This window comes from Dreissena polymorpha, chromosome 8 (assembly GCF_020536995.1).
Source record: "Dreissena polymorpha isolate Duluth1 chromosome 8, UMN_Dpol_1.0, whole genome shotgun sequence".
Lineage (NCBI taxonomy): Eukaryota > Metazoa > Mollusca > Bivalvia > Myida > Dreissenidae > Dreissena > Dreissena polymorpha.
Genome location: NC_068362.1, coordinates 89,584,476 through 89,718,704, shown reverse-complemented (window position 1 = coordinate 89,718,704; position 134,229 = coordinate 89,584,476). Strand labels below are relative to the sequence as shown.

The window sequence follows — 134,229 nt, the reverse complement described above, 5'->3', positions numbered from 1 at the left end:
AAATATCTCACAATTCATAAATAATCTGCAATATTTGCTATCCGATTTAATTCACGTTAAGCATAGAGCTGTGTAAAGTATAAGATGGTAAAAATAGCACCACACTGGAATTCGGAACGTCCCATTTTGTACACGGGTATTATCTACTGATTTATCTGTTGTGTAATGGAATGTTTTCCATTCTTTGTGTATTTATATATTAAATTATTTTCTCGTACTCAATAAGGGCATTTATCATAGACAAATAACATTGTGAAAGTTAAACATAATTATGTCAGTTTGTATGCAGAAATCTGCAAATGCATCCGAGTTTACCAACGGCTATTATTTGATAAACTGCTCCGGTTCATTTTAACAGCAGTAACGTTCATAGAGTACATGACGTAGCGTGTGACGAATAAGAAAGTCGAACGAATTCATTTGAAAATAGTGATAGCATGGCATAAGAGTCTTTATTTAATTATGCTAAATTAATTATTAAAGACCCTAGATGCAAAATCGCCAATTTTTGAGTTGAATGGATTATTAGATGGATTTTAAAGGATAATTAAAGGTGAAATACTAGTTCGAACGTGTTTTGGTTTTTTGTTTGTATTTTTGTCGTTCCCTGTTATCGGTGAAATGATTTTAACATGGGGGCAATTGATGCATTGGATCACACACGGCATACCCATAACATTATATAAAAAAAACACGTTCTGCGCGTTCTTAAATTCGTCGTCCGAAGTCGGAAAACGTATTGCCCTCATATTAAATTAAATTAAGTGTCAGTCGCTGCAATTGTCTGTTTACAGGCCTCGACACTAACGGTGGTCCGGGGACCCGAGGCCCCCAGATTTCGGCGAGGACCACCAGTTCTTTCAAGATGGGTGGTCCTCCGGAAACCCTAAATTTATAGAACCACTTTGTCTCGATTGACCATTTGAATTTTTAAAAGTGCCTCCAATTTTTAAAGAGCGGCGTATAAAAAAAAATCGGTAAAATCTTATCCGAAAATGTACTGCGAATCGAAAGCACGCGACTGAGCATGAGCGGCCAGCGTCTGTCAGTTGTAAATATTGATTTTCGACGATGTAAGCGACCTACAGTGCAGAGAGTATATTGAAATCACTGAAGCGTGTAAGTGTTACAAACGGTGTTTTTACTGCTATTGTCAAGTTTTATGGGGGTTATTATCGGATTATTAATGGCTTTTTAAAGATATTGAGCCCCCAAAAAAGTAACACTGGGACAAACTGTCACGACGATCAGTAATTATAATAATTATTAGAGCCGCTATTTCTTTAATCAAAACCATAGGCGATCGGGCTGGCAAAAGCATTTAATTTCTCCACAAAAACACATGCCGGTATACACTTTTTTGTACAGGTAGTTGTGAGCATTTCTGTTTAATAGTTCCATTATTATAATGACCTTGGAAGGATATAATTTGATTAAGATACCAACAATTTCTGAAAATAAAAAGTATATCGTTCACTTGTTGTACTATATTTCGGATATGTTAAAATTCGGACATTTAAAGATAGTGACATGCATGTGTTTGTTTGTTGTTGATAGTTTGTAAAAAATAATATGCTTTATGTTATTTCAGGCAACTAGAATAGATGGTGGTAATTATCTGGGCCTTTCTGTCAGGAAATAGGCGTGAACAATTATAATTTAATTGATCCTGGAAATCATCCACCACTAACAGAAAACGTTCTAACAACAGAAGCTGATGTATGACATGTCCAAATGACCATATATAACTGTTTAACAAATTAAGTGAGATGATTTACTTTCTGATGTTTTCTTTTTCTTTTTCCCTTTCAAATGATGTAAATTGGTGTGATTCTATGTTTAAATAATTAATTTTGAAACATTTAGGCAGCATATTGTTTAATACATTGAAGTTAACATTGTTATATTATTTTGGTTATCTGTGTTGTTTATCAAGTTGAAAAAAAATGGTATTTATATACAAATAAAGCTTATTAAGACTTATGAAGGTATGACTAATGAAGGTACTTATTGTTTTTTTATGTAATAATATACTTTTTAAAGTGATAATATAGGCAATGACATTAATGTAGTAAGGTTTCTTTAAATGGTTGTTCTTATTAATAAGGTTGGAATAATCGACAGTTTTCACGGCGCGAAAAAGTTGCAACAAGTTTTGTTGAGCCAGTGAAACCCCTGAATGCGCGTAATTACCTTTTATTTCTTAAAAGTTTATAATAAGAACTTCCGAAACGCGAAGTTCTGGCGGCGAAGGGCAATGCTGAAGATGATAATGCTGAAGATGATTATGACAAGGATGACGATGCTGATGCTATTGATGAAATACATGATATCAAAAGTTAACAAGACAAGGTTATGAGCTTTTAATGGGTCTGCTTTAAATGGCAACAGAATTGAATATAGGAAATAAAAATGTGTACAAGTATGCTTCTTGTACTTATTTGCCCTTACGCCGAGAGTAGCTGTGTGTTGAAACAAGAGGACTCCCTAGTTTGGGTGAGGGCCACCAAAAGTTGAAAGTATGGTTCCCTCCGGGTACCCTGTCAAAAAAGTTAGTGTCAAGGCCTGGTTTACTCGTCGATAGTGTAGGCTACATGTAAATTCTATGTTGACATCGACATCATTTTGTCAGGAGCAATCGCCGCCATATTGGATTTTGATCATTTTCTTTCGAAAATAAAATGAATAATAGTAAAGTATAATCTTCTTTTCGCGGTCGTAATGTGTTACAATTCGCATGCTGCGTAAAATTGAATCGAGGCATATGGTGATATTTTTACTAGTTTTACAGTTTGTGTGTGAATTCTTTATGACTATTTTGCGTACCAGAACAAATACATTTATATCACTACGCATGGTTACATTCGTTAGATTTTAAGCGATTTTTAAGAATGAATTAAACTAATTGTTAGGCTAAGGTTAGTTAAATGTCACGTTGAAAAAAAATCAAATGGGATAAAAAGAATACTAGGATTAGCGTTGAATACAGAGAAATTTATGTTGCTCGGCTCGAACACCAAAAGCGCTCGCCAAGGCTCGCGCTCCCGGCGTTCTAAGCCCCGCAACATAAACTTCTCTGTATTCAACGCTAACCTAGTATTCTCTATGTCTTTTTTTGGTTTAATGCACATGCCGTGAACAATACTTTAATTCTAAAGTACGATCGCGTTGAATATGACTACGTTGCACGGTTCATAAGTATAGACACAGATATTCGCCTTAGCTGGATATTTGCGAAAGTTAAGAATAATAAGAAAGCAATCATTCCCTATGTGACCTTAAATTCAATCCAAATAATAATCATTACTGAAAAATGCAAATCTATTTAGTGTTTATAAAATCAATACTAATAATTATGATCCATGCACAAAACCCTAAGCATAATATATTTTATTGTGAATAATGCATTATTACATACTTAATAATGTTTGCAAACAATATTAATTGTATTCATAGTATTCTTATTGCCGTTTAAAAATTGTTTGTTACTAGTCTGTGTAGAAAACATTAAGTTATTTGGGTTAAATATCCCTATAACTAAGTTAACATAGTTATTTTTTATTCTCTTATAATTTCTTAAAAGTTGAGGAAATATAATTGATAAGAACACATTATATTTTGACACTTTCCATGTTTATGGTGACATAGACTATTACTTGAGATTTTTATAAGTTGAAATGTATCTTTCCTTTTTATAGCTGTTGTGCTGATTCACCTTTTAGTTCTTAATGATAATCGACGGGTTCAAATAACGTGTTTTGTTAACAAACCATTGCCGTGTAGATGTAAATAAAAACTGTGGCATTTTTAATAATCCGTATCTGTGATCTACAAAACTGCACAACAATATTGCATGTACGTGTTTCTAGTAACATCTAGAACATTGTCGCGTAATTTCAGAAAATATAAAAAAGCAATTTAAGATATGAAATCCGTCGTGTGTATTTCGAAGTTTTGTCCGGACCATCTATGCACCCGAAAGCAGCACATATCAAATAACGTTTGCCATGCGAATAACTAATTTTAACACACGCTTTAAATAAAACGAAACGAAAAACGAACAAAATAATACGATATTGAATGTCAACGTTGACGTTAAGCGCGAAGTGTGCAAGCTCCAATCCGCAATAAAAATGGACGAGTTTCCATGGCATGCGCAATGTGTCAAGTTCACGTCACAACCAAAATAGGTGGCTTAAATACCAGAGCGTGTTTTACGGAAAACGAAATCATCGTTTTTAAGTATCAAAATGTGTTGTGCCAATTTTTCTTGATGGTTTCAAGCGTTTTAGAATATAATTATTTATAAAATTGCATTTTTCGTGATATACACGGCATTTCTCCTTTAACTCAAGAACGAGTTAGTGATAATATTTATCATATTTTGCATCATATCGACGCTAAGTTTAATTCATATTGCATGATAACATTGAAATAACGTATGTTTGTCGTGTGTGTCTTCTGCCTTTTCAAGAAACATCATTATAAAGGATTAGTGAATGATAAATAAAAAATCTACAATCCACAAAGCGACACATACAACTTTTTCTTCTAAAGCATGAATGTAGTATTTTCTTACATAATGCAAAGGCACAACGGAAACAAATATATATTCAAACTGTATTAGAAATAGATCCATTGTGTCACCATCACGAGATCCATTATAATGTACATTGAAGAATTACCAAATAACTACACGTGAGGCAAATGTGCACACAAACAGCTCAACTACGTGAACCTAGTGTCTACACCTTAGAACGGCAATTGTAAGGCGCAAACATGCCATATCTGAAAGTGCACGCTACGACGGAGACATTCAGGTTCTTTGGTCACAGTATACAGTGGTTTTAACGGCAGAAATCGTGTGCACATGGCATCCGTTGCCCCATATCGGCATTGGTTTTCCTCACCAGCTAGTAGGAATGGAGTCGTCTAAATCTTGAAGTTCATATAATACATTAAAACCTGAAAAGTCTCTTTTATTTATATAATTGGTACACGAGAAGAAGCGTAGCTAAGCAGAAACCGTTACAAAGCGGATCAAGGATGACGCCTATAAATAGTCCGTACCATTTAAATAACGGCTATTAAAACAACTCACATCGCATCCTCAATTTCGTTAAACATACGTATTGTTATGTCACTATCAATACATGGCGTGGCTGACCTCAAACAATGTTTTAGTAAATGTATAGTTATAAATGGGAGATATACGCCATAATCTGCTCGCTTTGTAAAAGAAGAACATTTTGACATAAGTAAGACATAACTACCCCGAACTCTACGATTTCTTTTTTGTACAACCTAACGAATCACGTTCGCTTAATATGAACACATTAATATTGCATAACGCATATGGGCAATTTTAAAAAGTAACAAAAAACAGAAGCTTTTTGTCGCACGCAGAGATGTCGTTTCATGCTCGCACATACATTTTCTGCCATCACAAAAAATGCTTTGGCGAAAGAGTCTTATGAATAAATTAACATGACTAATTTCTTGACTTATCCATACATATCCATAACCATAGCGAAATAGAATTGTATAAACTTTTGAAGAACAGCCTTTTCTTCCGAAGTCATCTGGCGCTTTTAACATTATATAACAGTTTTTAGGGTATCTATTATCATGCATAGTTAGTAACTTACACCAATATTTTATAAAATTGACAAAGAAGGTAACACATAATGGGAGACGTCCGCATTCAACATGAACAAGACATGTGTAAATTGTTTTTTAACATGCACAATTCTTTTACAAAATTTGTTATGTACAACTTCAATTGAGTCAATATACATGTACTCGTACCCCCATATTTGTGATCCGTAACATAGAATTGGTTTTTATCATACTATCAAACAATATAAATAACTCTTCAGTAGGGAAATACTCAAAGGATTTTTTATAGTGGTAAATAGAAAAAACAAATGCTTTTTGTTCTTTTGTAGCGCTCCAAAATATTTTGGTGTAAACATGAATCCTATGTATTTATAAATAAAGGTAGTATGTATTCGCGTGCCACGGAAACTCCAATTTGTGAAATGTCTTAAGGGTCCACAGTTTCTTAATACAATAACAATTTCTATTGTTATGTCCTCCAGTCTATACTGGGGGACATATTGTTTTTGCCCTGTCTGTGTGGTGGTTGGTTTGTTTGTTTGTTTGTTTGCGTCAAACTTTAACACTGGCCATAACTTTTGCAATAATGAAGATAACAACTTGATATTTGGCATGCATGTGTATCTCATAGAGTTGCACATTTTGAGTGGTGGAAGGTCAAGGTCAAAGTCATCGTTCAAGGTCGAAGGTCAAATATATGGGGAGACATAGTGTTTCACAAACACATCTTCTTTGTTACTAGATTAATTTTCATTGCAATACTTACTCTTAGCATACTGTGTTTCCTTCAGTGTCCAAAACACATCACAGAACCATATTTTTATCAGAGAATGACCGGAACCGCATCCGAGATGGATACCGATATAGTGTTTCTTCCGAGAGTGGGACCGATATGGTTATACACCGTGATATATAAGTTGCATATGAATACGAATAAATAATACACAAAGCACACGGTGTTGCAATGTCTATGAAGGAGACTATTTGTTGTTCGTGTTTTTCTGGTTAAGCACATTAGTTACATTTTGGTTTAAATGAAATTTGCTTTTATTCAGAACAGAAGTAGACTAACATTCAGTCAATATTTTACAACTATCACAGAGACAAAAAACTTAAAAGCTAACATCACAATGCTTCCCTTACACAAGAATCACACACAAAGTGATTTGAGTTTTCCCATTAAACTTATTCGGACATATCCTGATTGTAATCGCACCATCTAGGATATTTTAATGAGATAATTACTTGTATATTTAAACACAATGTGTTACATAAAATGTATCAGCCTCGGCAGCTGTAATTATTAGATCGGTAGTCAAGTTATATTTTCAAATCGAGAATACAGTCCTGATATGGCATGTTTTCATACAAAATCGATTCAAGGTATGAACATTAATGTAAAAAAATGAAACCACATTAAGCGATATTTTGCATTACATTAAATTATGAGATCGATAGAACACGACTTTGACCGTTAAATTATAGCTAGAATACTAAGGTAAGTTTCGAATAATTTATGTTGAAGCGTTTGGCGTAAATCGTTTAGCGTGTTGCCATTGTGCCTAGTACGGGTTCAACGTTTAAAATAAAAATCAACGGTAAAATAATAATATTATAAGATAGAAGGATATATTATACAGGATATAGGATATAAGATACAAGTCATGGTACACAAGTAAAGAGGTAACATTCTTATCACATATTGAGGCACCAATGTTGAATTTAATAAGTCGTTCCGTGTTTATTTAGTAATTTGTTTTTCAAACAAAGCCTCATGTTTTGCGAAGCTTAGATTTTTGTTTGGTTTATATTTTACTTACATATTTTTGTCTGTAATACCATGGTGGAGGTAAATACAATTACATGTTTTGCTGTTATGAAGAAATAAGCTTGCCCCGGATGATATGCGTAAAAAGGATAGAATAATTTTAAATTCAAATGTGTATCATTTAGAAATAAAAACACTTCATTTTGCACAAGTTCTGCCCGATCTAATCACAAGGTAAAACCAACCCACAGCTTGATTGTAATTGTACAATGTGTCATTAAGTATCATTAATCAGATCAATATATCTGTGATTTTGTAGCAGACGGCATAGTAGGCCTATTTATTATTTTGCCTTGGACAATTCATTGACATCTCCATCAAATTTCAAAATACATTATTTTACAATAGTTTTCTGAAATAGATGCAAACTTTAAGGTGCAAACTTCAATCCACTCTATTAAATTAATATCCAGCAACATTAATTTTGGGAAAAATGCTCAGCATTTACTCGATTGCCTCCTGCCTGGATACATCTCTTTTTTTTACTTCATTAACTAGTCCAATGTCTAGTAGTGCAAGTGTTACGGTTATGTATACACAATAATTGCATTCTGAAAACGCATATGTCATCATGAAATTCATTAATTGGTAAGTTGATGAAAACAGTATTTAGTTAAATCATTAATTATAAACATGTATAAACATTGCATTTAAGTAGATATTTACTTGGAAAACTTGCTACCTTTTATTACAGAAGAATGTTATTTGAAGAAGTAATTTGAACATTAAATAAAGATCATTAAGGTTGAAACTAATAAAGAAGGATGTATGGTCTTTGCACTTAACACATGACTGCAAGGTTGTCTGTCGCTACATAAAGTTTCAACTCAATCTCTTTACTATAAATGGATAATATTGTTTTAACATTTTTTAAATGAAACAGAAACCCCACCATATTTACACTTGACAAGATTATGGTACTTGTTTATGGAAGTTATTGCGTTGTCCTCATTCAAACCATATTGATTGTCGGGGGATTATTTGTTTCAACAATTATGACATGATGGGTCATATTTATGCGTTTGATCCAAAGCAATGTGTAATACAAATGTGATTATCGAACACGCAAATAATATGAAAATAAGTAAATCGGTACAAAAGTGCATCTGCAATATAAATAAACCGTTTAATGATCAAAACAGTAATACGCAGACAAATCAATATATAGAGCGATATGACAATCACAATAAATGTAATGGTTTAACAAAATTAATTGGGAAATTGCAAATATTTTTTTTTGTTAGTTTATGTGCTTGTTCCATTTCAAACTGAGAATGATTGTTTTAAGATGCGTTTAATTTAAATTAGTATTAAAGTCAATTTGGGTAAAAATTGAAAAGTAATTATATTGTATAATAAATCTGGGTCATGCTGTTTGGTTATCTGTGATCTCTTAATTCTCAAAATCAAATGCAATACGCTAAACTAAATATTGCTTATAAAACAAACGTTAAAATAAATGCCCTGATTTAAACTACGTCAGTTATTAGAAGGTTTTACATATTGTAAAAATTATTTTGGGCATTTGTCGCCAAAAAAATGCGTAGTGATTGTATTAATATACTCCAAATTTGAGTTCGCGTGATTGTGATGGTTGGTGTTTGTATTACATCATGATTTGGAAAACACAAACATATGGTAATCGTAAGCCGTTCACCATTCAACGAAACAGTTCCAAAACAAACAAAATAGAACGGTCTTTCAGTATACATTTCGTGATAAAAACCTGACTTCTAAAAAACTCGTCGTCGATGACCTGAAGTTGGCTTTGGTTATAACATTATGTTCGGTCAGGGCAGCAGTGACAGATTTTCTAAATAGAACATGGAGTTCCTTCAACAAATATCACAAAGCGCTATAGTTTGGTCGAGATCTCGTTCTTTTTGTGGTTGTAAGGATCGTAGGCTCGATCCAGCGCTCAATTCTAATCTCGTTACACGTTCGTTGTTTGTAAATAAGACATGAAATTCAGGTGTTATGTACTAGTCGCTGCACACAGCACACTTAAATGAACCAATGTGTTGATGCGTTGTGTTTGACATGTGTCTTTCCATTCAGGCAATGAAATAAACATACAACTTAATTTCAGAAAATCGCCAGCATTTCTGTTTTGTTACAACGTGTTTACTTTCTATGCAATATGATGTACTTTAAAAACATTTGATTCAAATGAGAAATGTATTTCTTGTATTGACCTGCTGTTGATAGGTACTCAGAAAAACACATATAACAGAAGAATTAGCATATATCATTAAGTGTTAATAAAGCCATGTTAGTTAGGTGCAAAGAAGTGTGTCAGTGTTGAATAAAATATATGTTGTAAGAAAAAGTTATCATAACAAACAAAAAATATTTCCAGTTACAGTTAGAAATACCAGTATGTTGAATAAGCATGTATCATTCTGTATACGCATGTACTCGGAAAGGAGACGAGACATAAAAATAATAAACTTGTTTTATTGAATATTATACATCTAATGAAAAAATGATTAAATACACGTTTAATCGGTACCAAAAATGGTTGCTTTTGCGTAGGAAATGTTTCAATATTTACCTGAAAATCTATGTTGATGTAATTAGCATGTAAACTACATAAAAAACTCAAAGAGACTTAGGAATACAATGATATATTATTTTTTATTCAAGAAATAATATTTTTCTATCATGGTTTGTTGTCGAATAACCCACAGTAAGGAGTATAGATGCGTAGGAATTAAATCACGAGTGCGAAGCACTAGTGATTTGATAACACGCATCTATACAACTTTCTGTGGGTTATTCAACAACAAACCATCATATAAAAATAGTATTTCGATTCAAACACGATTCTGATTGATTTGGCCCAAGCTTTAGGACGTGAACTATATTTTTCAATACTCCGCCCATCTTAGTACAAAGTTCACTATTTAATGACGTCATTGAATTGTACAAACATATGACGTCGTTTTCATTCATAAATATTTTGCAAATGACGTCACTATCATTGAAAACAACAATCGTAGAAACTTAATGACGTCACTTTTATTGATGCTACTGAAAAGCTGACATGCTATAAATGTTTTCTGAATTACGTTTCCTAACAAATAACATTCTTTGTAGGCGTGGTTATGCCACTTATCACCAAATATACAATTTGTTGTTTCATTACATTTATATACATGCTACATTTATTGCATTTCTTTTAGAGCGGGTTTTAGCACGTGCATTTTACTGCATTATTTTCTTTATTTATTCGGAACTATTTTCGAAACATTAAGCTCCGCCCATAAGTTATTGCAGAATAACCCACACTTGATTTCCTTCTTTGTCTATAGAAAACAAGTCGCGTGCCGTGTTAGAACACATGTTATACCCTGTTTCCCATGTGATACAACCATTACATTTTTTTTTATTATATACCTGTTTAATGCTCTTAACAAAATACAGGTTGTATCAATCGTTGAAATAAAAAAATCCCGTATTACGCTACTCACTGTTTCCAATTCCGTATTACCATACTAGCCGGACTACTTCGACCCATTTAAGACGTCACATTACGCGCACCGAAAATAGAAATATTTTATATAACGAACTATAATACGTTATACATCGTGTGACGTCATTTCTGTGACGAAACACAATAGTTTTATCTAAACTCTATGGAATTTAAGGACCTGTCGGACGTGGTGTTTTTTAACAGTCAACTATTTGTTAAAAACATCGAACGAATTCAAAACGTATTTTTGAGTGTGTGTTTATCATGCATAAATGTATATTTCGATAGGAATACAATAAAATAGTGTGATTTAAACTAAGTTTCGATAAAAACATGGAAGATAGAAGTGGAAGTGCATATTGTTTCAACGTTTTTATTATAAACATCGGATTAAAGTTGTCAACTTAATTGTTATAAACATTGGATTAACGATGGCATTAAGGTAAGCGTGTCGGAAACCTGTGTTTTCCCGGTTCGAATGTTAACACGTTAATTTACATAAACTGTATTCATACGCGTCTTAAATAAACTATGGCGTACCGTTTTAGTCATTGTTTTGTCAGTTTTTTTTAAAGTAAAAAATACAACTGTTAACTGTTTTCGTTAGTTGTTGTATATAATTAAAGGAATATTACGCTAGTCAATTGTTCCAAGAGTTTGTTTCACTCTCGTGGCTTGTGCTATTTCGCATCACACTCGAGGTTCCGCCTCTCGTGTGATACGTCATCACACAAGCCACTCGAGTGATACAAACCCTTGGAACAATTGACTAGCGTAATATTCCCTATATATTACACATGTGTAATACAACATTTTTTAGCGTTTTCATTGGCTTAGTTTTCGTTTATTTTGCTGAAATGACATTGCAACGTCAAATGACGTCACGAAATGTAAACAACATTCGGGATTTATCATTATGTTTGCGTAAATATTTATTTAATTTGCTCATTTAAAAGCATGTGATAAAAAAGATCTGACACTCGTTGTCATATCATATCATATTTTATTAAGCTTGCTTACTAACAAAATTCCTGAACTCGTTCAATAAAATATGGTATGATATGACAACTCGTGCCAGATCCTATATATGTTAATATCACCATGATTATGATACACAAGAAAACAAAAGTGGATGGGGCAAATGTTAATCTGAAAAAAATAAACCTAATGTGCAGAATCATTTTTTAAAGATAATTGATCCTTTTTAAACTTGTTATGTTCACAGATATACGGCTTTGTTTTCGTACTGATTAGTAATTACTGCTTAATTGGATAAGCGCTAATGGCGTTGCCAATCAAAGGCACTACTACAGCGACCTCTTAGAACGGAAGAAAATCATTAACGTAAGTATGATTACGTTGAATACAATTTTTTAAATTGGACTAATTATAAGTTATAGTATTACTTGTATGGTGTGGAATAAACTCTGGCATATATTTTTCTTCAAAACCACGATGTGTTACTGAAAGACGTCGACTTCACTTCGTGTGTGTATATTTCTTCTTAATACTATGACCAAACGAAACACATATAATATATAAGAGATTCAAATCAACAACAATAATGTATAAGTACTATATATTTTATTTAATTATTAAATTGTATTGAAACCGAAGTTTATAATGTCAATTTTAGAAATTTCTTAGTGTTTAATATTCTTCATGGTAGATCTAAGTCTCATCTAGTTTGCTTTGTCAGAATGCGACTCACAGGCACGTGTACCATTTTAATGCAGTGTTGAACAATGCATTATTATTGAATAATGGACTAAATTCGATTAAACACCTCCGGCCGAGCTCTGTCGTGCTTTATCGTTTATTACATGTACATATCATTATTTTATGTTTATTAACTAGAATTGATTACAATAACATATTTCATTACTTTTATTTTCGTTTAATTGATTTTCTTTACATGTACAGCCTTAATTTTGCTCATGAAAGATGTTTTATAATACTGCTATAATTTGTCGGACACGCTGCACATTTAATTGATCGGTTTTAATTAATTTAACTTAAGTCAAAGCATGCTAATACCCAAACGGTTAAAACGTATTATCTTTGCTACCTCATGGAATGCCCTTGACAAGTTAATGCTAATATTTAAAAAACTATTGCTCAGTACTTTTTAGTTAACTAAACAAAAAACTTGCTGGATTGAAAAATCAATTTAAAAACAAATAGTAATTACCGAATTTCAAAACCGTTCTAAGCGTGAATCGAAAAATGTATACACCAATCTTAAAAACCTTATTTAACTCAAAACAATGGCTTAATAAACAACAAGGTATCAATTAGCTCTAGAACTAAACAATTCGAGTAAAACGTTTTTACTGAAGGATAAGTTGATTTTGTCCAAATTCCAGAAAACAAATCGTATAAATCTATTTAATTTCAGATCCATCAAGATATGCTGAAATTGACCATTGAAACCCCCGACCCAAAATTAATTGGCAAAGGTAAAGATCTTTTCAGACCCCTTTTATAAAAGGTCCGACACTTTGACAACAACATCGTCCTTTTCTCTGCCGTTGCCGGAAACCCATCGTCTCAACATAATTGGGACACAATCGACACCCAGGGATGGAAAAATGAACATCTAATAAACAATACGTACAAGTACTGTGTGCGGTATACATCCGGTAAGGTGCGGTCGGTTCCAGCGAACAGGATCATCTGGTCGAATGTTGTGTCAGAAACGACGGCCATGCAGTTGGTCTGCTCTAATATTACCTCCCGATCCGGAGAGCTAGCAGAAGTTGCAACCCTAGCGGACCGCAGGGAGGAGTGCCATAACTTATTCGCCTGGTACCTACCCTTGACATTCGCGCATGCGCATAAAACGAGATCGCCGTTTTTTCTAAGGTTAGATTGTTGGCATGTTCTTAACCATGGATTTACGCATTTTGAAATTGTTAAGGATTATGTGAATAATTGTGTATGATAAATTACCGAAAGCTTAATCACAAGATGGCTAAGCAACTTTTTATTGCTTAGGCTCTGTAGTAGGTTTGTTTATAACACCATGTCCTTTATGTCTGACTGACTCGGCTCACATCGCAGCTTGGTAAAGTACGACCCAATCTGTTATAAATCGCATTCTTGCATCAAAAGCTTAGTGCTTGAAAGCGCACTCTGTCGAGCTAGTTTGTTTTGAAAGATTTTAAAGAAACATGGCTTTGTGTCAATAAAATATTATCTGATAGAGGATCGAACCTGCCATCACCATGGCGTATGGCGCATGCAAAGCGGGCCAAACTATCCACTTTCTCGTAAAGACTTGTATTTTTCAGATCGCCTTCGGAAGCTTGGCAGCCGACGACCTGCTCAGCTGGTTTGAGATGCACCGCCGGCTGGGCGTCACCAAAGTGCTCGTGTTCACTCATGACATGAACCCGGAGGCGACTCGGGTACTGCAGTACTACCGTGCGCTCGGAATGGCTGATACAATTCCCTTCGCATACCCACCCGAGGGTAACGCATGTTCTTATTTATAAATATTGTTCGATTTAAACTTATTTATTGGTCAATAAACATGTATTCGATGCCTTAGAATTACCCACGATGGTATAAAACCAGGTTATATAGCGGTTTCAGACAGAGGTGTGTATTTAACGATACTTATTTATGGTAATTATGCTTAGATCTTTGGATCATCGGATGTGAATTTAAAGAGTTTAACGATTTTGATAAATGTTCATTTGCGAAGAAATAATAGCGTTGCCAATCATTCAGAGTTAAAAAAAGGCTAGCTAGGATCAATGTTCGTACATATATATTGGCTTACATCTATTTATTTAAAAACAAATCATAATTTTTTTAATCACTGCTTAAAATAGATTGTGTTACTTTTTGCATAAACGTGTCGAAAGAATTTGCTTTGGTAAAAATTACGTTTGGGTTAATGCCCGTCTTATCTTCATATACATTTTGTTCATAATTATTTAATGTCTTTACGCAGACCAAGCTCACCATGTGGTCGGTGCAAAAAATTGATTGCCTGGCGCGCCTGCGCGGATACCGTGACCTCGCTCTTGTGGACACGGATGAGTACCTAATATCCAACCGGGGACTGACTTGGATGTTGGTATGCAGTCTTCTTCTGGTTGTAGAAATATGTCCGCAAAAAAGTTTTCTTTGATGAGCATGCTAAGATAGTGTACACCAATAGTAATACAAATTAGTCCACCAGGGGACTGTCGCTGATGGCTGATTGAAAACGATCATAAACAGAAACGATAATACTATGTAGATATAATCAGATGTGATTGTTTTAATATTTTCGACGACACGGCTAATCGTTTACCTTTCTATCCTGTTTATTTGAAGGACGAATTGTTCGCTAAATATCCCACCGCCGCGGCCCACACGTTCCTCGTGAAAGTGCACGTTATCTCACCGAACTTAAAGAGCAATAGCTCGCAGTTCAAAGTAGGACAGTACTTAAACAGCAAGCGCCCTTGGGATGACAGGGTGAAGCACGTGACAATGCCTGATCGGCTGGCTCCTGGTGGAATATCCACACACACATTTGCTCCTAATGAAAAGGCCGGGTTCAAAAGGTAATATGATACGAAACAAAGAATTATGTAGTTAATACTTTAACACTGGCTGCTTAGCAATCTTAACTTTTAGCACAATCATTGCCATGTTATCTTATGCTAGTGTACACTGGCTTCCATGCAATCAGTTGTGTATTTTGTAATTGTTGCCATGCCATCTTTTACTGCATGACTTTTAATTGCACTATCTACTACGGCCCTTACAGAGATGCTTCCTCGGCCGTAATTAATGCCAGCATATGTATTATTTATTCTCCCGTGTACAATACAATCGGATTTATTGCCAACTCTGCTATTGAGAATACCAGCAACATGAAGTTTACGAAACACAGACGAACACGTAATGTCGTTTTAAAAAATGTTATACAGATCTACATTAAATGTGTTACAGGCTGGAGACGTATGTGGTCATATATGTGTATAATAGAAATAAAATCGTCTAAGGTTTATAAACATGTGCGGTCAACAATTTACCAGATACTTGTTTCATAATGATTTTATACATATTAGCCACGCTCTGTGAAAATGGGGTTTAATGCATGTACGTAAAGTGTCGTCCCTGCTGAGCCTGTGCAGTCCACACAGGCTAATTAGGGACGAAAATTTTCGCCTGAACTTGATTTTTGCTACGAAGAGACTGTCATGAAACGAAAAATATCATAAAAGCGGAAAATGTCGTCCATGATAAGCCGGTGCGGATCGCGCAGCCTCATCTGGGACGACACTTTACGCACATGCATTTGTTTATATTATCAGCTAATACTTTTATATACACAAGAATGCCACCAATATTTCTACGTTTTCTATGCTGATTTTGTATAAGAAGTTAAAAGACAAAACTCCCCTTTATTTATATCACTATTTGTCCAAGATTCATACACTGTTTAGTTATACGAATAATTTTCCTTAAGCTTACCTGGCTCATGATTAGATATTCTAAACAAATGATTAGGGCATATAGACATGAATTAATTAACTTCAATCAAAGCTAACAACAATAACTGAGACACCTAAAATATGCCTGCCTGGCCGTTTGTTAAATACATTCACCGTTTTTTTACTACGCCGGCTAGAATACCTATGCCCTAAAACAGTCCACCCATATACCATCCACACAGTGGAGAATACAAGTTTATCTGGGCGTTTCAAAACTGGAGTCACCTTGCACTCCAAACCTCGAGCATGGAACCTATTCTTGTAAAGCAACGCCACGCAGAGGCAGGGGAATTCTTATTGGGAATTCAGAGGTACTGTTATCTGTTATCTTTGTCTTCTCCACCAGTATAGGTGAACCGTCACGATTGCTCGTCACGTCAATCTTTTCCAACACCAAATGTTATTAAGCACCAGTTTACACATATATATTCTTAACACTTTTCTTCACACTCTTATTATGTTAGAGAGCGTCTTGGATGCAGTTTTATTAACATGGGAGTTTAGTTTTAGAGGTTTTATCAGACAACTTTAAATGTTTATACCGTTCATTATGTAAGGAGAATATGAGTCTTTTACATTGAAACTCAACACCTTCTAGCCTCTCTATCACAGTTGTAGAGTGAAGTATAATCGATGATTATGTTAACCTGTTCTTCTAAGGAGTGTTACCATCCTTAGACAGGGTTGCGCCCACGTACTTGAAGCTGTTCACTTCTTCTAGCTGCTCGCCGTTCATTGTGATGTCTGTACTGTTGTTGATCGTGCTGTTCACCATTATCTTCGACTTCTTCTTGCTGACCTCCATTGCGTATGCACTTGCTCTTTCATAAAGTTTGTTGGTGAGATCTTGAAGTTCACTGCTGGTGTCACCCATGAGGTTCATATCATCAGCGAATCTCAAGTTGGAGATGGGGTTCTACTGGTGGAAATAAAGGTGTGGTGGTCATGGACAGCCTCTTGCATTATCTTCTAAAGGAAAAGGTTGAACAGGACGGCATGAGCAGACATCCTTAACGGACACCCACTGATGTCCTGAAAAGGTCCACCCCACCCCCACCCCCCCCCCCCCGCTAGCCTTAAAGAAAAACTGCACTGGTAGAGATTTCGTAGAGCTCTTGAATGACTTGCACCAACCCTTTCTCAATGTAATCCCCTTCCATAACATACCATAATCTATGATGATACACGATGCTGAAAGCTTTCGTAAAATCAATGAAGTTGTGGAAGAGGTCACGTTGGTGTTTTTTAATGATGATTCTGTAGTTGAAGATCCGTTCCAATGTGCTCCGCCCAGCTCAGAATTAAGCCTGCTCCGTGGCCACCAGTTCCCCAGCCATTCTTTTAAATCGATTAAGGATGATGCGTAGCACGACTGCTGGGATGACTGACTAGACTGATGGTGCCGTAAATCTCGCACAACTTGGGGTTGCCCTTTTTGGTAGGGGTATGACCATTGACAGGGTCCACTCCTTGTGCCACTTCTTCTCCTCCACGATCTTTTGGTATAGTGCCGTAATGCTGCACTCATTGCCTCTCCTCCGTTCTTTATCAGCTCGGAAGGGACGTTATCCACTCTTGGAGATTGGAGTCTGGTTGGAACGGATAGTTGTAGAGATCTCTGCAGTATTCACCTCATCAGTTTAGGGCTGATATAACACTGGCCTGTGGCTGACTGGTCTCCATGAGGGTCTTTAGGGTGATGTGCGCCTTCTTACTGCTGCCTTTGGTTATTTCTGTGTCGATAATGACATTATTCCTCAATCCATTCCGTCTTGGCCTCTCTTCTTCTTCATAACCTCCTTGTTCGTTTTCTGGTAACTGTCCTAGAGCCCAGGCTGGTGTACTTCTCATGCCTCAGCTCTCTTCTTTTGTCACATAGGTCCATAATTTTCGTTGCCATTTATGGCTCGTTTTTGTTTCTCTCTCTCTCAAGCACTTCTTCAGAATGACAGAAGGACATCCTTGATGTAATTGCTAACGGTGTCGATGACATTGTCTAAGATGTTCAAGGCTGCAAACGTGCCACCTATCAGTGCTTAAAATACCTCTGCTGTCCCTGGATCTTTCAATGTATCCAAGACAAATCTAACGCGAGGGTTCTTTGTGATGCGTTTGCTCTTTAACTTCAGCTTGATGGTGGTGAGCGCTAAGTCATGGTCACTGCCGATGTCAGCTCCAGGAAACGTTCTTGCGGTCACCTTCGTTATGCTGGACTTTAACCGTTGCGGCGCAAGTATGAAATCAATCTGTTCAATGTCCTCGTAGTCAACTGTTGGTGCGTAGACCTGAATGATTGTGTTGAAGTGAAGTTTCGCTGATAAACGGATAAGTGATATATGTGAATAAATCATATAAATTACACGAAAACTATTGCTTTATGACGTACCTTTTGTAAAAGGTTTTATATAATAGTACTAGAACTAAATTTAATCGCAAACCGTACGGCATAATAACAGTGTGATGCCTTTTACTATCATAAGATGATGGCTATGTTTTTGTTTTCTCGTTTGTGATTGCAATATATTTAAAGATTGAATCAATGGTATCATCGGTAAGAGACACGACTTGACCCGAATGGTGTAAATATATCACACAAGAATATTGCCTTCAGATATGATTGAGGTCGCAATAGATCGTCAAACAAATTGACTTTTTTCTATATATCGACTGCGATCGACCCTTTGTACTCTTATAATCAGGTTCCCCGAATAAGTGTGACATTAAATGAATACGTGCCACTAAAATAATCCAGGACTGCGGTTTCGATGATTACCTGCTTCGATCGACCACTATTTGACCCGAATTACATATACATCCCTACTGACTAAAATGAGTTCATTTATAATTGAGATGACAACACATCATAGCAGAACTTACATCAATTTCGATGATCGCTAGGTTGAAGTACTATGATACAATTTTGAACGCTTCTAAATAATTGATTTTACGACATACAACAGATTGAAAGTGTAGATATGTGATTACCGTTCAAGTATTTTCAAATATTTTCCGGAGTTACAACGAATAAATCACAATTAAGATCACGGTTTCAATGTTGACATACAGTATGGTACCTATGAAGTACTGTTATGGAGAGTAACTTGGTTTCTTGGGGGCTGGTGCGGTGGTCGAGTGGTAACACTCTGGTCTACCATTCCAGAGGTCCCCGGTTAAAATCCCGGCCGGGGCACTGGAAATTTCAGAAATGCTTCAAGTGTTTCCCACCCAACTAGAGATGTACAGGTATGAAACCCAGGTAATTCTCGCGAGTATCGATGCTATACACTGAGAACGTAAAAGAACCAAGGTATCCATTCGCAAAGAGCTAGGGTATCGCACCCGGATTCCTTGTATCCCAATACTGTCTCTTCTGCTTGCTGTCTCTTCAGCAAAACCAAAGGACCCCATTGGAAATAAGTGCTTGCACTTTCATTGGTTATCCTTGACCGCAAGGACAAAATAAATACAATACATACTTCTTGTACATAGTTGTTTAGTCCGTATACAAATAAGCCATAAGAAACCGTCACGGGTTCGATCCCCACTGTGGGAGCGTTCTTTAGATTTTCCCCATAGACACCAAGTACATTCAATTTAGCATACCGCGAATATTATGTTAGGATTTACTTTCAACTATTGTTTTGCAGTCACTGGGTGAGCGCGGATGACGCCGTCATTCACCACTTCCGGGCCTGTCGCAAGGATTGGCGAACGGAGCCTTGCACGTGTTCTAGATGTGAACAAAGTGAAGACGACACTGTCGCAAACCTTTTTCAAGAAAATAGACCCAGACGTGTTAAAACGTCAAGCTAAACTATTTGATTCGTATTAAAAGTGTATGTTTGAATGTGTATTTTTGGAATTTTTTCAAGGTTTCTCTTCTGCGAAATTGAGTATGTGTGTGTTTAATTTTGCCATTTTGTTTGGAACTACTTTCTCTGTGATTTAGAGTAATACATAAACATATTTAAAAGTGCATGTTCCAACCACGTGTGGGCCATTCGTAAAGCGATTTATAAATGACTAAGCATGCGGTGGCACGAAAGGACGAAATGTATATAAACGTTCATGTCAGGTTGTTATTTCGTAACAAATCCATTACGCAACCATTAATGGTCATTTTGTAATCAACTGTCGGTTAAATAATTTTCACGAAAGTGTCAAGAAGTAATAAAATGTAGAAATGTGGCATGAGTGATTTAACAAATTGATATCCCTATAATTGTTAAATGTTATTTATACTATTATAATGTTGTTCTCTCTCAATACAAGTCGTATACTTTTAATTGAGATAATTAAAATAAAATTCAATTTAAAAAAGGCAACTCAATTGATATGGTTTATTGTTAACACTGAATTGTAGTTTATATCTTTATGTAGTATATCTGCTGTATAAAATAACGGCATGGATAGGGTTGCATGATCGTCATCTTACCAAGAGCAGACTTACTTTATGTCACTGGTGCACTGTGAAAGTGAAAAAGATATTTCCTCGATGAGATATGTTTACAAAAGAGGCTTGCTATCAGCGAAATTAACAAGTTTGTCGGGAGCTTTTATCACGTCAAATGGATCGATAAAAAATATTGTCCAAGATAATGGTACATGTTGTTACCGCATTGTTGTGTTGTACCCGTTGGCTTCTGGTATCTTTTCCTTTACCTCTCTCACACTGCAAATGCTTTAATGGCAAATGGATGAGTAGCGCGATTACAATGGACGTGCGAGCATTTTCTCTAAATGTAAGACTAATTATTCCGCCTGATCAGTTTATGGTCTTTGTTTTGTGCTGCTTTGAGGGTTTACTTTTATGCTCTATGTTTTACTCATTTTGTAGCTTCTCTGCTGAACCCAAGAATTTGTTTTTATTCAAGGTTTGAAAACGGGATATAACTATTGATGGTGTGTAACCAGAAAAGGCGTTATCATTTGTAAGGCAACCATTGTTCCTATGATACCGTGCATACACTGCTACCAAGCATTTGTCTTCAAAGTGTCGCACCGATATTCTCTTGGTTATATCTGATATATATATATATATATGTATATACATAAAAATATGTATGTATGTATGTATGTATGTATGAATGCTCAATATTTCAAAGTTGTAAATATATTGGCGCTGAGTATTTTCATTTGCTTTTTCATTACCGAAGGGATATCGTGCGGTAAACTGAACTCAACAACAATATAAAAGAACAATGTGAAATAAATGTAACCGTCCCAAAGGTACTCAATAGACTGTCATGAACAGTTTTATTTCTCTCATTTGCGTCTACCCACGATGAACGAAAGATGAAAGAAAGATTTCGTCACAAATGTACGCATGCCTGACAACTAATTGAAATAATAACTTGACTGACTTTAACCGTAACTTTGTTTGAATATATTATAGTCGCATTAAAGACAAAGCCAATCATTATATTAAGTACAATGCCGTTATGTATGGAAGTCCATTTCATATTTATGACTTGACTTTTAGAAATCTCTTACATGAACGGATACTGATCTTCTAGAATTATAATAGTTTTTGAACCGGTGAGATAAACGTATTATTCTCTCTTATTCGACCCGAATGAACTCGATGAAAATGGTATTGAACTGGAAAACTTCCTTGTCATCGTTTAGTTTGTAAACACATGAACAAAATAAGCGAACAAAATCCAATCATCCTTTGAGCGCGTAATTCATTCCTACAAGAATAAGGAAATAATAATCAGTGGATACCTGTCTATAAAAAATATGGTTGCATAATCCAATAGAAGAACTGTAAACGATTGGAGGAAACAATAAAGGCGTATGGGTCGATTGGTGCCTGCTAGTTTTTAGAAACGTCAATGATTTGTGTTACATGTGACTCGGTTTTATCGTTGTTTGGAAACATTGGTGTGAGACTCGGACACTGCATCGCCATACAACGGTACGTTTGTTTTTTATTTCGATGATATACAGCTTTATAAACAAGTTTGAAATGTAGTCAATAAAATATGTTGCTAAACTATGGTAAATTTCGGTTGTATTGTACATAAATAGTTCCAGTATATATGCATTTTAATGAATATAATTACACTGTTAATTTATTTGGAAATTATGATTGGCGTAGCATATCAAATTTTCGTTATCACTTGTGGTTTATGGTTATTTTTAATCTTCATATCTTTCTTAAAGTTACTATACGTGTGACATATTTCTTACTAAATAATATACAGCTGGTAATTCGAAACAAATAAGAACATGAACACATCAAATGTGTTTGGAACCGTTAAACATCAAAATAGGGTTTCCTTTATATGTATTGTGATAACACTTTCAAATAAAACTATTTTATTTCTATTGCTTTTTATAAAAAAAAAAAACGATGAATACTCTGCCGTTGTTCCCGCTATTTGCAAATATAATTAACTATCTTTGAACTTTTTGATTACAGAGAAAAAAATGAGTATCACACGATCAAACAAATCCACGTTTGACTTTAAAGCCGGTATCCTTTACTTATTGTTTGCGTTCTTATGCAAGCATTTTTGTGCCAATGAAATATAAGCTACCTTTCGCACTAACCATGTGCAAGTGTCTGCCGCGTGTCTCATCAAATGCGGGAAAATGCATATGGATTTTCCGACAAGCGTTGTTAATGTGAACGATAACCCTTGCTCCTGCCAAGTTTTCGCATTTGGGCCTGAGGTTGACAATGGATTTGATACCATGAGGAAAATTGCTAATACTGAATTTCACTTTTTGCCGGTATGTATGATGCCAGCTTGTTCTTGATAACAGATAACATTTTTAAATGTACACTCTCATAATACACATGTTCATTCATGTATCGTTTTGCTAATAATCCATAATTAAATGAGAATGCAAAGTTTAACGTTACAATCCTATATCATATGACACGTCGTAATGCATTTTGATTTTTGTATTTTGTTTCTACTACACATTCCATTAGGCTTTTGATTCGCTACACTAATGGTAGTCTCCCTATTGTTTAAACACTATCCGGTCGTCACTTTGAATGCATAAGGCTTAAAAATAAAATTAAGTAAAATAAGTGTAATGAACTACACAAGGTCTTGAAAGCAAATTGGTCGTCCGCATCCACTTAAAATCTGAATAAACGATTAAATGCTATTCCGGTTACCTTATTGATTATTATTCTTTATTTTTATTCCGTTTACTTAATTACATTTCAGATACTAGTGCAGCAACAAGGCTTCGTTTACACATGGAATAACTCAATACCCTTCAACATGGCAAATTCAACATCCGAGATCATCTTTACACCGGTTGGTCAAATACAAACGTAAGTTAAGCCATATACTAGTATATGCTTTCCAAGTACGTGTTGTTGTTTTTTCAAATTATTAAATAGTTTATGTTATTGTTGATAACATAACATGTGTTAATGCCTAAAACGACATGTACGCCTAATATCAGAATAGCATAACCATGTGCATCACACATGCATCTATTTATTGAATGTATGGAAGAATAGCTTATGATAAATCTACGTTTGTGTAGCGATAGCGGCTGTGAAATCGGCAGTTTTAGGCAAGGAGACATAGTGTTTCGGTGTTTCATTCGGAAGACATTTTGTACGTTAACTTGCGTTTATTACAGGATCGTTCTTTGGTTGGGGCGTTATGGGACAAACACACCTTTTCAAATGAACTGCCAGCCGACGCAGTGTTCTATGTTCAACAAAATTAAGGGAATTTTTAACAATTCCATTTCCATTAATCGCACCTTTGCTCCTGATACTGAACATAACCTGACCGTTGCTGACGATGACGCCAGAGAGCTTCACGTAAGACTTGAGACGCGTTCTGAGAAAACTGGGCATAATGCATGTGCGTAAAGTGTCGTCCCAGATAAGCCTGTGCAGTCCGCACAGGCTAATCAGGGACGAATCTTTCCGCCAAAATTGGATTTGTGCTAAGAAGAGACTTTATGTTAACGAAAAATCTCATAAAAGCGGAAAGTGTCGTCCCTGATTAGCCTATGCGGACTGCACAGGCTATTCTGAGACGACACTTTACGCACATGCATTATGCCCAGTTTTTTCAGAAAGCGACTCACTTTATTAGTTTCCAAATTGTTTGTAATACGAAACACAATATGCATGCACCATAGCCCGAAGAAGAGTTGTTATTTCTATAGAAGAATATTTGAGTAAATAATTTTTCAATTTACCTTGCATTTGGAAAAGGCCAGGAATAAATACTTCTCCTAAAATACTGTGTTTCAATCTACAAAAGTAGCATAGTTCGGTGCGTTTAAGTTTTATAGTATAATTGAGTAGTTTTGATCGATTTCTTTTGAAACAGTGTTGCAAAATGTATTCGTATCTGCGATTCGACAAAATTTCTTATGTAAAGTGCCTTTGAACGTGCACTCTTGCATGAAACGGACGCTATATAAATCCGGTATAATAATAATAACCATCATCATAATTAAGTTTGTGTTTTGCCTTATAGCTTGCGGATGTCTTAATTGATGCACATTTGCACCTTTGTAGGTGTTTATGGACGGCGACCATGTGGGAACATATGCATACATAACGTTGACGCCCAGTGATGTCATAACTCTCGAGTTAAATTCCTTGTCTAAACCGTATCTACTTCAAAAAGTCTCGTTGAAAACGAAGGCGTAAATTTGACACGTTCGTTGCAATATAGTGATGAGATTTGTTTACAAACTGTTACCATCAATAGATTGTCAGATTAACAATAAGTCAGTGCGTAAACCAAGATCATTGTAACACAAATTAATTGATATAATTCACATTGTTGAAATTTCAATTAACATGTCTTTATTGATTTGTTTATTGTTTTCGTACTTATTTTTTCTATGTTTACATCTGTCAATTTATTATAAATAATATTCCGTAACTTAATGAGTGATGAATTAGGTGGTGTTGATGTTAGTGTTTCTTTTGTTCAACATACATGTTATGTCTGTATACACAATTGCATAGCTATATCTACAAACATTTCACAATGATGAAATAAGTTCATTTTTACTGCTGTATGTTATGAATGAGATTTTGTGATATGCTGGTAGTAAAAAGTATGGTGTAGTACGCAAACTGCACTGCAATGCAATTAACAAACAATTATTTAAATGAAGCTTTTCAGGAAAATACAAAAGTTTGTTTTTTAATTATTATGTAGGCTATAGGCTATATCATTCAAAACAAACCAGAAAAGTTAAATGAAAAATAATATGTACTAGTTTATTGTTTACTAATTCAAGGTTGCATAACTCAGTGATATTATTGATTACTACGAAATTCTTAGCAGTCCATTGATTTTGAAAAGTGTAATTTCATTATCAAAACCACCTGTGTCTATGTTTCGTATGAAACTTTCGGTATATTTTAGAGGGGAGTTCCCGACATGTTCTTATTTCATGAATGATTGTTCATGTGTTCGAACGAAAAATATTTTTTATTGTAAAAGAAAACTCTAATTTATTGGATGTCCAGTACATTTATTTTCTTAAGCGTTTATGCACTAATAAAATAATTCTTAAAACGTACATGTGCTGTCGTATAAATGGTCCATGGTAATTATAATGTGTTTTCTAAATCCCAAAACACCACAATTCAATCAGATTAGTAAATGACGATGCTACATATCGAAAAAGAAAAATAACAGTTCATAAACTCTGTAATGCTTATTCATTCAACCGTGTTTGGTCACGTGTACAGAAATTACAATGGTCGACGTAATGTGTCATTTCTTTAGAATCATTCAACTCCACGAAGCGCGTATAAAGCTGTTTTAATATGTGACGCATGACACATTTCACATATCCTTGCTGCAGTCAATCAGATAGATACACGTGTGTTTATATGTAAATCATGTAAAACACCCAGTGTCCAATTTGATGTTTGCTAAAATAGCTTTTATTGATATAGTCAGTCATCTCAATAACTAAATTCGATGATTAAAAATATTAAATTGAAAGGAATACATGTAATACGTACGAATCTGTATGTAATGATTGAGTATGCCAAAAAAATGTTAATTTCATGATGGAACATAAATTATTACATGCAAACTTAAATCATTGACATCAAGCATAATCACTAATAAGAAATCACATATATCTTCTATATTATTGGTTTATGGGTGGAAATAGTGTACATGACTTTAATAATCCGATGAGCAAAACAGATCATGACACGCTTGTGATATTATGTACGTATGCGTATCATCTTATGAATAAAATTTAGCATGTTGAAATTTTTTATATTTAGTGCGCAACTTCAAACAAGTTTTGTGTACAATACTGTGTATTTTGGGGCCGACGGCCTTTATTAACTGAATAAACTGAGCTAAGTTGAGTTGAAGCGGTAGCAGTAATACTCGTACAAAAGGCGCTTTTCATTAGACACTGAACTAATTTAACCGGCATGATCAATTATAATTACCAACAAATATGGACGACAGAATGTCATCGAAACTAAACCAATAATAAATATGTCTGTATGTTTTATCTTTTTACGGTAATTAACGTAACTGATATTGGTCTTCATAGTACATTGGAATACCCACAGAAATCATCACCATGTTATAATTTGCCTAACTGAACAATGTGCGGCATTACATCTCTAAAATTTGGGAGTTAATGATTTGGTCCTTTTCATGACTATTTCGGTCTGTAATACTATCTTGGGAATGATGTCTCCTGTTCAGGGATAGAGGTAGCACCGATATAATCATTTTCATATGATCATAATTATTTCCGATTCTTGTTTGCCTATACTTATTCAAGGTCACGTTCTCTGAAACTTCATGGCATTAGCCGATGTCATTATCACTCATATCATCCCTGCTACAGTAATAATGAACCAGGTCTTTGTCGTTGCCTTTAATAACAAAGTGTTCATAAAAACTTTGCTCTGGACATGCATTCGTTTTTATTCAATACTCTCAGATACCCTTTGATTTCTTCGATAGTTTCGCCGCCTTTGAAATCGTCGAAATCCCTGAAATGTTTTTGACGGAAGCCTAACATGCCATCGTTGTCAATGTCTCTTCATAACCCGCAGTACTTCGGCCGTATTTGCTTGTAGCTGGGGTTTAATTAAGTATCAAAATGTCTCGTGGATTGACAGGAACTATAAAGCATCAATTCAACGTTGTTACAAGACACGTCATACTTAGAAGTCATCTAGGCATGAGTAAAAGTAGGTCTCTTATTTAGGTCATGGTAAGTGATGTTCGTGAATTAAAAATACAATTGTTTAGTGTGGGTTGTAAGAAATCAGTTATTTTCAAAAGCTTCAAAATACTAAAAGTATAATTATATATCAGTATTTTTATGGTTGAACAATAGTGAACCTTACGTTATAAATGTTAAGAAAACGTACAATGAGGATGAATTTATACAGGATAAATGAAACTAATAGTCATCAGAAAATATTATATGTTGATGGTAGGTATATATACCTACGCAGACGTTATAACTGTTTTAATGTTCAGCAAATACTAAATGTGACTATGTGTTCAGATGTCAAAATGGGAACATATTTAACATTCTTACATTACAGTAGATTCGGTTTCATTATAAAACTTTTAGATATGGTTACATCGTTGACGCAGATAAGCAGTATATCGTAGTATGGTTTCAACATTTTGATGATAGAGGTGTACCCAACTGCCGACAAAATGACGTCTTACCATCATTTTCAATACAGACATTACTACAATAATGGTCTTCCAATATGTATCTTCGAACTCATAAAAGTAATATGACAATTTTCAATATCACAAAATATGATCGTAAAGCTTTTTGATTCGTGTTCAAAAACAAAAGAAAACATATAATAATACCATATGTAAAACGTAAATCGCAATACGAAATGGAAAACGCATATTGCAATACAGTAAAACGGATTAAGCAATACAAAAAAGTTTGCTGATCAATACTGCCGATGGTGAGACAACATGCATCCATTGAAGGCCAGTGTGGGTATTTTTTTTAATGTGCTGATCTAATATTTTAAGTATACGTATGACGTTAAATGTGGCATAGTATAAAATTCGCATTTGTTTTAAAGAAACGACTTATAATAATATGACAATGCCAGAGAGACGATCACATTGCAACTGATTTTATACGATATTAAGTTGTAAATCAAACACAGTGAAAATATGTGTTGATTACATGTATTTGTGTCTTCGCTCACTTTAGTTTATCATAGTCATCAATATTTCCCGCTGGCTGTTTATGGGCACACGAAGCGACGTTGTAATGGTCATCATTCTTTCCATGACCTATGTGACTATAGACGTTCAATGTGCCTAGACTCGGTGCTGCAAAGGAATGGACACCGTCATATTCATCACCCATCGCATCTGTGTTACAGTTATCGTGATCCTCAAATGTGTCGGTGCGGGTAACATAAACCCTTCTCACTTCATTATTGCTGGCAAGAGTTCGGTAAGGTTCCCTAAACTGCATATAATCCCTGGCTGTACTTCCTGCCTTTTTTGTCTTCCGACGTGTTTTGCTCTCAACATCTGAATCGAGTGGAAAAGATGCGGCACAATTCTCTTCGGGAGGTACGTCTTCATAATCGGCTGGATTTGATATGTTTTCTGGGATTGTCGAATATAACCCTATATTTGCTGTTTCATCAACACTCCATACAAATAATTCAACTCTGTTGTCGGACACGCCATATGTAGCATTGATCTCGGTATGAGCATTTGCTTTGCCGTTCTTAATTCCAGTTAACTGTGAATTTCTGAAAGATATTACTATTTAAGCAAATGTGTATTATGTATAATAAGTGTTCAAATGTGTTTATAGTGTTTTAGTTTCTTGTCCAGTATTTAAAATATATCTAACAAATACCTTAAAATACAGATTTCAAAAACAGAGAAACTGGTACTTAAACCATCAAGATTACCTTCGCATGTGAACAGCTAAGACAATTGTGACAACAAGTACACATATAAGTAGTGGAACACCAACTCCAAAACCTATAGCTAACTTTGAATCTGGAAAATGAAACATATCATATGACTTACATCATTGTATATTGTATTGTCTGAGTTACGTTCTGTAAAATGAACATTTTTAAACACAAGTGAAACAAACTACTGGTTGGTGTTAACCGTATGCATAAGCTTTTCACTCGTCAGAAACTATATGATATTTAAAAAAAAAAACGTGTTGGTTCATGTAGTAAATTATTGAATACATCGTTTTTAAGTTCTGATAGAAAGCAGTATTTAAAAAGAAATATACATTTATATTCGACCTGGAATATTTATTTATTTAAACAATCTTAAGTAATTGAAAAAAAAAGATTGCGTAAAGAAAAACTTTTTGCCGAATTTTTACCAAATACATTTGAAAAAGTACCGGTATGTGCAAAATAAAATATTTTGTGATATTTCTACCTCGTTCATCTGAGTTATTCGGGTCAATAGTTGCCTGTTTATCCGTTGTTGATAACATAAAGTCGGGATTAGGCGTGGTTTTCGTTTGTATGCAATCTAAAAAACGTTAAAGATGTTTGTTTTAATTGATCGCTTGTAGACTACGAAACGTTTAATGGATCAAATTCTTGCATACATTAATATAAAATATAACTTATGCTATCGATGACATTTCATAGAACTATCGATGAAGACGCCTAACCGAATATATTTTATATCAGTAATTTCCGTACATAACTTTACTTGAAGTTCGAACCATATTTTAAACAGTTTCAATGCATTTCGTATGTTACCTGCAAAACCGTTCTCAGAATAGTTATCTGAAAAAGTAAGTGTATATTGTGTGTCATTGAGTACTAAACAAGAGCATACAAAACGTAAAATGAGTATTCACATTTTTGCATTGAATAAATACACATAATACGTCTAGGGCTTTGCCAATTTTAAATTTTGAAACTGTGATAAATTGATTTCGCAATTTATAAATTGTTGGTCAAGGACTTTAAGTATGATTGAAAAAGTAAGCGGTAATGTTTGTATACACTGAACTACAAAGCAATAAACGCAATTTCTACATTTAACAAGCCGAAAACTTATTGAACTACATTTAACAACACGAAAACTTATTGAACTACATTTAACAACACGAAAACTTTTTGAACTACATTTAACAACACGAAAACTTATTGAACTACATATTACAGCACGAAAACTTATTGAACTACATTTAACAGCACGAAAACTAATTTTATTGTTAGACCGTTCAACAGAACTGCACGGTGATACGACGCGATCGATATCAATTCATTACAGCAATATAATTACGGCACTTTAAATGTGTACGATCTATAAGATGTGAATAAGGTGTATATATACAAAATGAAAGAAAACTTACCCATATGACATACAGAGTAATGCGCCCTGCTGCAGTCGTTTACAAACTGGAAAACACCATTGACGTCCAACATGCCGCATCTGTACATAGTCGGTAATGTCAATTCCACAGCCGTGTGATATTGTGCTTGACAAAACAAAGGGCGTTAATAATTTATGTGATCTTTTTAGGGGTTAAACTTTTCAGAATCTTTCTTAACAAAGAATATTTTGATTATTCTATAATCTTGTGTACGAGTTTAATGAATTTGTGTTCAAATGATGCTCGATTAATATTAGCATCACACAGCAATCAATAATATTACGTTAAAATATATGGCAAGGTTTAATTAACTGCATAACATGTATTTGAAATCTTGGTTATCGTTCCCATGCAAGAATATGTATCACAATGTACGTTAATACCTTGAAAAGTGAAATTCTCGAAGCTATAGGCAACAGTAAGCCAGGTATCACAATGTACGTTAATACCTTGAAAAGTGAAATTCTCGAAGCTATAGGCAACAGTAAGCCAGGTATCACAATGTACGTTAATACCTTGAAAAGTGAAATTCTCGAAGCTATAGGCAACAGTAAGCCAGGTATCACAATGTACGTTAATACCTTGAAAAGTGAAATTCTCGAAGCTATAGGCAACAGTAAGCCATGTATCACAATGTACGTTAATACCTTGAAAAGTGAAATTCTCGAAGCTATAGGCAACAGTAAGCCAGGTATCACAATGTACGTTAATACCTTGAAAAGTGAAATTCTCGAAGCTATAGGCAACCGTAAGCCATGTATCACAATGTACGTTAATACCTTGAAAAGTGAAATTCTCGAAGCTATAGGCAACAGTAAGCCAGGTATCACAATGTACGTTAATACCTTGAAAAGTGAAATTCTCGAAGCTATAGGCAACAGTAAGCCAGGTATCACAATGTACGTTAATACCTTGAAAAGTGAAATTCTCGAAGCTATAGGCAACAGTAAGCCAGGTATCACAATGTACGTTAATACCTTGAAAAGTGAAATTCTCGAAGCTATAGGCAACAGTAAGCCAGGTATCACAATGTACGTTAATACCTTGAAAAGTGAAATTCTCGAAGCTATAGGCAACAGTAAGCCATGTATCACAATGTACGTTAATACCTTGAAAAGTGAAATTCTCGAAGCTATAGGCAACAGTAAGCCAGTAGTCCCCTTGTGTTAAATTGTTCAAGTCACCATATGAATGTATCTCTTTGCAGACCTTTGATTGGTACCATGTCCCGATCTTTATACAACTGCTTCCTACATATTAAAACGAAACAAAGACTATTTGTAATAAAAAACCGTATCCCCATTTTTAACAAACAACTACAGTATGGCATACTTTTCGGATGTGTGTATTAACCAAATCATTAAAATATAACGGCGAGTTTAAGTGAATGTCTTCGTGCTCAGTTGCGAGAGAACACTATCAAAAAGACAGAACGAACTTCAATATTAAAACAAATACTTTACTGGAAATCGAACCTGGGTAGCAACGGTATTTGAGAGAACAGGGAAAGCGTAAATAACAATTTTGGAACGTCGCCTAAATGCATACCTATATTTCCAGGTTCACAGCACATGTAGTGTTTCTCTGTTGTACAGTTCCCGATCTGAACACCGCCACTCTGTCCATTTGCCGCAATTGTAATGAACTGACACCAATATGGTCTGATGTTTCCTGGAAAAAGTTTTAAAATGCCGATAATATTTTCATACTTTCAAGTTCTTGGCCTTTTAACCGTTTCTTAACAGCTTGACAACGCCATTAAATATCATCATTAAAAAAAACACTAAATACCGAGAGCTTTATATGCACTGTATCATTGATATTTTTTTTAATATCTTCTTTTAAAATACCGACAAGAAGCATCAGGTAAAGATTACCAATTGCAGGTTTTAACGCTGCATAGTCAGATGTCCACACTGCAGAGAAATTCAACTGGCTAATGATCCTCTTCGGAATATAATAGTGACTTAACGGAGAACCTCCTAATGATTGGCAGTGTTTCATAGCATCAATCCATTGTATAGGCGACAGTACGCACAGTTTAGTACCTACGAAATGCATATTAAAATGATCTGAGATCGATGTTGCGCGGGACTGAAGGCGGTGAATTTAAAAACGTATTGAACAAGAATTCGATTGGCACATAAAGAAATACTATACCATATTTTAGCCTTAAACAGTTCGAACAAATATTTACATAAACTGTGTTTTTGTAGTAGTTTTTTTAACACAAGTAATTTGTACTAAAATTTGCAATGTATTACCAATTTCTACAAAATTACAAAATGTAAAGCATTGTCTAACCAGCGTACCGTCAGCAAGCGTACATATCCATATAAAAATAACAAAAATAAGCGACATGTTGGTCACTTATATTCATACAATCATTGTTTCATAAAAATAGCTCTTTAAGCTACATCAACATTACTTGATATGCAAGGAAGTTTAAAATCACTACACCACAGCTTACGTATTGATCGCGTTATCGCAAAAATAAATAAAGGAGTTCATTTCCCTATTAGGTTATTTAAAGTAACATTACTATTCGAAATCAACGAAAATTTCGCACAATTGTTCGTAAAATAAACTTAACCAATTAAAAATCAGTGTTCCTTATGGCAATTGCCGAAATTTCAACGTCAGATGTGGTCTGGTAAAATAGATGTTTGTAGATACAAAATGCTCGTTTTTATTATTGTTTTGTTTATCTATTCATACGACACATGAACACTAAAATGGTGTTCTTGTGTCGTATGAATATATATATTCGCGGGAATAAGTTGTGGCCCTGAATAAATAAAAACGAGCGTTTTGTATCTACATAAATCTATGTAATCATACCACATCTAGCGTTGAAATTTTGGCTATTGCTATAAGGAACACTGATTGTTACAGTGTTAACTTTATTTGACGAAATACTTAACGAAATTTTCGTTGATTTTGAGCGTTATAGAGACTTTAAAAGGGACATACGCCCTGATATCGCTCTGTATAATCAAATGATTTTAGCTTGAGGTTCATCGTGCCTTAAAGCCGTTTAGAACCTCCAGATTTCCAAAGCGGTTGCAGTACGTTGTGCTAAATGCATTATTTCTATGTTTTATGTTATACAATACATGTTACTACATAGGAATTCCGTAAAAAAAAGTTCTATATTCAACCGATTTTAAATAAAAGTATTTAAAGTATGTTGCACTGTTAAGATCCGTAACGTTTAAGCTACACAGGGAAAGCCCATTTTTTTAAGACAGGCTGAAGACACTTCTTGATATGTGCATGTCGTACGAAGTATTCATGGGTGTTCATTGCATTATGTGGTCTCTTTTTCTTTGTGTAAATGTTCCGGTTTCAAAGAACATCGTGCTCCTTTTATCGTATGAATATATGTAATAAATAAACTATAATATGGCACATCTTCTCAGAAACAACTCGTACGATATAATGCGTCACAACACAACATGCATGTAATATTCACTATGTATTTGAAAGAGGCCGCTTGCCTCAAATGAAGGAAATTTAATGATCATCTCTTCCCATTAATTACAATAGAATATTTGCTTAGTTAAGGCATGTTCAAGTGGAATGTTATCAGATAAGTTTGAGAGTGCGTACAGGGGTATTCCCATAATCAACTTGTGACGGATAAGATAAACCAAAATGTACGATGTCAATATGCTTAAGTAAATGAAATAGCTGTTATGTTTAATGTCAATGCTCTATGTTTATAACAATACAAATTTAAATGTCAATGCTCTATGTTTATAACAATACGAATAAAGGGTCAAATATTAACGCGTAAAATAAATATAAAAGATGAGGAAGTTCTGTTAAACACAATATAAATGTATTCAATGATTTTTATAAGGCGTATAATAAAAGGTTGGTCGTTCTCACGGATGCGATGTTTTAGTGTCGAACCTAACCTTTTTGGGGTAATTTACAGGTTGAGTTTTGCATTTTTGCAAAATTATAGCATTTTCATCATATTTAATTATGTACTCACATGTAAAGAAATATATGTTTCATAAAAATGTGAAAGATTTCAGTCTGTTTAACTCCTTTTTTCATTTGAAATATTACTTGTGTATAGCAAAAGTAATGAAAGAGAAGGGAAGAAAATGTCCCCTTCTGTTTAGAGTTGTAAGTGAACTCAAACACTGTTTTACTTTGCGAAGAATGTTTTTTTTTACATATTTTACAGATATAACGATATATAATTATTAGTATTTAGTGGGGACGATACATTATTTTATATTACAGTATGAGCCCCACTGCACACAACACTAAACTCATTTTTGTGGATTTTTCCTATAATGTTTGTGTCTCATGTTCACAAATACATAAATACTTGTTCGTCTTATAGACGAAAAGTATTAAATAGAGTATATTCCAGTGAATTAAAATAGATATTCCAACAAAAACAACAGATTTTCGTTTTATCCCGTGCTTACAAATGATTATTTTTGGATTATTTTCCATTTCGGACAATATCATTCCCCGTTGGGCGCCCAGAAAAGTGATTACATCTATGTTCAAGCTTATCCGTATGTTGTCATAAAGAGTCAATGCAGAGTACTCGCCTTTAGTGACATTTGGGGGTCACAATAGATAAACCAAAGATATATCAAAATAGTTCCGGTCAAACAATGAAAATTGTTGATAATTTTCACTGTTATTTTTCACTTTCTAAAACAGTTAAATATCAGTTTTAATTCATTGATATTTCTCTATAAACCATCGGAAAGCATTTCTTAAGTATGCTTTACTGGCAATGTACATTAGGCGTCGGTAAAATGCGCTTGTCAAAGAGATGCAAACCACTCGAATGTACTTGCTTTTAATTGAGTTTATCATAGTCATTAGAAATATCCATCCGCGTATGTGGATTGATCGATGCCACATTGTAGCCATAATCGTTGGCATCAGTGCTTTGATAAACCCTATAGAGGGTCGTCACGTCGTAGTGCCTAGTACTTTCGCGTTCGATTCGTTCGTTGTTTATAATCATATCAAATCCAGTGATCATGCCATTGATTCGTGTGCCATCCCTATCATCATCTTTGGTAATGCCGTCTTTCCTCCGCCTTTTGTTTGGAATTGCGTACACGCAATCATCATCTGCGGCCGTCGGTAATGACCGAGAATTCCGTTCATCATTGTATGAGGCGGCTGCTCCACTTATGTCCAATGTGCTATCTAAAGTAGTGTCTTCATAACCAGATTGTGACTTTTTATCAGAGTCCTTGGGAGATGTCCTCATTCTAAATTAAAAGAAAATTGTCTCATTGTAATGTCCATAAGTTCTTTGAAAATAGCAAAATTGTTTGAATTGATGTAAAAAGTATTGCAAATACAGAGTCATAATAATTACCTTTTATAGCAAACGTAGACACCAACAATACCAATTATGACGAAAATACACAGTGCGCCCAATCCGATGCCGATCTGAGAGGCTTGAAATATATCAAAAATGTTTGTGTTGCGTAAGACATAATATGCAATCGAACAAACACTGTGAATCATCATGAAATAGCTCGTCAGAAATTACATACTCCGTACTTGAATCAATAAAAGTTTACAAACAGATACCATACGTCAATACGATTAAGGAATGATTGTTTTACCATACAACTCGTGAACTTTGTGTTTTCGAACGTAAACAAGAATGAATATAGGTCAGGCAGCAATTCCAGTATATGCAAAACTAGTATACACGTTTCTAGCAAATGAATATTGCCTATAATAGTCAATTTACCTGTAGATAGTTTATCGACATCTGATGGGACTAAAGTATTTCTGTCGAAAATACGTTCCGCCACAGGCTGCTCACCGATACTCAAGCTGACTTCGTTTACCTCGTTTGGTAAATATGTGATTGACGAAGAGATAGTCGATAAAAACGCCTTGGTCGTTTCGTTCGTCCCCGAAGATGCGCGCGAGGTGACTTCGATTAGGTTGCTTGTAGTCATAGTGATTGATGCAGACACAGTAGGTGGTACAATATTTGTCGTCCTGCTAGAAGTGCTTGAGATCGTATCCGAAGACGAATGCGCCAAAACCTCACTTGGTTTATCTAATTTGAATAAACAAGAGATGTGTTTGTCAGAAACACAATGCCCCCTATAGCGCCGCTTTGAAATAACATTTCAATATATCATTTGGCAGGTTAAGAAATTATTTCCCTTTTAAAGCTTATTACTTCCACTGGAATGTATTTTTTTACTTAAGACCTTATAGGATGACATAGACATTGACCTTTCACCACTAAAAATGTGCAGCTTCATGAGAGACACATGCATGCCAAATATCAAGTTGCTATCTTTAAAAAGCAAAAGTTATGGCAAATGTTAATGGTTTCGGACGGACGGACTGACTGACTGTTCAACTGCTATATGCCACCCTACAGGGGGCATAAAAATGTATCGTATAATCATTCAAGTTGATGTAATACAATTACATCTTTTGAGGTCATTTCACGATTGCGATTCCAACGAAAATGTTATTTAAATAGTTCTTACCAATCGCCACGTGTCCTTCTGGTAAACTTGCAGCTAAAAATACATTTGTTGAATAAAGTTTAACAAAAGGGGATAATGTTTGGCTGAACAATAAAATCAAAATAAGGATGTATAGAGGAGGAAAGAATGAGAAAGAGATTACTTGAGGGCGGCTTGAGGGTTCAAGTTAGTTTCTTTTTTTCTATTTGTTTGGAAAAATGGCTAAAAACCATACATTTGGAATAACTATTCTTACGATATTAACGTAAAATAAACACACATAAAAACAAAAATGAAATATAACAACACATGGCCTATAAACATGAATTAAGCTTTTGTGTTTGAACAATACAATTTTATTGATATATCACATTTTAAAAATAAAATGAAGATTTATGAAAGAAGTGTACAATGTGTTAGAAAGTGTTCTCAATATAAAATTCCCAGCTTAACCTTACCATCAACAATGTATGCTCCAATGCCTACAATAAAGCTCCATATATGTAATAAAAGCATTGCAAAATGCGCAAAATATTCGTTAGAAACAACATTAAGACTAATGGAATTCGTATAAGAATGCGGACGATTTGTACTCGCTTGACTTCCACTGATAAAGGTACGATTTATCATATCAGACTATCGACATCCTGGCAACCGTAGCATTTGACCGTTATTGTTTGTTACTGAAATGCTTCAGGCCAAGGGGAAGTTCTTTATTTAAAGTATTCGCATGAGATTTGTGTCCGCGAAAAAGTGTACCGGACAGCTGCATGAGCACTATGTTTTCAGATATAATCATATGGAGTATTTATCCACTTTATATCGGCACGAAAACATAAAACCCTACACAATTTTGCGAATGAAAATGCTTATGAACGGCATTTTGGTAACGTATGCCTGGACCTGACGAGCCCCAAATTGAGTCCCGAGATTACTCTGTATTAAACTAACTTAATCTAAAATGTCATCAATATTGGCTAAAGCAAACTTGAGTAATTGACCGGAGAGCAAATGCCAAATTTGGCCGAGATGAAGTGCCCATGAACAGTATCACCGATTGTTATTGAGCAGGCATTGTTCTCATTAACACCGACCAATCGCCCGCCACAGTGAACACCATGTCTTCAAAGGGGGCATTTAAAATTAAATGATTGTTGAATTTTGGTTTTAAATTAATTTGTTCAACCTCAACGAGGTCAACAAACTTAAATCATCAAAAACGATTGTGTTTCTGAGGTTTGATTGCCCGAATTTGTTATTACAGTAAAATCGGTATGATCTTAATTCATTTGTACAAAAAATTATTTATTTTGATCATGTAGAATTGTACAGTTAAAACTAAAGCTTTTTAATAATATGGCAAAATGTTTAACTACGTAACACGCCGTATACAAATAATTGAAGAAATTGTATAAAAGGAAAGCTGTGCATTTATTAGCACTATTAGAGCGCCAATTTTGTTGAGATTCAAGCTTTTTTTCCTTGGTTTTATATGCTAGTATTGTATTTATAAAAAATTTAAGTCGCATGATAAATCGCATACATGGTACGTGTAGCTGTTAAGAACGCGTATTCGGTAATTCTTAAGCTCGCCCTATTTTCTTTTTCTTAGCCTCACTGTATAAACCTTTGTCATCTCGGCAGCAACCATGTTTTCTCTATATAGCTGCAATTTGCAGCTTTTCCTTTTTTTGCTAAGAAAATCACGGAAGCGGGGAATAAAATCTGAAGAAACCCCCATCTGTGTGGTATGTTACACACAAAGAAAACTCACATGCGCCAAGATTATGTTTCACCTCCTGGACGCCAAGGTGAACTGCGCGTTTATCAACAACTGACCTAGACAGCCATAGGTTATAAGTAATTTGGCAAAGAGCCATAACACGCGATTTAAAATGTAGGCATGCAGACTATAAAAAGTATTGCATATTAACTAATTTTGAAGTTATGAACACCAAGACTGCTACCGAAATACTTTATTCTGCATTTCACAAAATACTGTTTCATTAAACAAAATTTTGAAGATAAAGCAATTATAAATACAACACATAACAATGGATCAGATCATAAACGATTTTTTTTTTCAAAACAAATAATAGCTGCATTCATTTGCCATAAACTTTGTTAATATCATATGTTTACTTTGTGAAAAAACTATGACAACATGAATTCATTGCCAGTTTCAAAAATTAGTTACAAATACGAGGCCAAATGATTAATGACATGCATTCCTCAGTTACCGGATTGCAATCTTCACCTGCCTTACGGTATGGTTTATTAGATTTTCACATGATGGATTAATATAAATTTCTTGAACAAATAACGCTTTCTGCCACATTCCATGACCTGTTCTCTATAAAAAATAGGGAAAAGAAGTGCGATTTATTCTGCAACAAAACCATGGGTAGAGCCTGTAAACCAAATATATTTTCTTAATATATTTGCTTAATATCTATCAAACTTTTGACATTATTTTTGCCTTGTTCGGAGTAACATTAATATTAATTTGTTAACAAGTAAGTTCACAAAAAAAGGTTTACTTTTTGTAAATTTAGCATTCATTATGTATTTGTTAGCGTATTATTTTCACTGTATTTTAGAATTACAATGGACAGGTCAGGATCAAAATATTTTTAAAAGTATACAGACTATTTGGATGAACATTTATGGAAAAATGAAACTAAATATTGGTTTTGCCGTAATAACCAACAGTTGGTTGTTCCACTTTTTTGTATCAAGTCACTCTGGCTCGTAAATTAATTCCTGATCATCAGAATAATTTGCGTTTGTCTACTAGGACATTTAAATGAGCATTTCAAAAACATGTCTTCCAACTAAGCTGAACCTCATTATCTTGAAATCTGAGTCAACATTCGTTTATTCCTGATTTATTTTCTAATTATGTGGTAGCCTTGCAGTTATTCTATTGAATTCATAACATAACATCTGCATACCTATAAGTATTGTATATATATATATATTCATTTTCAGCCATATTTCTAGTCTATTTATTGCCATAGCAACCAGAATTCTTGAAGTAGGAACAAAATGAAATGCCACGCATAATCTCCATATTGTCATCTGTCCATGTTGTAAGTTTCATGAAAAAATATGAAAAACTTTTTAAGTTATCGCAGGATCCAGAAAAGTGTGTCAGACTGACAGACTCACGCACACACAGTGTTTCACCGGTTGATGAAGTATAACTCAGTAAATGTTTACAATATTATAGCAATAATGTGATCAAGTGAACATTTAGTCCAAATACTTCTAAAAGGTATTTTTTTATGTCAAAGTTTTGAAATCGTTTTTGAGCTCTGGACTTCAATACAACAAAGTTCAGCCGTACATAACACTCCATTGGACGAAAATAATTGTAAAATGTGTGATACATAAAGTATGATGATAACCAAATAGAATACAAACGTATGAATGAAACACTGAACGAATGGGAAAAATACAGTTGATCCTGTGCACAAAAATGCTTCTATACAGACATTTTGTGCTGAAAGTTTAGCCACCTTAATAGGGAAAGAAGCGATATTCTTTAACTTTAGATATTTGACTATTACATATATGCATCCAACATAAACCATACACACGTCTAATTAGGAGTTAAAAACCTGTCTTATTTGAAGTGAATTAAATAATACCACTACATAACTAATATATTTAAAACTTAAATGAACTATGATTAAATTAAATGGCATGTAGGATACCTGGGCTCTTTTTGCACTCAAACTGCTTGTCTTTGGGTGGTTTTCAATAAACACTACTTGTCCTTTTGCATTCCTTTTAATCAACACAGTTTATACTATTGCATGATTTTTCAATCCACATCTTTGGAACTATTGCATGATTTTCCAATCAATAACTTTTGCACTATTGCATGATTTTTCAATTAACACCTTTTGTACAGTGGCAAACACGCCTCATAAAGTCATTTATTCTTAGAGCAATACATCGTATCCACATTCATGCTCTCAGGGCTTTCGAGTATGTCCCTCTTTACAGTAATCACCTTTATTTCACGAAATAAAATATGAACCATAAAATAATTCCCACAAACTCTCATCCCGCCTCGATCTCGCGGTACTTTTTCACACGTTTCCATTCGCCCGTTTGATAGTTCATCTGGAAGAAAGTGTCTACCAGCATGTATTTTTGGATCTGTTCACCAAGCGACACAAGTTCCTTTGCCTCGTTCAAGCGAATGCTAAGCACGTGACCTTGCTGAGGACAGGGATTCTCTGTGGGTGGAAGAAATATGGATTAGCTTAACCCTTTCCCACTTAGATACGTATTTTCAGGAATTTGTAACTCTTTTATAAAGTTATAAATAATTTAAGACCTTTCTTACTAGATTCAAGATTTCAAGGCTTCATCTCCAAACCTTAGATACTGATGTGCAGCAAACAGCATAAAACCTGAACAGTATGCGAGTAACTCGCAGGCTGGTCTGGTTTTATGCTGTTTGCACTTAGCCATTTTCACTTTGCTTATTCGTAGGAAAGCGTTCAACCAATTTATTTTAACTCCATAGTATCAAAGCCTCAGGTTTACTGAAATGCTCTTGCGTCTCATTCCTGAGTAAGATGATCATAAGAAACTCTCAGTGAATCAAACCCAGGTTGCTAGGCCGACCAAATGTGTATTGATCGACATTTGTATGAAATCACTGTAACTTTAAATTTGTTGCTGTAGTATATGTGTTTTGAAAAATGACAAGCGTTGTTAAGTTTGTTAAAACATATTTTTTCATCATGATAATAAAAATAATTTTATCATGATAATAAAAACATAAGTACATCATGATTATCATGATGAAAGTATGGTTTAAACAAAATCAAACAAGCTTTGTACATGTAGATATTAAAGATCTATGACATTATCAATTATATTAGTTGATTACATAAGATCACAAATATTGCTAATTCTTTTTTTTTTAGGATGAATGAATTTCCATACTTAAACAATGATAAACATTCCATTATCTTCTTATTAGTATTGCTCTGTTAAATGGCAAGAGAATGTTTATAAACATATTGCACTTCAAATTATTGATTAGATATACATAATATGGCAAAGACACAAATTCTTTGCTAAACTATTTGAAATGCCAAAAAAAGATACATTATAAGATGATATTTTACCTCTTGATCCAGCCATAAAACCCAATATAAGAGCCTTCTCTGGACGCGTGACCTTGTTGGAATTTTTAAACATTTCTTGGGCCTCCAACATTTGGTCTTTCTGTAATGTTAAACAAAAATCTTTATAAATACCTTTCTGTAAAAAAAAAATAATGTCAAAATTTATCTTCAAAATTGCTGTTAAAGCCATTATATACAATTCCATAAGGTTAATGCTGTTTGTTAGAGACTGACTCAGAGGTGACAAATATAGAAGTCAATACCAGTAGTTCATCTTCAGAATTCATTTTACTGGACATGTTCATTGATTTTCAAATTGTCATCAATTGAACAAAAATAGAAGAACAATGTACAACAAGCAAAGAAAATTTGTTGAATTGATATCCCCCGCCAATATGCTTCTGGACACAAAAGTGTTACATGTATATTTTATACTCAAAAAAGCATTTTTTCAAGATACAAAGGGCCATAACTCCGTTATTAACAGATGTTGTACAATGCCATTTGGCATGCATCATCCTCTTATTGATATACATACCCATACCAAGTTTCAATGAAATCCGCCAAAGATTTGGCTCCCGACACACAAAAAAAGCATTTTTTCAAGATACAAAGGGCAATAACTCCATTATTATCTGATGGTGTACACTGCCATTTGGCATGCATCATTCTCTTATCCATATATATACTCATACCAAGTTTCAATGAAATCCGCCAAAGCACTTCCAAGATATGGCTCCAGACGGACGGACAACGCCAAAACAATATCCCTCCGCCTATGGCGGAGAATAACAAAAGCAAAATGTGAAGCAAACTTATGATGTTAACTGAGTAATCATGATTAGAAATTATATTTAAAGAGTTAAAAACTCGAAATTGTTAATAAATTTGGGGTGCCTTTGTTGCTTTTCTTTATATTTTGTGACAATACATGATTGCTTATAGTAAAAAATAATTGTCAGAATGAATCAACTTGGATGGCCAAGTGGTTTTGGCCTTAGCATTTTTATCAAAGCGTATGTGGTTTGAACCCAGTATTTGAAAACTTTTTTCTTTCTTAAATCCTATTCTTTTATTTTACTGGAGTCTGGAGCTCTTTAATAACAAGAGTTCAGTATTTGGAGACATATGCCCCCCCCCAAACAAATTTCAATAGGGGTCATCTACTGTCCAGGGCCAATGCACATGGGAAGTATCAATCTGTCAATTCGTTGATGTGCTTTTGATCAGAAACAATTTTCACACTTATTGTGACAGTGACCGTGACCTATGACTGAGTGACCTCAATTTCAATAGGGGTCATCTTCTGTCTAAGGCAAATGCACATGGGATGCATAATTTGTTGACAAGATATCAATCAGAAACAACCTGGTCTACCAACAGACCCACATCCAGTAAAACAATATTTCCCCCGTTTCTTCAAAGGGGGGCATAATAATGTTTACATTAAACAATTTAATCCATTTCTATAGAAACTTCATAAAAACAAATTGTTTTAATAATTAACATTAGGTGCTAGTTAAAATCCATAGTGCTGTGAATTGTCAATCAAGCTGATTTGACTTGAAGTATGTTGTTTATTCATTAACATTTAAGTCACACTAATGCATGACACTATAAAAAGTTGACATATTGTATGAATAGGTTTCAGTAAAGTTTAAGATAAAATGTTGTCAAACTAACAGTAAGAGATAGAGCCTTTTTAGCCTGCTGAGGTTGCTGTGGTTGACCCATGACTGGTTGACTGTTGTTCTGTGTCTGCGGCTGTATTGGTTGCAGTGGCTGAGGAGTGGGCGGGGCCTGATTAACAGGTGCCTGCTGGAAGGTCTGGCCAATGGGAGGCAGCGTTTGAGTTCTGATCTGTGATTGGCCAAGCTGCTGTAGTTGTTGCTGTAAGGTGTCTCTGGCCTGCAGAGGGCCTGTGGAAGCATTACTGGATGTAACTGGAAAAAAATCAGTCTATTTAGAACTGTTACAACAACTGTCAGTTAATGTTTGTTGCAATCCCTGCATTTCCTGAGCTTATCAGCCTCGCTTTCGATTTTATTACATAGAATTTCTGACAGTTGGTAAATCAATCCATACAAGTCAATCAAAGATAATCTTTACACATAATGTTGTTATATTTATAGAAGGGATAATCACGTGATAGTCAAGATGGCAATGTCCATGTTGAGACAGGTGTTTTTCACTGTTTGATACCCTTTACTACTTTTGTTTACTTTGAAAATTACGCTCACTTTCCAGCCATTTCAGTTAAAAGGTGTAAAGCGTTCATTTCGTATTAAAATTCACTTTATATCTCAACTTTACTCCCCGTGAATTTTCTTAGTGGAGCTGTAGGTTATTGCGCTCAGAAATTTCACAGCGAGTTCAGTCAAGATATAGAGCTAACATTAATACAAAATATACTTTCTTGCTGATATGGCTGCAAAGTAGTCGGCTTAAAAAACAAGAGCTGTCAGAGGACAGTGCGCTCGACTATTCGAGTGCTTGACAGTATAATGTAAGTGGTAATTTATTAGATGTTTAAAACAAATTTGGGGGGGGGGGGGGGAGGTTGGGGGGGGTATGGGGTACGGTCGGTGAGAAAAGGGTATAATGTGGGGGGGGTAATTTATTAGATGTTTAAAAAAAAAAAATTGGGGGGGGGGGGAGTTTGGGGGGGAAGGGATTCTGGGTAGGGGCGTGGGGTATTGTTTGGGTGGAATCCATTGTGATATTCAGGTAAGTGTTGTTTTGTCAAAGTAATAATAAAATGTGATCATAAATAAAGAAGTTATGGCAATTTTAGCAAAATGTTCAATTATCTTAGTGTAAAAGGGGCCATAATTCTGTCAAAATGCTTGAAACAGTGGTCTGCTCTTGTTTATAGGTTGGCGTCATGTTCGTAAACAAGTATGCAAAATGTAAAAGCAATATGTCAAAGGATATAGGAAATATTTGGGGTAGTACGCAAACTATAACATAGATTTATCAATAATGTGCATATTCTAAGTATAAAAGGGGCAATAATTCTGTCAAAATGCTTGATACAGTTGTCTGCTCTTATTTATAGTTTGGGGTCATAATGGTAAACAAGTATGCAAAATATGAAAGCAATATGTCAAGGGACATTGAAAATATTCGGGGTAGTACGCAAACTTTAACATTTGCTGCATATTCTAAGTGGAAAAGGGGCCATTATTATGAAAAAATGCTTGATAGAGTTGTCTGCTCTTGTTTATAGGTTGGGGTCATGCTTGTAAACAAGTATGCAAAATATGTAAGCAATATGTCAAGGGACAATGAAAACTAGAGCTTTGTCACAAACGTGACGTATACCGTAATTACTCTATGTTTTCGGACACTCTTAAGTTTTCGGACACCCCTTTTTTTAGCAAAAATAATTATTTTTCGTGACTCTTAATTTTCGGACACATGAGTTTTCGACCATAATTAATGTCTCTGAAGTTTTCGGACAGTATATTTACCAGCGCTATTTTACCAAATGTCGGTCCTGTTTTCGATATCTAATGACACTTCGATCATGGGGTTTTACAACCAGATTAACATCATAAAACATGGCAGGTGCATGCCTGAGGGCAACAGACCATTACATTTGCGTTATTGTGTAAATTACCTTGTAAACCGGTATTAAACAATTGTTTCGCACGATAGCATAAGCGTTGTGACAATTACCAGGGGTAGTGCCAATTAACAGTTCAATTATCAACCGCAATGGTACTACACTTTCTCAGTAAAATGACTGTGACAAATACTAAATGCTTCAAAGTGTGATGGAAGGTGTTAGACAACAACTATCGGAAATGAACAAACAAAGAATTCATATATTGCTTTTTTATTGCGTTAATTACAGGTTCATACTAGCGATTATCGGTACATCACTTGCTCATCTTTGAACTCGTTGGTCAAAGTACAACCTTTCAGTAACTTTCTGTCAAATAAACTAAGCATTTAAAATTATTTAAAATGCATTGCAAACATATATAACTAATTCATAATATACGGCATGGTATTTTACAAGCGGATGCTATTACCGGTATTCGTTGATACAATTGATGCTATTTTTGGACACTTCAATTTTAGGACACGTGTATTTTGTGAATATTTTTTGTATCAAAGTTTTCGGACACAAAAAAAAATTATTATTTATTAGTGTCCGAAAACATAGAGTAATTACGGTACCCCCACATGCCGCATTGACACAGACTATTTTGCAATCTGTCTTCACAAAACAAGAGAATCTAAATAATGATTTTTAAGAATTATTATGCCATTATTATTTATGGCCATTTTGACCTTTGAACTCTTGAATTCTTTCGCATGTCCAATGACTGTGAACAAAATTAATGTACAGAGTCATTTTAAAATCTCACAATGAATGACATAGTTCATTTATGGCCATTTTTCACTTTTGAACTCACAGTGTGACCTTGACCTTGGAGATATTGACGTAATTCTTTCCCATGAGATACACCATCCAATAAAGGTAAACAAATGTGCCAAATGAATTTAAAATCTCACATTAAATGCCATAGTTATGGCCCAGACAAGCTCATTTATGGCCATTTTTGACCTTTGAACTCAAAATTTGACATTGACCATGGAGATATCAACGTTATTCTTTCGTGCGACACACCGGCCAATGATGCTGAACAAATGTGACAAATGATATTAAAATCTCACAATGAACAACATATTTATGGCCCGGACAAGCTCATTTATGGCCATTTATAACTTTTGAACTTAAAGTGTGACCTTGATCTTGGAGATATCAACGTTTTTCTTTCGCGCGACACACTGTCCAATGATGATTAGCAAATGTGCCGAATAATTTTAAAATCTCACAATGAATGACATAGTTATTGCCCGGACAAGCTCATTAATGGACATTTTTCACTTTTGAACTCAAAGTGTGACCATGACCTTGGAGATATTGACGTAATTCTTTCACGTGACATACCGTCTAATGATGGTGAACCAATATTTCAAATGATTATAAATATCACAATAAATGATAAATTTATAGCCCGGACATGCATTTGACCTTTGAACAAGTGTGACCTTGACCTTTGAGATGTTGACGTACTTTTTTCACACGACACACCGTCCCATGATGGTGAACAAATGTACCAAGTTATTTTACAATCTAACAATAAATGACATAGTTATGGTCCAGACAAACTTTCGGTTTAAAACACACTACATTGTAAGTGACCCTGTGACCTAGTTTTTGACACGGCATGACCCATATTTAAACTTATACATCATCTAGATACAACTTGTGACCAAGTTTGGTGAAGATTGGATGAAATTTTGGGACAGACCGACCAACAAAGTGACTCCTACATACATGTAGCCCCCATAACCAATGGCAAGGGGGGGTATAATAATTGGGGTAGAACGAAAACTTTTACATTTGCACGCTAACAGAACGGACGGAAATGCAGGGGTGAGTAGGATAGCTCCACTATATATATTTCATATATAATAGTTGAGCTAAAAATTAAAACAATAATTACAGTGTTTAAAACGGCAAAAAAAATACCTGACTCTGCATGGATGTTGCCATCTTGACTTTCATGTGATTACCACTTCTGGTTTCTATGGTTATTAATAACACAAGCTGCACAATCCCTCCAATTTACTTTTTTCTTATACTTTTTTAATCAGTGGATCAGCCAACTTAGTCACCCAGAAAGATGTGGTGTTCTAAGTATTTCAACTACTGACGAATAGATTACATACAGTTATGCTTAGACGTTTGAAGCAATTCAACTACTAACTAATTGGTTACATACTGTTCTGCAATACCTGGTAGTCAACCAGAAAGCTTTGGTGTTCTAATACAGTCTACTACTGACTAATTGGTTACTTACAGGTATACTGTACATGTTAGTCAACCAGAAAGCTGGAGCATCCTAACCAAGTCTACTACTAAATAATTGGTTTCATACAGATATATCTTCCTTGGTAGACAACCAGAAAGCAGGAGCCTTCTACACAAACTCTTCTACTGACTAATTGATTACATACAGGCTTCCATACCTGGTAGACAACCAGAGAGCTGCAGCATCAAAAGTAAGTCAACTACTGACTAATTAGTTGCATGCAGGTATACCGTACCTGGTACAGGAGTGGGTTGTGGAAGTCTTACAGTTGATGCTGGTACATAGGTCACTGTCTGTGACATGGATATAGTGGGGGCTGTGGATACTCCAATGAAAGACACAACCATCTGAAAATATGGAGGTATTTACATATCTCTTTGTGGGGACAGAAAGAAGTGATTGAAAACAGAAAAAGAAACTTTTAAATACAAGACTTTGATACTATTGTGCATGCAATACACATGTACAGGAGTCCCCGTTTAGTCATGTGAAAACCCCTACAAATAAAATATTCACATATTGTTAATATTTTCCTGTATCTGCTGTGTTGTACACTTGTAATGTCACAAAATGAAATCCAAAGGCACAGCAATATAAACATTTGTTTTTTTACATTCACCGGACAAATGACCTTGAACATTTTTGGATGTAACAGTTAAATTGCTATTCAGAAGTACCAAGTTAACCGGTCAACAAAGCCCAATACATACTGGTGTGGCAGGTGATATAAGACCGGCAGCATAGTCCGGGGTGTAAGGGGCGGGGCTGGGGGCTGCAGACTGGGCCAGGGCCTTGGCGGCCTCTCGATCCTTCTTCATCTGCTCCATAGCCTCTGCATCTGTAACAGGGGAGGTAATACATGTGTACTCAAGGGAGAGAAGTGTACCAAATGGGGGGTTACATCATCAGCGATGTTTTTTGCAAAATATTAGGAACAGTACTGGGACTGCAAATAATGGGAAATAAGCGCAAAAAAATTACAATTGAAGTCTTGAAATCTTAAGATTGGGATTTTGTGGTCTTTTTAATTGCCTGGTACTTCATTGCAAAAACGAATTTAAATATTCTCTTACATGCATTTTTGCTGCGATGTTCAGTTTCAGTGCCTATTTTATTTGTAGATAATCTTGATAAATTGATGCAATTCTGCTTCCTTTAGGACATTTTTTTGACGGCAATAAAGAATTTTGTAATTTTTATTTGATAAAGAGATTGCCTTTTACAGGTGCTTAATAAAGAAATGAAAAATCTCTCGAAGTGTATCACATGTGAGGATATACCATACACAAAACAGAGATGACTTTTACATCAGTGTTTAAAATATAATGATTGCCCAAAATGTTTACACGTATAATGATATAAGCCCAGGGCTAAAGATAACTTTTGGGGTATATTGGGTCTTTCACCCCCTGTTTTTGACAAAATACGGTTTTTGTAAATTCACTAGAGTTTTAGCAAAAATTTTGACACCCTACTTTTGAGTTTAATTGGGTTTTCAACCCCGTTTTTATTAACTCAATTGGGCAATTTAGGGAATGGCATATATGATTGATATAATAAAAATCTACAAAGGTTACTATATTATTTATACAAATGGAATTCAAAAAGGTTCCTGTACATAACAACAATTACTGAATATCTGATCAAAGTTCATTCCTTTTTGCGTTCAATGAGACCGAGTTCGTAAAATTCGCTGCACAATTGATGAAGCTATGGCTGTTCAAAGTGATGCACCGTGTTTTGGGGTCATTTTGAGTTGAATACCTTGAAAATAAAAGTAGAATTCGGACGGGTCTACAAATAATTACAATAATACCCCCAATGATTGATAACCGCCGGAAAGACAGCATTCTTTTAATCATAGGACGGCATATAAACTATCCGGTACATTTTTGAAAGGAATATAACCAGTCTAAAAATACGCCCAGTGTTGGTAAGAACTGCATTTTGTGACGCAAGGTTTTTTACGGGAATTACGTGATTAAATTTGTATTTGTGTTTTTGTATGCTTTATTTTATATTTAATTACGTTTTTGGTTATTTTAATTGCGTAATAACGCAAATACGCTTGTTATCTATAGCCCTGTATAAGCCACACATAAGTTAATAAATTTAACCAAAACAAAAACAAATTAATCAGAATTACTTTCTAGCTATTCAAATTGTTTTGTAAGATAAATGTGTTCGTGTTTTTTACTAGTCATTCCAAGAAATGATGTACTGACTAAACTGGCGTTTAAATAAACCAACAGTCACAAGGTTAGAGACAGTAACCAATCATAATCAAGTACCAGCAGCTTTCTTTCTCCGTTTTGCTTCTTTTGCTCCAAGAGGTACCTCATCCATTTCCAGTAACTGAAATGTATGGATAGACAATTGATAGTAATAGCCTTCTCATGCAAACAGAGAGCAATTTGCAGATATCATTCAAGTTTTGATATTATATATCTGAACACATAATGAATGATTCATGAAAAATTCATGAGTAAAGTCAGAAAATACCCAGCAATTTGAGACAAAGCCTGTCGTCTCTATTACATTTGTATATCTTTCAAGTTGATATACTCTTTTAAGCTTATACTTTTCTCCCGTTGTAAAGTGGTAAGAAATGATGAAGTCTTATGATAAGGTTTTATTTTTCTACTTCGTTAGAAAAAAATTGTAAATAACAAACAATATTATTCATATGTGATTTGTCAATGTAATATATTCACAACACACACTGGACAAATCACAGTCAAGAGTCAAAATATAACATAAATTATTATTACATACTGATTATAAATTCCTGAATTAATAATAATACATTTTTACTAGAGGCCTTTAATCAATTCATAACAAGAGCATTGCCCTCCTCACCTTAATGCCTCCCTCCTTTTTCAGTTGGTTCATCCTATTGGGTGTGCCCCCGATAGAGGTGCTTGTAGAGCCCAGCAGACTGGTGCGACGCCCCACAGGGTTCGGGCTCAGGAACCCACCAGAGCCACTGTTTTTTCCAGGCATGCCCGTTATTGGGCCTGCCAAGCACAATGTGTGAGATTGTGATTTCAACAACATGATTTAAAATCTAATAAATAAGGTGTAAACAAGAATGTCAAACCCTAGGTAGTTAACAAAAGACCCGAAGGAACTGCCCAACAAACATGCGCATATGGGCCCCATATTGGATGTATAAAGGCAGATTCGAGTGGTTGAGTGGATTTTCGAATGCCTGCTATATGAGCTAGCCAATAGTGAACCCTAATGGGAAATATAATGAAAAGCCTGTATTGCCATGACCAGATACTACCCATATGGAGCCAAAATTTGAAGCAAAATACTGTTTTAATTTTATTTCAACATTAATATACACTTTTAAGCAGTTTTATATCTATAAATATTTACACTTCAGCCATACAATATTTTACCAATATGGGACCCAAATGGTCTTATATTATCAAGGAACAGGTGCACAAAATAAACAAGAGCACCGCATAACGGTTGCCACGCTCGGCTACATGTGCAGTTTTGAACAAGAGCACCGCATAAAGGGTGCCACACTCGGCTGCGAAAGCTTGTCAGAATTAATTAATTTAATTTTTTAGAAGTCACAGTGACCTTGACCTTTGACTTAGTGACCCAAAATGTGTGTGGCGTGTAGAACTCATCAAGGTGCATCTACATATGAAGTTTCAAAGTTGTAGGTGGAAGCACTTTGATTTTGGAGGCAATGTAAAGGTTTTTGTTTAAGTTTTATATTAGAGGTCACAGTGACCTTGACCTTTGACATAGTGACCCCAAAATGGGTGTGGCGTGTAGAACTCATCAAGGAGCATCTACATATGAAGTTTCAAAGTTGTAGGTGGAAGCATTTTGATTTTAGAGCCAATGTTAAGGTTTTAGCACGATGCATACGGCGGACGACACAACAAGCTGGCTATGACAATACCTCAGGTTTTCTCTGAAAACGCAGAGCTAAAAATAAAAATAAAAGACTTCCAGCAGCTGCAATAATAAAGAACATAAACGGTGAGGTTTAACGCCGTTACACATATAAATATATTGATATATTGCTAACACAAGCTATACTTACTAGAGTCATCCTCCATTTTCTTGGCAAAACTCCTCACTTTGATAGGCAGACTCTCAGAGCCATTTCGTTTCTTGTTCAGGGCTGCCTCTGATGCTGGAATAGAAGGAAAGATTATTGGAATGTAAAAGTGCTTATGAATGCCATGAGCGCTGTTTACAATGTGCTGTGTCATACAAAAATGAGACTTTTGACTTTGTGGACAGAAGAGCTACAGACGAGACTGTTTAAAATCTACACCTTAGCAGGTACAAAATGCAATAAAAATGCATTATCAATTAATCATTTTTGTGTTTTTTTCATTGCATTTTATTATAAGTAAATTATAAGTGTAACAATGACATGTGACATTTTAACCATACCTAATATTGATATTTACTTGTGAACTTAAAGAGAATAGCCTGTACTTACAGAAAAATTGCAATTTAACATTGAAACTTAATTACATGTATTACAAAGACATATGCATGTTGGTAGTAAGAAGATAGCACAACTGCCAGGAATTTGTTATACAACAGGGCTTTTTTTCCTTCTTTAGCAAGGGCCTTACATAGGCCCTTCCCCCAAGAGAAAGGCCCCTTCTAAGTGAATTTCTTTAAAATGATGAAATTTTCCACAAAATTCAATCTTACTTTGGAAAATTTCTTCTACTTTTTCAGTTTTGTCTATTAATTTTTCCCCATAAAGAAGGCCAAGCCCTTTCCCCAAATTCAGAAAAAAAGCGCTATTCAAGGAAACCCTCCAAATGGCAGATGTTCTTGAACCAGATTAGAACATGCGCTGCAACACAGTACAAGACTCACATTTCTGTAACAGTTCCGCCCTAGCACATTATAAGACTCACATTTTTGTAACAATTCTGCCCTAGCACAGAACAAGACTCACATTTTTGTAACAGTTCTGCCCTAGCACAGTACAAGACTCACATTTTTGTAACAGTTCTGCCCTAGCACAGTACAAGACTCACATTTCTGTAACAGTTCCGCCCTAACACAGTACAAGACTCACATTTTTGTAACAGTTCTGCCCTAGCACAGTACAAGACTCACATTTTTGTAACAGTTCTGCCCTAGCACAGTACAAGCAGTCTTCGAAATTCGCACTAGTCCGACAGCAAAAAACTAGTATTTTTTCTTTCGGGCTTGAAGGAAATCCAATATTACAAGCCCGACGTGCTTGTACAATTCATTAAACAGAAAACGAGTTCCACTTTCATTTTCAATATTTGTAAACAAAGTTTTGAGCCCATTTAATCAACAGCCGCTTATGTTTTAACACACTGCGAACACATGCTGGGCAATCAGCCGATAATTGGATTACTGCGCATAAAGCTCATGGTTTTGTGATTCCCGGATTACTATTATGTAAAATTATGTTTTGCGTTGCGTTCGGGACACAGAGAGTAATGGCCGAACAGTTGTCATTCAAGTACGTCGTTGAGGAATGCAAATCTGAGGTAACTGTGATTGACGCATTTGTCAACTGGCTTTTTGTAGAATGACCTGGCACTTAATTGCTTATGTATTTTCTGGTGGTTCAGGTTTGCTCTCTCTTTCACATGGGTATATGGGATACATTTCTGCTAATTAGTTACATAAACTTTATGTATATATTTATAAGTGTGATTTGATTGAAATCCGTGTGTAAAATTAATTTCTTCTTGTTTCAGGAGCCGAAAGAGGCTGGCTCAGATGACGAGGAAGCTAACTTGGATGAGGATGAAATTAATAAGAGATTTGTATTGTATTCTTAAGATTGAATAAATGAATGCTTCTTTGGATGTTTTATGTTATGTTTATCTGCATTTTTAACAAAAATGTTTGGGCTAGTAAAATCTGACTTGGGCTTGTACAAATTCCCATAGTACTAGCCCGACTTGCTTGTAGATTTAAATCTGAATTTCAATGACTGGTACAAGACTCACATTTCTGTAACAGTTCCGCCCTAGCACAGTACAAGACTCACATTTCTGTAACAGTTCCGCCCTAGCACAGTACAAGACTCACATTTCTGTAACAGTTCCGCCCTAAGTGTGGCAGACTTGGGTTTGCGCTTCAATGCAAAGTGCTTGGTTGGAAGTGGTTGCTGTCCAGTGGTTGCCAGGAGAGCTGTCTTGTTCAGGAATTGACATTCCATTGGCAACATCTTCACGTCCATAGACTTGCGGACTGTAATGGTGTAATTCTAAGCATTTTGTGCTTGCTTTACTCAAGAGTTTTTACTGAAAAATTTGTTGTGTTTTTTGTTTTTTAATTAATGAAACAGTGTTAATTTGATATTTTCAGTGTAAGTTTGATATTTTCAATTGTTATGGTATAAAACTTAGAATCGTTTTCAGTAAAACTACTGATTTGAGCAATCTTTGCTGTAACAGCCTCCAAAACGGACCATGTATTGAGTCTGCAAATTTAATGTGCTTTAAAATTTATTGTGAACACTGTTTACAACCATATTCTTAATAAACAACATAATTAAACAGGACAGATGATTTTAAGAACTATAAAAATGTTCAAAGAACAAGCTTGGTCAAATGAAACCATTTTTAGACGGACAGAGGCACAGATGTACAAAATAGGACCCAAACATGGGTAAAGTGCACATTCTTTTAATTGTGGAGGCATAACAGAAATAGATTTATCAGAGGCAAATCTTACCAAACATCCAAAATGGTAGTTTCAATATGATGAACTCAGCATCATTATTATCATCACCTTCATCATCATCATCATCATCAACATCATCATCCCCATCTTATCAGCAACTGATGGCAGTTTCTGTCAAACATCAACCTTTATTATTTTTCTGAAGTTGTTGCTGCATAACCAGCTCTTACATTAAGAAACAAACACAATTTTCTAAATAATTTGCTACAATGTGTTTTTTTCAAAAGTGAATACCTCCCAAAATTTCAGTCCAAGTCAAGTAAACATCCGTTACCTAGTTTCTTAAGATCAGCTAGCACTTCAGCAAAGGTGCCATTGTTGTCTTCTAGTTCAAGATTTAGACCGCCCGTGGCAGGGTAGGTACGTAGGATCTCACCCACCATAGACACCCACTGGTCTGTGTCATGGATCGCCATCATCAGAATCTCCTCTAGGTAGCCCTTCCACTGAAATACAAAGATAAAAACAAAATTTGAATAATAAAGTCTTTAAGTAAGTCATTAAACCAGTGCCGTTTTTGCTCAAATTTAGGCCATCAAACGACCCCATTCTCAATGGAAACAAGGGCTGTTTGTAAAACATGCATGCCCCCATATGGGCTGTCAGTTGTAGTGGCAGCAATTGTGTGAATATGTTTTTTGTCACTGTGACCTTGACCTTTGACCTAGTGACCTAAAAATCAATAGGGGTCATCTGCCAGTCATGATCAATGTACCTATGAAGTTTCATGATCCTAGGCCTAATTATTCTTGAGTTATCATCAGGAAACCATTTTACTGTTTCGAGTCACTGTGACCTTGACCTTTGACCTAGTGACCTGAAAATTAATAGGGGTCACCTGCCAGTCATGATCAATGTACCTATGAAGTTTCATGATCCTTGGTGTAAGCATTCTTGAGTTATCATCTGGAAATCATTTTACTATTTTGAGTCACTGTGACCTTGACCTTTGACCTAGTGACCTGAAAATCATTAGGGGTCATTTGCCAGTCATTATCAATATTCCTATGAAGTTTCATCATTCTAGGCGTAAGCATTCTTGAGTTATCATCCAAAAACTATTTTACTGTTTCGAGTCACTGTGACCATGATCTTTGACCTAGTGCCCTGAAAATCAATAGGGGTCATCTGCCAGTCATGATCAATGTACCTATGAAGTTTCATGATCCTAGGCCTAAGCATTCTTGAATTATCAACCGGAAACCATTTTACTATTTGAGTCACTGTGACCTTGACCTTTGACCTTGTGACCTGAAAATCAATAGGGGTAATCTGCCAGTCATGATCAATGTACCTATGAAGTTTCATGATCCTAGGCCTTAGCATTCTTGAGTTATCATCCGGAAACCATTTTACGATTTGAGTCACTGTGACCTTGACCTTTCACCTAGTGACCTGAAAATCAATAGGGGTCATCTGACAGTCATGATCAATATTCCTATGAAGTTTCATCATCCTAGGCCTAAGCATTCTTGAGTTATCATCCGGAAACTATTTTACTGTTTCGAGTCACTGTGACCTAGACCTTTGACCTAGTGACCTGAAAATCAAAAAGGGTCATCTGCCAGTCATGAGCAATCTACCTATGAAGTTTCATGATCCTAGGCCAAGCATTCTTGAGTTATCATCCGGAAACCATTTTACTATTTCGAGTCACTGTGATCTTGACCTTTGACCTAGTGAACTGAAAATCAATAGGGGCCATCTGATCCTAAGCGTTCTTGAGTTATTATCCGGAAACCATCTGGTGAATGGACCGACAGACCGACGGACCGAAATGTGCAAAACAATATACCCCCTCTTCTTCGAAGGGGGGCATAAAAAGTAGTTATTTTTCTCAAATGGGACCTAACAGTTACCAATTGCAATTTTTTTAAGATCTCAACATTTAGTTCATTTCCCATCTTGCTCTATAAGTTGAACCTTAGTTAATATAATCTTGAAAATTCTGTTAGTCTAAATTTTGAACTTGAAGCATTTGTTAGCAATACAACAACACAAATGTCCTAACTTTCGTCAAAATGCCGTGATTTTTCCCAATCCAAAGGCACCCAGCCCCATTCAAAAATGGTGAAAAAAACACTGTTTACTCACTTCAAACCTCAGTCTGAAGATTGGATGAAAACTGCGACCTCTACTGTCTACACAAGGTTTTTCTATTATTTGACCTAGTGACCTAGTTTTTGACCCAAGATGGCCCAAATACAATCCCAACCCAGATTTCATCAAGATAAACATTCTGACCAAATTTTATAAAGATTGGATGAAAACTGCGACCTCTATTGTCTACACAAGGTTTTTCTAATATTTGACCTATTATGTGACCTAGTTTTTGACCCCAGAACTGTGACCTCTACTTTCTACACAAACAAATTGTTGACGGACAGACGCACGCACACACAATGGACACCGGACATCACACGGTCACATAAGCTCACCATGTCACTTCGTGACAGGTGAGCTAAAAAAAGCCCTGGTGATATTTGTTTTATTTAAAGTATTTAAATCCATATATTTAAATTATTATGACGAGTCATTGACGTTATTGATTGTAACGTTGAATGGTATGTCAAAACTTAGTTTATTCAGGTTTAATTTAATATTCAATGGTTCTGTTTAAGCTATTTACCGCGAATCTACTGGGCAAAAAAATAAACAACAAGGGCGGACAGTGGTGTTGTTTTTGTTTTTTACCGCTGTTAATATTGAAGGACATTCGTCATAAATGGCAATTATCCAATAAAGATACGTTGAATATGATTGTCCTTTAAATCATTTATCTGTTATATGAAGATTGTTTCTAGACACAAGTGAATATTTTTTAAGTACCCCCTGAAAAAAAAAATGCTTTTATAGAAAGATGTGTCTCATGATTATTATATCTCAATTTTATTTCAATTTAATATTGTCAAACATACTAAATTATGAAAAAAGAAATGAATATAGCAGACAATACCAAACTTCCAGATTGATGTCGGACATTCGGTCTGACGGATTGACAAATTCTGTCAGACCGGATGAGTGTTTGTCAGACCAAACAAAAAGAGAGAAAACACAAAATGAAATGACGGTTATACATAGTATTTATTTATATCATGATGACATATATCAAGTATGTATGCGAGAATCTTTTGCTGCATGGTCCCGCTCTCGCATTTTGCGGATTGACATGCACATATGAGCGTGGAACTAGTACTTTATAAATATCTGTTTGGAAATTTCCAGATGCTGTCACGGAATATACCGAGTTGCAACAGTTTGTATTTCAGATACATCGGAACACACTTGGCAAATTCTGTCTCTGCGTTCAGAACATTTTACGAATATAGTATCGCATGATCCGAGTTATTTTCGGAAAATAACTCGTATAACCGAACATGTGGGAGCTATTCTTTGGAGGACACAAAAAGATGGAAAACATAAAAACGACACTGGTATTAACGTATTTAGTTCTACATGTTTTGATGGCAAATATTGGATTCCCACGGAGCATCAGACGATGATTATTATAGATATTTATTATATTTTTTGGAGTCCGACATTTTGGTCCGACGCAATTGCAAAATCGATAGGACCTTATCATAATCTGTCAGATATGTCTGTCGGTCCGACGAAGTTTGGTATTGTCTGATATAGTGCAAACATGTACAAATGTAATAATGAGAGTAACTCAGTAAGTAAAAAAATCCCCCAAAAAGGGAAACGCCTCGAAAATTCCCACTCATGAGGGTAGCGATCCGCTTCCCCTAAAATGGGGTTGAGGGTCCTGCTATATAATGTAGTCTACAACTTATACAAGATAAATTACCGAGTCTACATTTCTTCTTGGAATATGAAGAAATGACATCATAAGTTTGACTTTCACGTGAGGTTGAAGCGTGTGAAAACATCCTCGGATACTTTGCAACTTGTCTTGTGACAGTTGAGCACATATCGTTTTACCAGACCACAGATCATCGGTAGAACCTAATTTGTTATGAAGCCACAGAGCTGTGTCACCGGCGGCCATATTAAAGAAGAGGCCTATGAAGTTCGCATTGACTAATTTGATTGGTTCGGCGAGCGCAAGTACGCTGGTTCCGATTGGACGACGTTTCATTCGTATTTTTTGTTACAAAACGGTCATAGATAAATTCGGTTTGAACTTGCTTAGTTTCGTTCAAGAAGAATTAGAAAATTAATGCGTTCTATATCTAGATATAAACAATACAATGGCATGCTGTTCTGTAGATACGCGCATAGTATCAGAGTCTTATACAAAATAAGTTCCAGTTAACTTATAAAATGATAATAATCATTGTTATAAAACAAACTATGAAACTTGTCAATATGTTTAATTACCATATAAATGATGTCAAATAAGCACGTCCCACATAATACTGGAGGATTTATCGATAACGCTATATCGAAAATTTACCATTATACCGCAGACAATGTCTCTGTGTATGTTTTCATGAGTTTTAATCATCATAAAGCGCTTAACATCATTAAGCCGACGCTTGGTGTGCATGTATAGACCTAAAAACGGGTTGCGCATTAGGCCTTTTGGGGGGAAAACTTATAACGTATACTACAAATATATAATACAACAAATATCACATGCATTTGAATGGTTTGTCAACTAATGCTTCCCAAAGAGATTAATTTGTAAAGATGCCGAAGGCTGAGGCGGTCATTACTTTTCGAGAAAGACGATACTTTCTATACCTCCAAAACTGCACGTGATATTTATTTTATTATACCAAACAAACATTCTGTGCATTTAATAACACAGGAGCGGCTCCAGGATTTCTGGTAAGTGGGGGCGGGATATTGAAAGATTTGCTGGGGATCAAGGGGGCCCTAGCGGCCCCCTGGCGGGTGCAGGGCAAAGCTCTGCTAGGGGGACCAGGGGGCGATGCCCACCGTAAGCTTCACGATTTTAGTGATTTCGAAGGCTTAGACAACCACTTCTCGAGCATGTCACGCCTTATACTTTCATCAAAGTACCTTCTTATAATGCCAAAAAAGTGCATAGTTTGTCTTTTATGGGGTCCATGGAGGCGAAGCCCCCCGGAAGCTTCACGATTTTAATGATTTTGAAGGCTTTGACAACCACTTCTCGAGCATGTCACGCCTTTTATACTTTCACCAAAGTACCTTCTTATAATGCCAAACAAGTGCTAGTTTGTCGTTACGGGGTCCAGGGGGCGAAGACCCCCGGAAGCATCACGATTTTAGTGCTTTTGAAGGCTTTGACAACCACTTCTCGAGCATGTCACGCCTTATAAACTTTCATCAAAGTACTTTCTTATTATGCCAAAAAAATTCATAGTTTATAGTTTTGGGGTCCAGGGGGGGCGAAGCTCCTGGGAAGCTCCACGATTTTAATGATTTTGAAGGCTTTGACAACCACTTTTCGAGCATGTCACGCCTTATATACTTTCATCAAAGTACCTTCGTATAATGCCAAAAAATGAATAGTTTATCGTTTAGGGGGTCTGGAGGGGCGAATCCCCCCCCCCCGGAATCTTCACGATTTTAGTGATTTTGAAGGCTTTGACATCCACTTCTCGAGCATGTCACGCCTTATATACTTTCATCAAAGTACCTTCTTATAATGCCAAAAAAGTGCATAGTTTATAGTTTTGTGGGTCCAGGGGGGCGAAGCCCCCCGGAAGCTCCACGATTTTAGTGATTTAGAAGGCTTTGACAGGTTTAAATAGGTGATTTAGATCTAGTTAAGTGTAAAACATCAAATGAATTTACTTTACATTGGAGATTTTAGGGTGGGGGGGGGCGTACGCCGCGTCCGCCCCCCCCCTGGAACCGCCTATGTAACGGACAGCTCAAACGTGCATTTTTAATTTGAAAAAAATATCGGAACAGCCGTTTTAATAATTGAAGGCGTATGCACGTGGTTTATTTAAGAAGTAATTGCCGACTTAGTGTTGGTAATTGCATAAGTAACAAACGGGCTGAAGTTCCGATGCCTAGAAGTTTAAACAAAAGTGGTTTAATAACTGGATCGGAAAGACAATCCGTTTGCTTTTACCTAATAACCAACACTTAGCCGGATAATTGATCGATTTTGCAAAGGATAAATAAAATTGATTTTTATAATATTAAAAATATTCAAATCTAATCCCCGCTCTCGTTACACCAAAATAACTTAAAATGACGTAATAAAAATCTAGTGAATGATTCAAGTGATGTCTTAGGTATTGTTAAACACAATGTAGTTACTATGGTACTTCATGCAAATAAATGTCATATTAACAAAACGTAATTTGTATTGAAGTACTACATATACAAATTGCAAAACAACTGCGGTTTTATTGCGCTGCATAATTCACAAATTACTTTTAATAAATGCAGAAACTACTAGTTGTAATGCTGCTTTATTTATGATTTTTATGTCTTGACCCTTATAGGGATTGTTTATTCACAGGACCCAATAGGGATGTTTTAATGTTAATTCACTGCCGCTATCAGAGAGCAATACAAACATACAATATACCGCCAGCTTCTATTCGCTGATTGGGGAAACAGCCGTGGCTTATCAGGCATCGCTGACCATTACACTAGAACTTGTCTGTCAAAAGGTCATTGATTGCGCGTTAAAGCACGTGCATTTAACTGAAAATTTCGAACTTTCCTGAATTGTTTTCAAAACATAAGGCTCCCCTCCATGATTTCTGCAGACTAACTACTGTTTTCAATCTTTGGGAAATACTCATGCATTTAATGCTGCCAATGTGGTGTTGAAGGCCCGTATAAATCTTTTTTTCACCCATCCAATGTGGGAATCAGATGCATATGTATTGTCACTCTGCTGCCGCTACTCTTATGTGCTGATAATCAATAACTGATTGAGCTCGAAATCGCATCATTTAATCAAAATTAGTCAAAACTTGTGTAAATCTAGTGTTGATAAGGTAGGATTGATGAGTGCACCACCTAAGGCTGTCCAGTTAGTGCAGACTTTGGTAAAACGAGCTTCTCATATGGGCGACCGGGCTCAATTCCTACTCCCAGCGCATCTGAGTTTGGTTGAAGGCCACCAGACCAAACCGATGCGATGTCCTCGAGGTAATACGGTCCACATCCTCATACTGCACAAGCCCCCCCCCCCCCCCATCAATTAACAAAATTAGTCACAACTAGCATCTGAAATTGCAGCTAAGATTTAAATTGACTCGATTTCTAAGTCTAGTAATGAAGTAGTGGAGGTATAAAATCCGGGCCTCTTGCGTGGGTGACCTTAGATTCGAATCAAGCACATACACATGCACGTGTACGAGTTAATACGGGTGTAAGACCTGTATCATATAAATCTGCCATATATACAGTAAACAGCGAAATTAACGAGTAAGTTATATAGCATAATGTATGGCCCGTTTGAAAATGGCATATATTAAAAAGACTATTGCCAAGCAATATATGTCCCCTACCGGCTCCAAAATTGTCAGAAAATCCACCATTGTCAGAATTTTTTTATTTGTTGCCATAGCATCCAGAATTGTTGATGTAGGAACAAAGTGAAATGACGTGCATAATGTCCATATTGCCATCCATCCATGTTTAAAGTTTCATGAAAAGGTATCAAGAACTTTTTAAGTTATCGCAGGATCCAGTAAACCACCATTTTCAGCAGTATTTCTAGTCTATTTGTTGCCATAGCAACCATAATTTTCGACTTAGGAACAAAATAAAATTACGTGCATAACCTCCATATTGCCATCTATCCACGTTTCAAGTTTCATGAAAAAATATGAAGAACTTTTAAAGTTTTCGCAGGATGCAGAAAAGTGTGACGGACAGACTGACTGACTGACACACAGAGCGCAAACCATAAGTTCCCTGCGGTGAAACCGGTTGGGGACCATTCTATACATAGATGGTTACGTCACTACGTTATTGTCAGTAAGACCGGTGTGACACAATGGTAGGGGTCAATAATCACCGTCTCCGATCCAACTCGACTTAAAATAATTGCAATTTTCCACGCACCTGTCAGTCAGCTAGAGTGATATCCCTTGTTTAAAATGGCTGAAATAAGTAGCGATCGACTGCGAAGAAAAATAAAAGGTATCTTTTATGATACTGGGTATCTTTTGATATAAGTTAATTTGTTCTGATAATAACATCATACAAATTTACCAATTACCGAGTATTTTCATGATAAAACTGCCTTTTTTTTTTCTTTTTTAACAGAAATTCTCAAGGATGCCGACTTATCCACATTGTCTGCGAAAAAAGTTCGACTCAAGCTGCAGGAGTGTTTCGACACGGACTTGGCAGATAGGTATAAATATGTGTTAAATATCCATAGTTTATATAAATGATTTAAGACTTATTTAAGTACCAATGCTGACATGTTTTGGGAGAAATGGGACAATTTTTGGTTTATAACCCAAAACACAAATTGTAGGCAATAAAAACTAGGATAACTCGCCCTTGCGTCAATTTTGCAGTGTAGTCTGGATCTAGATGGGTAAGTTGCAGGGCCTTTCAGCGTTGGGGCAATGGAAGAGAGGGTGGTTAGTCCCACTGTAGGACAGTTGACCTGAAACTGCCAATTATGTCTAGCGCACTACACTTTCTTCCAGAATGTTCCACTCTTTATTGTCTTAGGGAAAAATAGTTCTTATAAACTTATATACACTTGATTGGTATGAAACACTTAGAATTTTTTATTGAGAGTAATTGTCAACAATGTAATCTGCTTTGAAGTCTGAGAAACTCTTTGGGTAACTCTACATTTAGATTGCCAGACTGGGGTATTCAGGAAGTCTTGGCTAGGCAGGGCTGGTACCAGTCTAGTTGGACAATTTTGTCTTTGTAGGTTGTACAGATATGTGTTTTTTGAAATGATTTGAGACTTTGTAATAATCACTTTACCCTTTGTACTCAAAATGAATAAAATTTATCAATCAAATGTTATTAAATACACTACGCGACATGGGATTTTTGCCTCATTCGCGGAGTCATGGTGGACAGTTTGATTTTTTAGTGGAAAATCACCGATTTTCACGTGATTCATCACACCGCCGTCATGCGAGAGCAAGATAATCTTCACGGTGATTCCCCGTAATTTTGGGGTGATTCGCCGCGCTTCGCCATGATCCCAGAGGATATTGGTGACATCAGTGATTAGTCAATTTACGCATATAAACCGAATCGTATCGATAACTGTATACATACTGCTTTTCTAATATTCACAATTATCCAATAATCCAACATAAATACAATATCTCTTAAGAAGAAATAATCTAGTTTTTCACACCTTTATTGACATTACACAACAGATCAACGCCAATTAGCTGTTGAAGGTCATTTAACCTATAAGCGTTTTAAAACAATTCAACGGACAGATAAAGCAATGAAGCTGTGATCGTAGATTTCCAGTTTGCGAAGTAATTTTTGGCCAATTCCCAATGGGCTGAATATTTATTATTTCCGTTATTTACAATGTAATCTAGTTTGCGGAATGCATATCTCCTATTTCCATGTTGCCGACTTCTTTTCATCGCCAAAAAAGGTGAATCACAGGGGTTCCCGGTGATTTGCGCTGATTGCCTTACAGCAAGATACATAGGGCGACATTCACCGTGAAACCGCCGAGACAACACCCAAATTTTCTTGTCGCTCGGAATCACTGCGATTTGTCACGTTGCATCGATCATGGTGATGCGAGAATTGCGGAAAAAATCACCGGTCGCGTAGTGTATTTTATCATGTTGAAATTGGATATGTAACAGTATTAATGACTCCCAGTGACAGCCAATTCAGAATTTAAAATTATCTATTAGCTTATACCATCAGCATTCTGGCCTTAGGCATTTCATAGAAACCACCAATTACTTGATATAAAAAACATTACTACTTTCTTTAATAATGGAAGTCTATTATCAATGATTCATTTATTTGATAGATTTCACAGTAAAATATGTGATACAAATTAGCCCTTGAGGCAAACACAATTGGACCTTATAGCGAACATAATTTAACTTCTGACAGAGGCAAATGGATGGGAAAATCTATAAAAAATTCCTTAGTTCACAAACAACAAGAATCACATAATGATTTATCTTTGTATGTTCGAATTTTTGTGTGTGGCCCGACCCGCAGTGCTTTAAATCATCAGTGAAATGGGCCTGTTGTTATGTTAGAATAAACACCTGAACTAGAAGTTACCATGCCACTTGTCCTCTCTTAAAAATCTTATTTTTGTCAAAATGTTTACAAATTAATAAATTTATAAATTCAACACAGGGCTGTAAGTATGGATTTTTAGAAATTTATGCAGCACTAGCTGAGTCCTGGCTTTGACGGAAGAGCTTGTTATTATTGAATTGAACTACTAACCCTTAACAAAATGGGGACAAGCACCATATGACCTAATATATACTAGCATGTTTGGGTTAAAATACAAATGGAATATCTTTGAAAAAGGGGTTTAATGCATGAGCGTAAAGTGTCGCATTAGATTAGCCTGTGCAGTCCGCACAGGCTAATCAGGGATGACACTTTCCACCTTAACATGAACTTTGCTAAGGAGGGACTTTCTTAAAACGAACATTAGCATAAAAGCGGAAAGTGTTGTCTGCACAGGCTAATCTGGGACGTCACTTTACACACATGCATTAAACCCGGTTTTCACAGAGCACGGCTCATACGGATGTTAATCCTCAGATCCTGTTATAACTGGTTAATTCTATGCCAGGCTCAGTTTTGTATTCCCAATAATATCATTATTACTGATAATCCAATTCATGCCTCACAGAAAAAAAGAAATTGACAAAATCACAATGAAGCTGATTGTGGAGATGGAAGAACAAAACAAGGCCACGGAAGAAGCAAAAGAGGAAGAAGAGGAGGAGGAAGAAGAACAGAATGGTAATGGAAAAGGAGACACATCAGAATCCGAGCACGAGGTGAGTCAAATGTGAAAGTTATTTTTTGTTTTGACGCATCCTTGGTTGGAAAGTCCTTAAAGTATAATGTTTTTGACTCGAAATATTCAACTGTAGTCTGTCATGTAAGTTGAGATTTATGTAAAGTTTGTTTTTTTTAGCTCACCTGAGCACAACGTGCTCATGGTGAGCTATTGTGATCGCCTTTTGTCCGTTGTGCGTCGTCAACATTTACCTTGTTAACACTCTAGAGGCCACATTTATTGTCCAATCTTCATGAAACTTACTCAGAACATGTGTCCCAATAATATCTTGGACGAGTTCAAAAATGGTTCTGGTTGATTGAAAAACATGGCCGCCAGGGGGCGTGGCAGTTTGCTATAGTAAAACCTTGTTAACACTCTAGAAGTCACATTTATTGTCCGGTCTTCATGAAACTTTGTCAGAACAGGTGTCCCAATAATATCTTGGATGAGTTCGAAAATGGTTCCGGTTGGTTGAAAAACATGGCTGATAGGGGGCGTGGCAGTTTTCCTTATATGGCTATAGTAAAACCTTGTTAACACTCTAGAAGTCACATTTTAAGTCCAATCTTCATGAAACTTTGTCAGAACATGTGTGCCAATAATATCTTGGAAGAGTTCAAAAATGGTTCCGGTTGGTTGAAAAACATGGCCGCCAGGGGGCGTGGCAGTTTTCCTTATATGGCTATAGTAAAACCTTGTTAACACTCTAGTAGTCACATTTTTAGTCCAATCTTCATGATAATTGGTCAAAACATGTGTCCCAATAATATCTTGGACGAGTTCGAAAATGGTTCCAGTTGAATGAAAAACATGGCCGCCATGGGGCGGGGCAGTTTTCCTTATATGTTTTTACTGTATGGTAAAACCTTGTTAACTCTCTAGAAGTCACATTTGTGGTCCAATGCTCATGAAACTTGGTCATAATATTTGAACTAATAATATCTGGGCTAAGTTAAAAAATGGTTGAGATCAGTTAAAAAACATGGTTGCAAGGTGGCGTGGCATTTTTCCTTAAATGGCTATTTACTACAAAACCTTGTTAACACTCTAGAAGTCACATTTATTATCCAATCTTTATGAAACTTGATCTGAACATTTGTTCTAACAATAGCTTGAGTGAGTTTGAAAATGGTTATGGTTTGTTGAAAAACATGGCCGCCAGGGGGGGGGGGGGCAGTTGTCCTTATATGGCTTTAGTGAAAACTTGTTGACACTATATTAGCCATATTAATTGGCCAATCTTCATGAAACTTGGTCAGAACATTTGTCCCAATGAAATTTTGCCAGAGATTGAAGCTGGGTCATATGAGCTCAAAAACTAGGTCACAAGGTCAAATATAAAAAAACATGTTAAAAGTCACTTTTTTGTTCCAAAATAATCTTCATGAATCAGCTTGCATTTTTAACCAGGTTTTCCGAAGGAAAAAACTGGTTATTAGATTGGCGAATGCGGGCGGGCTGGCTGGCGGGCGGGCGGAACAAGCTTGTCCGGGCCATAACTATGTCGTTCGTTGTCAGATTTTAAAATCATTTGGCACATTTGTTCACCATCATTGGACGGTGTGTCGTGCGAAATAATTACGTCGATATCTGCAAGGTCAAGGTCACACTTTGAGTTCAAAGGTCAAAAATGGCCATAAATGAGCTTGTCCTGGCCATAACTATGTCATTCATTGTGAGATTTTAAAATCATTTGGCACATTTGTTCACCATCATGGGACGTTGTGTCGCACAAAAGAATCACGTCAATATCTCCAATGTCAAGGTCGCCACGACTAAAAATAGATTTTTTTTAAAAACAAACTTACAAAGGGGGTTAATTTTGTTTGTTCATTTCAAAAGTTCAGTTTGAGTTTTCTCCCTGGTTTTGTGACAATTTTGTCCCTTGTTTTCAGAATAGTCTAGTTCCTTTTGCTTTCAGGTGAGCGCCTTAGGGCCTGATGGCCCTCTTGTTTAATCTGGGGGTGAGGGGGTTGGGCTGTTTCCGTGGCATATCTGGTGGTCAGCTCCAAAATCCCATTTTTAAACCACTCTGAATATTACACTGGCAGTATTATCCTTAGACGGCATATGTTGTTTCCCAATCTTCTTATTGATATTAATCTTTGAAAGGGTCATTGTTATGTATTTGGTATTTGTTTGCAAATGGCTTCATTGACAACTGTGAACACTTTAAAGTCTATGTAAAGAAAGAACAACCCGAAATTTTGTGTTTTTAAAAGGATTAGTTATTAAAATATTTAAATGTAAAATAATTAAAATAAGCCGTGAATATGTACATGTGAATGAGAAAAAAATAGAATTTCTGTATTGTTAAGGTAATTATCCCTGCAAGCTTAAGTGGGAATTGACTTGTATCATTCATGTGAAAAGATTGTGTAACATGGGTCCAGTGGTAATTTGTCGTTAATTGAACACTGTAAAAGTGATTTCCATGTTGTGAAAGTAAATTGCTTGCCAGCATTGTTTACAGGGATTTAGGAACAACAGGATGGAAATAACTGAATTCACTCATGCATTCACTCTTCATTTTTTCCCTTATCCAGCCCCAAATTTTTCAAAATACAGTTACGTGAGTAGTAAAGGAAAATCCTTCGAAAAAGCTCTGTATAGTAAATGAAATGGTGTTTCAACAATTCTGGTTTTCACAATTTAAAAATAACATCCAGTTAAATCCTTTTAGAATGTAAATGAATTGTCGAAAACATAAAATAAAAACCTATTGGTACATTACTGATTTCCTTTATCCATTCGCATAATTTAATTTAAAAAAATCTTATATCACCTGTGAACTAACATTGATAACCTACCGCAACCAACAAATATCCACTATTGTGTAAGTTTAAAAATCACTTGTATTTCATGTTTTCTTTTTAGGTTTGATTAAAAACGAGATAATTACAAGACAGTGAACTAATATTAATAGATGTTACTGGTTTGTTTTTCTTTTCGTATGGAATGATAGTTTATTCTCAAACACATTCACATATTCTACATATTTTATGACTGCCATTCATTTTTCACAGCAAAGGGCATATTCTCAAGTCACTGGAATAAACAACAATACTATGTTGCATTTCAAAGCACTATCGCTTGTTAAATTAACAACAACTGTAATAAGATCACAATTATCTAAATTTCTTGTCTTAAGGTGAAAGGTGAACCACCAAAAAAGAAATCAAAAACAACAGAGAACTCTTCAAAGAAAAAATCAAAGAAGATCTCTGACAAAGAGTTAGTTCCCTTGGAAAATGATGATCTCAATGTGTATGATGAAGAACAAAAGGTAAGGAACGTTACAGTGCTGTTTACATGTACAAGAAATTTTCTTCTTAATGTTCAATTTTCATTTAAATTAAACTGTCCAATGAAATGTGGTAATGAGAATGCCCTATCGTCTTGTGACCACATAGTTATTGTTTGACTTTGACTGAAGCCTTGAAAATATGTTTGTGTAAAAAAACAATAGTAGATTGGTATTACTTCAGATAACTATTTTGTATGGAATGATGTTTATTCTTAACACTTAACACTACCGGTATCATTTTCTTGTACATGTTAACTAAGCACTGCATCTTATTTTTGTATCAAATACAATGGGGCACCACATGTAATTAAAATCATGTACTTCATAGAATTACATATTCAAGTTTTTATCTCTTAATATTTTATCACCACTGGCTGTGTAGCTTTAAACACCTGTTTCCCAATCTTGAAGTTTAAGGTCTGTCATAGAGGTCAAAACTTAAGGGCACACGTGGATTGTCCAGAATGTTATTTAGTTATTCATCATGTGATTCATCATGGTATTTTAATATCATAAATACATACCTGCTATCCCTAGCTATACCTTTTCAAGGTGGGTTAGCTACTCCAGAAATCTTCAAGTGCCGGAATTCGGCCACCTCTCCTACTGAAAACAGATCAGGTTAAACATAGTATAAAGTAACCTAACCGGAAATCAAGAACCGTAACTCATCTTCATTTTCTGGAGAATACCGAGACAGACCGCCATTTTTCTGCTCCTGTGGAATTCGGTGTTTTCTTTCATTTCTGCGTGGTGTTTTGGGTTTCCGATTTGATAAATTACATAATTTGTCATTTCTGCTATATTCAGAAATCTTTTTCTCTTTAAATTTCGTTGTAAATAGTGTTATTTTCAGATTTTGCCGGGTTTTTCTACGGGCTCGTGCACTTGTGCGCGAGCTTTTCGTTGGTTAGTCAAAAAGTATTGACTATATTTTGTACAGTTTATATACCGTATTTAACGGTTTTACTCATCATAATTGCCACTAAATATTGTTTGTTGCTCAAATTCTTTTCTTTTTTCTAATTAAGAAATTAGAATCAGTTTTCAACTACGTGGCGTTTGTGGTCATTTAAAAGTGTCGTGTGATAACCACAACACTTGTTTATCATGCACTTTGTGTACAGTTGACCAAAATGTTCTATTTGTAGTTCATGGGACGATGACATTTGGCAGAAAGCAATACGTCGCAGAACGTTTTTGAGCAGGAAACGACCAGATGTACCATCAACAGATGGTTTTTGCCCGGTAACTTTACAGATGTCAGATGATCAATTGCAGCATCAGTCACCGGGTTTCAGGCAAGATGGTGATCGTACTTTACCATTGGAAAGTCGATCAACATCAGACTTTATGGCAACAACCGTCAGCTGGTCTTTGCCTGATGGCATTGGTCAAGAACATCGACCAATGCCAGGCCAATACGGTCATTATCGGTATGTCACCAGGTGCAGGACGGGTCGCCAGGGACCAGCCCGGGCAACGACTGGTCATCGGGGACCGGTCCGGTCACTGGTCCAAGGCACTGGTCAACGGAGACTGGTCCGGTCACCGGTCTGACATACCGGTCAACGGAGACCGGTCCGGTCTCTGGACCAACCTACCGGTCATCTGTTACTGATGACCGGTCCGACCCACCGGTCACAGGTCATCTGTTACTGATGACCAGTCCGACCCACCGGTCATCTGTTACTGATGACCGGTCCGACCCACAGGTCATCTGTTACTGATGACCGGTCCGGTCACCGGACACCGGTCAACATGCACCGATCATTAAGCGGTCAACAATTGCCAGTCACCGGTCAACGATCAGAAACAGAGGTTCTTCTTCATTGAATTATTCCACTTCTTCGTCGTCGAATGAACATTCGTTGTCGACTAGTTCTGATTATAGAGGTAGACGTCGGACACGCTCTTATTTCTCTTATTCCTCATTCCAGTCATCGTTATGATCATTATCGATCATCACGGAAACGATACTCAAGGAGACGTTATTACCGTCGTAGCCTTTCCAGCTCTCGGCGTCGTAGTTGTTCTAGATCTCGGCATCACAGGAATAAAGGTTGTTGACAAGCTTCAAGGAAGCATTGTCGTTTCGACTTTTATGACTTGTCACATTACTATCCTATTTCTGATTGTAATGTCTCCATACCCTATGCACCAGTTTCCAGTGTGATCTCAACATATGTTTCAGTGACTGATCAGATTTCACAGCCCTTCAATTCTGGTGTTCATCTCACCACAATGGCTGTTTTGTCTGCAACGAGGGTATCTACTACTATTCCTAGTCGGAAACCCCCGGCTGCTACTCCGTCTATGCGTGACACATGGGTTCAAGATTCCTTTGGAAATTATGTACCTGTCACTTCTGATAATTCACCGTCTATTTCCGGTTTTAATTATCAGTGTGTTGACTTTGCGGATAGTCATTCTTCGTTACCGGTGAATCATCATTTGGTGCAGGATAAATCTCCTATCATTCCTACCACAGTTTCTATGGATTCTTTGCACAACTCAGGCGTTGTTAACAGTGAGCATGATTCGGATGCAGATAATGATACTGATCAGTATTTAGCACCCATTCATCAGATATACGATCTCATGTTCCGGACTCTTGGTGAAGAGTATTGTTCACAACCTGTGGAGGTGTCTGCTAATTTGACCATCTCGGTCACTGAGCAGTTGGTTCGTACATTTGATCCTAACAGTGTTACTAAGGCGAGTTCCTGCCTTTATACACGTCTTCCGATTGGTGCTTCAGTTTTATCTGTGTTTCAGTCATTGGAATCAATCAATACAACGATTCCTAAACGAGGAGAGATATGGAGAGTACCTAAAGATTTCTCCTAACCAAAAACTCGGGAACGTACTCGAAGCTATAAGCCTCCAGTACCTGATCTGAATTCTGGTTTAGATTTCTCTTAATTACCGATTCAGGATCCTGACATTAATAAACTGTCCTTACCATACCTAGTTCTTCAAAATCGGTTTCGGTTCCTTATTCCATCTTAGAACAATGGGAAGGAAGAGAGAGAAGAGCGTTAGGTCTATCAAACCAAATAGACTTAATGCTAGAAACTATCTTGCGCCTTGTTTGTGATTGGTCAGATTCGGTTCCGGATGAACTTCGAGACTTATTGATACATTTATCCCGAACGACATTGAACCTTTCACATAATGCTGCTTCTTCAATGTCGGAGATGTTAAGGATTCGTAGAGATCTTATCCTTTCCTCTTTACCTAAAGATTTTCTATTAAGAGCCAGGTATGAATTCGCTCAGGGCAGCACCTCTCTCATCAGGATTTCTTTTCAGTGGTAAGATACAAGAAGCACTCACAGCTTATACAGATGATCAACTTCATGCTTCTCTTGCAAGAAATAACTCTGGACAACCCCAATGGGCCTTTAAGAGACCAGCTTCTAGACCACCGGCAGGTCCATTAGTTAAGAAAGATAAGAGGACTTATCTTTTCTCTAAAAAACCTTCCTGGAATCCTCAGTCAGGGTCTAATAGATCTACCCCAAGTAACCGAACATCTTTTTTTCAGAGGTCTTCTGTTAGGAACCCTGCTAAAAAGAACAAACCTCAGCTAGATAAGAGGAATTCCAAGCCTCCTGTCGGCAGGGGTGGGCCTCCTTCTTATCAGCCCTAGGAAACAACCCTTTCTACCAACATCTCCGCCGATGCCAGAAATACCAGTAGGAGCCAGACTTCTGCATTTTTCAAATCGATGGCTTCAAATAACTTCGGACGCTTGGGTTCATTCTCTTGTTGCAAAAGGCCTGACTTTTCAATTCGAGAACAGACCTCCTCTTATACGCGTCCCCATAGAACTGGTATCACCGCATCCTCATATTCCAGAGTCCATTCGTGTTCTTCTGAAAAAACAGGCGGTAGAAAGGGTACAAGATCCATATTCTCCAGGATTTTACAGTCGTCTTTTTTCTTGTTCAAAGAAAAATGGTTCCTGAAGACCACTAATAGACTTAAAAGCTTTCAACATGTATCTACTCGAACCATCTTTCAAGATAGAGACTCCATCCTTCATACGGGACTCCATCAAACCTCTGCACTGGGGGATGTCCTTGGACTTGGAAGATGCATACTTCCATGTTCCTATACATCCCAACTACCGGAAGTACTTGCGATTCGCCTTTCAAGGCCAGGTCTACCAGTTCCGAGCGATGCCATTTGGGTTGGCAACGGCTCCTCTAGTCTTTACCAAGCTAATGGCTGCGGTCGGAGCACACCTCCATGTGCAGGGTATCCTTCTTCTCCAATATTTCGACGTCTGGCTGTTACACCAGCTCCATCGTCAATTGCTTCTGCATCACCTTGAACTCTCTTGGAAGGAACTCCTATCCTTAGGACTCCTTCTAAATGTGGACTATAGCTGTATCATTTGGTATAAAATATTAAAACAACTTCAAATGACCACCACTAATAGACAGCGTGTGGCCTGTTATGCCTGTAATTAAGCTCAAAAGTAAATGTCAAAATTAGAGGTCAAAGGTCTGGCCCAAACTTTAACTAACAGATAAATTGGCCAAAACAATTTGCTTGGCATCTATCTAGTGTATGCAATGTTGTAGACCCTGAAGTTGTCAGATGAAGAGCTTGCCAAACGCTTGCAGTCCTTCGAAGAGACGGGCAGGAGGACGAGAGGCAGGGTACGAGATTGGCACGCATATTTCATTTGTGCATGTATTTACAGTGACCCCGCCTTTATCCGGATCTCGATAGTCTGGAAATCTTACGATCCGACAAAAGTCAAGGGAAAGGGATTTATTATGCAGTATTTTGCCCTGTTAAGTCTGGAATATCGCGTTTCAGAAGATTCGGAAATCTGGAAATTTGCCAGAACGGACGTGTCCGGATAAACGCAGGGTCAATGTACATATGTAGTCTACTAGATTGTATCTCAAGTTCTAATCAGTGAAGCCTATATGTTAGGAGCAGCTATTTATGAAAGGAAGCCATGTGATTCAAGACGGTGATAGAAATAAGCAAAAGCCCATAAGCCCTGCACAGTTAACTATTTTTACCAGACTCGGCTCAGATTAATGAAAGGAGATCTTATAGGTGGGCCTGTCATAGTTTAATGCTTTCAGGAATAGTGTAAGACTTCTACATTTTCTTGGACAAACTGTAAAATCTCCGTGTCGGTAATATGATGGAAATTGTTTATTAATGTTTAATATTTCATATCAACAACGGAATGCTCACAGCTGTTTTGGTATCAATATTTTAGGCCACAAAAGCCCCCAGAGAGAAAAAGAAGAGAGAAGGTAATTTATTTCATTCATTTTGTCTTCAAGATTAAAAGCATTATTTCACTACTAGTTATCTGGAATATTTATATTTGTCACATACCATCAAATCAAATTTTGTGTCTGTTATCTTTAGCCCATTATTGTTATTATATAATATTTATAACAGAAGGAATGTTTCTTAGCCAACATTAACATTTTACAATTGAACAATTTGTACATAATAACTTACATAACATGTAGCAATGGATTATTATGACCTTTTCTCAGCATCATTATTGTAAATTATATGTGAACTAGAAGATAAACTGTATGTACACAAGTGTTATAAAAAAAATTATATAGGGTGCATTTATGCACGTGACTTTTTTTTAAAATAGTCTTAATGCAAACCACTACAGTGACTCAAAATCTTCTGTGTAAAGATGGTTGATAAGCCATTGGCTCTAAATGGACCAATAATTGGATAGAATAGCTTTCTGGGAAGAATGGGCTTAATGGATGTACATAAATTGTCATCCCAGATAAGCCTTTGCAGTCAGCGCAGGCTAATTAGGGATGACCCTTTCCGCCTTTAAGGAATTTTTTGTTAACGGGCAATCTTTGAAAAAAATCCAGTAATGGCGAAAAGTAGCGTCCCTGATTAGTCTGTGAGGGCTACACAGGGTTATCTAGGACAACGCTTGATGCACATACAAGTAAGCCCAGTCAGTTTTCTAGAACGAGACTAGAATAATGTGATGTGTTCTTCTGTAGGTGGAGGTGGTAACAGTGCCTACTCTCGACCCTGTCTCCTGTCAGCTGACCTGGCTGCTCTTATGGGAACAGATAAGGTACCATGCTTAATGCACCAGCTTATTATGGTTGAAACATGTATATTAGGGTTGATTGTGAAAAGTGTTGTATCTAATATGAATATATTGAGCACATATAACAGTTTTAAATTCTACCCTTAATTCATTACTGGTATGTAATTATATTATAATAAAATAAGGGTCCCAAAGAAATATAAGGCATTGTGTGAAATATAACAAATTTGTTATCTGCATAATAAACATTTATTTGCTTTGTTTTCGAGTTATATTGCATTGCTTTCTTTTGATAAGTTTAAACGATGAAGTTTTGAATATGTATTTGTTATGACTGTGTATTAATATAAATGTGTCAAAAATTAAATTATATTGATTAAATATGATTTTTATAATCAAAGATTTTGTAACAGGGATCATGAATGTATCACATCTATTTTTATTATGCTTGTAGTGAGCAAATGTTCATTTATAATTGCAGCTTGCAAGAAATGAAGTTGTGAAGAAAATGTGGGAAATTGTTAAGGAACGAAAGTTGCAGGTCAGTTAAATGTGGCATCAGCTAGAGCGTTTTTGGCAAAGGTGCCTGGGTTTGACTATGGACTGTAGCCAAATGGGGGGTTGCCTGGCCATTCACTATTATGCTGTTAGGTCCAAAGTGTGTCAGTCTGTTATATTGTACTGAAGATTTTCATATGTGTATCTGTAATAACAGATAATTCATAGTTAGTTTTAATAATCAAAAAGGCCCATATTTGCATGGCGCAGGTCACTTTATAATTTCTCTTTTTATCATGTTTAGGATCCAAAGGACAAGAGGTTCATGATCTGTGATGAACAACTTCAGAAAATATTTGGTAAGAATTTGTTTAATGACTGTTGGGTAAGCTTATTTGACAAGAAGCAAAACACAGTTGGCATACTTTACAATCAGCATACTTAAAATACTACACATAACCATGTGTCTGCTTAAAAATTATTTTTTTTGTGAGTGTCATGCCACAAGTGTCACTGACCAAAATAATGGTATGTTTAAGAGTGCCAGTTCTATTCAATGTTTGGAGACAAAACCAACAAGTGATGTAAACATTTGTTTGTTGAAACAATCCATATTAAAATGTTATTTTAACAATAAAATACGGTGTCAAATATTCATGTTTTCATCAATATTTCTCTTGTTTTTGTTGCAGGTCGGAAAAGGGTTCAAACATTTGGAATGATGAAGTATCTCTCGTCCCACATCATCAACGAGGGTTCATCGTCCATAGAGTCTGTCATCACCAACAGTGACATTTATGATGATGAGGCTGATGATGGTATAAGCTGCTTTCAACTAGCATGTTATATACCATACCACATCACACTAGTACAATGTGCCAAAGTTAATATTTCATACAACATCACACTAGTACAAGGTTCGGAAGTTAATATACCATACAGCATCACACTAGAACAATGTTCACATGTTAATATACGATACAGCATCACACAAATACAATGTTCTGTAGTTAATATACCATACAACATCATGCTAGTACAATGTTCCAAAGTTAATATACCATACAACATCACACTAGTACAATGTTCCAAAGATAATATACCACACAACATCACGCTATTACAATGTTTCAAAGTTAATATACCATACAACATCACACTGGTACAACGTTCCAAAGTCAATATACCATACAACATCACACTAGTACAATTTTCCAAAGTTAATATACCATACATCATCACACTAGTACAATGTTCCAAATTTAATATATCATACAACATCACACTAGTACAATTTTCTGAAGTTAATATACCATACAGCATCACACAAGTACAATGTTCTGTAGTTAATATACCATACAGCACCACACTAGTACAATGTTCTGTAGTTAATATACCATACAACATCACACTAGTACAATGTTCCAAAGTTAATATACCAAACAACATCACACTAGTACAATTTTCCTAAGTTAATATACCATACAGCATCACACTAGTACAATGTTCTGTAGTTAATATACCATACAGCACCACACTAGTACAATGTTCCAAATTCAATATACCATACAACATCGCACTAGTACATTTTTCCAAAGTTAATATACCATACAGCATCACACTAGTACAATGTTCTGTAGTTAATATACCATACAGCATCACACTAGTTCAATGTTCTGTAGTTAATATACCACACAACATCACACTAGTACAATGTTCTGTATTAATATATCATACAACATCACACTAGTACAATTTTCCGAAGTTAATATACCATACAACAACACACTAGTACAATGTTCTGAAGTTAATATTCGATACAACAACACACTAGTACAATGTTCGGAAGTTAATATACCATACAACATCACACTAGTACAATGTTCGGAAGTTAATATACCATACAACATCACACTAGTACAATGTTCTGAAGTTAATATTCGATACAACAACACACTAGTACAATGTTCGGAAGTTAATATACCATACAACATCACACTAGTACAATGTTCGTAAGTTAACATACCATCTAACATCACACTAGTACAATGTTCGTAAGTTAATATACCATCTAACATCACACTAGTACAATGTTCGGAAGTTAATATACCATACAACATCACACTAGTACAATGTTCTGAAGTTAATATTCGATACAACAACACACTAGTACAATGTTCGGAAGTTAATATACCATACAACATCACACTAGTACAATGTTCGGAAGTTAATATTCGATACAACAACACACTAGTACAATGTTCGGAAGTTAATATACCATACAACATCACACTAGTACAATGTTCGGAAGTTAATATACCATACAACATCACACTAGTACAATTTTCGGAAGTTAATATACCATACAGCTTTACCCTAGTACAATGTTCTGTAGTTTATATGGCATGCAACAATTTGATCCAACTAATATAATCAATTTTATGTTTAAACAAAATAGCTCAACAAAATAAAATGATTCCAGTGAGGTACTACTTAAGTTAAAACTGGTTTTGGCTAATTAAATACTGACCCATTCAGGTCTTGTGCAGCATGCAGCTTGCTTAGCTCCAGCCGAGCCTGCACATTGGCTCAGTAGTTGAAAGCTATGAAGTCTGCTAATTAGTGGTAAAACCTCACTTGATTTATTAACGGACGTCTTAGCTCTTGACCAGACTTGGCTTGAGCTATACTTGCTTTATATGGCATATTACCCAGTTTTGTATGATGCGGGTGATATACAATTTTACGTTCATGTTATTTTTTTGTGTGATATTCATACTTGTATGTCTTTTTCAGATGATTAGATGCAAGATTGAGAGGTTTCTTGTCGTCATGGGACTGTGTCCCCTTGCCTACTCAAGGGTGAAAGGACTTAAAAGACATTAATATGTGTATATAAGTTGTACACTGCACGAATCCTTTTAACCCTTTACCACTTAGATACTTATATTGACGCATTTGTAGTCCCTTATAAAGTTAAATTTAATTAAAGACATTTCTTACTAAATTTAAGTTTTAAATGCTTCATTTCCAACCCTTGATGCTATTGAGCAGCAAACAGCATAAAACCTGAACAGACTGCAAGTAACTTGCAGGCTTATCTGGTTTTATGCTGTTTACACTTTACCATTTTCACTGTGCTTCTGAATGGGAAGCTTCAGAAATCTTGATATTTTTCAATGTGGAGCAGATATTGTTGGTTAATCCTGACATGATCTTCTGGGATACACTTCAATTGGAAATCTCATAATATACAAAATGATTGGCTGGTATTTTTAAAGAAACTGAAAATACACAATAAGGAAATAGTAATATTTTGAAGTTGAAGATGACTATTTCTGAAAAAAATTTAGTTGTGTGTTACTTTGACATAAAAGCAGTTTTGCAAGTGTTTTATATACCAGCTAGTCATTCGCAGGGTCCAAAACATCATGTTTTGAACACAAATATTAAGTTTTATATTGGCATAATATTTGCATAAGTTAGGATTAGATAACGATTTTGTATCAACACAACCCATGCATATTTTGTTTCGTATTAATTTACATCTGAAAGTATGTTTCAGACTAGGATTATTTAAATAACTTTTTCAAGAGGAAGTCACTGCTGTACAAGTTGTTTTGTTTTTTTATTTGTTTGTATTCATGTCATTGTTCAAAGTTATTTAAACATTTGATAGCTGACATAAACATTGCATGAAATGTTGCTGGATTACAGCTGAATCATTTCTGTAACAAACCTAACAAATGCTTTGTAAATAATTATTCTTAATGCTTATGTTATTCAACAGTTTCCTGTTATCTTAATTTTTATATCCCCACAAACGAAGTTTAAGGGGGGTATATAGGAGTGAGCTTGTCTGTCTGTCGGTCCGTCCGTATTAAGTGTCCGCTCTCTATTTCAAGTTGTTTTCATACGATCTTCACCAAACTTGGTCAGATGTTTTATCTAGATGATGTCTAGGTCAAGTTCGAATATGGGTCATGCTGGGTCAAAAACTATGTCATGGGGTCACTTAGTGCGTTTTAAACATTGAGCATGGTGTCCGCTCTCAAATTCCAGAAGTTTTCATCAGAGCTTCACCAAACTTGGTCAGAAGTTGTATCTAGATGAAGTCTAGGTCAAGTTCGAACACGGGCCATGCTTGGTCAAAAACTAGGTAACGGGGTCACTTAGTGCGTTTTAAACATTGAGCTGTTTTTTTGTGAAGACAACATGCAAAATATTCTGTGTCAATGTGGCATGTGGGGGTATTCGTCATGTCTGACAAAGCTCTAGTTGTTTCTGAAATCCAGGAAAATATTCCTGTATTTAATTTTAGAAAGAACCTTTAAAAAGGTGAAACCCATTCCCTCATGTAAAATACTTATGGTCAGAGTTTGTGCTTATAAATTATCAGTATGCAAAATCATTCTAATTGTCAGGTGATGCAAGATATTATTTCATTTTTTCTGTTTTTAAAGTTGACTTCGCTGTTAGTGATATGAATATTTTCTACATTAACAATTAACTACAGAAGGTAGCTGTAAAGGCACACTGAAAATTTAACACAATGTGCGTATTGAAATGTGCATATAGTTGGCATTTACATTTGTTATTTTCAATATGATGTTAGAAATATCACTTTTACCATCACAGTTCTTTTTTTCCGAAATGATCTTTGCACACTTAACCCTTTACCACTTACGTATTTTCACGCATTTGTAGTCCCTTTAAAAGTTATATTTAATTAAAGACCTTTCTTACTAAATTCAAGTTTTTAAGGCTTCATTTTCAACATAAAAATACTGATGAGCAGCAAACAGCATAAATCTGAACAACCTTCAAGCTACTCGCAGGCTGTTCTGGTTTTATGCTGTTTGCACATAGCCATTTTCACTTTGCTTCTGGTAAGTGGGAAAGGGTTAAACATATTAATCCATAACATGCATTATTCAAGGAGCACTTAAGGAAGACATTATGATTAAAGTTGTGTTGGTGTTTTATTCAATTAGAGCTAGCCTTTTGTAATTTTCATGACTATCCACAGTGATTTTCCAATCTGCCTTTTCCTGGAATTCTTACGTGGACAGCTAGTTATCTCCTCATTGTAACGGTAGCTGCACTTTTTTTTAAATACAATCCAAATGCTGTGTTTTGAAAAGATATAATGAATTTACTGTTTGTTTTTATGTACCTTTACAAATAAAATTCCCCTTATGTCAAGCACGTGTTAATGTAAATAGCACAATAGTCCAGTATTTCATATGTTTCCTTTCAGTTTAATCATTTGATTTATGAGTTTACAATTGAACAAATACCATTTCACATTGGGATCAGGCAATTGTTGGTTGATATTGATGTTGTGGAAACATGTATTATTTTCTTGCCAGTTGAGGTTTATACTACTTTAATTAAAAGATTTATTGAGGTAAACATTAATATTTGCAGTAAACATCTTGATATATATTTAGTTAATAAAAGTTAACATTTTAAACTCGGTAAAAACTGCTTTGCATAAGGTAAAATGAAAATGACCTAAAGCCACAGCAATAATTCTTATTAAACAAAAGCAACCTCTAATCTTTTGTGAGTATGCAACAATTCAGGTGATACATGTGCATTAAGTTACAAATAACATCTATTATTGCACTATCAACTCTTGTATAAATATAATTTCAGTTGTTCACAATACCTGAACCGTACTCATTGTGGCCTGGCTATTGTAAATATACAGTATTGTTTATGTTAATTTTTTGTAAATAATGTGTAAATGATTTCCTTTATTCAATAGAAAAAGTCTTGCACTTCCAACTTCCTACTCACTATTGCATAAAACAACTGGCAAAAAGAACTTACATTTGATTAAAATTCACTTTTTTTTCTCAAAAACATTCAGTGTGAAAGTGTGACAATTATTGTAAGGTTGTTGAGGAAAAATTACAGATTTATAACCGGTTCAATTGTCATACATGCATATTATGCTGTTGTTGGTCTTTTTCTATGGTGCATCATATCGAGTGTTTTAAGCTGTCCATACATATATACATATGCATACTCTTTTTGTAATTTGTTTGTCAATTTAAACATGCATGTATAACTGTTTGCTTCACGTATGTAAGACTATATATTAGTTAAACATAGTCATTTCATTTTGAATGTTAATTTGATTTGCAAGTGTGTAGAAATCATCACTTTTCCTTCCTTTTTTAGCTCACCTGAGCGATAGCTCGAGGTGAGCTATTGATATCACTCAGCGTCCGGCGTCCGTCCGTCCGTCCGTCCGTCCGTCCGTAAACAATTTGTAAACATCTTCTTCTACTAAACCATTGAGCCAATTTCAACTAAATTTCATGTGGAGCATCCCTAGGTCATGGGACAAAAGAATTGTTAAAAAAAATTTGATCGCATAACCAAGATGGCCGCCATGACCATATATGGTAAAAACCTTAAAAAATCTTCTTGTCAGAAACCGCTCATCAGATTTTCAAAAAATTTCACAGGGATGACCTTTGAGGGCTCCCCTGAAAAAGTTGTTCAAAGAAATTTGATTCATCAAAAAACATGGCCGCAAGAGCTCGTTGAACTTTGCATGTTTATTCGTTTTTGCCTATTTTGTGAAAACTTTCAAAAATCTTCCACATTTTTTGTCCGATCCTTTCCAAAGTTGCACAGTGTCTTTATATCAATGAGGACACGAACCCTACAAAAAATGAGCATTATTGGTCCATGAAGTACAGAATTACCTCCCCTTGAATTGAGAAAATGGTGTTTATGCAATAAAGTCCAAATTTTTCATCCAATTCTTTCCAAACTTGTAAGGATTTAGCATGGTTCAAACAAGGGAAACAACTACGGTTTATGCATGTTCTTTTTATTACAGATTTGCCTCCCTTTAATTCATTCAAAATCTCATTTTACAGCAGAGATTCCAAATCTGACCTGTAAATGAGCCCCATATTTACTGCTGGTGCTATGTTACCTTTTCCCATTTGATCATTCTTAAGTATTGGTCTTGTAATGCTGCTACTGCTACTGCTACTGCTACTGCTACTACTACTACTACTACTACTGCTACTACTACTTCTACTACTACTACTACTACTACTACTACTTCTACTACTACTACCACTACTACTACTACTACTACTACTACTACTACTACTACTACTACTACTACTACTACTACTACTACTAGTACTACTACTACTAGTACTACTACCACCACCACCACCACCACCACCACGTCTACTATTACTACTTCTACTACTACTGCCACTACTACTACTACTTTTACCACTACTACTACTACTACTACTACTACTACTACCACTACTACTACTACTGCTACTACTACTACTACTTCTACTACTACTACTACTACTACTTCTACTACTACTACTACTACTACTACTACTACTACTACTACTACTACTACTACTACTACTACTACAACTACTATTACTACTACTACTACTACAACTACTACTACTACTACTACTACACCACCACCACCACCACCACCACCACCATTCACAGTGACAAAAAACGTATTCACACAATGGCTGCTACTACAACTTATAGCCCATATAGGGGGCATGCATGTTTTACAAACAGCCCTTGTTTCTATGGGATTTTAACCACAACTGTTCATGTTTATCTCCGACACATATTTTTAGGTCACCTGTCATGAAGTGACACGGTGAGCTTATGTGATTGTGTGATGTCCGGCGTCCGTTGTGCGTGCCTGCGTGTGTCTGTGCGTCCGTCCGTCAACAATTTGTTTGTGTAGACAGTAGAGGTCACAGTTTGCATCCAATCTTGATGAAATTTGGTCAAAATGTTTATCTTGATGAAATCCGGTTTGGGATTGTATTTGGGTCATCTGGGGTCAAAAACAAGGTCACTAGGTCAAATAATAGAACAACCTTCTGTAGACAGTAGAGGTCACAGTTTTCATCCAATCTTTATAAAATTTGGTCAGAATGTTTATCTTGATGAAATCTGGGTTGGGATTTTATTTGGGTCATCTGGGGTCAAAAACTAGGTCACTAGGTCAAATAATAGAAAAACCTTGTGTAGACATTAGAGATCACAGTTTTCATCCAACCTTTATGAAATTTGGTCAGAATTCTTGATGAAATCTGGGTGGGATTGTATTTGGGTCATCTGGGGTAAAAATCTAGTTCAAATAAATAGAAAAACCTTGTGTTGACAATAGAGGTCACAGTTTTCATCCAATATTTATGAACTGTGGTCAGAATGTTTATCTTGATGAAATCTGGATTGGGATTGTATTTGGGTCATCTAGAGTCAGGAACTAGGTCACTAGGTCAAATCATAGAAAAACATTGTGTAGACAATAGAGGTCATAGTTTTCATCTGATCTTAATGAGTCAGGTGAGCGATTCAGGGCCATCATGGCCCTCTTGTTTTAGTATTTTATGTATGTGTTGTTCATTTATATTGCAAATTTTATTGGGGCCATATTTCATAGTATGCTGTTGTAATTTATCATATAAATAATGTCTTTGTTTCCTGTTGGTTTATATATTTTCAGGGCTCTATAGAAGTAATGATAGGTGGCTATTCTTTAATCCCATGTAATGCGTAATGGATGTAAATTCAGTAATGAATTACAAAAGAACCAACTGTCAGGATTTTTGTTTTATTTCAGAACTAAACTGATTTACGTGCTGGTGACTTTTGTCTATGATACATGTTTTCAAAGCTCTTTGGAAACATTTTGTCCCAGTGATTGTCTACAGTTATTGAATATTTGTATTGTTACATTGATGTATATAAAGCATCTTTTTCATGTAAAACATAACTTGCTTTGTATGAACTTTTTATTTCATGTATTTGTGTTTAATATTAAACAAACAAAACTAACTTTAATTAAAATTACAATTCAATATTCATGGTACTAATCTTCAAGAACAATGGCAATAAACAACCATCCTTGATTGCTTTTAGTTAATCATCCCTTGAAATTATTATCATAAATATCATGCTTGATATAAGTTTCAATTTACATACCATGAAAACCGAATAGTTATATTCCTGTATATTCTGCTGTAATATGTATCATGACAGGGATTTCTGATGATATTTTTAGTTTTTTACAATTTTATTTCTTCCAAGTTTTGCATTATGCAAGTTTAGAATCATGTCATGCATTTTTCTACTTGACAGTCTTAATTTGGTGACTTGTCATTCATTAAACCATCACAATGCAGGTTGAACATTTTGATGATTTCTTCCTCTCAGAGAATTGTTTTATTTCTCAGTGTAGGAGTTTTTTTATTTCTCCGTGTATATGTTTATAAATTGAAAATCACGGTTTGTTTGCATGCAACTGCATAGTGCATATATTTAAATTCGTTGACTTTCATTTAAAATAAATTTCAGTTGTTGGTAGTGTTTATGTATCTCTTTATGTCAATAAATGGTGCAGAAAAAGAGATGTTTTATCTTAGAATTTACCTAAAATTCTATTACCAGTGTTCGCATATTATAAAGACTGCATTGAAAGATGCCTACTTTTATAACAGATTATGTTGCAGGTAATGATTTTTGACGAAGATAAAAATCGGGGTCATTTGATCGGGTATTGGTGGTTTGGCAAGGGCGTAAAACATTGTGTCCAGTCAATGACTATATTAATCAAGATACATTTAGGCAACCCTTGAAATCACTGGCAACCGTCATTTTGTTTATGATACCATCCCATATTCAAGACTGGTCATTCTATTACTATTGTGCATTAAAAATGGTACAACAAGGAATGGTACACACACGGGTATCAGAAGATGGATTTGAGAGGCCAGTTTACATTACTTTTATGCCACTGGATCGAATGATCTGGGGTATATTGTTTTTGGCCTGTCTGTCTGTCATTGTATGTGTGTGTGTGTGTCTGTCACTTAACTTTAAACTTGGTCATAACTTTTGCAATATTGAAGATAGCAACTTGATATTTGGCATACATGTGTATCTCATGGAGCTGCACGTTTTGAGTGGTGAAAGGTCAAGGTCAATGTCATCCTTCAATGTCAAAGGTAAAAAAAACAAATCCAAGGGAAGTAATAAGCTTTAAAGGCAGATAATTATCTGTACCTGCAAAATGATAAAAAATTTATAAAAAATCAAAGCGGCGCAGTAGGGGGCATTGTGTTTCTGACAAACACATCTCTTGTTTACTTTAAATTCATCTTTCACACTCAATGTTTATTAATTGAAGTTCACCAGACACCAGATTTTTGTGTTGGATGTTTGATTTATTTTAAAAGTAATATTGTGTTATTCAATAAATGGTATTCAGTATATGTTTAACACCAATGGCCAGGCAGATATAATTACCAAGTTATTTTGTAGGCTGAAAAAAGCCACTGAATTCTGTGTGGCATATACACTTCATATCAGTCAAGTCCCTTGTCCAACTCACAGTTAAGTCCAATGTCCAACTCCCAATTGAGTCCCATTTCCAACTCACAGTTAAGTCACATGACCAACTCACAGTTAAGCCCCATGTCCACCTCACAGTTAAGTCCAATGTCCAACTCACAGGTAAGTCCCATGTCCAACTCACAGTTAAGTCCCATGTCCAACTCACAGTTAAGTCCCATGTCTAACTCACAGTTATGTCCCTTGTCAAACATACAGTAATGTCCCTTGTCCAACTCACAGTTAAGTCCAATGTCCAACTCACAGTTAAGTCCCATGTCCAACTCACAGTTAAGTCCCTTGTCCAACTCACAGTTAAGTCACATGTACAACTCACAGTCAAGTCTCATGTCCAACTCATAGTTAAGTCTCATGTCCAACTCACAGTTGAAGTCCCTTGTCCAACTCACAGTTTAGTCCAATGTCCAACTCACAGTTAAGTCCCTTGACCAACTCACAGTAAAGTCCATTGTCCAATTCACAGTAAAGTCCCTTGTCCAACTCACAGTAAAGTCCCTTGTCCAACTCACAGTTAAGTCCCATGTCCAACTCACAGTCAAGTCTCATGTCCATCTCATAGTTAAGTCTCATGTCCAACTCACAGTTAAGTCCCTTGTCCAACTCACAGTTAAGTCCCTTGTCCAACTCACAGTTAAGTCTCATGTCCAACTCACACTTAAGTCCCTTGACAAACTCTCCGTAAAGTCCCTTGTCCAACTCGCAGTTAAGTCCCTTGTCTAACTCACAGTTAAGTCTCATGTCCAACTCACACTTAAGTCTCATGTCCAACTCTCAATTGAGTCCCAGGCCCAACTTAAAAAGTGGAGCTGTATGTCACTCACAGCTATTTAGTACATCACAATTTCTGCAAACTGCTTTCATTTTTTGCCTATTATTTTAAACCCATCAGTCTATGTGGTTGCAATAGAACATTGATAACCATGCAATATGTTCATTCATATATTTCATCTTGATGATTAATTATATAAATACAGCCAAATATTATACATAATTATAATGATATTAACAGACAGTGTTTAAAAACTACAAAGTCTAACAAATTACAACAATTTTATCACAAGGTTACTACACAACAGTTCATATATTTCTTTGACATTCTGAAAACTAAACATTTCACTGAAACATGTTGGATATTAAAGTGGATGTAAAATAAATCTATACGGAGATGAATTGTGTTGTTAAACTTGTCTGTTGGTTCAGTATATGAGTTCTTGTGAACATGGTGAGCATCAGAGTGTATTGCAAGGCCTTACCCAAAACTTAGCCTAATAGGGGACACGTGGTGAAACAAACACTAAAATACTTAAAACACAATGATTTAGTAATAATACAGAAACACCAAGACTATTGCCAAGCAATAAAAGTCCCCACCATTATCAGAAATTCCACCAGTCAGAATATTTTTTTTATCTGTTGCCATAGCAACCAGAATTTTTGATTTAGGAACAAAACGAAATGACGTGCATAATCTCCATATTGCCATCTATCCTAGTTTCAAGTTTCATAAAAAAATATTAAGAACTTTTAAAGTTATCGCAGGATCCAGAAAACCACCATTTTCAGCAGTTTTTCTAGTCTATTTGTTGCCATAGCAACCAGAATTTTTGATGCAGGAACAAAATGAAATGACGTGCATAATGTACATATTGCCATGTATCCATGTTTCAAGTTTCATGAAAAAATATTAAGAACTTTGAAAGTTATCGCAGGATCCAGAAAAGTGTGACAGACTTACAGACTGACTGACAGACAGACAGACAGAGCGCAAACCATAAGTCCCTCTCTGGTAAAACTGGTAGGGGACTTATTATGACACAAAAATGACAAAGTGTTCCATACTGAACTCTGAAAACGACAGTTTTGAAGTCAAGATTTGTCAAATATCTAGCAGGATAATAACATTGTTTTTGTCTTTCTCATCCTTTTAACTTATCAATAAATGAAATTTGGTTTAAATGTGTTTGCGGTAAATCAGCAAGGATTGTTCATAGTTCATAAACGAGCACTTTGATAGCAATAAATTACACACTATCATGTTATAACATGCTTTTATACATAATAATCCGGCACCTATGAATGTTCAGTAAATATTCCAAGAAATATAACATATTTATTACATGAAGCCTTGAAAACTTTAGTACAGTAAGAAAGGTCTTTAATTATATTTAACTTTCTAAGGGACTACAGATGCGAAAAAGTAAGTATCTAAGTATAAAAGGGTTAATCATTACATAGGCAAAAACAAAAACCCATTGCTTTTGTCATTGCAACATAGAAGATGTAAAACAGTCCCCAAGGTTTCACATGTAATAACATAGAGGCTATAAATACAGGAAACAGTGAAACCCCTCAGTGAATTAGACATAGAACAACAAAATTTGTCAACTGGGTAAATAAGTCATAACAATGAAATGTTTGATATAAAAAAAACACACCAACATGTGAATGTTTTCTTAAGAAAAACTTAGTTTTGATACAGCAAAAAAACACTTGCGGTAAGGTTTATAAATACTGACTAATAACAACATGATAAGTCAGACAAATTTAACTTACATAAAAAAGCCTCAGAGGTTTGCAAACTGTTGCACCAAATATCCCTGTCATGTGTGCATTTATTGATTTTGCATCAAACACAAAGTCAAATATGGAATGTTAAGGGAAAATGTTATTATTTTGGTAAATTTTACAACATCAATTTCATCAGACAATCACACTTAAATTTTAACCATAGGCAATTTTTCGCAGCAAACAATGAAACAATCTCCCATGCATTTTCTTTTATGTGAAGTAAAAATTTTTTTTCCTGTGTTATCCAAAGAAAACAAAAAAAGCATATGGATGGATGTCAATCTACAAGGTCTTCAGAAAATCAAATCTTGTAGGTGTATATCAACATTATAATATTATCTCTTCATATACATGTATGATAAAAATGGCCAATAATCATATGGATAGGAAAGCAATCTGCAAAACTGCAAAAACTAGTTGATGAAATGGGAACTCGTATAATGTGGTTCAATTATAAGCCAAAGCCAGCAATACAATCATGCCAACAGAACATAACAGTTATACATTATATAATCCTTAACAAAACAGATAAATCTATTGAACTACAATAAAGACAATACTACTTTAAACATCAACATGATATAAAATCTATAGAACAAGAGATGTGTTTGTCAGAAACACAATGCCCCCTACTGCGCCGCTTTGAAATAATTTTTCAATATATCATTTGACAGGTTTACAAATTATCTCCCCTTTAAAGCTTATTACTTCCCTTGGAATGTATTTTTTCACTTCTGACCTTGAAGGATGGCCTTGACCTTTCACCACTCAAAATGTGCAGCTTCATGAGATACACATGCATGCCAAATATCAAGTTGCTATCTTCAATTTTGCAAAAGTTATGGGCAACGTTAAAGTTTCCAGACGGACGGACAGTTCAACTGCTTTATGCCACCCTAACGGGCGCATCAAAAATTAAAAATACAATATGACAAATGCATTCGGCAATCGTCTAGAGTTTGCATATCTTGATGGTGGGAATTATAACTTGCAATCTACATGAAATAACACATTATACTATTCCCCACTTTGTAACAGCGATAGATTCTTGTTGCTGAACTGTTCTTGCTATAACAACCTATCTATGCTTAGAAACGGTTAACACGCATATCTGGATATTATTAGACCACACGACCCAAACATTGGGACAAGGTCACAATCCTTGTTTCTATAAACCATTTATCACTGACAGCTATATTCTCAAACAACATCTTCAGTTGCAATAGAACAATATCAAAGCAAAAGAAAATGTTCAGATTGTTAGTAACAGCATAAAATTATCTTAAACATAAATGCACATGAGGGTACTTTAATTATTTTAAGTGCAAAATTTGATTCTCAAGAAAAAAAACTATTTTATCAATAATTTAAAAGCGACCTGGAGGTCATGAGTTAAATCCCCACTGTGGGGGCGTTCTTTAGATCTAATCTTTAGACAACAAGTTCTGGTTCTTGTCCCTGGAAGCAGACTCGAGTCTTTCAAATAAGCCTGAGGCTCAGTTCTCTGTAAAAGCACTTCATGTTCTAAAATAATTGGCTCTACCTGATAAATTATTGCATTTACCAGACCGGCATTAAAGCAGATTAATGCTTTAAACAAGCATTTGATTACAGTAAACATTACAATTTTTACATGTTAATGGGACAATTCTGAGGAAACTGAAAAAATATATTAAGTGCAAAACGAGCACTGTTTATGTACTCAAAATATTGTCTCTCTACATTGAATCAAATCAAATTAAACTGGATTAAAGAAACAATTTCTTATCACTATCAACAATCGACATCATTTAACAAAATCACATATATATACACACATAGAGGATATTTGTTGGATTCGGTGGATTATGGATTTTAATTCACGAGTGATCATAGAAAATGTAAATTTTCTATGATCACGAGTGAATTAAACTCGATATTCCACCGAATCCAACACATTTTCTTTTTATTTTATGCTTTTTTTTCACAGTTTATATACATTGTTAAAGAGTTTAACTAAAGAATTTCGCTGGGATAATGACATCATTTCGTCAAAAATGACGTCATTTCACAGTAAACAGTTAAAATTATCGATAATTTTCACTGATAATTTTCACTGTTTGAAACAGTGAAATTATCAGTTTTAATTCACTGATATTTCTCTATAAACCACCGGAAAGCATAAAATAAAAAGATATATCGTATACAAAACTGTGGCATTTATACAATTTATATTCATTCATATAAAAGAAATGATCAGAGTGGGACATTCATTATACTTAAACAACAAGGCATCAACTTTGACATCATACAACACATGTAATTATTTATTGCAAATCGGGTGAAGTGATATATAAAGAGTAATTCGATGCAATTAGACATTAAAAGTATTTCTGACTACATTTTAGTATTTTATATTTATGTCTTTAGCAACATTAATGTATTTCTATTTAAATTGCTGTTGTTGTATTCATTATCCAGTTTGTTATTTTGGACTTCTCGTAAGCATGTCTATTTACAGAAGCATTTTAACACGAAAACTAGTTATATCCTCCATTTGAATAAAACAGATATGCAGTGCATGGCCAGTCTATTGCAGCTGCATTCTGGGTCTTTTGACCAACCTACGCAATCGTGCAGTCTGGCCGAGAACTAAGCTGTCAGATATAAAGTCACTTAAGGTTGCATGGTCTCGAAAGCAGACAAGACTTTGCAGTTGTGTATGCTGGTTTGGTGCTACACTAGCACAATATGGCATATGGCCCATGTTCGCATGACCCAGCTTATTTCATTGGTGTTCAGCATATATTCTCCTGGGGACTTGTATACATGTCATCATACAATGCACAAACTAAATATATGTACACAGGACGAAATTATGTTATCTGAAAGGAATGTTTAGTCTTGGCAAACAGTTTCTATTGCCCTTTCCGATCTCAATTATTTGTGACTCTATGAATACGATTGCTAGCAGCATTAAACTGTCTATTGCCACAAATGACATCTTTTATTCCACTAAAAGATTCTACCTCAGTTCTTTCACAAATCATTCAGGATATTTCACCAGTATCCAAGTAATTGTATCAGTGTCTGATACACTCTCACTGAAGTTTGTATTAAACATGTAGCTCCACAATAAAATGTTAATTCTTCAAGAATTATTCAGAACTCTATACAACTTCAAAGCAGTCCAAGAAGATACTCCTGGTCTTAAATAATGCTTCTATTCTTTTCACAACTGATTAAAATCCTTCTTTTCCAGATAGACCATTTACCATTTTTCAAGATTATAGGATCACAATTTTCAGGATTAACGCTGTGCTCCTAACCCCCTTCCCTCATCTCACCGAACCAGTTTTACTTCATACTGCCAAAGGCAGAGAAGGCGTTGTCTGTTCGTTTCTGGAAGGAGGAAGCCCCAACCATGGTGTTCTGCATGTTCACAGTTGCCTGCATGCGCACGGCCCCGCCTCCTGGACTCATCATGGTCCCCTGCATGCCCATGGCCCCCATGTTGTGCATGCCCATTGCCATACCTGTGTGGGAGAGTAGTAAAGGTATGAAAGGGAAATATTGACAGCTAAAATATAGCATAAATTATTTTCAAAAAGAATTGAGATACAAAAATGAGTACTGTTTAAAAGTTTTCTTTTTGAAAATATTTTATACAGTTAACGATGTCGACATTTCCCTTTTATATGAGCCACACTCTGTGATAATGGAGAAAAAATGATTGTCCCAGATTAGCCTGTGCAGTCCGCTCAGGCAAATAAAGGATGGCACTTTCCACTTTTATGGTATTTTTGGATTTTAAGGAAGTCTCTTCTTAGTGAAAATCCAGCAGACTGCACATGCTTATCCAGGACAACGCTCGACACACATGCATGGAAATACCAACAGCCCAGGACAACGCTCGACACACATGCATGGAAATACCAACAGCTAAAATGTTGTTAAATATTTGTATATAGAATTATGTTTTAATAAGTTCTGATTACATGATAGCTTAATTAACACCTAGGTCTCAATTTGTCAACACTCAGAAAAAAAATTACATCATAAAAGATGCCCCCCCCCCTTACCTTTCGCTGGTGCAAGAAATTAACAAGAGCACCGCCTTGCGGGTGCAGACCGCTCATCTATTTTCTTTTTAAAGGTGAAGGGACTCTCATTTTCAATCACAAAGGAGGGAGGGGTGGAGTGAAGAGGGGTGTATAGTGTGGGGTTGTGGACATTTATTACATTTGTGAGATGATCTTAAAAAAAACAAAAAAAAATAAAAAAATAAAAAAAAAAATTGGGGGGAGTGGGGTGGGGGTATAGTGTGAGGGTGTGGTGGTCATTTGTGAGATGATCTTAAAAAAAAAAAAAAAAAAAATAGGGGGGGGGGAGGGGGGAGGTGGGGGGGGAGGGGGGAGGTGGGGGGAGGGGGGGGGAGGGCACGGGGGACGGTTTGGGTGGAGTCTATTGTGGTATGTCAGGTAAGAGTAGTTTCGTCAAAATATCAATCAAATCTAATCATAAATAAAGAAGTTATGGCAATTTTAGCAAAATTTAATAATTTGACCTTGAGAGTCAAGGTCATTCAAAGGTCAAGGTAAAATTCAACTTGCCAGGTACAGTAACCTCATGATAGCATGAAAGTATTTGAAGTTTGAAAGCAATAGCCTTGATACTTAAGAAGTTAAGTGGATTGAAACACAAAATTTAACCATATATTAAAGTTACTAAGTCAAAAAGGGCCATAATTCCGTAACAATGACAACCAGAGTTATGCAACTTGTCCTTTTACTGTACCCTTATGATAGTTTTTGAGTGTTCCAAGTATGAAAGCAATATCTATGATACTTTAGGGGTAAAGTGGAGCAAAACATAAATCTTTCAATTTTCTAAGTATAAAGGGCCCATAATTCCGTCCAAATGCCAGTCAGAGTTACATAACTTTGCCTGCACGGTCCCCTTATGATAGTTAATAAGTGTTGCAAGTATGAAAGCAATAGCTTTGATACTGTAGGAATAAAGTGGACCTAAACACAAAATTTAATCAAATTTTCAATTTTCTAAGTATAAAAAGGGCAAATAATTCTGTCAAAATGCCAGTCAGAGTTACATTACTTTGCCTGCACAGTCCCCTTATGAAAGTAAGTAAGTGTTGCAAGTATGAAAGCAATAGCTTTGATGCTTAAGGAATAAAATGGACCTAAACACAAAACTTGACCAAAATTTTCAATTTTCTAAGTATAAAAAGGGCATATAATTCTGTCAAAATGCATGCCAGAGTTATCTAACTTTGCCTGCCCAGTCCCCTCATGATAGTAAGTAAGTGTAACAAGTTTGAATGCAATAGCATTGATACTCACTGAGAAAAGTGGACCTAAACGCAAAACTTAACCAAAATTTTCAATTTTCTAAGTATAAAAAGGGCACATAATTCTGTCAAAATGCACGCCAGAGTTATCTAACTTTGCCTGCCCAGTCCCCTCATGATAGTAAGTAAGTGTACCAAGTTTGAATGCAATAGCATTGATACTTTCTGAGAAAAGTGGACCTAAACGCAAAACTTAACCGGACGCCAACGCCGACGCCAAGGTGATGACAATAGCTCATAATTTTTTTTCAAAAAATAGATGAGCTAAAAATGGTTTAGAATTAATGATTCTCAATCAAAGCCTACTTTATAACTCTTCATGCATAGGAAATGTAAAACATACAGCATAAAATATGAGAGAAAAAAGTTGAAAGCAAAAAGGGCATAGCGGCATATATGCAAGAAATCCTGATAGATTTTGCAGATTTCTATGAACGAGAAGTGTATGTTTGTAGATTTAAGCATCTTAATTGCTGTGTTGCCTACCTCCACTCATCATCTGTGGTTGTCCTGCCATGTTCATGTTGGCCATGCCAGTCATAAGGTTCCCCATCATGGGCTGCCCAGCAGCAGGAGCCATGCCTGAAACCAGAATGTTTAAATGTTAACAGTTGAAAGAGACGATAACAGGTATATGAAATCCCCAAGTACCATCTGAAGATTTGCTGTTTAGTAATCAGTCAGTTGATTTTGGAAACATGTCAGGGTCCTTTATGTGTTCACCTAAATTCTTTTTTTTAAACTGATTGATTAATCAAATACTACCACACACACCCTAGGGCTATCTTACCAGGTTTCTGACCAGACAGCTGATTCATGTTCTGCTACTAGAATTTCTCTGACAGACTCAATTCATAATCATCCGATTCCAAAGTTGCTGGGAACATGCCCTAGCACTATCTTACCAGGTTTCTGGCTGGACAGCTGATTTATCGAGGGTTTGTTCTGCTACTAGAATTTCTCTGACAGACTCAATTCATAATAATCGGATTCCAAATTTGGGGGAAATGCACATGCCCTAGCACTATCTTACCAGGTTTCTGGCCGGACAGCTGATTCATGCTGGGCTTGTTCTGCTGCTGGAACTTTCCTGCTGGACTCAGTGCATCCAGGCTGATATTCACCTTGCCAGCGTCTGTCGCCCATGTGTTCTTACCAGCATTCTGAAATGTAAGCATGAAATATATGAATTTATTTTATGCTTTCCGGTGGTTTATAGAGAAATATCAGTGAAATAAAAGTGGTATTTCACTGTTTCAAACAGTGAAACATAACAGTGAAAAATATCGTTATTTTTCACTGTTTCAGTTAGATACTGGAACTACTTCCCCAATAACCCCATGGTGAGCCTCAATTGCAATTTTCATTCAAGGGAGACTAGTCTACTTGAACCTGAAACACACATTTACCTCCCTTAAACATAATTATTTCGTCTGCTGCTTAACTCTTTAACAACAATGGATGAATTGGAAAACAATGAAATAAATCTTCTTTTCTCAAATATCTTTGACTTTGATGACTTTTTAATGAAATGAATGAACAAGATGATGACAGCGCTTCAAAATCACAAGAAATAACATCAGCAGCACCAACAGCAGGAGCAGCAACATCAGCCCCACATCCACTGGTAACAGCATCAACACAGGAAGAAAAAGAACAAAACCCAACATCAACACCAACAAGGAATTTCAGATCTGTAAGTGTGGATAGCTTTCTGCTTGAAAACGAAAATTTAAATACAAAAAAGAAAACCGACAATGACATCAGACTTTTCAAAACTTTCCTAAAAAGTCACAAAAATGAGGCAAGAAATATTGAAAATATACCTCCTCATGAATTGAACCCTCTGGTCTGCGAGTTTTTGTTGGGTGTGACTAAAAAAGATGGATCAGAGTATGAACCCACATCTTTGAGGGCATTTTTAAGCTCAATCGACAGGCATTTAAGGCACATGAACTACAAGCACTCTTTGATAAATGACCCTGAATTTGCCAAAGTGAGGGAAGTATTAAAAAGTAAACAAAAAGCTCTGAAAAAAGAAGGTTATGGAAATAAACCGCATCAAGCCCAGGCATTAACAAATGAACATATTGAAGCTATGTACGCAGCTAAAACTCTGGGAGAATCAAGCCCAAGAGCTCTATTACACTCACTGTGGCTTATATGTACAACCCATTTTGGGATGAGAACCGGCAAGGAAATTCACACCCTATGCTGGGGTGATGTCAGCCTTGGAATCGATTTTGAAACTGGTGAAGAATTCATCACCTTCGACACTGAGCGTCAGACAAAAACCCGTACTGGTGAAATTCCTAGGGATATAAGGTGATTTTCCTACTTTAATATATTTGTACACAAATCTGAATTGATAATTTTTTATTTATATAAAAACTGGTACTGTTTATAAAATATTTAAATGGAATTTTTCTTTAGTAAAAATAATACAAACATGGAGGATATGTGTTGGTTAAGGTAGAATATTGATTTTATTTCACGAGTGATCATAGAAATTATTATTTTTACGAGTGGCGAAGCCACAATTGAAAATATATATTTTCTATTATCACAAGTGAATTTATAGACCTTTTTTTACAATATAATTCTTATTTGTATTATTAATATACAGTAGACTTCACTTTTGTTGGAATAGTATTTAATTTAAACAAAACATTTAATGCAACACACATTTTAACTATTCATAGGAAAGTCAAGCCACGGGCATATGCAGTTCCCGAACAACCTGACAGAGATCCGGTGCATCTCTACAAGCTATATGCCGACAAACGCCCTGTTGACATGATGACAGAAGACAGCCCCTTCTTCTTAACTCCTGGCAACAAGACACAGCAATGCTGGTTCAGGAAGTCTGCCATGGGAATAAACAAGCTATACAGCATAATGACCGAGATGAAAACAGATGCTGGTATTCAAGAGCCAAGAATCACCCCATACAGGTCAAAACCCCATATTATATACACTACTTTCATAACAAGACTAAAATATATAATAAAAATCACTTACCTCCCATTTATTAAGTAGGTGTTGTTTGTCCAATTTACATGCTACAACACTCAAAATTTTAATTCATAAAATCTCCTGTACTCGACTAGTACTATTCCTCTACTTTCCGGTTCCATTACATCCAGTACTTGACAGACCACCATGTATTTATTGAAGTGTTTCAAGAGCACACATAACAATTACAACTTATATCTTATGTAATATGTCATGTGTACCGTTGAATATCGATTTTATTTTTACCATAGAAATAAACTTTTTTCAGTGCAAGAAAGCACTTGATTCAGAAGCTGAATGACGAGAATGTTCCTGCTCATCAAATAATACAGATTTCAGGGCAAAGAAATATTAACAGCTTAAATAATTACAGCAGTTTGAACAAGGAACAGTCAAAAAATATTTCAAAAATACTTTCTCATTCAAACCAGTCAGTTGAAAAGCACAACCGCACAGCCACTGCCACTGCGTCAGCCACACCTGCATCAAGTGATTTTCCGATGGCCCGAGGATTTTTTGTCAACTCACATTTCCAGGGCAATGTAACATTTAATTTTCACAACTCTGAATCTTACATGGGCCTTTCCCAGACACAGAACGTAGTCAATCACCAGAGGCAATCTCCATCCCGTACACCGGCGGTAACCGCAGATTCCCCTGTACAGCGACACTACAAGCGAATCCGTCTTATTGCAGAGAGTGACAGTGATTGATATCGAAACCATTTAGCACAAAAACACTGTTGAAATATGTTTGCGTTCCTAGTTTAATCCAGTTATGTGTTATTAATCCAGCAAGTCGTAAAAGTGTTGTTCAACATGGCGAGCACTTTCGTAACTTTGAGATCAGTTGAATACACAAATTACTACGCCAGTATATGCAACACTATTAATTTCATAATAATTTAAATTAAACTATTGTTTGTAATAATATTGAATGTATAAAGTATGAAAAAGATATATGTTGAATAAAACATTGATTTTAATAGTAATACACTTTTTACAGATGTGAACTATTTTCTTGTGTAGTAAGTTCTTTGTGCGTTCTAAAAATTGAGGCACCCCACGGGGAAACTTAATGAGGCAAATTCGGAAAATTAACAAAACTACAAAAATAAGCATAAAATAAAAAGAAAATTTGTTGGTTTCGGTAGCATATCGAATTTAATTCACTCGTGATCATAGAAAAAAATATTTTCACTCGTGGCTACGCCACTCGTGAAAATATAAATTTCTATGATCACTCGTGAATTAAATTCGATATGCTACCGAAACCAACAAATATCCTCTATTTATTCCATCATGAAGCTGGCTTTACAAAAATTAAATGAGCTAACAGCCTTTAATTTTTGTTAAAGTTATTTATGTTAACCCATTTATGCCTAGTGGACTCTCCCATCCTTCTAAATTGGATCAATTTATTTCCAAAATTAGGGATGTCTAGTATATTTATTTCTATATTTAGAATATTTCTTACAGAAATTCCTTTAAGCAAACAGCGCAGACCCAGATGAGATGCCTCATCATGCGGTGTCTCATTTGGGTCTACGCTGTTTGCCATGGCCTTTTTTCTAGATGCTAGGCATAAATGGGTTAATCAATTGTTATCCCTTTATGATATGTGTTAATTGTAAAAATAAATTGTTTTCTATAGTACTTCGAAAATGTTTGACAATAACATTTCTTTAAAATTCATTGTATTTGAGTCTGAAGTTAACAGACTGTTACCTTAATTGGCCGTTAAAGGTTTTATGCAAACTGATCCTGTTGGATAAACTGAGCCATATACCCACACTGTTAAATACAGCTAGCACCACTATCATGACATTTTTATTATGGTGTGTACATGTATTTCCTCAAACTATTGTACAAAAAAGGTTGATAAATCATTTCTTAGCCTCCCAAAGATTAGGATTTCTTTATCCAGCACTTCCCTATTATTCTTTTTATCAGTGCTACCAGTGGACAAAGACAACATATTTAGTGCATATAAATGCATCAATATTTATAATACTCACTGGCTTTTCCTAGAGGGCAAGTAATTACAATTGGCCACTTTATACAAAATGTTGTACACACTCACGCAAAAAATTCTTATAAGTAATATTCTTTAAACTCTTACATTCTAAGATTAGAGTAAAATGAAATCTTTGATTTTTACCTTTTGGAATTACATCTGCTTACATTAACAATAAACTTCCAAATATTTACAAGTCTGAAAAAACACAATTTACATGTCAAGTCTTGTTCTGTTCTTCATTATTAAGTCAAAGAATGTTCAACAAGCATCTTAATTTTTTGTTTGAGTGACTAATAAATTAAATCCTCTTCAGTGCAAATTTTAATTAATTCTACTTATTACTTATTTAACATGTGAATATTATGTTGAAATTTCTTAAACTTGTTTATCAGAAGAATTGTATTTTTGCGCAAAAACTTTTAAAGGAATAATGCAAAGGATTGACAAGTGTCATGTATACCCAAGCAAAATACTTAGATGAAAAGTGTCCTGCAAATCTACACCTCAGCTGAGGATGCATTTAAAGTTTAAAATATTTCTAAAGAAATGTAAAAGTTGTTTGCTCTATAACTTACATGTTATGCGGACTGACTGTAAGACAGAGTGACTCAAATACTCCCCTGTCAAACTAAGTTCAAATAGGTAAAAAGATCTCGAATAGGTTCAAAAATCTCAAATAGGTACAAAGATCAAATTTGACATGAGATGCTTTGTGAACATGGGCCCAAGAAAGTACGGTATTGAGAAATAAACGCATCAGCTGTAAGTGTTAGTGTTACTGGACAGCGCAGGAGAGACAGAGCTCACATAAGTGGCCTACTGAATGGAAAAGAATGCATATCAGTGTGTTTTTCCCCTTAAAATTTGGGGCCTTTATTTGGCTCCACCCCCAATGGAAAATTTTTTTTTTCCAAATGGGACCTTCTAATTCTCAAATGAAAGTTTCCCAAATTATTTTTTAAATCTCAATATTTAGTTCCAATCCAGCTCTATAAGTTGAACCTATGTAAATAAATATTGAAAACACTTAAATTCTTAATTTTGAAGCATTTGTTAGCATAACAACAACACAAAACATTTTAAAAAAAACATTATCCCAATTTTAGTCAAAACGATGGGAATTTTCCCAATCCAAAGAGACCCAGCCACATTCCCCAAAAATGGTGCGAAAAACACAACAACGTGCATGATCACACTGTGTCTAAGTTGTAAGAGAGTATAGTGCAGAGTTTAGTATAAATGCATTCACAAGGCATCCTAGGAAATACTTTAGGAAGTTTAATCAGTGTTTAATGTATTAACTTCCTGGCTCCGACTACTTTATGTTAAGGTATTGTGTCATAAAATTGATTAAATACGGACAGTATTTATATGATCATTATAACTGTATAGTTTAAGTAATAAAAAAATGACAGAAAGTTTTATATGAACTTTGAATGAAAAGACAACTTAAGTTAATATTTCCCTAAGTAGATTTGTGAATATCAGCATAGATTACGCAAAAAAAACACACAAGTACAAACGGTCTTAAAAGCAATATCATACACTTTGCCGAATAGCTTGAAAGATTTTCAGGACACATAGTATAAGAGATTAGAATCTTACACCTGCTTTTCAACTATAGGGATAGTAGAGTCACTACCATTGTGAACAAAAGCTCCGTCTAGATAAAAGAAATGTCTCTGCTATAGCTGGAGAAACTCTATCTACCTGTATTTGAGTGCTCATAGTTTGCAATACACTGCTGCTTCATCACGTTTTCATTGATGTAATCACTAAAGCACTTTAGTACTTAGGGAAATATTAACTTAACATCAAACCAGAAGTTTTAGTAGAGTTGAAAACACAACACATTTGGACAATACATGGATAGTCTGTAAGGGGCGAAAACAGGTAAAGAGCCAAAATTCTGCCAAAACTCTTCAACATCGACTGACGCACAATTGCAAAGCTTTATGTCTCCCAAAACATAGAAGAATAAAAATGTAAAGAGTGTAAAAAGCCTTATTGAGTACACAGTGATGTTCGATTATACATGTACTGTCGAAAGTAAACATGTTCAAATAGCCTATTCATCAGTAACTCAATGATGAAAGACAATTATGTTAAGAAGTCCCAAATAAAAACTTCACAAATACCCATTATTTAATAACCTCTACTTAATATCTTTCTGAAAGTGTAGTCTGACATGTGTTAACCCTTTCCCACTTAGAAGCAAAGTGAAAATGTGCACTCAACATAAAACCAGAACAGTCTGCGAGTAACTCCCAGTCTGTTCAAGTTTTATCATGTTTGCTGCTCATCAGTAACTAAGGGTTGGAAATGAAGCCTTTAAAACTTGAATTAAGTAAGAAAGGCATTTAATTAAGTGTAACTTTCTAAGGGACAACAAATGCGTCAAAAAACTTATCTAAAAGGGAAATGGTTTAATTTTAACACTCGTTACAAGAGGCCCATACATAACACAACATCATGCTTAAACAAAAACATATAATTTATGATCATTACTCCAAATCAAACATAAACGAAAAAATCTTTAATTAAATGTGAATGTCAATTCTATAAAACTTAATTTGTTTTTAACATTTTCCAATGCTTATGTCAAGAGGGTTTTCTCATAACCACTATCAAAATTATGTGCAATAATGTTATGCATGGAGAAGTAAGTTAGAGCATGAACACTTTCAAAACAACTGAAGCAAGTGTTATATAAACAGCCAAAACAAAACACTACACTGCAAAGAAACAAGAGCTGTCTTTAAGTCAGCATGCTGGACTATTTTTCCGCTTTGAAACAATCATGAACATTTTGTGTCCATGACCTGATATACAGTGATATATGTAGTGATCTTGAAGACAGATGTGGAGTTTCATCCCAAAGACATATGTAAAGTCTTAATTGTAAATGCAGAGATATGCAGTGGTTGCATGCTAACTTTGACTAAAGCATACAATGGATGCCAACATAGAGGTGAGTAGCGCAGTTAGAACTCTGTGCTGAAAAGGTCAGCCAAAAAACGAAACTGAGAAAGAGTCAAACAAAAATCATTATAAAACTGGTATTACTTACATAGCCATACATGAACTGGTAAAAATGATACACAACATTGAATATTAACAAGCAGCTAAATTTAACAAGTGTTTATCCAGAACAAATGCTGTAAAGTTATATATTTACATATAAAACCCCACAATTTTCATTAAATGAAGCATTTAACATGAACAAAATGCACTACTTACAGATTTTTTGACAAGAGGACCATGATGGTCAATATAATTTTAACACAAGAGGGCCATGATGGCCCTGTATCGCTCCACTGTTTTTTATGCGAAAAAAACGTGCAATGCGCATGAGTTGAAATGTACTCAAGCATGTGACTTTCTCTTTCTATCCCTCGTCCCACTGGGCGCTTAAAAGTTGGAAGGGTGAGCTTTTTTATACATGTATATGGAAAAAGTTACTACCGTGTTAACTAAACAGACTAAAAAGCCCGAGAATTGTTGCACAGGTCCTTTGCTTATAACGTAGGTACATTTATCTCTCCAAAAGATATTGTCGTTCTTTCTATTTCGCATATTTTTAGATGCAGAAGATCAAATCTACACATTTGATTTGAAACAGATTCACAAGACCCATAGGAATCAAAATGCCTTAACCCTTTACCAAACGACACATTCGGGACTTTCCCAATTTGAAAGAGGTTGCAGACGACAATTAAATTGCAATGGAATATGAAAGAAATGATCAGGTAGGGTAGAAATAATTGTGATAAAAGGAGAAATTGCTCATCTTGAGCAATTTCTCCTTTTATCACAATTATTCATAAAGTTGTCAGCTACAAACCCATAAAATCCTGTTAGTGTTTGGTAAAGGGTTAATAATCTCTGGTTCCTTCTTAGAGCTTTCCACACATTTATAACAAATACAATAGTAGCATCTTTCTTTGTAAAGAATCATCTCAAAATATAATTAACAACCCACACATCCCTAAGACCAACAGGCCTGAGAATATTATGATAATCTAAAGATTATTTGTTTATATTTATAAATGTATTTAATTAAGTAATACATTTGACTTCTAAGATCAATTCATAACTTATTTAAAGAAAATTATAAAATGGTCAGAATTTTATATGGATCGTTGAGCAATTGACAATCATATCCACAATTCATGAGTCACGATTCACAAATGGAACAATGAATCATTAGTTATTAAAAAGCAGCATATATGATATGTAAGAACATTGCACTTCATTAATTCCAACACCTTCTCTTGGATACAAAGTTTGAGTTTACCATGCAGTATCATATATTGACTTTTCTTGAAATAATTATGTTCATGGAAGTTGTGTTTTTAAAATCAATAAGATATTATTAAACTGGTTTAAACACTACAAAAAAGACATGCAATTAACATGTCATCCGAAATATTTTTATCCGGATATATGTTAACTTTTGACATATATAAATAAAACCAGACTTTTTTCAGTTTATAAGAAAACCATTCATAACACTTTTTCTTACTTCAATTCCTTTGTAAGCAGTCACCATCTGATCTAAAATGGCACTTAATGGCAGGGTTTTATCTCATGTTTACAAGATGTTGTTGTTGTTGTTGGTGGTCACAGCCACACGGCCGCAGTAATCTCCCCTGGTAAACGTCATATGTTCAGTTTTGTGACCCTCGGGGCAGGGTCAAATTAGAGCCCAGGGGAATAATTTGAACAAATTTGGTAGAGGACTATTTGATTTCACTACACACCAAATTTAGTAGCCCTAGGCTCTATAATTATGAACAAGAAGATTTTTAAAGTTTGCACAAAATAGGCCTTATTTAAGCATATGTTCATTTTTGTGACCCCCAGGGCAGGGTCAAATTTGTCCTCAGAGGCATAATTTGAACAAACTAAGTAGAGAACTATTAGATGTCACTAAATACCTAATTTGGTAGAAATAGGCCCAATGGTTATGGACAAGAAGATTTTTAAAGTTTGCACAAAATGGGCCCAATATAAGCATATGTTCAATTTTGTGACCCCAGGGGAACGGTCAAATTTGATCCGAGGGGCTTAATTTGAACAAACTTGGTAGAGGACTATTAGATGTCATTACATACCAAATTTGGAAGCCCTATGCAATACGGTTATGGACAGAAGATTTTTAAAGTTTTCACAAAAAAGGCCTTATATAAGCAAATTTTCAATTTTTTGACCCCCCGGGGCAGGGTCAAATTTGACCCCAGTGGCTTAATTTGAACAAACTTGGTAGAGGACTATAAGATGTCACTACATACCAAATTTTGTAGCCCTAGACCCAATGGTTATGGACGAGAAGATTTTTAAAGTTTTCACAAAATAGGCCTTATATAAGCAAATTTTTAATTTTCTGACCCCCCAGGGCAGGGTCAAATTTGACCCCAGGGACCTAATTTGAAGAAACTTGGTAGAGGACTATAAGATGTCTCTACATACCAAATTTGGTAGCACTAGGCCCAATGGTTATGGACGAGAAGATTTTTAAAGTTTTCACAAAAGCAAATTTTCAATTTTTTGACCCCCCGGTGCAGGGTCAAATTTGACCCCAGGGGCATAATTTGAAAAAATTTGAAAGAGGTTCACCGCAGGAACATTCCTGAGAAATTTCATCAGAATTGGACCAGTAGTTTAGGAGAAGATGTTTAAAGAAAAAGTTAACGCACGGACGGACGCACGACGGACACAGAACCATGACATAAGCCCCGCTGGCCTCTGGCCAGTGGAGCTCAAAAGGACAATGATGGCCCTATGGTGCCAACCTGAGTTTAAGGTACACCCCACCTAATACAGATTCAAACGTGGTCTAGATATCATAATTATAATCATTCTGCCCATGTTTCATCATGATTAAATCGTTAATGTGGCTTCTAGTTAGGTAATGTGGGTTTTCTAAGATTAAACCTAGCAACATAATTTTTCCTGCTCATAAACTCGATGCAAACTTGGCTTATGCATTGTAAAGATACACATTCGGACCATCTTTCATCGAGATCGAGTCATAACTATGACCTCTAGAGTGGTAACAAGTTTTATAAAAGATTTCACTTTGTGAACTAATGTGTGGACATGCATAAATCATATTCACAATCGGCTTTGATATTGTAAAGGTTAACATTCAAAGCAAGTTTCATGAAAATTGTGTCATAAATATGGAATCTAAAGTTGAAAAGAGTTTTCTTATATTTGACCTGATGACCATTTTTTTGCAAGAATAAACACAACATTAGTATTAGTATTAACAACCCAAACGTCTTCATTTGCTAACCTTTAATAATCAATAATCATGCAAAAATTGTCATACTAATTTGAAGACACACGCCATGAAGCAACATATCGCTCTTTACACATAAGTACCAATAGACATCAGTAATATCAATGTATTAAAAAGAAAACAAAAAGAGAAAAAGAATGTTATTTCCTACGTGAAAGCTTCCAGTACCTGATTTTGCTGCATGGCTTGATTAGGCTGCATCATACCCATCATGCCTGGCGCACTGGTTGGCTGTGGGAAATAGAGGATTGTTAGCATGGGCCGAGTCTGTACTAGATACTATATATTAGTGCTGCAACAATATACCGGTATATCGGTATATATCGCAATACGCAAACTGCATATCGTATCGCGAAATGATTTTCATCATACCGGTACGAAAATTCTAAAAAAAGAAGCCGCATTTCGTCCGGAAAAAACTTCTAAAATACCGATAACACGGTAAACAAAACAAATCGGTGGTAAGTAAAAATATGTTACGTAAAAGTAGCATTTAAAAAAGTCTTTTGTACGGATTAGCTTCGTTACATGGGACAGGGGTGTGATTGAGGCAAAGTCAGAGGGGAGGAAAATTCTGTTGACTGATTTTGACTACGCAAATGGCGCGCATAACGAAATGACAAACATAAAAACAGACATTAAAATAAACAACTTTTTGAACTTCATAACAATATTTCTTTATAAAAACCTGTTAAACTTCACATTTAACATACTGAGGATGCAAAGTAAACTGTTAAGTAAGTATTTAGTGTGATCAATAGCAGGAGTTTTTCAATGTATTGAATTACAGTTAATAGACTAAATATAAACAAACACACTTAAGTGTTCTTCTGGTGTTAATGATGTATTAACTGAGTTAACTTAATATATTTAATTTGTTTACCTTTCATTATCTTGCATTTCACATCTTCACTCAGTTCAAAGCTATTTCAGTTAACTGAACAGCGTGACAAACATAATAAAGCAGAATATGCATATGAATCTGATTATACACAGACCCACAGACATATAAAAATCAAATCATGTTTGTCTATTTCCATGTTCGAACGATACTCTTCTAAATTGTTTTACTTCTCGAGTAGACTAAACTCCAATTTGCAAACACTGGTTTCCGTGACACAAATTCAGTGGGCACATTTCTTAACAAAATATGTGTTGCTTGTATCTAAAACGTGGTCTTTTTTTGACAAACACATTTCATTATTCCTATCAGACTAGGTGATGTCAGTCGTTTATTCGATTGCTATTTGTTATTTCAATAATCTTAATTTTCTCTTCACAACGGCGCCATTTGCAAACAAATCACAGAGCTCATTTTAAGAACACGATTTTAATTGGAAGATTGGGAAACGACAGCCAATTATATGGCTCGTTTTAAAAATGCTTAGGCAGAATCTACCAGTGTATAATGCGTAGAGATTTCGCGGGCCGCGGATATTTCAGGCCGCTTATGAAATACGTCCGCGGAATCGGTGGTAGCCCCTCTCCCCCACATTTTTTAAAACGAATTTACGCAAATCTCAGAAGTGACATCCGGGACAACCCGAACCGCGGAAATCCGCGGATCCGCGGAAAAATCACACCCCTGATGGGAGCACGGAGCGTTTATTGTCTTGTCTAGAGTCCGTGATTGCAGTCCTCACGATATGCTTCCGCGTGTCATACATGTACTGTACAATTTCAGATGAAGCTGTGAAAATACGGAAAAAACAACAACAAAACAATTCATTACACAATACAAATGTAAATTGATGATATTATCAACAAAAATTAAGTGCAATCTAGCCCGAATTCTCTTTCGGGTTATTATTCTTCTTGTCGGCTTTAATAATGGTTCTCAAAATGGCAGACGAAACAGACGCAGAGTTTGAGTTTATTGACAATTCGAAGGGAAAAAGTGTTGTTTGGCCGTATTTTCGTTTGAAAAGGAAGAGGGGAACGAACGAAATCGAAGAAAGAATCGGATATTGCAACAGGTGTAAGGATGGTGTAAAATATAGTGGGGGAACATCAAATTTGTTTTCTCACTTAGAGCGACACTAAATCTGATGGAAAAGGTAAACAATGGGACGAAGCACCACGACGCATGTTAGGACAGCCAACACTTGTTGAAGTGTGCCACAAACTTGACCAATATCGACCTTCGTCTGAAAGATCAAAAAACATTTCTGACAAAATTGCAATGTTCATTGTCAAAGACCTTCGTCCGTTTAGTGTTGTGTCAAATGAAGGATTCCGTGCACTTGTTCAGACCTTAGATCCCAGGTACACCATTCCATCTCGTACTTATTTTAGTGAAACGGCAATCTCAGATATGTATGATCAAGTTAAAGCAGATGTAACATTGCAGTTGTCCAAAGCCTCATCGGTGGCCTTAACCACCGATGGTTGGACCAGTCGAGCTACTGAATTGTATGTAACCATTGCATCAACACACATTTCAGCTGACTGGCAAATTCATAAATATGTTCTCTTAACACGGGAACTTCCTCTAAGCCATACAGGAGAAAACATTGCCAATGTTTTGAAAGATGCTATCAATGAGTGGGGTTTGCCAGAGTGTTCCGCTTTGGTGACTGATAATGCTGCTAATATGTCGGTGGCTGCAAAACTTGTTGGCTTTCAGCATCACTTGGGCTGTTACGCACACACTCTGAATTTAGCTGCTCAAAAGGGATTGAAAATTAACAGTGTGTCACGACTGCTAGGCCAAATAAGAAGAATTGTGTCTTTTTTTCATCACAGTACAACTGCAGCGGCTGCACTGAAAGAGTGTTTTCAGCACTGCAGGGGACATTTTAACAGCCCAGCGTGCAAGCTTGGACTCGGACAAAGTGTACATGCTAATATTTCTTAAGAAAAACATGAAGTAAAGTTAAATTAGTTTTTTATGAACAAGTGTGTTATGTTACATAGTTTGTTACATAGTTTAACTGTTCACTGAGCAATAAATATGCTTTAAACATACAATAGAAAGGTTATGTTAATTTAATTAAGTTGGTTTTGGTGATAAGCTGGTGATTGATAATAATTCTGGCACAAGTTAGCAATATATCGCAATATATTGCAATACGTGTTTTTGAACTGACAAAATATTGCAATTATTATCAATCAGTCCAAGCTTGCACGCTGGGCTGTTAAAATGTCCCCTGCAGTGCTGAAAACACTCTTTCAGTGCAGCCGCTGCAGTTGTACTGCGATGAAAAAAAAGACACAATTCTTCTTATTTGGACTAGCAGTCGTGACACACTGTTAATTTTCAATCCCTTTTGAGCAGCTAAATTCAGAGTGTGTGCGTAACAGCCCAAGTGATGCTGAAAGCCAACAAGTTTTGCAGCCACCGACATATTAGCAGCATTATCAGTCACCAAAGCGGAACACTCTGGCAAACCCCACTCATTGATAGCATCTTTCAAAACATTGGCAATGTTTTCTTCTGTATGGCTTAGAGGAAGTTCCCGTGTTAAGAGAACATATTTATGAATTTGCCAGTCAGCTGAAATGTGTGTTGATGCAATGGTTACATACAATTCAGTAGCTCGACTGGTCCAACCATCGGTGGTTAAGGCCACCGATGAGGCTTTGGACAACTGCAATGTTACATCTGCTTTAACTTGATCATACATATCTGAGATTGCCGTTTCACTAAAATAAGTACGAGATGGAATGGTGTACCTGGGATCTAAGGTCTGAACAAGTGCACGGAATCCTTCATTTGACACAACACTAAACGGACGAAGGTCTTTGACAATGAACATTGCAATTTTGTCAGAAATGTTTTTTGATCTTTCAGACGAAGGTCGATATTGGTCAAGTTTGTGGCACACTTCAACAAGTGTTGGCTGTCCTAACATGCGTCGTGGTGCTTCGTCCCATTGTTTACCTTTTCCATCAGATTTAGTGTCGCTCTAAGTGAGAAAACAAATTTGATGTTCCCCCACTATATTTTACACCATCCTTACACCTGTTGCAATATCCGATTCCTTCTTCGATTTCGTTCGTTCCCCTCTTCCTTTTCAAACGAAAATACGGCCAAACAACACTTTTTCCCTTCGAATTGTCAATAAACTCAAACTCTGCGTCTGTTTCGTCTGCGATTTTGAGAACCATTATTAAAGCCGACAAGAAGAATAATAACCCGAAAGAGAATTCGGGCTAGATTGCACTTAATTTTTGTTGATAATATCATCAATTTACATTTGTATTGTGTAATGAATTGTTTTGTTGTTGTTTTTTCCGTATTTTCACAGCTTCATCTGAAATTGTACAGTACATGTATGACACGTGGAAGCATATCGTGAGGACTGCAATCACGGACTCTAGACAAGACAATAAACGCTCCGTGCTCCCATGTAACGAAGCTAATCCGTACAATAGACTTTTTTAAATGCTACTTTTACGTAACATATTTTTACTTACCACCGATTTGTTTTGTTTACCGTGTTATCATTATTTTAGAAGTTTTTTCCGGACGAAATGCGGCTTCTTTTTTTAGAATTTTCGTACCGGTATGATGAAAATCGTTTCGCGATACGATATGCGGTTTGCGTATTGCGATATATACCGATATACCGGTATATTGTTGCAGCACTAGATATAATGCATGACGCTCTATCAATATACCAAATCATTGACCTAGCATGAGTACTTTTGGCCTTAATGTAGGATCCAAAGTTTTAATTCAATGTACACTTATTTCTGTAAAAATTGTATTGACAAAAACAACATGTTTTTGTCTGAAAAGCATACTGAAATAATGTGCAAATTCACCATACGTGCCAAGTTTAATAAACCTAGCTTCATAAACCTAGCTTCATAAACCTAGCTAAAGTAATTATCAAAGGATCCAGATTTGGGTGGATAGATGGACGGACTGGGATAAACATAACCGGCCGTGAATAATTAGCCAGATCCCAAAGTGAGGGTGTTTACAATTTAATATATTTATGTTGTTAAAAAAGATTTTGGTTTGATGGACATGCACAAAAAGCAACAATATTTGTTATGAATAACTATTATGTGTGATATTTTAAATGTGCAATTTGGCAAAAATATAACATGACAAACTGATAAAAGTGAGGTAAACCTGATTTCCCATCATGCCCATATTTCCCATCATGCCTTGCTGCGGCATCATAGGCTGGCCCATCTGAAATAGAAGAAAAAAAATTAACGCAATGTGCATCTATATTTCTTGGTATTTTTTCCACACAGATTCATGAATTTAAGTTTCTTCTTATGATACTTGGACATGACAGTAAACGATCAGTTTTACCTTGTATCAAAAAATGTACATATAAATTGCATGCTTTACTTTTTGAACACATGGTTTAAGTTTTTGATGCTTTTAGTGATGATCATATACATGTAGTACAGCTAGTACCATTTGGTTCTTAAAGAAAAGCTTAAGAATTAAAAATATCAGTAACAAAAGCTGTCACCATAGGATGACATATGCCCCCTATAAACACTTTGATAGAAGTTATGAGAATTTTTCGAAACCTAAACGCAGATTTCGGAACCTAAATGCGGACCCTTAGTTCAAGGCCAAGGTCACAGGGGTCAAAATTTTTTTGCGTATGGAAAGGCCTTGTCCATATACACATGCATACCAAATATGATGGTTACATCTGAAGCGACATAGAAGTTATGAGCATTTTTCGAAACCTAAACACAAAGTGTGACGTACAAACAGACAGACGGACAGACAAACAGACAGACAGTGCGATCACTATATGCCCTCCTTTGGGGGCATAAAAACAGGTAAAGTCTATTATCAAGAAATAAAGTCAGGCATGAGATTTTGAAAAAACCTCAGGTGAGGAAAGTTTCTTACCATCTGTACTGGGTTCAGCATGTTTTTATTATATTGCAGATCCATTTACGTTAAGAACTTTTTATAAAGCAATCTTGAGCACTAATAAGGGGGAAAAAATAAGCCGATAGTAGAAGAATCACAAACCTAAATATTTTGAATATCCTTTGTAGTGGATTAAATTAATGAATTAAAGCTGAAATTGTACTAAGCCACAGCTAAACAATAAGCACACAAATGTTCAAGCTGTCATTTACTGATTAGCACCACTTTGGTTACACTTACAGGTTGCTGCATTCCCATCATATTGGGTGACATCATTTGAGGCTGTGATGACATCATCTGAGGTTGTGATGACATCATCTGTGGCTGGCCTGACATCATTTGAGGTTGAGAAAACATCATCTTAGGTTGTGATGACATCATATTTGAATGTCCCATCATGGCAGCATTTGATGGCATCATATTTGGCTGTGAAGACATCATACCAACTTGCGATGACATCATCCCTGGTTGATTTCCCATCATGCCCATATTGGGACTAGCCATATTTCCCATAAATCCCTGATTGTTCATTGAAGCCATATTGTTTGTGTGATACATGTTATGTATGGGTACAGTTGACTGCATAGGAGCATTACCACTACTAAACACATCAAACAAGTCTGAGGAATTTGAGGCATTTGTCTTTTGTTGTGTTTGACTAGAAGATAATGATGAGAAATCTGCAAAGCCGCCATTCTGTTGTTGGTGGGTGGGGGATGGAAATGATGCTCCACTGAAGTCAGCAAAGTCGTCAACCTTTTGACCTAAAAATATAACACATATATGGTTAACATGTGGCAAATAAGTTTTAAGGAAATGCTCACTATTCACACATTCACTGGCGGATTTTCTTTTTTAATTAACTAAAACTACAGAAGTTAGCTTTCCACTTTGGAAACAACATTGTTTTTTCATGTAGATTTTTTAATTATGTATTTGATTAATTCAACTTATTAGATACAAAATTCTGAGCAGATCTACAGTTATACTGAAAACATTATGTTAATAAATTTTGCCAATTAACAAGTTGTTACTGTGCAATTTGTCCTCTCCCAATCTTGTATAAAAACACATTTCTAAAGTTAAAAGATCTTTAAATCAACAATTTTTCTAATTGTATTTATTTAAGGCAATTTGTTTTTCCACAATTTTGGGAATGGAGCCATGTCCATTTAGATAAGAACAATTTGCAGCGTTTTGACCTATATTGAGAAATTAGTATTGTTTTTGTTTTGCTCAAAAAAAGCTTCAGCATAGAGAATATAAGTGTTTTCAGTATTATATTTATTATATTTACTAAGGTTGAACTTTGATAGCTGGATGGGAGGAATTTTTAGGTCCCAATTGGGAAAAATATTTACTTTCTTTCCGTTGGGAATGGGGCCAAATACCGTACATGATTTTGAACGAAAAAATCCCACACTGTATATGGTTACAATTGTCCTTAAAAGCCTAGTCACTATGATCAGAGGCCTTTTGAATACCCTCAACTACACTGGTATCTTCAGGGGACAAAAATTCCACTCGTCCGCTCGTATTGACGAGTGAAATCTTGAAAGGACGAGTGAATTTCCCTAAAGCTCTCGTCCTACAGGACGAGTGAAAAAAAACTGATGTTAAAATATGTATTTTCTGACCAGTAAGACTCTTTTTCATTAAATAAAATCATTTCTTAAAGCATATCTATTCCGAAAGTAGATCGCGAATGAACCGGAAATCGTAATTGTAAATTTCATACAGCAGGTGCGCGTTGTTATGCGAGACTGTGTCCCGAGTAAATATTGGCTTTTTGGTGTAAACTTTGCGTGTCCATGTTGACAGGGAACCATCTGACTTCATTCACTGTAAGTATTGATTTTTTTTAAAGAATTATTTTACTGCGAAGTACGGTTTTAAACCAGTCTGAATTTCATCTGAAAAATGTCTGACATACAAGCGTTCTTTAAAGGGGGCAGTAGCGATGTTCAACCATTCGAAATGGAAAGCACGCAAGCATTAGAAAAAGGAAAAAACAAATTTGTCTTCATTTATTTATTTTGTGTTCCTCATAAATAAAGTAAGTTAACATTTCTTCTGTGATCAGCTGGCATGAATAACTAAGTAAGCAGCATTTTAGCAGTGATATAGGAAACATTGTTTGTCATATCAGTCCTTTGCAATCTTTCTTTCACACATATTTGAAGGACAAGTGCATGTGTTTGCAGGACGAGTGAAAATTTTAATGCACTTGTCCTGCAGGACGAGTGCAATTTATAAATATTTTTGTCCCCTGATCTTATAAAAAAGCTACGTTTGAGGTCTATATTCTTCATATATTGCAAACCTCTAGGATTGAATTCGTTGCCCGCAGACTGAAAGTCAGCAAAGTCAGCCACACTGTTGCTGCCTGATCCAGAGGCTAGCCCCATGTCTATGAGACTGGGACCGGTGTCTATTGTTGACTTACTGGCACTGCTGCTTACTGACTGTAAACAAACATGGGAAATTTGGTCCAATCACGTGTTGTTGTTATGAAAGCAAATCGCCAGATTCTGGGGTTTATTTCAAATAAAAATCCAGTTAAGCATCCAAAGACATTTTTGATATTGAAAAAATACTATGGCTGAAACTGTGGACTATACACTACAGAATTAAGTCTCCTTCAATTAAATAAGCTGAGTTTTGGAATACTAGTAACTGATTTTAATGCATGTGCATAAACTGTCATCCCAGATAAGTCTGTGCAGTCTGCACAGGCTAATCAGGGACGACACTTTTGCTTAAAAAAATGCCACAAAAGCAAAAAGTGTCGTCCCTGATAACCTTGTGGACAACAAAGGCTAACCTACTAAGAAAGACTTTATGCACAAGCATTAAGCCCACACTTCCTAGAGTCCTACTCAAATATATTTTTGCAATGTTCCTTTATTCACCTTAGTGTCTGAATCCTTGCCCAGTTGACTGGCTGCTGCCCCCAGGTCAATCTTGGCAGGGGTTCTTCGCTTAGCGGATGTGATCTTTTCAGTTTTTGTCGTCTCCGTCTTCTCATGACGGGTGTACTCCTCTATGTTGTCCTTGAAGTCAAAGTCATCATCGTTGTTGCGTTGATTATTGTCTACTTCATCACTGGAATGTTTTACCACAGAATAGTTAATGAAAAATAATATGAATATCTGCTTACATATTGGCTGTCAAGTTGCTACATGTAGGTCCACATAATATAAATGGGTTCAGATATAAACCCCTGATCAATAACAATACAAACATTTGCTTGAAACAACATACTGGGATTTGAAAGAAAGTAGAAATGTAGGCTGTAAAATATAAGCTATTAACCGTTATTTTCAAAAATATCAAAAGAGTGACTCTCTCAGGCTACCGTTAAACTTTCATACTACCATATAACATATAATATACATACCTGCTATAAAAAATGAAAATAGAGTTGGTCAGTAAGAAAACAACAATAGTAAAATAGTGAATAGTAAGTGCACCCTCAAATAACAACATGGTGTAAGAAATGTTAAAGGTCCCTTGTGCTTACGTGAATATATAATCACAAGAACATGTATTTAGTAATTGCACAATAGGAAATGCAATTTTTAGCCATCAACAATGTGTGACAAATCATGTACAGCCTTACTAGTGTACTTGTTGAAGTTGTTCTTCTGTTCACATGTTTATATGTTCTGCTTGTTGGTACAGAGATAATATAATGTTGGCAATATTTTACTTTTGCACACACGTCCTTTGAATTTGGTTAAAATGGACAACAAAATGTCTAAGGCAGATATTTTTGAAAGACACTGTATGCTGTTAATGTGCATGAACTTATCTAAGCATGGCAAGTTCTTAAAGCATTTTTAACAAATATATATGACTAGCAGCTTATGTCAGTTATATACAACCACAAAGCCTGACCTATGGAGTTGTTAATGAAAATGAAAATGTGAGTGCAATGATGCATGAATAATGCCTTGGCATCGATGGGAATAATTACGCAGTAATTGTAAATGTTTTGCTCACCTAAACCCTATAACGTCATGCCCTCTCTTGTCAGCATTGCCACTATAATGAAGCATAAGGGAGATAAGCATGAAACCAGCCATGTCTGTGGGCACAGCACAAGTTGTCTTCTCTTTTCAAGAAAACAACACATTTAATCACACAAATTCATGTTGTAATGTTTGTTTAGTTTGTTTGTTCACAGTTTTCAACATTTTTCAATCAGGTCACGATTGTAAGTTAACCAACTCACACTTTTCCTCGACTAGCTAGGTTTACCAGAACTAAGTGTTTATATTCTAATGCCAGTAACTGACCAACAGTCCTACTCAATCAGAGTTAGAATGAGAATGGACTTCATGACCAATCACCATACAAGTTATGTTGCCGAGCCAAGACTCGAATCCACGATCCTCAAATCTATATTTGTAGTCCAGTGCTCTACCAACTGAGCTAGCCTGCACAGTGCTCTACCAACTGAGCTAGCCTGCGCAACATGCAAATCTGTATAAGAACATTAGTCTAGACTACTTTATTTTTTTACAGTTTGCAAACATCTTATTTTTTTGTGCAATTTACATTTCAATATATTTTAAATTTTTTGGAAGAATAAGTAATATGTATATCAATAAAAGGGATATTTTGCTGTTAACTATTTTAATATTGATTTAAAAAATTATACGACATCAGTAAAACATATCAACAGACCAGTCAAATGTACTTATGTGTTACTTCATGCAAAAAACAGAAAAACAAGCAAATATACTGTAACAAAACAAGCTTTTATTCCAGTTAAAGTCACTGACCAAGGTATATGACATGGCTCATTTCACTCAAAACTTGGGGAGACATGCTACAATACCCACATTCCATACATAAATTACAAAGTAAAGCAGGGCTAGGATTCTTGCATAGGCTCTTTAACTGCATTTAAATTTCATTTACAAATCCCACCACCTCCACTGTATATTATAATTTCTTTTGAATGTCTATTGTATTGTTCATATTATTTTAAGAATGTCCTTGTTAAATTATATCATATATTATTAATTTCTTTGTAAACTTCAAGTAACAACATTCAATGTTGTTGTTGTTGTTTTTTATCAGTGCACATATCTATTGATTTCTGTGTGTGAAGCATTATTCATGTATGAATCATCTTATTACTTCCAAATTACAATAAAGAAGTTTTCTGTCAAAATCATTAAAAAAACGTTAACAAACTCATATGACATTTAGATTGACTTCCCTTTATCCATTACGTTATATAGCATGCTTTAACGACTCAGATGTAAGCACGTTTAGTTTGAGGATTCTTCTACCAACATTGACAGCGATAAAGTGCGAAATGTTCCGCATGACTTTGCAAAAATTACAGGAACCGCAAACTACACATTCTAATCCAACTCCATAGATGCTTATTTCTATTTTAACGTGTTTTAGCGACCACCGCAAATGAGCTAGTATTGCGATGGATAATTAAGCAATCAAAATTATCAATAATCGGTTTAAAACTGAAATAAATGCTAAACAACAATATGTTTTGGTAAAAAATGATATTATTTGAGGGGAAATTGTATTTTGTGGGGGAAAAAATCTGGTAGCTACTAGGGGAAGACGCCGACTATCGCCCTCACTTTCTTAGTAAAAAAAACACGTGATGTCTTATGACACAATACAGATATTTAAACAGTCTAGCTAGTGAATATGTTCAGCAACTAGCAGCTTAGCAAGCATGTAGTATCATGTATGAGACTCCAAGCTTTTAAACAAAAATACGCCTTTTAAATAATTGATGATCATGCATCCAACACCATTTGCAGACATCAAAATATTTGGTGATTTGTAAACAAAGAATTAAACATTCCACTTCAAATCTTGAGTTCATTGACAGGGCTTCCTCTGCCATTAGCCAGATTAGCCAATGGCTACAAATTGAACTGTTTGGTTAAAGAAAAATCTATTTGGCTACAACTTTTCTTCATTAAAACTTAAAAATAGCCAAAAATAGAAGAATTTTGCCAAAACAAGGTGAATTTGGCTAAAGAAATTTTTGAGCCAGGGGAAGCCCTGTTTGATTATACACACTATTGACTAATGATCCTACAGAACATTGAAGCATGCAGGAAAACAAAGATGATCTCAATCAATTAAAATATCAATCAAACAAATTGATGTCATTAATTAAACAATGTGGAAATTAAAACGAATCCTGTCATCTCAATAACTTGATCATACCGATAACATATCGGAGAAGGCGACTACAAATAAGAACTTAAAATAACAAGCAATTAAAACAGCTCTCAGGGCTTTTTTTGCCATTGATATGACTTGAGATCAACGAATAAGTCCCACCATCCAGTAGCAAATATCTATCAAATCATTCATGTTCACGTTGAAGTCCCCCAATCCAGTAGCAAATATCTATCAAATCATTCATGTTCCCGTTGAAGTCCCCCAATCCAGTGGCAAATATCTATCAAATCATTCATGTTCCCATTGAATCCCCCATCCAGTAGCAAATATCTATTTAATCATTCATGTTCCTGTTGAAGTCCTCCAATCCAATAGCAAATATCTAACAAATCATTCATGTTCCCCTTGATGTCAACTTAAGACCCCAAAGTCTATTTACCCACATGCTTTCAAAAATAACAACTTAAAACTTAATAGCAAGGGTGAATCCCGAGCGGCAGAAAAATGGCCTTAAAAAATAAATCCATTATTTCCATCCTCCTTTGGTAAAAGAGCCCGGTTGCTATACCTGGGGTGTGATTTAAAAACCTCAGGGGTGGAAAATACCCAACCCCCTAACAAGGCTCAACCTAACTTGTATTTGCATATAAATCCAGAAAAGTGTATAACTATTTGCACAATATGTTTGACATTGAAAAGGAGGACAACCGGTGAAAGGAAGAAAAATCACACCCCTGTATACCACAGACACAAAACAAATTGTTCCCCAAACCTGTAGTCTACAGTCTCATCGGGTCCAGCAATGCCACGTATGCGGTTCCAGATGTCCTTTCCTTTGTCCACCGCCTCATCTACTACGGACTTCTTGCCATCGTTCCAGTCGTCTATCTCACCAAGGTGACTCTCAGTGTTCTTACGCGGCGCCTCGTCGTATCTGTCACCTACACAAACAATGCTGCTGAGTGACATTACGTTACGGAATGATTTGATGTCACTTCTGTGTTTATGTTTAAATTTATACTACTGATAAAGTTTTGGCCAAAACATGTTTAGTATTTAAGAAATTAAAATAAAGTAAAATCTTTGTAAGATATCTTTTATTCAATTATCACCTTCAAAGATACAGCAGCTGACAGGGTGATTCATATTCCACTTGCCAGTTCAAATGCGCGACAAGACTTAAGCTTCCAATGACATGTAGCTTAATGAATACTGTTAAATCACTTTCTTTTCACAATTTAAATTTTGTGCAAATTACACAAGCAGATATATTTGCATGCATTGTAAAGTGAAATAGAGAAATCAAACTGTATAAGATTATATGTGTTGATTTATTTCTGATAAGCCCACTTTGGAAAATCGCTAAATGAACAACTCTAAAACAATGGGTTCCATGATAAGACATAGCCTCATATAAGTTTTTTATCACTAACTCTCAAACATGTTTTTTTTTACTTGAGTACTTGAGAAAATAAACTGTCAATACATGTACTACTTACTGTTCTGTGCAGTATAAAGTACTATCAGTAAAATAAACTGTTCTCTGCAGTTTAACGTTTTATATTGAGTTTGCGGAAAGTGTGAGGTAATAAACATCAGCATTCTATAATATTACATTAACACTGCTTGGTATGTATTGACACACATGTAAACTAAGGAGAACTTGACAAATGGTAAAATAATATTCGTGCTGGTGATTTGTTTATGTAAAGGCAGGAGCGCAAAAATGAGAACTCAGATAAAATTCAACAGTAGGTTGAAATTATATATTCTATTTTTATGTTGGTGAGAGTATAATATTTTCTCTCTCTTCCTGAAATTTGTTAAAACACTTAATGGTGGTTGTGATTTTAGTCTAATAGAACCACCTCAGGGGAGGGAAACGCCCAACTCACCCCCTCGCCCCCTTTCAGGATTCAACAAAACTCTTCATTGGTATGTAGATCCAGTGTTTTCATCATTATGTTAACCCTTTTCAACCCCTTAGATACGTATTTTGATGCATTCGTAGTCACTTAGAAATTAAAATTCAACAAGCAAATTCGTTGAATTGATATCCCCTGCCAATATGCTTCTGGACACAAAAGTACTATATTTGACACTCAAAAAAGCATTTTTTTCAAGATACAAAGGGCCATAACTCTGTTATTAACAGATGGTGTACAATGCCATTTGACGTGCATCATCCTCTTATCCATATATTATACCAAGTTTCAATGAAATCAGCCAGAGCACTTTCAAGATATGGCTCTGGACACACAAAAAAAGCATTTTTTCAAGATACAAAGGGCAATAACTCTGTTATTAGCAGATGGTGTACAATGCCATTCGGCTTGCATCATCCTCTTATCAATATACATACTCATACCAAGTTTCAATGAAATCCGCCAAAGCACTTCCAAGATATGGCTCCGGACGGACGGAAAGACGGACGGATGGAAGGACGGACAGACGGACAACGCCAAAACAATATCCCTCCGCCTATGGCAGGGGATAATTTAAGACTTTTCTTACTAGATTCAAGTTTTAAAGGCTTCATTTCCAAGCCTGAGATACTGATGAGCAGCAACCAGCATAAAAGCCTGAACAGACTGCAAGTTACTTGCAGCCAGTTCTGGTTTTATGCTGGTTGCAAAAGCCATTTATTTTCATTAAAGTCTCTATAACGCTCAAAATCAACGAAAATTTCGTGAAGTATTTTGTTTAATAAAGTCCACACCTTAACAATCAGTGTTCCTTATAGCAATAGCCAAAATTTCAATGCTAGATGTGGTATGATTATATAGATTTTTGTAGATACAAAATGCTCGTTTTTATTTATTTATGGCCACACTTAATTCCTGCGAATATATCTATTCATACGACACACGAACACCATTTTAGTGTTCATGTGTCGTATGAATAGATATGCAAAACAATAATAAAAACGAGCATTTTGTATCTACAAACATCTATTTTACCAGACCACATCTGGCTTTGAAATTTCGGCAATTGCCATAGGGAACACTGATTTTTAATTGATTAAGTTTATTTTACGAACAAGTGTACGAAATTTTCATTGATTTTGAGTAGTTATTACAAAAATGTTACTTAAAAGATTTTCTTTCTGAGTGGGAAATTGTTAACAACGGTTCAAATTATAAAGCTGGATAAGGAAATAAACTAAATGTTGGAAAGATGCAAATTGGAATTTCGGTGAGCCATTTCGAAAAAATATATACTTTTTGCGATTGTGAATGAGGCCAAAAATCAGCCCAAATTTAAAGACAAGAGGGCCATGATGGCCCTGAATCGCTCACCTGACTCATTAAGATCAAATGAAAACTATGACCTCTATTGTCTACACAATGTTTTTCTATGATTTGACCTAGTGACCTAGTTCCTGACTCTAGATGATCCAAATACAATCCCAATCCAGATTTCATCAAGATAAACATTCTGACCACAGTTCATAAATATTGGATAAAAACCGTGACCTCTATTGTCAACACAAGGTTTTTCTATTTATTTGACCTAGATTTTTACCCCAGATGACCCAAATACAATCCCACCCAGATTTCATCAAGAATTCTGACCAAATTTCATAAAGGTTGGATGAAAACTGTGATCTCTAATGTCTACACAAGGTTTTTCTATTATTTGACCTAGTGACCTAGCTTTTGACCCCAGATGACCCAAATAAAATCCCAACCCAGATTTCATCAAGATAAACATTCTGACCAAATTTCATAAAGATTGGATGAAAACTGTGACCTCTATTGTCTACAGAAGGTTGTTCTATTATTTGACCTAGTGACCTTGTTTTTGACCCCAGATGACCCAAATACAATCCCAAACCGGATTTCATCAAGATAAACATTTTGACCAAATTTCATCAAGATTGGATGCAAACTGTGACCTCTACTGTCTACACAAACAAATTGTTGACGGACGGACGCACGGACACACGCAGGCACGCACAACGGACGCCGGACATCACACGATCACATAAGCACACCGTGTCACTTCATGACAGGTGACCTAAAAATATGTGTCGGAGATAAACATGAACAGTTGTGGTTAAAATCCCATAGAAACAAGGGCTGTTTGTAAAACATGCATGCGCCCCTATATGGGCAATAAGTTGTAGTAGCAGCCATTGTGGTGAATACACTTTTTGTCACTGTGAATGGTGGTTAGTGGTGGTGGTGGTGGTGGTGTAGAGAGTAGTAGTAGTAGTAGTAATATTTAGTATTATTAATATAGTAGTAATAGTATTTTGTATAGTAGTAGTAGAGTCGTAGACGTAGTAGTAGTAGTAGTAGCCGTTATTGTCGTCGTAGTATCGTGTGGTGAGTCGTAGTAGTCGTAGTCGTAGTTGTAGTCGTCGTAGTCGTCGTAGTAGTCGTCGTAGTGGTGGTTACAGTAGTAGTAGTAGTCGCAGTAGTAGTAGAAGTCGTATGGTGGTGGTGGTGGTGGTGTGTAGTAGTGGTACTCGTAGTAGTAGTACTAGTAATAGTACTAGAAGTAGTAGTAGTAGTAGTCGTAGTAGTAGTAGTAGTAGTAGTAGTAGTAGTAGTAGTGGTAGTAGTAGTAGAAGTAGTAGTAGTAGTAAGTAGTAGTAGTAGTAGTAGTAGTAGTAGCAGTAGCAGTAGCAGTAGCAGTAGCAGCATTACAAGACCAATACTTAAGAATAATCAAATGGGAAAAGGTAACCTAGCACTGGCAGTAAATATGGGGCTCATTTACAGGTCAGATTTGGAATCTCTGCTGTAAAATGAGATTTTGAATGAATTAAAGGGAGGCAAATCTGTAATAAAAAGAACATGCATAAACTGTAGTTGTTTCCCTTGTTTGAACCATGCTAAATCCTTACAAGTTTGGAAAGAATTGGATGAAAAATTTGGACTTTATTTCTCAATTCAAGGGGAGGTAATTCTGTACTTCATGGACCAATAATGCTCATTTTTTTGTAGGGTTCGTGTCCTCATTGATATAAAGACACTGTGCAAATTTGGAAAGGATCGGACAAAAAATGTGGAAGATTTTTGAAAGTTTTTACAAAATAGGCAAAAACGAATAAACATGCCAAGTTCAACGAGCTCCTGCGGCCATGTTTTTTGACGAATCAAATTTCTTTGAACAACTTTTTCAGGGGATCCTTCAAAGGTCATCCCTGTGAATGTTTTGAAAATCTGTTGAGCGGTTTCTGACATATATGGTCATGGCGGCCATCTTGGTCATGTGATCAAATTTTTTTTAACAATTCTTTTGTCCCATGACCTAGGGATGCTCCACATGAAATTTAGTTGAAATTGGCTCAATGGTTTAGTTAAAAGAAGATGTTTACAAATTGTTTACGGACGGACGGACGGACGCTGAGTGATCACAATAGCTCACCCCGAGCTATCGCTCAGGTGAGCTAAAACAAAACTGTCAGTGCATACTGTAGCTTGATCTGGAGGAGGCCAGGTCACCAGACATGCCCGTGAACTTGTCCTTGTTCTTCTTGGCCTTCTTTCTCTCATCGCGCAGCTTGTCATCGTTCTGTATCAACTCCACGATCTCCTTCACCTTGTGACGAACTGCAGGAGAAAACAAGAATTCACAATGCATTAGTACCTTTATATATTCATTTCATGTACGTGCATACAGTCTAGCAAATATGTTATCAGGGCCTAACCAAAACTTCTTTAACAAATAATACCATGTTGCTTTTTACTTAAACAATTATAATAATTATTAATTTGAGTATTTTATAACTTTACTTTTCAACAGTGTTTTACTGTTACTGTAATTTTACCTCCTTTATTATCTTTGACCATTCAGTTCAAGTTAGAGAAGACAAAAACAATTAGAAAGGCTTGCTCTGGGAACATCGTATTTTTAATTTAATGCATGTGCCTACAGCATCCCAGATTAGCCTGTTCAGTCCACACAGTCTAATCAGGGACAACACTTTCAGCTAAACAGGATCTTCACCAAGAAGACGCTTCCTTTGAACAAAAAAACAACTTTAAAGCAGAAAGTGTTGTCACTTATTAGCCTGTGCAGATTGCATTAAGCCCCCTTTTCCCTTTGCAAAGCTCATACGGCTTAACAACATGTATCCAATATGAACACATTCCTCAACAGTCCACATAATTACCATTGAGCCCTTGATCCTTGCCATGCTCATCTGTGAATGTGTAGTTTTCAAGGCCCCTCAGATCATACAGGTGTTCCCTGGCGCCAGTGACAACCCTCTCGGAGCCGTTCCGTATCAAATACATCAGCAGGGTGAGTGACTGGAGGAAAGAGAAAGCCATGTGATAAAGGAGGAACGCCTGGGAGCAAACATGTCATAATTGTTCTTGGTAAAATCAGGACATTTCGATAACATTGTCTGGAGATTTGTTCTGACTTTGCAACAGGAGACCATAAAAGCATCTTTTATTTCAGTCCATATGCAAAATATGTGAAAGATAGCAACAATTGACAGGAAATGATGTCCTGTATCTTGTAAAATTTTACAGGACTTCATAAGATATAAGATTTTTATAAGAAATGTTTTATCAAATAAAAGGAAGTACCGTTTTCAAGAATATAAACACAAGCAATAATAATTATTTCAAATGATGATTTATATTATAAACTTTGACAAGAGTAAGATAATTTGACAATAGTAGTTTGAAAAATGTTTTTTCTGAATATCAAAAGAGCATAAGAATAGCCTACATCATATTCTTTTAAAATTGTGTTCGCTTTTCATTTTGACAAGTTCAGGGAAAATGCTTACCAGGTAGATTGTATGGTTCCCCACTATTTATAAACAAATTTTGTTTAAATGCTGCAACCAGTTAGTTACCATATTATGAACATATTGACCAATTAAAAAGTCTATCTTATGTCACAATTAGACTGCAAGTGCAGCTTGCCTTGTTATTTATAAAGCATTATATTTTGTCATAAGTCATTTACAATAAAAAAAGTTGACCAACACACAATTTTCACAAAAACAGGTGATCATGCTCCATTTCAGGCCCCTTGGCTTTTTTTAGTACAGCTAATCTCTACCTAATTACATATTTATTGATATCATACCCTTTGCATCAGGTTGCACAATTTTAAAACATAGCTTGCTACAATCACTGCCAATATAATTTTAATTAGAGAAAGAACACAACCTATTTCTATCTGGCATGCCTTTTCATACACATTTTTTTAATTGGATATTAATGGTTATCTGTTAAAAGCATGAGAACAAAATTACATACTAAGAGTTCAAGTTTTCAATGTAATGTTTGAAATGAATAATAGTAATAAAATTTGCATTTCTTAGATTGGTTCACTTCTGCATAAGAATGCTGAATGTCGTCATCAAGTAGCACACCCATAACTTGTTGGGATTTACTGTAAGGCATAGTTTATAGTACTTATACCTTATATGTTCTTCTCCAGCTCTTCTTATTTTCGTGGAACATGCGTTTCCAAAGCATTCCCATCACCTCCGGAAAATGTTCGTACGTGAATGTGTATTGCGCAATCTCTGAGCAGATGCTGCCATGTGGCCCCCATGCATCATCGTTGGTAGCCTCTCTAACTTTGGTCTCAACTTCAGAGTAGTTCATCACCACATTGGTGCTAAAAAAGTTGTGCTTTTTATAAAATATCATTTATGTACATAATGTCCAGTTTTTGTTTTACATATTCTTCAATATATGAAAGCTCCTTAAATATTGGCACAGTAAATATGTCACAGTCAAATATAAATGCATCCTTGTTGAATGCTAAGGAGTGCAAAAATAGTGATTGATTTGTAATTGTAATCCGGGTACTACTTAAATATATCCCGGGAACGGACAATATACTAAAACGTACACTGCAAATTTAGACTGTATTAGAGTTTTATTTGCATAATTAATTTGAAAAAAAATATTCAGACAATGACCAATTTAGCGTTAGAATTCCTGGATAAGTGTAACAGGGGTCTAGCTAGGCTCAAAATTTAGGGCAGAAGTCACTTCTTCCTAAAGCCAAAATAGGGAGAAGTGGTAACATCTTTTGGAGAAATGGTACATTTGCATCATAGATCTTAGTTTTACCCATGTTGCTTCAAAAAATAGATTCAGGGCTCAGCCTAGGTTCAAATTTGAGGGAGCAGTGAGTCAGTGCTCCAGCTAGGCCTAAATTGAAGGGCACCCCGCCCTGCCCTTCCAAACCTCCGCCCATGCCCTTCCTAGGGCCCCCACTGCCCTTAATTCTTTTTTTACATATGATAATTAATAAATCTCTTATTACATTGTATTTAGTTTATTCCTCATTGTATACATTTTATTTGAATTGTTTAATAATGGTTTAATAACAATGGGAACAATATACAGGGTTCGACATTAACTTTTTTAACAGCAAGACCGTCGGACCAGCTCCTCTTAAAATGTACTAGCCCAAACCTGATGTTTACTAGACCATAAATGACATAGCAAATGAACACAATTGTGTCATGTAACTGTTTAATCAGGATTTATCAGTAAATAATCAGTGAACACCAGATTTTTTTATGCATATAGTAAAACAATAAAATAACCCTTTTTTTGCTTTTCGTCGTCAAATTCAAGCCATGGGAACTGAATCGATTTTCCATCTATGATAAAATTGACGTTTTTGTGTTTCTTTATATTTACGTTTCGTGTCAGTAAAGCGTCGCATTCTTTTGTATTTACTGATTTGTCGGACAAAAATCCGAACTTGAACAAAGCCATTCTTTAAATTACATTATCTTGTCTGCTACGCAAAAAAGTTTACATTGACAATACCGCTTTTCGATAGAAGTTGTAAAATCATGCCCTTACAGTTTTACGACACTGCAGAAAATCATTAATATTCATGACAACTTGACCAATTGAAACAAACAATTTCTGCAGGAAGCTCTCCTTTGTGTCTAAAATAGCGATGAATCATGTGAATGCTCCCCGTTTATTTAAATATACTAGTTTTGTTTTAATGTAAATAACGGATACAAGAGTAATTTTACACATTAAAAGTAAAGGTTTTCACAGCAGTTATTTATAGTTATTTGAATCAGTATAGATTTTTTTTAATTTATGTACGACCAGTCGGACAAGTTAGCCCGCAGTTTTACTAGCCCGACCACCGATCTTACTAGACAATGTCTGTCGGACGTGCCTTAGTGTCGAACCCTGATATATTCTAACAAGTATTAAATCAACATGCAACAGGAAGCATTCCTGAAACGACCGCGCGTTGGAAAATGCCCTTTTGACAAACTACTGCGCGTAGAAAGTGCCCTTTTGACAAAAAAGCCACCCCGTGCCCTTTTCAAATCCTAGCTGGAGCACTGATTGAGTTCTCCTTCAGCTAAAAATTAGGGACAAGTGAGGCAACTCAAAGATAAAATGGTTTCTGTTCAGCGTACAATCAACTCGTCACTTATTTTATACCCCCATTACACCATGCCAATTATCATTAATCAGAAAAAACTCTCATTTCGCACTTTTGGGGACAACATTTACAGATACAAATACACATACTAAAGTGTTCATATTGTGTTTTTGATGTATTAAACTGAATTTAATCAATATATTTAACACTTAATTTACATGCTATATATGTAATAACTCTTAAGCCTCATTACTGCTGAAATAATTTCTTTAAAAGAGACTGAAATGGATGGTGGATTTCAAAAGGCTGCATTTCATTTATATTAAGACATGTGTATAAAACCTACATTTTTCTTCTTTGTCATTGCTTGTAAATTATGATGGTACTTTTAACAATTTTTTTTCCTGTACAGGAGTATCAATTAAAACTTCAATTGTAACAAACAAAACCAGATATGTTCAGAATCTTTTTACTTCCTTGTAAATTTTAAGCAATTCAACATGAAATCAAATGTTTATTTTGTTACAAATATTTGCTTTAAATTATTATTCATTTAAAACCTTATTTACAGCAGAGATAACAAATAAAACCAGTTAACGAGCCCCATATGTATTGCCAATGCTAGGTTATCTCTTCCCATTTGATCATTCTTGAGTATTGTTTTAATGGGCCATTTAACTTTGCTGAATCATAGTTATTGGTAGCCAGCACAAGGCAATAAATCAAGGCATCATCTTTTAACAATTTCAAGAAGTGTAATGGCTCCAGACTGTTCTTTTGAATGTTCAACTTTGCATGACCTGTAGATGGGGCAACTTATGGCTGAGAATCCTCCTGTGTCAATTTTCCACATCAAATTGATTTTAATCAGCCAATGTCTGACACAAAGTAAATCATTAAAAGGATGAGAAGTAACTTCATGAAATTAATGTGCGAAGTTAAGATTAATTGGACGAAGAAATCACCTACTTCGCCCACTTGCCAGACCCTCTGTAAGCATATTTTCACAACCCTGGGTCTATTTAAGTATACTTATTAGTATCCGCGTTACATTAAAGTAGTACCTGAACATAAATAGTGAATAAGCAACCTAACAAACAAACATATTTGAGACAAATTGTTCAAGTTCTGGTAATCAAAAACAAATTACTACAATAAAAGCCTCAGAAATGTTTTTAATACTCTAGGATAGATTCAAAAGTTAAGAAAAACAAAAAGTTTATAATTTCAACATTATCTGATGAGCTTTATTTCACTCATCTCTAAGATCACGAATGAAAGCTTTGCAACAATAAATATATAATTGAACATTTGACAGTAGGTTCAACAGATGGATTAAGTAGTCAAGGAAAACTGACAAATGTGAATCGAAGCCAGCATTCAAAAGGTGAGCAGACTGTTTTTAACTCTTGCATAGCTGGAAATGTTTACACGGCCCATCAGCCTGATCACTCAGATCAGGCATCACTCAACACAACTTTTCAGGCAAACTGTATGGTTTTGTTTGAATCTTGTCGTTGTCCTAATGTTCGTCCATCTATCAGACTTTGACGCACAACCTTGTTATATTACAATGTTTGGGTATTATGGAGGTGGGTATTGTCGGTATTGTACAGTATTTCTCTGTAAAAATCTTTGCCGGTGCCCCTCCCACTTCCGACATTTTTTATATAAACAAACATTATTTAAAAAATGTTATGTACATTACAATAAAATACCAAAATATACGCGCTCATTTGTCATGAATTCATAATTGTAACTGTTTCAGTAACAAACAACCATCAACGGCAAACAAAACAGAGAAATACTTTTGTGTTTACGTGTAACTTTCAGTAGGCTAATTTTAGCTCAACTGTCAATTTTTTGTTTAGGTTATTGCCCACTTACACTTTCTCTGTTATTTCCCGAATTTTATGCATTGCTTAATCAATGTCTTATTTGCACAATACAATTACTAACAAGCCACAAAATCATAAAATATAATCGATGTTTATAGATAAGGTTATTGTTGATTTTTATCGCCTAAAGTAGGCCATAACAAACGTCAACGTATTTTATTGCACGAATGAATACGTCGTTATAGTAAAGCATCGACATCGACTGTATGATATTTTGATTGCGTCATCATCATCATCATCATCATCGTCGTCATCGTCGTCATCGTCATCGTCGTCGTCGTCGTCGTCGTCGTCATCATCATCATCATCATCATCATCATCATCATCATCATCATCATCATCATCATCATCATCATCATCATCATCATCATCATCATCATCATCATCCTCATCATCGGCAGCAGCAGCAGCAGCAGCAGAATATGTAATGGAAAAAACATTCGTTGCTTTGCACTGGCCATATATATTTTAAATCAATTTATAAAGTAAGACTTTATCTTTGAGGTTTCCGGCTACAGATTTGAACGTAGAGACAGAGACATTAATGGGGGTGGTGTAGCATCATACATAAGACAAGACATCCCGTCGAGAAGACGTAAAACCCTTGAGTCGGACAACCTCGAAAATATCATTAATGAGGTCAATCTAAACAAATCAAAATGGTGTTTCTTCTGCGTCTATAGGTCACCAAGCATGAACACTTTATCTTTTTCTGATAGCTTTTGCAAAACTTTAGACAAATGTATAAGTGTTTTTGATTAGTATGCTGTCATGATCTCCTTTGTGAAACTAAAAGCAAAATTTTATTAGATATTTTAGAAATGTTTAACCTGTCCAACATTATTAAGAATTCAACATGTTTTAAGAAGGGCTGTTCACCATCCTTACTGGATGTCTTTTTGACAAATAGTAACCATTTATGCATCATAACTCTAAATTTCTCTACCGGCGTTAGTGACTGTCACAATACGATAAGTTTTGTTATTAACAATACTGTTCCGAGGAATGAGAAACAGAAAATCACTTACAGAAGCTTTAAAAAATTCAATATTGATTCATATAATGAAGACTTGTGCAAACTGAATGTTGTAAATTATTCATTTATTAATTGACCGAAACGTTGAGTGAATAGATATTTAAAAAAAAAACAAAGAAGTTGTTTCTCTGTCTTATATAATTATTTATTGGTAAATTATTCATGTAATCCCGGTAACTTAGATTTGATGTATAACTCTTTTGAAAACGATGTTGTCGAAGTTATGAACAAGCATGCTCCATTTAAACAAACATACAGAAAGCGTGTACATACCTTATATGAAATAGGAATTAAGAAAAGCTATTTACACTAAAAAATGTCTTATAACAAGTATACCAAAATGAAAAATTCGAAATCCTTGGAACATTATCGTAAAAATAGAAATATAGTAAATAAACTTAAACGTAAATCTATGAATATTTTTATCAGGAAATGTGTACTGGTGGCTGTAAATCTAAAGATTTTCGGGAAACAATAAAACCTTATAATTCTAACAAGTTTTAAAATAATCAGAGCAAAATCATACTCAATGAAAATCAAAAGAAAATTTCGGATAATAGTGACGTAGCTGACATTTTTAATGACTTCTATGTAAATGTTGCGAAGGACATTGGAAAAGATTTTACCTTTGATGAACGTACTCATCCAAGTATAGACAAAATACTAGGATGAAATATTTCGCCAGATTCATTTAATTTTTCACATGTGGAACAATCAACTGTCTCAAATATTTTACGGAAGTTTAATGCTAAAAAAGCTACTGGAATTGACAATATATCTATAAAACTCTTAAAATTAGGTGCCACAGTCACTGGTCCCTTTATATACATACTTTGTAAACAATTCTATTGACTCTGGTATATTCCCTGATCGACTAAAGCAAGCACAGGTAACCCCAGTCTACAAGAAAAATGATCCCCAAGTTAAATCTAACTATAGGACCTGTGAGTATAATACCTGCTCCCTCAAAATTTTCGTAAAGGCTTTTGCTAATTAACTAACCATCCACTTTGATAAGAGTTTCAATAACTTTTTATGTGCTTTTCGAAAAGGACATGGATGCCAAACAACACTCTTGAAACTTGTCGAGGATTGGAAATCTGCATTAGACTCCAACCAGTATGTTGCTGCGGTTCTAATGGATCTATCTAAGGTCTTCGACTGCCTGCCCAATGATATCATCTTATGCAAACTCAACTGTTACGGTCTTTCTAAAACTCCATTCATCGTTTAACCTCTTATCTATCCCATAGGAAACAACAAATACAAATAGGCAGTTCTGTAAGCTCCTGGGCTCATATTATCAAGGGCGTGCCTCAGGGCTCCATACTCGGGCCTCTCCTATTTAATGTCTTCGTTAATGATATATTTTATTTTATTCATAAGGGCACACTCTATAATTATACAGATGATAACACATTTTTCTATTGTTCCGCAAATTTTGATGGCCTTGTCAAAGTTCTTTAAAAAGAAAGCAATATCCTAATAGACAGGTTTACTTTTAATTGTATGCAAGCTAATCCCGACAAGTTTCAAGCTATAGCTATTGGAAAAAGAACCGCTTCCAAAATCCCCTCTTTCGGTATAAGAAACACAAACATTAAATGTGACGATGTTGTCAAACTTCTTGGAGTAAACTTAGACTCAAACCTAAATTTTGATAACCACATAAGTAGCATCGGTAGTAAGGCAGCACAGCAGCTTAACAGTTTGAAAAGAATAGGGAAAAATCTCTGTCGCCCCAGTAGATTGACCATTTGCCCATGCATTTATCCTCTCAAATCCTCTCTAACTTGGCATTTCTGCTCTAAAAGCAACACATACGAAATTGAAAAAAGCAAGAGCAAGCTCTTCGCTTTGTATACGACGATTACAACAGTTCGTATGACCAATTACTGACAAAGCTAATTTAATTGCCCTAGTCTATTTATTAGAAGAACCAGAGTTATGGCCCTTGTAACATTTAAAATTATAAATAGTATATCTCCACCTGTTCTTAATGACCTGGTTATCAAACGTGAATCTCGTTATCATTTCAGATACACCAATCTTCTTGTGATTCCCCAAGCCAAGACTACTAGTACAAATGTATGTTATTAACAGTTTCCGGCATGCGGCTCTAGCTCTATGGAATGCCTTACTAGAAATCTACAGAAAAGCTAGTAACTTTAACCAATTCAAAGGCTTTATGATGCATTGGAATGGTAAAGAATGTAAATGTTCTGCCTGTAAAGTAACTTAGGAACAATTTTTTCTGGAGCTGCATGCCACACTGTGATTAGTTGCTTTTGCTGTCTTTGCTTTGCTTATGTATTATTAAGTATTTTATTTTGATTGCATGTGCTTGCTTCTAGTTTGCTTAGTGTGCATATAGTTGTTTCTTGCTTCTATTTATTTGCTTGCTTATAGTTTGTTTCATGCTTTTATTCTGTTTTTGTTGTGAGAAAGCTGCTGATCAGTTCATCTCGAATCTGATTCGAGATGATATTCGTCTTAAGCACTTTTTTATCTGTCGCACTTTTGTGTTTCTTTTTTAATTCAGTTTCTTACGTTGCCGTCTTATTGCAGATTTTAGACCTACTTGCAGGTCAAGATCAGCAGCTTCCTACACAGTGTTTAATTTCCTCCTTTTTTCTATTTTATTTATGCTTTGATATGATTTTTTGTATGCTTTGTATTCTATTTAAATTATATTATGTCATACACTGACTCTGCTGCTGGTCCAGCTTTTTTGTGCATTATTGTTTTGATAATACAGTTAGCCCCTATATGCATGCCACAGTACCAGCAGGAAAGTCAAATATTGTCAAATTTAGTTCAATGTTGCATGTAATTATTGTCCTAATCTGTGTTTCACCCTTAACATGTATATGACTTTTCTTTTTAACTGTTTTACTCACATTTTACTGTTTACATTTGTTGTTTAGTCGGTAAAAAAAAAGCTTTGCAGCTAATGTTACTTGTTATATGTCTTGCCGACTCAAAATACAATTTATTTGATTTGATTTGATTTGAAGACTTTCACACAATTCGTCCCTTGTTTGTCTCCGTTTTTATTCAGATTCTACTGATGTAAAACGCCTTTCCAACCTTACTGATCTTCGCCGTGTACATTGGCGAGCAAAGAGCCATTTTCCCATGTGCATTGGTGAGTACATAGTCATTTATTGTAAAATAAACATCTCAAATCATCTAATCCACATTTTTAGAATCGTGGTGTTAACATTTAAGCTAACGTTATCAGGAATGAAAGTGTAATTCAAAGCTTATGAGGTCATTCAGCGCACGAGGCTTCATTATGTGAGGACCAGGAGTTCGTCCCAGCACTCCTACTTAAAGGGGCCTTTTCACGTTTTGGTAAATTGACAACATTACAAAAATTGTTTCAGAATCACAAATATTCGCCGAAGATATGCTATTTGTGAGGAAACAGTAATACTGAACATTTACCATGCTCTAAAATATCCATTATAAGCATCTTTTGTCGATTTAAAAACCTTAAAATTATAAAGCGTTGCAACGCGAAAAGATTGAATAATTTGGAGAGTTCTGTTGTTGGCGTTATATTCAGTGATCCTACGATGATTGCTTATGTATCAGTCATTGTATGAGCATTGTTGGCCGAGTGGTCTAAGCGATTAGACTTTCACTCCAGGGGTCAGTGGTTCGAGCCCATTTGAGGGTTTATTTTTTTCTTTCTTTCATTTATTCTTTTTTTTTTCAGTGGAGCTTTAAAGATCCAATGTTTACATTTATCAATAGAAAGCATTGTATGACACACTTCAATACATGCCAAAATCTGTGAAAAGGCCCCTTTGAACAACGAGCCTCACGAACGTTGGGATGAATTTTTAATCGTTGCTACCATCTCGCATTATTTAGTTTTAACTGAATTATGTTCATGCTGATACGATCTCGCGCTGTGTGGGAAACCTGAAGGAATACCCACCAGTCCGGTTAGATAACCACCAACCAAATCACATGCGCTGAGTTCCAGGACTTAAACTTAAGACTTAAGACTTAAACCAGGATGACCTTTGTCAGAAGCGCGTGTATCAAACATTGTGCTAACCGGACTGCCTAAGTTGTTGCGATTGTCAAGATTGTCATCTTTCTAGTTCATTGTTGCATGTCTGTAAATCGAATGTGAAATGTATATGTCCGTGTTGTATTCGCGCTTGATTGATTGAGGATTCTAAGGTGCCACAAGTGTCTAATTTGAAGCATCTTTATACATTAAGTTTCATTTTTTCATTGATATGAAATCAGACAGCTTTCAGAAAGATTTATGGAATTCCATTAGATTAATGTACA

At 35.5% G+C, this 134,229-nt stretch overlaps 6 protein-coding genes across 11 annotated transcripts; 2 read left to right on the top strand and 4 right to left on the bottom strand.

Moving 5' to 3' along the window:
• Nucleotides 1-26,716: 26,716 nt before the first annotated feature.
• Nucleotides 26,717-33,268, bottom strand: LOC127842873 (uncharacterized). Of its 4 annotated transcripts, none has more exons than XM_052372626.1 (9): nucleotides 33,106-33,268; nucleotides 32,671-32,841; nucleotides 32,342-32,464; nucleotides 31,903-32,043; nucleotides 30,773-30,898; nucleotides 30,171-30,197; nucleotides 29,839-29,934; nucleotides 29,343-29,433; nucleotides 26,717-29,177 (listed from the first exon to the last, which is right to left on the bottom strand). In XM_052372626.1, exons 1-9 carry the CDS (start codon nucleotides 33,152-33,154, stop codon nucleotides 28,613-28,615), a joined length of 1,389 nt encoding a protein of 462 aa, XP_052228586.1. In that variant the 5' UTR covers nucleotides 33,155-33,268; the 3' UTR covers nucleotides 26,717-28,612. The 4 variants fall into 4 exon arrangements, with proteins under 4 accessions (XP_052228586.1, XP_052228587.1, XP_052228588.1 ...); XM_052372627.1 differs by having other exon boundaries at nucleotides 33,098-33,259; XM_052372628.1 differs by lacking the exon at nucleotides 30,773-30,898.
• Nucleotides 33,269-35,216: 1,948 nt separating this feature from the next.
• Nucleotides 35,217-37,904, bottom strand: LOC127841628 (uncharacterized). The gene is made up of 5 exons (XM_052370604.1): nucleotides 37,749-37,904; nucleotides 37,312-37,344; nucleotides 36,549-36,866; nucleotides 36,165-36,246; nucleotides 35,217-36,054 (listed from the first exon to the last, which is right to left on the bottom strand). Exons 1-5 carry the CDS (start codon nucleotides 37,804-37,806, stop codon nucleotides 35,631-35,633), a joined length of 915 nt encoding a protein of 304 aa, XP_052226564.1. The 5' UTR covers nucleotides 37,807-37,904; the 3' UTR covers nucleotides 35,217-35,630.
• A 1,347-nt stretch (nucleotides 37,905-39,251) lies between these two features.
• LOC127842087 (negative elongation factor A-like) lies at nucleotides 39,252-59,109 on the bottom strand. Its single transcript, XM_052371406.1, has 11 exons — nucleotides 58,878-59,109; nucleotides 55,344-55,515; nucleotides 54,413-54,574; nucleotides 52,410-52,502; nucleotides 51,197-51,354; nucleotides 50,629-50,692; nucleotides 49,048-49,175; nucleotides 48,573-48,684; nucleotides 44,127-44,386; nucleotides 42,444-42,543; nucleotides 39,252-41,540 (listed from the first exon to the last, which is right to left on the bottom strand). The coding sequence occupies exons 1-11, from the start codon at nucleotides 59,076-59,078 to the stop codon at nucleotides 41,362-41,364; spliced, it is 1,629 nt and encodes a 542-aa protein (XP_052227366.1). The 5' UTR covers nucleotides 59,079-59,109; the 3' UTR covers nucleotides 39,252-41,361.
• A 3,906-nt stretch (nucleotides 59,110-63,015) lies between these two features.
• LOC127840834 (uncharacterized) lies at nucleotides 63,016-85,322 on the top strand. The gene is made up of 11 exons (XM_052369261.1): nucleotides 63,016-63,139; nucleotides 63,266-63,356; nucleotides 65,838-65,988; nucleotides 69,145-69,279; nucleotides 73,895-73,972; nucleotides 74,554-74,590; nucleotides 75,329-75,405; nucleotides 75,863-75,922; nucleotides 76,184-76,238; nucleotides 76,572-76,697; nucleotides 78,676-85,322. The coding sequence occupies exons 1-11, from the start codon at nucleotides 63,097-63,099 to the stop codon at nucleotides 78,681-78,683; spliced, it is 861 nt and encodes a 286-aa protein (XP_052225221.1). The 5' UTR covers nucleotides 63,016-63,096; the 3' UTR covers nucleotides 78,684-85,322.
• A 1,929-nt stretch (nucleotides 85,323-87,251) lies between these two features.
• LOC127840832 (clathrin interactor 1-like) lies at nucleotides 87,252-129,041 on the bottom strand. 3 transcript variants are annotated; one of them, XM_052369257.1, is made up of 15 exons: nucleotides 128,869-129,041; nucleotides 125,022-125,223; nucleotides 123,749-123,887; nucleotides 123,048-123,185; nucleotides 118,394-118,562; nucleotides 115,447-115,488; nucleotides 114,354-114,546; nucleotides 113,765-113,906; nucleotides 111,682-112,205; nucleotides 110,668-110,730; nucleotides 105,750-105,812; nucleotides 102,345-102,359; nucleotides 95,274-95,403; nucleotides 94,727-94,822; nucleotides 87,252-92,408 (listed from the first exon to the last, which is right to left on the bottom strand). In XM_052369257.1, the coding sequence occupies exons 1-15, from the start codon at nucleotides 128,898-128,900 to the stop codon at nucleotides 92,230-92,232; spliced, it is 2,127 nt and encodes a 708-aa protein (XP_052225217.1). In that variant the 5' UTR covers nucleotides 128,901-129,041; the 3' UTR covers nucleotides 87,252-92,229. The 3 variants fall into 3 exon arrangements, with proteins under 3 accessions (XP_052225217.1, XP_052225218.1, XP_052225219.1); XM_052369258.1 differs by lacking the exon at nucleotides 102,345-102,359; XM_052369259.1 differs by lacking the exon at nucleotides 115,447-115,488.
• Nucleotides 95,767-97,425, top strand: LOC127840833 (uncharacterized protein KIAA1958-like). The gene is made up of 2 exons (XM_052369260.1): nucleotides 95,767-96,565; nucleotides 96,943-97,425. Exons 1-2 carry the CDS (start codon nucleotides 95,772-95,774, stop codon nucleotides 97,277-97,279), a joined length of 1,131 nt encoding a protein of 376 aa, XP_052225220.1. The 5' UTR covers nucleotides 95,767-95,771; the 3' UTR covers nucleotides 97,280-97,425.
• Nucleotides 129,042-134,229: the final 5,188 nt, after the last annotated feature.

Bases quoted from the DNA above. Each gene is read 5' to 3' on its own strand.
- LOC127840834 (XM_052369261.1), top strand. From the start codon at position 63,097: ATGGCTGAAATAAGTAGCGATCGACTGCGAAGAAAAATAAAAG. The intron at 63,357-65,837 runs GTATAAATATGT...CATGCCTCACAG, and splicing joins GACACGGACTTGGCAGATAG to AAAAAAAGAAATTGACAAAA. The intron at 65,989-69,144 runs GTGAGTCAAATG...TCTTGTCTTAAG, and splicing joins CATCAGAATCCGAGCACGAG to GTGAAAGGTGAACCACCAAA.
- LOC127840832 (XM_052369257.1), bottom strand. From the start codon at position 128,900: ATGCATAAAATTCGGGAAATAACAGAGAAAGT. The intron at 123,888-125,021 runs GTATAAGTACTA...TCTTTCCTCCAG, and splicing joins GCTGGAGAAGAACATATAAG to TCACTCACCCTGCTGATGTA. The intron at 115,489-118,393 runs GTTTGGGGAACA...GCTTCATTATAG, and splicing joins GATGAGACTGTAGACTACAG to TGGCAATGCTGACAAGAGAG.
- LOC127841628 (XM_052370604.1), bottom strand. From the start codon at position 37,806: ATGCTTTTATTACATATATGGAGCTTTATTGTAGGCATTGGAGCATAC. The intron at 37,345-37,748 runs GTAAGGTTAAGC...ATGTATTTTTAG, and splicing joins TGGAGCATACATTGTTGATG to CTGCAAGTTTACCAGAAGGA. The intron at 36,867-37,311 runs GTAAGAACTATT...TATTCAAATTAG, and splicing joins AGAAGGACACGTGGCGATTG to ATAAACCAAGTGAGGTTTTG.
- LOC127842873 (XM_052372626.1), bottom strand. From the start codon at position 33,154: ATGTCGCTTATTTTTGTTATTTTTATATGGATATGTACGCTTGCTGAC. The intron at 29,935-30,170 runs GTAACATACGAA...AACGTTTTTTAG, and splicing joins TTCTGAGAACGGTTTTGCAG to ATTGCATACAAACGAAAACC. The intron at 29,178-29,342 runs GTAATCTTGATG...AATATCTTTCAG, and splicing joins TTAGCTGTTCACATGCGAAG to AAATTCACAGTTAACTGGAA.
- LOC127842087 (XM_052371406.1), bottom strand. From the start codon at position 59,078: ATGGCCGCCGGTGACACAGCTCTGTGGCTTCATAACAAATTAGGTTCT. The intron at 52,503-54,412 runs GTGAGTCTTGTA...CTTCTATTCCAG, and splicing joins GGCGGAACTGTTACAGAAAT to CATCAGAGGCAGCCCTGAAC. The intron at 49,176-50,628 runs GTACTTGATTAT...CCCCTGTTACAG, and splicing joins ACGGAGAAAGAAAGCTGCTG to ATGCAGAGGCTATGGAGCAG.
- LOC127840833 (XM_052369260.1), top strand. From the start codon at position 95,772: ATGAATGAACAAGATGATGACAGCGCTTCAAAATCACAAGAAATAACA. The intron at 96,566-96,942 runs GTGATTTTCCTA...AACTATTCATAG, and splicing joins GAAATTCCTAGGGATATAAG to GAAAGTCAAGCCACGGGCAT.